We start from the raw sequence: 121896 nt of genomic DNA, 5'->3' as shown, positions 1-121896 counted from the left end.
TGCAGCAGATGATGGATGTATGGAACAAACTGCCAGAGGAGATAGTTGATGCAGGGACTATCCCAGCATTTAAGGAACATTTAGACAGGTACATGGATAGGACAGGTTTGGAGGGATATGGACCAAATGTTGGCAGGTGGGACTAGTGTCGCTGGGACATTGTTGGCCGGTGTGGGCAAGTTGGGCCGACACACTGCATCACTCTATAACGGATAAGTGACACCATAATAAAAAGTCTATTATGGAACACTACCCTAGCTTATGGAAGTACCGTTAACAGAGGGAAAGACGTCTTCCTGTATGGTTACCGAGAGCATCTTTTATGAACTGAGAGACAACCGGCGTTGGTCACGTGGTTCCACGCACCGCCGCCGCCGCCCAGCGGGTGCACTGCGCACGCGCGCCTGTCCGCTCTGGTCGGCAGGAAGTGGCGCCGGAAGTGGGTGGACGCGCGGCCCCGGTGACATTGTGCGCGCGAGCCGTTGCCGTTGCCGTTGCCGCTACCGCTCTCAACCGGCCCAAAGTTGGCGAGTGACGACATGTCAATGGCGGCGGACGCCTTCGTTAGCCAGATGGCAGGTAATGACTTCCGAGCCGCTTATGATCGTGAGGGGGAATGAGAGTAGCTGCGGCGGGTAGTTTGGGCCCGGGCCGAGGGCGCAACAGGTGCGACCAGGTATACGAGGGCGCAACTCGGAGCCTCCTCCTCCTCCTCCTCTGCTCGCGAGAACAGCTACTATGTGCAGTGTCGTTAATTCCCCAACAAGAGTGCACACTCCTTATCAAAGATACTAGAGGAGCTCCTCTAGTATCTATGCTCCATATCACCTCCCAAGGATAGGGGCAGGGTGTCAATGCTTTCAGGAGTCACAAGAGATGCTAGAATTCAAAGCAAAACTGTTGTAGGAACTCAGCATGCCGAGCCCTACAAGTAAAGGGATACTCGACGTTTGAGCTCGGGGCTCTACATCACCCACCACCTGCCGACTGGTTCTCCTGACCTCTCTCAAACTGCCCATTATATACGGTTTCGCTTAGTACCGTCCTTCTCCGATTCTAGCCTCTGCTGTTTCTACTTATCGCCCTCTGGACTGTCTCTGCCTCCACCCGCCCCTACTGTATTTGCACCCTCTTTTTCTCTCTCGTTTTCTGTTTCCTCCAGCCTCTAACTCCCAACATCATGCTGTGGACAGAAATAATTCACGTGGACTCTGGGGTTTATCATGAGAAAAAAAAAATCCTTTATTACAAGTTGGCCAGTCTGGGAGAACCTGTCCCAAGGCAGATCCAAAATGTATTTTATTTTTATGCATTTCTTTATTCTCTTCTGTCCATTATCACTACCCTGTTTCAGCTGTGAGTGTATATGATGAGCTGAATATGTTTTGCTGTTCTATGCTCTAATGCACTTGGGGCTACGTAAGCAGTGTGCAGTCCAGTTTTTTACCAGGTATACACAATGATAAATTCTTCCATGGAGTCAGATTACTGGTTACTATGCATTGATTCACTTTAGTTCATTATTACCTTAAAAATGGTGATTGACAATAGACAATAGGTGCAGGAGTAGGCCAATATGATCATCCCCAATCAGTACCCCGTTCCTGCCTTCTCCCCATATCCCATGACTCTGCTATTTTTAAGAGCCCTATCTAGCTCTCTCTTGAAAGCATCCAGAGAACCTGCCTCCACTGCCCTCTGAGGCAGAGAATTCCACAGACTCACCACTCTCTGTGAGAAAAAGTGTTTTCTAGTCTCCGTTCTAAATGGCTTACTCCTTTTTCTTAAACTGTGGCCCCTGGTTCTGGACTCCCCCAACATCGGGAACATGTTTCCTGCCTCTAGCATAGAAACATAGAAAATAGGTGCAGGAGTAGGCCATTCGACCCTTCGAGCCTGCACCGCCATTCAATATGATCATGGCTGATCATCCAACTCGGTATCCTGTACCTGCCTTCTCTCCATACCCCCTGATCCCTTTAGCCACAAGGGCCACATCTAACTCCCTCTTAAATATAGCCAATGAACTAGCCTCAACTACATTCTGTGGCAGAGAATTCCAGAGATTCACCACTAGCATGTCCAAGCATATGACAGTCCCGCCATCCCGGGAATTAACCTTGTAAACGTACGCTGCACTCCCTCAATAGCAAGAAAGTCCTTCCTCAAATTCTGGGACCAAAACTACACACAATATTCTAGGTGTGGTCTCACTAGGGCTCTGTACAACTGCAGAAGGACCTATTTGCTCCTATATTCGATTCCTCTTGTTATAAAGGCCAACATGCCATTTGCTTTCTTCACTGCCTGCTGTACCTGCATGTTTACTTTCATAGACTGATGTATAAGGACCCCCAGATCCCGTTGTACTTCCCCTTTTCCCAACTTGACCACCATTTATATAATAATCTGCCTTCCTGTTTTTGCTACCAAAGTGGATAACCTCACATTTATCCGCATTAAACTTCATCTGCCATGCATCAGCCCACTCCTCCAACCTGTCCCAAGTCAACCTGCATTCTCATAGCATCCTCCTCACAGTTCACACTGCCACCCAGCTTTGTGTCATCTGCAAATTTGCTAATGTTACTTTGAATCCCTTCATCCAAATCATTGATGTGATTGAGACTGATATTATCCAGTTTCAACCAGTTTTCAGTGAGCCCTATCGCCCAGCCTTGCGAATCATCCCACTCTCTACCTTATCCCATTGTGTCCCCATAAAAATTCCTCCAGCTGGCTCAATACAATAAAGTATTCATATACCCATAAAAGCACATCTCACCTGCCAGTCCTTGCATCACTCACCCTCTCACCTTTTAACACTGGTTATCTCCCATCCACACCTCAATCCTGGCAAAGGGTCATGACCTGAAATGTTGACCATCCCTTGGCCTCCAGTTCCTGCTTGTCCTTTTGAGTTCTTCCAGTAGTTTTGAGGTTTAGGTTTATTATTGCTACGTGCACTGAGGTACAGTGAAAAGCTTTGTTTTGTATGCTATCCAAATAGATCAGGTAATATACTATACATAAATACAATCAAGCCAAGCTCAAGCATAGTACATGGAGCAAAGGAGAAAATACAGAGTGCAGCAAATAGTTCTCATCACGTGGCGCAACAGTTCCATAGGTAAAGTCCAATGTCTGCATTGGGGTACATGTGAATCAGTCAGTATTCTGGCTAATGGAACCACTGCTCAGAAGTCAGGTAACGGGGGAAGAAGCTGTTCCTGCGTCTTGTGTGCACGTATTGAAGCTTTTATATCTTCTGCTGGACAGGAGGAGGGAGGAAGGAATTACTTTTTTTTGTCAATGCCTTATTTACTATCTGCTTTCTTTCGGGCAGTAGATTCTTTGAGCATTCTTGCTTGTGCTCTGCTTTAAACAAATATTTGTGTCAAAGCTAAGTACTTGCAGATTTGTGAAGTGAAATAACAGCAAATGTTTGAAGTTTTCATCAGTCTCAAGGCAGCAACAGTGGCAAAACTGATTTTTGGTCAATCACATTTCATCACAATGTCTTCAGCATTTTCAAAGTTTTCAAAGGAAGGTTTCACAGGCCTTTTATTGTCACCTGTACCAATTAATGTACAGTGATATTTGTATTACCATACAGCCATACTAAAAAAAAACAACAAGACACAAAACTACATAAAAGTTAACATAAACATCCACCACAGCGGACTCCACATGTTTCACTGTGATGGAATAAAGTCTAATCTTCTTCCTTCATTTTTCTGCTTCTAATACAGTTTTATGTGGAAAGCAAAAAAAAATGCAAATGTTGGAAATCTGAAATGAAAAAGAAACTGTATGAAATAACACATCAGGCAGTATCAATGGAAAGAGAAACCGTTAACGTTTCAGGTCGATGAGCTCTTGTTAGAGTTGACATAAGTAGAGAAATTGAGGGTCTCAGACATGAAATGTTAACTTTGTTTCTCTTTCCACAGATGCTGCTGACCTCCTGAATGTTCCCACCATTTTCTTTTTGTTATATAAGAAAGAAAACATGTTTAGCTTGAAGGTGTAGAGAAGATGGAGGAAATATCTGATCAGATAAAGTTGTGGGGATTAAATGTTGAGATGATCTGGTCAATTGGACAGTTTATTTTGTGTAAGAAAGAACTGCAGGTGCTGGTTTAAATTGAAGGTCGACACAAAATGCTGGAGTAACTCAGCGGGACAGGCAGTATCTCTGTAGAGAAGGAATTCTCTGGAGAGAAGGTGACGTTTCGGGTCTCGACCCGGACAGTTTATTTTTATATACATTTGTCAGTGAGTGCTCAGTGTTTCATCAGGCTCCAACAACCAGTAACATTGCTTGAGGTTAACTAAAGTGGTTTTGTCGCACAATTTTAATAGTTCAAGGAACCACCTTGATTCTTTGTAATCTTCCTTCCTGACAATGAATAAAATTGCATTCATTTTTGTTTTAGACGGAGCCAAGCAAACTAAAATTGATCCTAATCATGATGTGATTTATTTTAATATTCTAAATTAAAAATCATTTTCCATTAGCATGTGATGCAAACATGACTCTAACCTTCAAATCACTTCATGATTCAAATTGGTAATCCTAACATTTAGCACTAAATTCCCAAGTTTCATTCCCAACATTGCATTATTCATGCCAATGATACATCGGTGCAAACGATGGGAATAATCAGCATTATCAGAAATAATCATTCCATAAATTTGTGGATATTCTGTAGTCGCTATCACTTTTGACTGCTGATTTATTTATGTGCAGAGAAAGTTTAGCTTGCAAATGTGGCAAGATGATCTTTCGGATTACTATGAAGATGTAGAGTGAAAGAACAAAATAATGAAATTACTCAAAATCTCATCAAAGCCCAGAAGTGGAAATGTATAATTTATATTGATAAGGCATGCTGAGGCAATATGCATTATGAGTAAAATGAATGAACTTGGATAACAATCACTTACCTATAGAAAGAAAGCAACTGACAAAGTATTCTAATGTTAGTAGGTTGTTGTATATTTGACAATATAACAAACTGTATTTACAGGATATTCTTCAGAGGAGTGACAATAGCTTGTGGCAGTAACCTATGTTAGTTGTACTGAAACATTGCCCTTAAAGTATACAGCATTGTTATGTATTAAGTTTTCACAGTGGGAAGCCCAGAATGTTGTCACATTGGAGTAATTACCTTTTCAGCCTTGCAAATTAAAACCAAAGCTCCCTGGATGACTAAGAATTTATAGAGTAAGTTAATGCGCAAAAAGGAGATATTACATGTGAAAATGGTAATAAACGAGAAATAGGGTTTCAGAGGAAAGGGGAAAAGGAAGTGGACAAAGTGAGAGCATGAGAAAAGATTACCGGCGAACATGAGAGACATTAAAATAAATACAGTTAAACAGTGAAAGGAATCTAAAAGGAGAGTGGAGTGAGTCAATGCGCAAAGAAAATTTACTCGGTGGTGAAGGAGGACAGCATCAGTTTTCACCTAGGAATATAATGCTGGTGTGGGATGGCTAAAAGTGGCGAAGAAGTGCTAGAAGGGATAGTTCAAAGAGATTAAAGTGGATGGAATCCATCTTGGGTTGCTGAGGGAAGTAAGGGAGGAAATTGCAGAGTCCGCAGCCATAACTTTCCAAACATTCACGGATTTAGGGGTGATGCCTTGGAACTGGAAAACTACACTGGAAAGCAACTGTTGGATCCTTGTTTAATAAAGGGTATAACTACAGACCAATCACTGTAGCTTTTCTGTTAGGTAATGTCATGGAAAATTAATTAGGGGTGCAATAAGCAGTCACTTGAATGAGAATGGGTGGATCGAAATAATATTATGGACTCTGCATTGGACCACTTGGGCAATAAAAACACTTACGTCAGGCTCTTGTTTATAGACTACAGTTCGGCGTTTAATACCATCATCCCTTCCAAGCTGGTTACCAAACTCACGGAACTGGGCCTCTGCGCATCCCTCTGCAATTGGATCCTCGACGTCCTCATCCACAGTCTGTTCGAATTGGAGGAACCACTTCATCCTCAGTAACAATTAGTACGGGAGCACCCCAAGGCTGCGTGCTCAGCTTTATTAACTCTATACCCATGACTGCGTAGCCGGACATAATGCGATCTCTGGCATCAAGTTCGCCGACGAGTATAGAAGTGAGATCGACCGACTGACCAAATGGTGCCAGCATAACAACCTGGCTCTCAACATCAGTAAGATCAAGGAACTGATTGTGGACTTTGGTAGGGGAAGGATGAGGACCCACAATCCTGTTCATATCAATGGGACGATGATGGAGAGGAATAACTTCAAATTCCTGGGTGTGCATATTTCCGAAGATCTTTCCTGGACCCAGCAAACCGATGCAATTATAAAGAAGGCACATCAGCGACTCTACTTCCTGAGAAGATTACGGAGATTCGGCATGTAGTAGAGGATTCTCCTAAACTTCTACAGAGCATTCTGACTGGTTGCATCGTGGCCTGGTTCGGCAATTTGAACGTCCAGGAGTGAAAAAGACTACAAAAGGTTTTGACCATTGCCCAGTCCATCACCGGCTTTGACCTCCCCACTGTCGAAGCGATCTATCGTAGTTGCTGCCTCAAAAAGACAGCCCAAATCATCAAGGACCCTCACCATCCTGGCCACACACTCATCCCACCATTGCCATCAGGAAGAAGCTACAGGAGTATGAGAACTGTAACGTCCAGGTTCAGGAACAGCTTCTTCCCTACAGCCATTAGGCTATTAAACACAACAACGAATAAGCTCTGAGCTCAGAACTGCGAAAGACTGCTATTATTGCACTATATTTGTTATTTATTGAACTTTTTCTTTTTTTTCTCTTCCCCCGTTATGTACTATGTTTACATATTAACATATTCTGTTGTGCTGAAGCAAGTAAGAATTTCATTGTCTCATCCGGGACATATGACAATAAAACACATCTTGGCTTGTCTCCCAATATCTCTTTATCTCCTTAGCCACTCATACCATATTTAATTCCTCCAATATATTAATGATTTGCCCAGAATGCCTTCAGTGGTCGATAATGCCTCAGAAATTTCCTCCCATATATATCCAAAATGTGTTAGCCCATTTACTTGGGCTGTGACCTGCAGATATGTACTCTTCCCACCCCCCTCTTATCTGTCCAGACCCATCATGATTTAAAAAAGTTTTTAGTGAGGTTCCCGCTTATTCTTCTTAACTCCGGTGAAACAAGTTCAAATATATCCGAATCTCTCTTCATATGTCCTGTCGTACATGAATAATCCTGGGACACATTGCTATCCAGCAAGAACATCCTTCCTTGGATAAGGAATCCAAAACTTGCATAATACTCGGGTCCCATTAAGGCCTACAATTGCAGCAAGACATGCTTGCTCCTATATTTGATTCAATTTGCTTTGATGGGTAATATCCTCCTTGTCTTAATTGCTTGTGCACCTGCATTATATTGATTGCACAAGGATATCCAGATCTCACTGGACCTCCTCCTTTATCTTTCGCTGGGTGCAGGTAATAATCTCCCTGTTTTCCCCCCAAGACCTAAAACATCCAAGACTTCAAACCTAAAACATATCTTTCAACTTGGTGATTGAAATAAGCCTGTAGCAGATGTTTTCTAATTTCCCACGTCAGTAATTCTTACCAGCTGTCTTGCTGACCGTTTTACAGGTATCAGTTTTGAACCTTGGTAAGAAAGATCTCTCCTACTTAATTATTTTAAAAAAATCTTTGCATATACATACAAATTAATATTTTAAAATGTGTTTTTAATTGCCACAAGAAAGCTCTGCTTAAAAAAAACCACATAGGCCCAAGGAAATCTAATACGTTTGGAAATGCAAGAGCAAGAGTAGGGCAGTGAGTTAATGAGGACAATTGGGAACTTAGCTGGGAGAACCTGCACAGTGTAAGAAACGTGACAAGTAATGTAGAAGTCGGTCTCAATATGAGTGACCGTCATCATCCTTTATGTAGTCCTGGGATCAATGGTGTGTAAGCTAAATAATACTTGTCAGAAATTCACCTGATTCAACAGTAGGGATTGCTACCCTTTCAGATTTTATTGACATCTGTCAACCATAAATCTTGTTCCAGCAGGAATTGCAATGCATAGGTGAAAGACAGTTTGTTTTTATTGTCCAGGAATTCCTATGGATCTGATCTGACTCCACACATAACTAAGGTTTCTGCTGCAATTGTAATATTCCAATAGTAGAGGGGAAGCTGTCCCAAGGGTTCAAAAGCCATTTTATTGCGTTGGACTTGAGTGTGAAACTGTAATTTTATAATTACTTCTTGTTGAGAGATTTTTTACCAGATGTAAGCAGGGTATTGAGGAATAATGAAATGGAAAAGGATTTTGGATCAGTAAGAGGAGTGTTTAGTCCCTTTGGCAGCAGCTGTGAAGTGGCAAAATAAATCAACTCAGAAATTCACTGAACTCGCAGTGAAGGCAGAGTTGTTTTAAAAGGGAATTTAACATTCATTTAGGTTGGGATAAGCAGGCAAATGGAAGTTATAAAGAGACAATTTTCTTGTGATCAGGATAGCTTTCTACTGACCATGCTCTAAGAAACTTCCTGTAAGGTGCCCTTGATTACACTTTGCAACCATGGTGCTCTGAACATCTTTGCTGCTGTGGCCATTACCTGAGGCAGAGTGGTTCTTGAGTGGTGACATGGGTGCGGGTGGCCTCCATTCTGGACCACACTGATGGCCAGCTGTCAGCTTGTGATGTTTGAAGGTTTTTAGTGATTGTAAATGTTCTTCAACTCTTCAAGTTAAATAATATTTAACTTGAATTAATTTAGGAATATTTAATTTTATTTAAGGTACCTCAAATTTCAGAAAAGTAACTCCTGGAATATTCATTATAACTTTTTATGCATTTTCAATTCACGTAGAATTTTAGTGAAGGGTGCTGATCGCATTCAAATGTATGGGGCCACACTACCTGCAGCAGGAATGGCTGGCATAAAGCTGAAGGACCAGATATGGCAGTGTATCTGCTGATCAACTCAGTATTTTAACGAACATCCCAGATTCCTTATTAAAGTAAGGAGTAGAGCAAGGACTCATCTAACTTTTAGTGCATTGCACACGGAGGAAACCCACACAGTTACAGGGAGAACGTGCAAACTCCCCACAGACAGCACCAGAGATTTGAATCGAGGTCAACTGAGCCACTGTGCCCCCACCAGTCTGGAATATGCCATTTTGCGCACTGCAGATGCCCTACAATTTTGTATGTGATTGCTTCCTAGGAACCAGTGCGATCCACTACAATGTCCTGTAATAAGAACAGTGTAGAAGGAAGTTTAGGTTTAATAATGAACAATGGATCGGAAACATAGAAAATAGGTGCAGGAGTAGGCCATTCGGCCCTTCGAGCCTGCACCGCCATTCAATATGATCATGGCTGATCATCCAACTCAGTATCCTGTACCTGCCTTCCCTCCATACCCCCTGATCCCTTTAGCCACAAGGGCCACATCTAACTCCCTCTTAAATATAGCCAATGAACTGGCCTCAACTACCTTCTGCGGGAGAGAATTCCAGAGATTCACCACTCTCTGTGTGAAAAAAGTTTTCCTCATCTCGGTCCTAAAAGATTTCCCCCTTATCCTTAAACTGTGACCCCTTGTTCTGGACTTCCCCAACATCGGGAACAATCTTCCTGCATCTAGCCTGTCCAACCCCTTAAGAATTTTGTAAGTTTCTATAAGATCCCCCCTCAATCTTCTAAATTCTAGCGAGTACAAACCGAGTCTATCCAGTCTTTCTTCATATGAAAGTCCTGACATCCCAGGAATCAGTCTGGTGAACCTTCTCTGTACTCCCTCTATGGCAAGAATGTCTTTCCTCAGATTAGGAGACCAAAACTGTACGCTATACTCCAGGTGTCTCACCAAGACCCTGTACAACTGCAGTAGAACCTCCCTGTTCCTATACTCAAATCCTTTTGCTATGAATGCTAAGGATTTGAGTATAGGAGCAGGGAGGTTCTACTGCAGTTGTGGAAGGTGCATGAGTATTTAGCTAATTGCAATTACAACATGACTGGGTATAATATTTGAACGGAAGGGCGATTTACTATTAGGCCGACCTCTGGAGTGAGTAAGAAAGAGCAGAAAGCTGGGCAGATCTGTCAATTTGGGGGGGGGGGGAGTCAATAACTGTGATAAAGAAATGTAGGGCACAGCATATCTTGTCACAATAAAAGCTGTATTCGATTAAACTTTTAACCTGCATATCCAATATATATCCAATTATCCAACTGTCCCTGTATCCCATGTGATCTAACCTTCCAGACTAGCCTACCCTCCTGTAACATTAGTGAATCTCCTTCCCAGGACACTGATCCCCCTCCAGTTCAGGTGTATCTCTCCCCTCGTGTCTGGGTCACAATGATCCAAGCACTTGAATCACTGCAGTGTGCACCATTTCCTCAGCCATGCATTCATCTAGTCTATCCTGTTTCTGTCCTCACGAGCACATTGGACTGGGAGTAACCAGAGATTACTACCCATGCGGTCCTGCTTTTTAACCTTTTACGTCACTCCCTATATTTGTTCTGCAGGACATCATCCCTTTTTCTATCATGTCGTAGGTCCCAAGGCGAGCATGACCTCTGGTTACTCTCACTTGAGAATGTTCTGCAGTCACTCGAGACATCCTTGACGCACCATTCAATTGTCCCAATTGTGGCCACAGAATCTCCTGCCTATCGTACAACAGATTTTAAAATGTCATAGTATTATGGGAGCTCACTATTATGTAGGGTTGTCCATGAATTGGGTGTTCTTAATAGGAATGGCCTGTATACTTTTTCTGCGAAAAATGCAGTTCTTGTTTGCAAGGAGTTTCTTGGCTTTTGCCACTTTTTGGTATCACAAACAGCTAGCTGGTGGATATGCCTGAATCAAGGCATTGAATACTTATCCATCAAAATCACGTTTTCATTCTTGTCTATTCTCAACATCCATGTATTTATATGCACTGTAATTGTTGCATTTTGATTATGCTTGGATGAAGAACGGCAAATATATTTTTACTCCTCTTACTAACCTAATGTACTGGGATAATGGAGCACCCCTTGTACTACTAGTTACCTAGCTTTGTGATTATTTCTGCCATTTCTTTATAAATGGCAAGCAAATCAGCCGTTCTTGAATGTTGTCTGGCGGGCCCTAATTGTAAATGGACCGGTGTGTATATTTGTTATAGTTGTAATTCTCTTTATGGCTGATTAACCTATTGAATGTTGCTGCCTGAACTCTAACGTGAACAATAGGAACCTTTGTGGTGCAGTAAAGGGCCCGCTCTGCACGTGCAAAAATATAATTGAGCAAAATGAAATTTTCTGCACAAAATGGGTGATATTAGGAACATTTAAAAAAAAAGAATCCAGCAATAGGTAAAAGGAAAGTCTTGAAATTGTACATTACAAAATCAAATTTTGATATGCTACAGAGACCTCTGTTGGTGATATAAAGACCTTGGGGAAATCTCCTTTTATGTTCTGTTAGATGTGGTGAGCTACAAACTGCAGTCCACATATTATAGAAATGTGCAGTCCAAGAATAAATGGTTTGATTTTAGTGGAGATTTCTGCATTATAAATCACTATTTGAAGAAAACTAGCTTGAGTGTTTAAATGATGTGTAATTTTAATGTTTGGTGATGTAAGAAATGTTGCACATATTCAGCATTTTTAAGATGCATGTTTTGAATAAGGCTGTTATTTTAGCTGAAAAACTACAGCTGCAACTGTCAGCTGTGGTATTTACTATTCTATTATTGATTGGCTTTAAACAATCTGTTCGTCAGAAGACTGGCTGACATTAAACCTTAGAACTATTTTAATGTTAAATCTGTTTTAAAGCAATATGTATGTAGGTCTGCAAATACAACTAAAGTATTATATTAAATAGAAATGTTTTGTATTTTCTGCCTGAAACGTAGTGTTGAATTTTGTATATGAATGACACTTAAATAACTGATACTAGTTTTACAATTGTTTTCTGAACCTAGCAGATTGTTATTTGGATAAATATGCCTTCAAAAAAGCTTTTGCCATTCCTCATTTTTCAGTGATATTGAATTGAGCAAGGGTGTAATGCATGTTTTTAGTAGATGTTTTTTGTTTATATGCCATGAAATGTAGAAGCTGTAACAAAATTTATGATGTGCATTACAAATATTTTTATTTACATTGATTGCAGGAATGCACAATGCAAGTTTTCCAATAAATTCTGCTTTTTCAACCTGTCATAGAAACTATTCCTCCATATTTTATTTCCTGTTGCAAGGGCGGAATTATACCACATTATCTTTAATTAATTGAGTGATATTATTAAAGTATTCTATTATGTTTATTTTGGCAGAATGTTGCTTTTCTTTTATGCAAAATAAGTTTTAAATGTAGATGTTTATTCACCAATTTGGATAAACAAATTACAAATATTATTTAATGATTTGGGAAATTCTCATTCTTTAGGCTAACTAAATGTGTCTTTAAAAACATTGCATCAGTCAGTTGCATTAAGGAAGCTCTTTCATCTGTAACAAAATGGTTTCCTTCCTTGCTGACTTTGAAGATGGTGACTCAAATGACAGCTGGTGGAATGCAGAGGAAGAAATTACTTTGATACTAAGGGTTAAAATATAATATTTGTTTGGCCATTCCGAAGAACTTCATCTATACCGACTTCAGACTTGATTTAACGTTGAATTAAAGACAATATTAGAATTGGATACATTTATAATTGAGGAAAAATGTGTTTCTTGTTTTTCCTCCATTCACCACCCTGAACCATGCAAGAGGCTAATGGGCACAGTCATAAAATGCCTCTAGTATCATTCATCAGAAATTCAGCTAAAAACATAAAAATAAAAGAAATGAATGTTTAAATAGCATCTTTCCTGTGTTCAAACGTCCATCTCATTTTGCAATAAGGGAATTACTTCTGTAAATTGGTAGTTGTATTAATCGGCGGAAATATCTAAGTAGGGACCCATAAACAAATTGTTTATAATATTGGTGATGTTAGTAAAGGATTACATGTTGGCCAGTTTACTCAGAGGATTTCTTTGGATTTCGAATAGCTGCGGCTTGTCCTGAAGTTTGTATTACATAATCAGTCCAATATAATCTAGGCATCAGGTGAAAATCTCACAACAGAGATACACCGTGATTGTCGGAGTACAATTGCCAGCTTTACCATTATTGCCCAGTGCTACTTCCTATTTATTATCTCAAATGTTTGTACATGACTTAGCAAGTCAACGATTCTACTCGTGGCTTCACATCTTACATCCTCCATAAACTGCAGTTCCTCCATAATTTTGCAATTTAATACTTTGATGCCAGTCAGAATTTATTCTGTACTTTTCTGAATGAGTTTCAAGACTTTTATTCTCCATTTATATCTTCAAACTCATCCCTCTCTCTATCTTATTTGAGCTCTTTTAGCCCTTCTACTCCAATACTATTTGGCATCTGTTACTTTGATATTGTTCTACTCATCTCCTATGCACCTTGCCTCACCATTATTTTATCTTATTTTACTATCTTGATCCTTCATTTTTTTCTTTCAAAGACGTGCTTTTTGTCCGTATTCCTTAAATACGTCATATACAAATGAAGGGAAATGTACACATTAATTTATTCAATTCCTATAAAGATCTTTTCCGTGCGAAAAATGTTGTGCCGTGATTTAGAAGTGCAAACTGATTTCTAACGGTGCACATGCTGTTCGAGACATTATTAAGAATGATACATTTGGTGTCTGGCTTCTGCCAGACATTACACTTAAAAGCAATTTAAAAATTCAGAAGCCATCCTGCTCTTATCCAAAGTGGTCCACACATTACAAACTTGCAAGTTCTTTTATTTAAGTATCTTGCTTTCAATATTTGTTCACTGCCAATCTTTTTACAATTCAACAGAAAGGCCATTGTGATCACAACAGTCTGGATTTTATTTTTTGCTGTGAAGTTAGAACATTAAAAGCATCAGTGATCACAGTATTACCGCAATCTATAGGTATTGGGAGAGATTGCCATGGCAGAGGCACATTGTGAGCATAATTGTACAATTGCCACCTTAAACATTGCCAAAAAAACTAATTGTTTTCAATTATAGTGTCACACAACAATGAAACATACCCTTTGCTCAGCTTAACCGTACCAAACAAGGCGCCCCGTCTACACTAGTCCCACTTGCATGCATTTGGCCCTTATCCCTTCAAACCTTTCCAGTCCATGTAGAAACAAAGAACTGTAGATGCTGGTTTATATCAAAGATAAAAACAAAGTGCTGGAGTGACTCGGCGGCTCAGGCAGCATCACTGGAGGTAAAGGGTATGTGATGTTTTGGGTCAGGGCTGAAGAAGGATCCTGACCAGAAATGTTACCTATCCTTTTCCTCCAGAGATGCTGACCCCCTGAGTTACACTAGCACTTTGTGCCACACTAGCACTTTAATCCTCTTGCAAATGTGTAAGTGCAGTTAAACTAACCGAAATGGAAAGTGGCAGCCCAAGAAAAATCATTACATGCAGTTTTGGAAACTTGCTGCTTAGCTGTGTTTTGTGATCTTGGGGTGTCACCCTTCAAGGGAAACATGCAGCACACCAAGACAGGCAGCCCTCGCGCTACAGGAGGATGGCATTCCTAGAAAATAATCCGGATTGTGATTTTCTGCGTCAATAAAGAAGAGTTGGCCAATTTTTTTTTCACATAAATTTCGAGAGTTCATTTTATTTCTCATTTTAAATGTTTGGATTGTGAACTTTGTAGGGATGATTTTCTGTTACCCCAATAGCCACCTGTATTGAAATTTGTTATAAATTACTATGTGGAGAAACTGCAGTGGATGAGGCAGGAAAGGTTACAAGCCTCTAGTCTAGATTTACATATTAAGACATTGGGAAAAAAAAAGCGCTGTTGAATAAATCAACAGAAGGGTTACTTTGTGATGGAAGGGCAGGAGACTCAACGCCAACAACTTGGAACATTTGGCAGCATGTGTGTTGGAGCTTGCATGTGTGTGTGAGTGACATGCCCTAAAACATGAAGGGCTGTAGGAAACTGTGCTCGCAGAATAGATTAGATCATCAACATATTGTACTCACTACAACATTTACTGTCTTGAGCTGTATCAATTTGATCACTCAGCCACCAGCTGCATCTTCCTCTGATGGCCACATCTTGATACTATTCCCCCCCCCCCCTTCCTTCCCCCCCCCCCCCCTCCTCCTCCTCCCCCTCTTCCTCTTCCTCTTCCCCTTCCCCTTCCCCTTCCCCTTCCCCTTCCCATTCCGCCCTCCCATTCCTCCTCCCCATAGTCACCAATAGGCAGGCAGTGCCATCTCTTGCTTCCAGTCAGGAGGGAACTATCTTTGGCTGGAGACTGAATGCTGTGGAGAAGATGATTCTTCTGGACACTGGGACAGCTAAGCCCATCTCGGCTTCAGGGTTAATCAGCATAGTATCTTCATACTTTGTGAATACCTTTTTCCTGTATGACTTATTCCCTCATTGAAATAGCCCATCCAACTAAAATCTGTGGGATCTTTTCAGAAATAACAAAATATGGAATATTACGGTCCTACTGTATCACTCCCTATAATTGGAGGTTCAGCTGAGAAAAGCTGCGCAATGCTCTGCGTGTACATATCGAGGAAGAGATTACAGCTGAGAGCAACCTCTCACCTTTAGATGAGAATTACAAGACATGATTATTAATTTTGCATACGATACTAAAGTGGATGATATTGTATATATTGAAGATGGTTATCAAACATAGCAGGATCTTGATCAGTTGGGCAAGTGAGCTGAGGAATGGTTAATGAAGCTTAATGCAGCTAAGTGTGAGGTGTGCATTTTCGGAAGTCAAACCAGGGCAGGACCTATACAGTGAATGGCAAGGCCCTGGGGAGCAGAGAGATCCAGGTTTTCAGGTACATAGTTCCATGAAAGTGTGTCACAGTAGATAGGGTGGTTAAGAAGGCATTTGGTTTATATCCCAACTTCTATACTTATTATCCTAATATCACCTAGGACATTTTGTATAGAAGTTCGGATGTTATGTTACAATTGTACACAATGTTGATTAGGCAGCATTTGGAGTTTTGTGTTCAGTTTTGGTCATCATGGTCATCTTGCTATAGAACAATGGTGTTAAGCTGGAAAGAGCGCAGAGAAGATTTGAGGGGAAGGCCTGAAATATGGGAAGAAGTTGGGCAGGCTCTTGGAGTGCAGGGGGATGAGGGTAATAGATAGGGTGAATGCACTGAATCTTTTACCCACAGTAGGGGAATCAAGAACCAGAGGACAAAGGTTTAAGGTGATGGGGAAAAATGTAATAGGTACTTAAGGGGCTAGTTGAGGCAAGTACTATATCAACATGTAAAAAAAAACATTTGGACAGTACATGGACAGGAAAGGTTAGAGGGCCACATGCAGGCATCTTGGTCGGCGTGGGCAAGTTAGGATGATGGGCCTGGTCGAGCTGGTCGACTCTATGAGTAGTTTGATGAGCCCTTTGGGGAATGTAACAGTGGAAGGAAGCTCTGGAGATTGCACTGCTAGCACCGGCGCATTTAATAGCATCTCTTGGTTTGGAGAAGTGTGCGGTAATAGCTGGCATATGTGCGCTGTATTCAGATAGGAGGAAATAAAATCTTATTCTCTGAATGCTGACTTTGTTTGACTGTTATTGAAGGATCTGGTGTGCTTGGGAAAAGGATATTAGAAACGTACAGTGAAGCATTCAACACATTATTTGACTTGCCGGACTGATTGCAAGAGGTGACAAGGCATAGAAAAATCCATACTGATGTCTTGCAGGAGGTTCCGTGGACCAGAATTGTTACAGGTAATGGATGCGATGTGCACTTCTATATCAGCCTCTAGGAACACAGGCTAATGAAGTAAGTTTATGCTTCCATGGAGGCACAAGCTGGGCCCCAAAGAACTCTTCTAAATGTGAAGCGAGGAAGAGCACTGGGCCATCATGGAATAGCATCTGTTTTCCAGCAGGTTTTCTCTCGGCTTTGCAGGGTTCTGGAGCCTGCTGTCTTATTTGAGCAGATTGGACGTAAATATCTGCTGAGTTCCTTGAAGAGTTCTAGTGATGTCCTGTCTTTTCTCAGGATGTCATGGGTTCTCCTCACTTACAGACAGTGCTGCCTTTTGTCCCCCACAAATAGCTTTTCAAGATTGCAGCCACTCCTGAAAAGTAGCAGAGCTGGTAGGACAAGAGATAGTTATTGTTTTTGGCATGAGCATATGTATGGGTTAACTTTGACCTACAGTAAATGAAAGATCTTTTATTTTCAGATATTTGTTTATATACTGAATAAAGCATTTTTGGTTAACTTTTATGCTTAGTGCAATATGGCAACATTTTCCAGAACAATGACTGGGGATTCTCAAGAGGGATGGATTCATGCTTTGTGCACCTTCTTGCAGTCTGAAGCACCAGATTCAACCTTTGCCCTGTAGGGAGAAGGAAATCTCAGAACTTGTGGTTCATGAGACAGCAGAGCCATCATCACAAATACATTTGCAATCATCACAGCAACAACTACAGCTGCACCTGGATATGAGGATAGTATTATTGATGAGTCGATATCTGTTGATGGGGAGCGATGCAACAATTATTCCACATTAAAAGACGGTTAAGTAATACGGGTTAGGAAATGCAAGCTTTTATCAAGTGGCTTTTAAAGATTGCATCTGACTCTGTGGAGAATTCCAGCAGGAATAGACTTGCATAATTTATGCTTAATGTGGAATAATTTTGAACTGGTAAGATTGAAATGTTAAAGCAACAATGAGTTTCCTTACTAAAAAAAAAAGCAACTTGAATGTGTACTTTAGCAGAGAACATGGACATAGAAAAGTGTAGCACAGGAATGGGCCGTTCGGCCCATTATACCTGTGTTGTACATGATGACATGGTGAACTAACCTCATCTTACTGCACATGATCCATATTACTCCATTCCCTGCATATCCAGATGCCTATATAAAAGCCCCTCAAACTGCATTATCATATCTGCCTCCATTATCTCTGGCAGCAGATCCCATGCACTCACAGTGTGTAATGCTCCTTTAAACATTGCCCCTCTTACCTTAAAGCTATGTTCCTTTGTTTTTGATATTTCACCCTTGGGAAAAATATTTGACTGTTTACCTTACTATTACTTATATACATCTCGACAAGAGAGTCTGGTTCATGTGGCTCATCTCCCTTTTGAAAATAAGATTATAGAAATAAAAACCTGAGAATTAATAGTTCATGAGTCAGCACGGCCATTTCACTCCCAACTCAATGTCATTATCAGCTACATCTTTGAATGGAATGGTCAGAAATTTGATGCACAGTTCTGATGAAGGGTCTCTGATCTAAAATGCTTTTTTTCCCTGTTTGTAGCACATTAGTTTTGTGGCTGCTTCTTGGCTGCAAGCAAGAAAATTGCAATTTCTTGAAGGAATGGTGATGTTTTGATGGTTTTTGGCACTTTGCGTCTAAAATAATTAATAATGGCCCGTTATGCTGTAATGTAGTTAATCCACCAGAGAAATTATGAATATTATCGCATCGCATCACATCTTACTGACTCATCAGTTTCCAAAAAGGAAAGGATAGCTTTTATCACATCCATTATGGCAATGCGAACCCTGACACATGATGTGAGAAAATGAAGAGTTGTCTGACTCCTGCAGGATGCCCTATTTTAACCACTGAAAAGTTTTCGTTGTCAACAATGACTTGAACATTGAGACAATGCCCTTGGGTTTTATAAGGAGTTCTGTATTCCAAATGGGAGTCCATAGTGGATAAGTGGACAAGTGGATGCTGTGTGCGCTGACCTAAACTCTGGGGAAGCCAATAATGTTGCATGTCTGCTTTGACTGCACAAAGGGGAAATAGGTGGTTATTTCTCATATAGAGAAATAGTGATCTCCATAAACATTGTGATATACCATGGATCACTCGGTAGGGGTTTAATATGAAAATGTGGGCTTGTTGCTGGAGGAGTGGATAAGCAGACTATAATCTTGACTTTTGAAGCAATGAGGTGGTCTCGTTGAAATGTACAAATTTTTTTCAGTGGCTTGACAGCATTGACGTAGAGTTATTATTTTTCTTGGCTAGAATGAGGGGTTGATGCCTCCAAAATGTAGATTTAACCATTCAGAACAAAGATAACGTTTTTCACATTGAGCATGGTGTATCTTAGGAATTTTCAACTCAAAGGGATTGTGGTGGTTAAATTGTTGAGTCAAGATACATTTTTAGATGCTAGAGAATAAAATGATGGCTATAGTGCAGCAAAGAGGTCAAAGGTAGTCATGTATGTATTCAATGGAGAAACAGGCAGAAGGGACTATTCCTGTACCCATTTATCATGTAATGCTTTTATTAATGAATCCAGAATCACAAATGGACAAAATAAGGATGATTAATTTCCTTCCATGAAATACATTAACGAACCAGGTTGGTTTTTAAGGAGTCATTACCATTATTGACACTTTCTTTAACACTCCATATCTATTTAATTGAATGCCAGTTCCTCAACTGCTGTTGTGGGATTTGCATTTTTGGCTGAATGATCTAGCATAGAAGGTAGTCCAGGAACATAACCACAATGCAACTTTCCGCTTGCTTTTGTCGCACTTCCCTTTTTCTGAAAGTGGAGTTTCAGTCTCGGGAGCTACTTTTGGAGCCGCATGGGCTATTAAGTATGATGCATTTTTTAGTTCATAATACTGTGATTTTTTTGATAGTTTAGAGAGATAATGTTTAGAGCAAGGGATAGGATACCAGTCAGGCAGGCAGCTTTATTATGGATAACGTTGAAGTTCTTGAGTATCATTGGAGTTGCATTCATTCAATCAAGTGTTTATCCCCTAATTTCTGCGTACCATATCTGCACAGTTGAATCAAAGGATCTGGGGAAAGAGTAGGAATGAGGACTTGAGACGTGCCAAATTTGTCATGATCCAACGGAACAGCAGAGCTGTCTCAAGGAGCTGAAAGGCCTACTCGTATCACAACTTTTGTAGCTTTATTTTTCTGAGATGTATGACTATTTTCTGGAGAGATTTCCCCCCTCAATTCCTCTTTACTTGTTGAATCTGGGATTCTTGGTGCCATATTTGGTCAAATGTTGCCTTGATACAAGGGGCAGATGTTCTCATCATGCTCTCATTTTATCTCTCACACATGTTTAGACACGATAAAGTAAGGAGCAGACAGAACCTAAAATGAATCTTGGTAATGTGACTGTGGTCTTATGATATTATTTTCCATTACATTGCTGATGATTAGGAGGACACTGTCCATTATTTAGCCAGATTGAACTTGTCCAGCAATTTGTGGACATTACGTAATTGGGCAAATTTCTGCATTATATGTCAGTGTTTTGAAAAAGATGCGCTTTCTTCTGAAGCACGTCTCTGACTCTTAATGCAACCATCATAATGTTAGGTCCTTAGCCTTTTCTTTATCCAGTACTCTCAGCTATTTCTTGACAATACATGGAGTGAATTGGTTTAGACCAATCTTCTGATTTGGGATCACGTGGAAATTGAGATGGATCGTCCATTTGGCACTTCTGGCTGAAGATGGTTTCAAAAGTGTTGTTTTGTATCTTTACCAGGTTGGCACTTCATGTTTAGGTTTGACTGATGCTGTGCCTGCATGCCCTTCTGCATTCCTTGGCCCGTGCATGATTATGGTACACGAGTTTACAGGTGGTGATAGAATTCATTTCTTACATTGTGTAATTATGATACTTCTAATGTAAGGTATGTGTTCTGAGGGGGAAAATCAGTTTGATGCTGTCCCATTTAGTACAATAGTTGTGATGTGCTATGTTGTTTGATCGTTACTGACCTTGTAAATCCATCTATAATGTTCATGGGCAGGAATTCAAGATTTCCACCACCTTTTGTATCAAAGTGCTTTCCATCATTTTGCGTTGACTACCTCAACATTTGTTCTTCCTTCTGGATTTTCTGAGATGAGGTAGTTCATGTTATGTCTATCAATTAATTTACAATCAATATTCTAGGAAATTCAGGCCTCATAAATTACCACTTTTGTGGCGTGAATGTTGTGGTGAATCTGCGTTGCACTCATATCCTTCTGGTTCGTGCTTGAACTGAAAATGGAGCCTGATGGAGTCCAATCAGACTCCCACACATAATTCCTCGCTCACGTGGAACAAGAGCCAACTTTTTAACCATTTATATTATTTTGGAAAGCTAACATAATCATTTATGTATTTGGACTGCAAAATCACTCTTTTCATCCACTAGCCATTTAGAAATTACTCTGATTTTTCTTGTCAATCGTGGCCTTACCTTTGACCAGTCATTATCAGTTTGCAAATTTTCATTGCCATCTTCACTACTTATTGTGCCTCCTAACTTAAGTGGAATCAGCAAACTGATAACCCAAATAATATTAATATGGTTCAATCTGTTTATCATTAAAGACTCTTGATGCTTCTATCAACTTTACCAATCTCATGAACGGAATGTAATTGGCTATTTCACTTCTGTGGCTGTACAAAATCTGTTAAGACCTAAAAGTGATGTTTTAAAGCATCAGGCGTTAAATGTGTTTTTCTATGTAGGATGTTGTAGAGTTAAGATTTTCTAGTTAGGATGTTGTACTGTTTTGTCATAATTCTTAAAAACAAATTAAATCATATTTGTTTCAACATTTAAGATTATCAGCTGACCTTTTCAATGATTGAAATCATGGAATGTAACGTATAATTAAGATCTGGGAGTTAAGTAATGCAGCTTGTACTGTACCGTTTTGTTTCAACAAATATGGACAAATGTCCTCAGAAATTAGGTAAACTGTATCAAATTCAGAAATATATTCCGTGCCTGGGCATTTCACTTGTACTAATTCAGTGTATAATATTTTTACAGCAGCAGAGCCTTGGCCTGAAAATGCAATACTTTTTCAACCATTAAAAGGTAGGTATTGTGTTTTGGAATTGAATCCTCTTCTTTCTATTACGATGCAAGAACAGCAAATGATTGCCATCTATTTTTCTTTGTAATTATTATTTAGTAAAAGCTTTGGAAAGTTCTGGTAACTTTTTAATATTTGGCACCCTTTCATATTACCATGAGTTTTTATTGACATCTGTCTGTCACCATAGACAGAAAAGAAAATCACGACATCTAGCTCTCATAATTCATTATTGAATTATTATATCAGTTGGTATCATTAGCTGGGTTTAAAATGTTATGATAAACATCTTATTGTTGGCTTTTCCAACAATTGAGAAGTGATTTGTTGATACCTCAGATATTTAAATGTTATGGCAAACATGGCTCATTATAAAAAAAACTTAAATGTTTCACATTGGCAGAGACAGTTCAGGTTTCCTTTAGCAGCTCTTCATATATCATCAGCTCATGTTATGGCCCCCATTTGGGGCACGCAGCCTGCTCCAGTTGTCAGAAGACTGCAAAGTAATGAAGACTAATAGGTTGCTGCCCCAGTCCTCTAAACCAAGGATTTTTTATTGCAGTGAACTTGTCATCTTTCTTTCTTTTGACAGACTGAAATGTTTTATAATATTAGCTTCAAATAGATTTCAAGAACAATATGAGAGACCTTTTCTGTTTCAAGCAGTGCAAAATATATTGCGGTGTATTAATGAGCAGATACAGGTGATAAAATTACCTTCCAAATTACTTTTGCCTTCTCATTATTATACAGGGGAACAGATTTTGCTGTCAGATAATGCTTCATGCCTCGCTGTTCAGGTAAGAAAATATGTGGCGTTCTTGGTATTAAAGATCAATTAACTGGGTGTGATGTAAAATCTCCATTGCATGAAATAAAGATGGAAAGAAACCAAAATAGTAGGATAACTCTCAGGAAACATATTAAAGTTTGCTTACATTTAAATCATGTTCAATTTGCAGAAGAACGGCTGGAAAAAAAACATTATGTTGTGACTTGGTGTTTAATAAGAACGAACGATAATCCCGAAATGTGACAATTATATATAATTTTATAGGGCTTTTATTAAATACTAAGCCAGGTGTAGACCCGTTGGGCCCCGTCCCCCAACGCAATATTCTACCACTCACCCATAGCCCTCAACTACGCACGCGCGGCTGAGGGGTTCCCGTTATGACGCCAGAGATCCCCGTTGTGAAGCGAGTCACGGCAACCCTCCCCCAACTGCACCTCGCCATCCCTCTTCCTACCCCTATTCTCCTCCTTTAAATGAAATCCCCCCCTTATCCCACCCCCCCACAATGAAAATCGTGATTTTTCTTTAAAATAACCTAAACACATTGTTAGCTGTTAATGAAAACTGATGAATTTGATTAAAACAAGTTTTTTTGAAAATCACGATTTATTATGTAAATGAGATTCGGGATCCCATTGTGACGTCTTTGTATTGTGGTCTTGTAAATCTAAATTTGTCAATAACTTGTAAAATATAACATAAATCTGAATGAAACTTGACACAAACCACCACAATTGTGAGTAAGGTGGTGCAACATTTTTAGCGCTAATGAATGGACTCGACATTTGGGCTGGCGTCGGCGCTCCCTTGAGCTGATCAATCCTTCCCATGTGGGGGGGGGGGGGGTGGGGGGGTAAACATTTCACTCTCTCCTTACTCCCCTTGAAGCTGCTGATCCCATTGTCTCTCTGTCACCTCTCCCACCCTCTTCTTTTCCCTGCACTCAATCACTCCCCCCCTCACCTCTCCCCTTTCGCACTCCCCCACTTAAGACAATGTTTAAATAACATATCTTCTCCTCCCATCCCCCACTCCGTCAACTCTCATAGGTTGTGTATTGGCAGCAGAGATCACATTGTGATTTTTCGGTTTTTGAACTGTTCACTGCAGCCTGAGTGCGAGATCCCATTGTGATGTCATTTTCGGTTTTTGAAATCTTTACGGCAGCTTGTGTAAATGATATCCCATTGTGATTGGAGAAATGTGAGGTGGCATTGTGACATCATCACTGGAAGCTGCTGGAAGAGTCTCCCTGTCAAAGGCAGTGATATTTTTCAAAATTTGCTTTTTAAAAACTTTAAATATCAATAACGTGAAATATAACATCAAATCTGAAGGAAAGTTGATTAAATCTACGACGGGAAAAATCTGAGTAAGGTTCTGCAAACATTTCAGCACTATCGTGTACCGTTTTGGCGAAGATACAATAACACGTGCGCACACGCACACACGTACACACGCACACACGCACACACGCACACACGCACACACACACACACACACACACACACACACACACACACACACACACACACACACACAAGACGAGACTTTTAATAGTATACTAGATAAAGTGGGACCCATTGGGTCCCAGTCACACGGGAGGCCTAGTGCCCCAACGCAACCCATTCCCCAATGCAATATTCCACCACTCACCTGTTTCCCCCAATGCAACGGCAGAAGCGTTCTGTAGCCGGGGGATGGGGATGGCTTCGCACGGGAAGCGTCCTGCAGCCAGGGGAGGGGGATGGCTTCAGGCGGGGCCTGTCGTGGGCTCGTGGGTGCGAGTGTTGGGGAGGGGGGTTGTGGGGGAGGGGGAGGGGGGGGTGGTGGAGGGGTGTGTGTGTGAGGGAGGGGTGTGTGTTAGGGAGGGGTGTGTGTGTGAGGGAGGGGTGTGTGTGTGAAGGAGGGGTGTGTGTGAGGGAGGGGTGTGTGTGAGGGAGGGGTGTGTGTGGGGGAGGGGTGTGTGTGTGGGGGAGGGTGTGTGTGGGGAGGGTGTGTGTGTGGGGGAGGGGGTGTGTGTAGGAGAGGGTGTGGGGTTGGAGTGAGCGGGCGGGCGGGGGGTTGGGGTGAGTAAGTGACCGGGCGGGCGGGGGGTTGGAGTGAGTGAGCGGTCGGGCGGGGGGTTGGAGTGAGTGAGTGAACGAGCGGGCGGGCGTGGGAATCCAGCTGCGGGAGGCATGGCGCCTGGAGGCAGGTGGGCCTGGATTGGTCGGCATGTGGGCATTGTGATGTCAGCAGCTGCTGAGCACTGTTTAGATTTAAAAAATTAAGTTTTGTGATCAATTTTATTCAAAATCTGTGGAAATAATTGACCAAGGAGTGGATTTCTGAACTCATAAGTAAAATCCCTATCGAAATGGTAAAAATCTCCGCGTTTTTGCTTCCGGTTTTCGAGGAGAAACGTTTCACATGCAAAACCACACACACACCCACCCCCCCACACACACACACACACACACACACACACACACACACACACACACACACACACACAGTTTTAAAAGTATACGAGACCAAGTACAGGCCCGTGGGTCTGTTCCCGCAACGCGCGGTTGCAAGGGAGGGCGGCCTGACGTCATCGCCACGCGCTAGGCGTACGCCGTCGAGACGGTGCGTACGTCGTCGAGACGGTGCGTACGACGTCGAGGCGCATTCGACATCGAGACGCGTACGACGGCGAGACGCTGCGTACGCCCGTCGAGACGCTGCGTACGCCCTCATTGCGCCTGCGGGCCGACAGGCGGGATTTTCCAAGAGTGCAAGCCCGCGGAGATGGCGAAAAGCAGCGGGGGAGCAGCCGATCTGTGCCTTCCGCCAGCGTGACAGAGCCGGGGAGGGGAGGGGGGGTAGTGGAGGAGTGCCGGGCGGCAGCAGCGAAAATCGCTAGCGAAATGTGAAAAATGTCGGCGTTTTTGGAGGAGAGCCAGCAGGAGGCGAAAAAATGAGTGAGGGGGGGGGGGGGGCGAAGGATTTTATTAAAAATGTGTACATAAAAATGTCCAAATGTTTTGAGGGGTGCATTAGTGAATGTAAATGTGAATTCGCTAGCGAAATGGAAAAAATCTCGGGGTTTTGCGTGTGGTTTTGGCGGACCAAGGAATCAAAGGCCAAATCTGACACCCACAAATAAACACACACAGACGCACACAGTTTTAATAGTATGTAGAGACAGACAGACAGACAGACAGACAGACAGACAGACAGACAGACAGACAGACAGACAGACAGACAGATAGATGTGATAGATAGATAGATAGATAGATCGATTTTTTTTTAATGCCTATTGCTTGATGGCAGTTAAATCTTTTAGATATAAATTGTGTTAAAGCCTCCAGGATATGTTTTCAGTTGGGTTTTACAGCCACATTGAATTTTGTCTTATTGTATCTTTTTTCCATTTATGCTTAAAGGGGGATGAGATTTTTGATTTGTGTATTAAATTATTAGGATCTGGATTTCAGTAATTGATAGAAGATTCATTAGCAGCATTCAAGGAAATTAGCTCTGTGCCCAAAATGGAAACATTTGCAGAACTATCAGGAAGGAGCAGAGAAGATGACTAATTGAAAAGCTCTTTCTAACAGCCAGCACCGGCACAATTATGTAAACAGCACGCTCTCTGCATGATTCTAAATATAACAATGTATTTTAAAAGTATTGCTTATTTATAAAGCTCATAAAATTTATATTGCATACAATTGATGTACATTTATTGATATAATAACAATGGTTTCTTTTTTGGGGGTCTGTGTTGTGATACCAATTGTCTTAATTTGTTTTCATTTACATACATAATTGTTTTAATTAATTTCAAATATGATTATTGCATATTTAAGAGACTGGAGTAGGATAAGTATTGGTCTTGTTCTTTTGAAAGATTATCATAAGATCAGTAGATAGTAGAATTAGGCCATTCAGCCCATCAAATCTACCACGCCATTCAATTATGGCTGATCTATCTCTACTCCTAGCCCCATTCTCCTGCCTTCTCCCCATAACCTCTGACACCCGTTCCAATCAAGAATCTATATATCTCTGCCTTAAATATATCTACTGACTTTGCCTCCACAGCCTTCTGTAGCAAATAATTCCACAAATTCACCACCCTCTGATTGAATAAATTCCTCCTCAATTCCTACCTAAAAGACCATCCTTTAATTCTGAGGCTATGATCTCTAGTCCTAGACTCTCCCACTAGTGGAAACATCCTCTCCACACCCACTCTATCCATACCTTTCACTATTCTGTACGTTTCAATGAGGTCCCCCCCCTCATTCTTCTAAATATAGGGAATATAGGCCCAGTGCCGTCAAACGCTCATCCTATGTTATTTTTATATAATTTTATAATAAAGATGTACATTAAGTTATAAGAACTCTAAAATAAAATAATCCCAAAACCATTCCTTTTATAGGATCTTTTTACGTGTCATCTCTCGAATTCCTTTAAAGGCAAAAAAAAAAAACACGCATATTCAAAGCTTCTGTAACAGTTTCCTTTATTGCAAAGATTTTAAGTTATTAAATGTAAAACTCAAAACTCTCAATGAACTTTAAAATAACATGAGATATTTTAAAACATCAAACCATTTTATACTAAGAGCCTAAAGGATATAATTTGGAGGAGGCCAGAAAACCTTTTGAGAGCATGCTGCACCATTCAATAAGATTATGAACTTACTGGTCATGACTAATCTTCTACTTCATATGCTTTCCTAACCAATTTCCATATTCCTCGATTCCCATTGGGCTTCTTCCATAACTGATTATCCATAGTCTGTAGATGAGAGAAATGGAAGTTTAAAAATAACCACACAGGGCAATATAATAATTATGTGATATAAGGTACTTCTTAACCAGAAATAAAAAATAGTTGAAAATATTCAGCAGGTCATTCAATGGAAGGGGAAACAGAGTCAATGTGAACCAATGTAAAGAAGTCATTGAATGACTTATTGGATGAGTTTTTAAGAACATATGGGGAGCAGTGAGCAAAAGGGAAGGCTTGTAATAGAATAGATTGCCAGATGGATTAAGCAACAGTAAAAATATGATAGATCATGGAGTGATGAGGTATGAAAAAGAGAATCGTTATCCATGTTTGCTCAAAATCTGGGGAAAAACCCCCAAATATGTTGGAAATGCTCATTATCCACAATTATTGAAATTCATGGTAAATCCAGAAAGCAGGCGTATTCCTTTTTGGTAAGTGTGATACTAATCTTTAAGCTTCTGTTGAGCTTTGTTGGAGCAGTGTCAGATTGAGGTCAGTTTCATCAGTGTGGGAACATTCAAAAAGGAATTGGATATGCTGTGGAAATGAAAATAATTTCAGGACTAACAGAGCAGAGCAGGGAAGTTAATTCATTGGAAAGCTCTTTTGAAAAACCAGCACCTGCATGAGTCTAGTGCCAGTATATTTTGCAGCTTATTGATTGCTTAAGAAACCCATCAAATATATATCATGCAATTATTTATGCAGTTCTTTTTCAAATGTAAGGCAATCTGAAGCCTGGAGCTATTTTTGTAAATTAAACAGGGCATGTACTGCAAAGTGGTCACCCAGTCTGTTTGATCTTTGTGGTTTATTTAATTGAAAGAAGCCTTTGAATCACCAATTCATCTAGCATGTGCATTTCTGACTACTTGGTGGGAAGCTGCACTGTTGAACATCTGACGTATTTTCTTTTTAAAAAAAATTCTGTTTCTCCCATGCAACTCCTATATATCGGTGAGACCAAGTATAGATTTGGCGATCGTTTTGCCGAGTACTTAGGCTCAGTCCGCCTTGGCCTATGCAATCTCCCGGCTGCCAAACATTTTAAATCCCCCTCCCATTCTAATATAGACCTTTTTGGCCTGGGCCTCCTCTACTGTCAGAGTGAGTCCCGCACAAATTGGAGGAACAGCATCTCATATTTCGCTCGGGCAGCTTACAACCAAGTGGTATGAATGTTTATTTCCCTAATTTCAACTAACTCCTGCATTCCCTCCCCTCCTCTCCTCCACCCTAATCATTCTACCAGTTCCACTGTTCACATCCTTGTATTGCTCTTGTTATCATACATTCCCCAGCCCACAATGGACCATTTATGGGCTCCACCCTTCCTGAGATCATCTGTTGGCGGCCCTGATTTGTTCTGGCCTTTTCTCGTCTCCATTTTAAATGATGGAAAAAGTTTGCATTCAGCTAAAGACCTTAAAAGGAATACGATAACCAGCTGAAGGGCTTTATGGAAGAAGTTTGAAACAGAGTTGAGGATAAGTTAGCAATAGTAGAGTGAAAAGAATGGAAAGCAGAGAATGTGTACAGTAGAAAGTGTTGGAAATTAATCAAGCCAATGGATGGAGGTAAAATTTACTTAGTTCTCTGGGATCTGTGAGCCAGGGTCAGAGTAATGAGTGTACTTAATTTTGTGAGAGAGATGTAAAGTGCTGGAGTAACGCAATGGGTCAGGCATCATCTCTGGAGAACATGGATAGGTGACGTTTTGGGTCAGGACCCTTCAGACTTCGAAGGATGGTGCCTGACCTGCCGAGCTATTCCAGCACTTTGTCTTTTTTTGTAAACCAGCATCTACAGTTTTGGGTCCTGGAACATGACTAGTATTCTAACATATTTTATCAGATAGGGTTGGGATGTGTGGAGCATTTCACTGTGAGAGATTGAGAGAGATTGCATCTTGAAATGATTAAGAGATAGCATTTATGCCTTACCTTCACCAAAATACTATCTTGGAAACTTTCCAATCAGGTTTCAGGGCTCACCACAGCACAGAGTCTGCCTTGTTGAAGGTACATAATGACCTACTGCTCACCATTGACTCCGGCGACTGTAATCCTGCTCCTTCTCGACCTCAGCGCAGCATTTGATACTGTTGACCACACCAGCCTAATTGACCTTCTCCGGTACGGGGTTGGTATTGATTGCACTGCCCTGAGCTGGTTCATCTCCTACCTCAAATGTAGGAGTTTCTCTATTAACATAGGCAACTCTTTCTCCTCCCCAGCTAGCCTCTGCTGTGGGGTTCCATAAGGTTCCATCCTTGGCCCCATTCTCTTCTCCCTGTATATGCTCCCCTTAGGCCAAGTCATTCAAAGGCACGGCATTTCCTACCATTTCTACGCAGACGATACACAACTCTATCTCCCCCTGAAGCCCAAAAAACGATCAAATCTGCTGAACCTTATCCGCTGCCTCGAGGATATAAAGTGTTGGATGGCCCAGAACTTCCTCCAACTAAGCGAGAGTAAGTCTGAGGTCATCCTTCTCGGCCCCTCGGACTCAATCAAAAATGATAGCAGGCAGCCTTGGAAGCCTTACCCCATTGCTCAAACCTCACGTCAAAAACGTTGGCGTGATATTTGACTCAGCATTGAAATTTGACAAACAAGTCAATGCCATGGTAAAAGCTAGCTTCTTCCAGCTTTGGACGATAGCTAAAATAAACCAAGTCCTCCAGTTTGATGACCTCGAAAAGATCATACACACATTTATCTCCTCCCGCCTAGATTACTGCAACTCTTCCCGGTCCCGCCTGCAACTGGTCCAAAACGCCGCAGCGAGACTCCTGACGGGCACCCGAAAAAGGGACCACATCACCCCGATTCTGGCCTCTCTCCACTGGCTCCCTGTGCGGTTCCGAATAAATTTCAAGATCCTCCTTTATGTCTACAAAGCCCTTAACGGGCTTGCTCCCACCTACATCAAAAGTCTGCTTACCCACCACACCACCTTCAGGTCCCTCAGATCGGCCGACTTGGGGTTACTGAACATCTTGGGGTTACTGGGCATAAGCTCAGGGGCGACTGCGCCTTTGCGGTTGCAGCTCCTAGACTGTGGAACAGCATCCCTCCTCCCTCCAGAACTGCTCCCTCCTTTAAGTCGAGACTTAAAACTCATCTTTACTCTCAAGCCTTTCTTGACGTCCTCTGAGTGAGGGCTATATGTATGTATTTATGTATGTACGTAATCTATGAACCAATGTTGTATAACGTTAGTACCTCCACCAATGTAAAGCACTTTGGCCAACGAGAGATGTTTTTTAAATGTGCTATAGAAATAAAAGTGAAAAAAAAAAAGTGACATTTATGGACATGTAGAGGACGAAACAACGCATCGGACAGAGTAAAACACTTCAACACAAATATGTGGCAGGAAGTGGTGTTTTGAATTGTACAATATACCATATTTCTGGTGCTCAGATATACCTTGAGGTTATCCCAGAGTTAAGTAAATGTGGAGAGGAGGGGTGGGGATGTTGCCAGAGATGATGTGCTGAGATGGCTAATTACATCCAGAAAGGTGTTTAAATGCCAGTCAAAATTGGGGTGGAAGATTGCAACCTTCACATGGTCCGTCCTGTTTCGATATATGGATTCCCAACTAAAGCCTTAAAATAGCAAAATGCACTAATTATACATTGCATTCCTTGTTGTGTTATATGCAGTAATTAATCTGAATTTGAAAATCTGTTTCATTAATTCAGAATTCTTATGTTTAGGAAATGAAATCTGTACGTATGTACTGTACGAGATGACAAAACATATATAGTAATCCTAAAATGACTGGTGAATGTAGTGTCTTCATTTATCATTTCTGGACTACATTTGTCCTAATACAGAACAGTAAAAAGATTGCATTATATCATTTGTCCAGGTCGTAGCGACATAAGCCAGATTGATTTCATATATGATTGTAGCTTGATGGTAAATTACATTCACATGATTGAGGAAATTTGTTACATTATTTAAAATAGTATTTAATGTAATTAGCTTCTTAATTTGTGATAAACTGCAAATACAGCCATTAGACTAACCAGATTAGAAATTTATTCTCTGAGAAATGAAGAATGATGCAATGTGGTTTTCATTTGTATCCATAAACACATTAGTTTAATTATAGTCCATATTATGATAAAATCTGGAGTGATGTTTGGAGAACAGCAGATGACTTATTTTTAGTAAGCTAAAGTTATAAAGGAAAATATTTTCAAAATTGTGTTTGATTAACTGTTATATGCATACCTATGATAAACTTGAATATAATGTGATATGTATTTTTACACCCTGTGGTGTAGAACATATGGTACATGAAAATGACTCCATGGCATTTGGATTTGTTTTGAGTTTCTTTGCTTGCTCTGTTCCATTCTGCTGCACTGTTTGAGGCCTCCCAGTGAACATTTGACTAATGAGCTTATATACACCCCAACAATCCTTTCAAGTTAGGTAGAGGTTCACATGCACATCCTCCTACCACATCTACTGTGTCCGTTGTTCAAGATGTGGACTCTTATACATCGGCGAGACCAAACGTAGACAGGATAATCGTTTCGCTGAACACCTTCGCTCAAATCAATAGACAATAGGTGCAGGTGTAGGCCATTCGGCCCCTCGAGCCAGCACCGCCATTCAATGTGATCATGGCTGATCATCCCCAATCAGTACCCCGTTCCTGCCTTCTCCCCATATCGCCTGACACCGCTATTTTTAAGAGCCCTATCTAGCTCTCTCTTGAAAGCATCCTGAGAACCTGCCTCCACAGACGCCAGAGAATTCCACAGACTCGCCACTCTCTGTGAAAAAAAGTGTTTCCTCGTCTCCGTTCTAAATGGCTTACTCCTTATTCTTAAACTGTGGCCTCTGGTTCTGGACTCCCCCAACATCGGGAACATGTTTCCTGCCTCTAGCGTGTCCAAACCCTTAACAATCTTATATGTTTCAATGAGATACCCTCTCATCCTTCTAAACTCCAGAGTGTACAAGCCCAGCTGCTCCATTCTCTCAGCATATGACAGTCCCACCATCCTGAGAATTAACCTTGTTAACCTACGCTGCACTCCCTCAATAGCAAGAATGTCCTTCCTCAAATTTGGGGATCAAAACTGCACACAATACTCCAGGTGTGGTCTCACTAGGGCTCTGTATAACTGCAGAAGGACCTTTTTGCTCCTATATTCGATTTCTCTTGTTATAAAGGCCAACATGCCTTTCGCTTTCTTCACTGCCTGCTGTACCTGCATGCTTACTTTCATAGACTGATGAACAAGGACCCCCAGATCCCGTTGTACTTCCCCTTTTCCCAACTTGAAGCCATTTAGATAGTAATCTGCCTTCCTGTTTTTGCTACCAAAGTGGATAACCTCACATTTATCCGCATTAAACTTCATCTGCCATGCATCTGCCCACTCCCACAACCTGTCCAAGTCACCCTACATTCAAATAGCATCCTCCTCACAGTTCACACTGCCACCCAGTTTTGTGTCATCTGCAAATTTGCTAATGTTACTTTAAATCCCATTATCCAAATCATTGATGTATATTGTAAATAGCTGCGGTCCCAGCATCGAGCCTTGCGGTACCCCACTAGTCACTGCCCGCCATTCTGAAAGGGACCTGTTAATCCCTACTCTTTGTTTCTGGTCTGCCAACCACATCTCTATCCATGTCAGCACTCTACCCCCTAATTTTTCCCACAAATCTTCTATGTGGGACCTTATCAAATGCTTTCTGAAAGTCCAGGTACACTACATCCACTGGCTCTCCCTTGTCCATTTTCCTAGTTACATCTTCAAAAAATTCCAGAAGATTAGTCAAGCATGATTTCCCCTTCGTAAATCCATGCTGACTCGGACCGATCCTGTTACTGCTATCCAAATGTGCCGCTATTTCATCTTTTATAATTGACTCCAGCAGCTTCCTCACCATCGATGTCAGGCTAACTGGTCTATAATTCCCTGTTTTCTCTCTCCCGCCTTTCTTAAAAAGTGGGATAACATTAGCTAACCTCCAATCCACAGGAACTGGTCCTGAGTCTACAGAACATTGGAAAATTATCACCAATGCATCCACGATTTCTAGAGCCACTTCCTTAAGTACCCTGGGATGCAGACCATCAGGCCCTGGGGATTTATCAGCCTTCATTCCCATCAGTCTATCCAACACTTGTATTCACTGGAGTTTAGAAGGATGAGGGGAAATCTTATAGAAACATATAAAATCATAAAAGGACTGGACAAGCTAGATGCAGGATAAATGTTCCCAATGTTGGGCGAGTCCAGAACCAGGGACCACAGTCTTAGAATAAAGGGGAGGTCATTTAAGACTGAGGTGAGAAAAAACTTTTTCACCCAGATAGTTGTGAATTTATGGAATTCCCTGCCACAGAGGGCAATGGAGGCCAAATCACTATGGATTTAAGAGAGAGTTAGAGAGAGCTCTATGGGCTAGTGGAGTCAAGGGATATGGGGAGAAGGCAGGCACGGGTTATTGATAGGGGACGATCAGCCATGATCACATGGAATGGCGGTGCTGGCTCGAAGGGCCGAATGGCCTCCTCCTGCACCTATTTTCTATGTTTCTAACACCATTTCCTGCCTAATGTGGATTTCCTTCAGTTTTTTCGTCACCCCAGATCCTCTGGCCACTACTATATCAGGGAGATTGTTTGTGTCCTCCTTAGTGAAAGCAGATCCAAAGTAATTGTTCAACTCATCTGCCATTTCCTTGTTCCCCATAATAAATTCACCTTTTTTGGTCTTCAAGGGTCCAACTATTTTTTTCCTCTTCACATACCTAAAGAAGCTTTTACTATCCTGCTTCATATTCTTGGCTAGCTTACCTTCGTACCTCATCTTTTCTCCCCGTATTGTCTTTTTGTTTATCTTCTGTTGTTCTTTAAACATTACCCAATCGTCTTGTTTCCCGCTCATCTTTGCTACGTTGTACTTCTCTTTAATTTTTATACTGTCCCTGATGTCCCTTGTTAGCCATGGTCACCCCTTTCTCCCCTTGGAATCTTTCTTCCTCCTAGGAATGAACTGACCCTGCACCTGTATTATTCCTAGAAATACCTACCATTTTTGTTCCACTGTCATCCCTGCTAGTGTATCTTTCCAGTCAACTTTTGCCAGCTCCTCCCTCATGACCCCATAGTCCCCTTTATTCAACTGTAACACTGACACCTCCGATCTACCCTTCTCCCTCTCCAATTGTAGGGCACTGTAAGCCTGGAATAGAGGTTGTTGCCCATGGGCGTTTAAAGTGCAATTTAGGAGTTTCCTGCTTGGCAAAATCTATCCATTCGAGGTACACAGTTCGACAGTTTTGAAACCCAAGGAGGTATTTCTAAAGAGTTTGACTAACTTTGCAAAATTGAAATTTGTAGAGAAGTAAGGTAGCTGCTCTGAGCACTTGAAAAAATCTTTCTGGCATTGATTAGTTGGTGGTTAGTTCATTTTTGGCAAGTCTTGAGTGTTTTAGTTTCTATGAAGTGAGAGTTCCTGATTTTATGTTAATTCTACCTATCTATGTTTGAGTCACAAGAAACTGCAGGTGCTGGAATGGTGAGCAAAACATAAAGTGTTAGTGAAACTCGCAGGTCAGGCAGCATCTGTGGAGGAAATGGCCAAAGAGTGTTTCAACTGATTGGGTAGATGGTGAAAGCTGGAAAGGGGTGGGGTGGGACATAGCCTGGTAAGTGATAACTGGATACAGGTTGGGGAGGGGTAATTGACAGATAGTGACAAAAGAGCGGTGAAAAGGAGACAAAATGGTGTCAGATAGGGAAAGAAGAGGATGAGTGAAATATAAAGAGTAAAGGAAGGATAAAACCAAGTATTGGGATTAGGGGATCGGAAAGGATCGTGGATAGAATGGGGTGACTGGGATGCATGTGACAAAATTGGGAGCAAGGGGAAGACTTGAAAATGGAGAATTCATTGTTCATACTCTTGGGTTGTGAGTTACCCAAGTGGAATATGAGATGTTATTCCTCCAGTTTGTGTGTAGCTTTGCTTAGGCAATGGGGGAGCCCCAGGACACAGAGATCAGTATGGGAATGGGAAGAGGAGGTTAAAATGGTTGTCAACTGGGTGCTCCTTGGCGGACAGAGTGCAAGTATTCAGCAAAGCAGTTGCCTACTCTATGCTTGGTCTTGCAGATATATAGGAGGCTATGACGGAACACAATGCAATAGACACATATGGCCTGATTGTTGCAATGTGGGAACGTGTGGCCTCAATGTGGCAATGTCATTGATAAAGTAACTGAAAACAGCTAGCGAGAAGTTCATGCAAGCCCACAAGACTGGTTGGCTTTGTGAGGAGTTGGAAGAGGGAACAAGCCAAAGGCAGCAGATGGGGAGATCAAGTGTAGAGCTGCATAGAAAAATATAATATTCAACCCAGTCATCCTGACCTTCTGAGTTCCTCCCGCAGTTTGTGTTTTGAACTTGATTGGGCCAATATGAATAAATGTGAACGGCAACTTTTTATGTAATGAGCAAAATTGAAGAGACAAATTTGGTGTACCTCAAGCAATAATTTTGATGGTAATTTTTTTGTTTAATAATACTGTATTGAATAAAAAATAAATTGAATAAAAAATACAACAGATTTTAGTTATAGCAGACGGACCTATCGACCTTACATGCTGCTGACACCACCTCCGGCCCACTCTGCATCCCTGGCCACTTCAAGGCTGGGCTGCTGACACCATCCCCGGCTTCTTGCAAGCTGGTCTACCAACGTCACCCCTGGCCCACCATGACAGCCCGGCTGCTTCCATGCTGGACCTGCAGACCACCATACCAGGCTCTGGTCCGCATCGCTGCGCCAGGCCACTTCTAGGCTGGACATATTGCTGCCACCGCCAGCACACATAGCTTCCTCAGCCACTTCCAGGGCGCGCCTGCCACCGCCGCTGCCCCCACCAATGCTGACCCTTCCTGCACTCCAGCCGCCCGCATGCCGTGACCAATAACTCCACCGATCCTCGCCTCAACTCGCCTGGATTCCAGGCCCAGTTCCAGACCGAAGGTTTGAAGAAGGATCTCGACCTGAAACGTCAGCTATCCACGTTCTCCAGTATTGCTGCGAGTTGACCTGCTGAGTTACTGCAGCACTTTGTGTCCTTTTGTGTATTAAACAGCATCTGCAGTTCTTTATTTCTACAATTAACTTAATGATAATCTATATTACTCGGTAATCCATTACTTGATTATAGCGGCCAATTGTCAATTAGGAACACCATTCCCCCTCCCCCCTCTCCATGGTCCATTAAAACGAGGGTTTACTGTAGTTATTCGTTCTGAAGCTTCCTTTTTTACATTTTATTTTGATGTTTATAAACAGCTCTCCACTTTTAATCTCCCCACCTACTGCCTTTGGCTCCCTCCACCCTCAACTCCTCACATCACTAACCAGTCTTGTAGGTGAACATGAACTTCTAGTCAGTAGTCTTCAGCTACTTTATCAGTGATGTTGCTGCATCTCCACTCCCTCCGTCATGTAAAACATTTTCTTCAGGTCCATTCACAACTCTTTTTCTAATAAGTAGTCTATATCAATTTTTCAAATTTGGAAACAAAAATGTTTAATGTAGAAATAAGAAACTGTAGATGCTTGTTTACAAAAAAAGACACAAAGTGCTGCAGTAACTCAGCAGGTGAAGCAGCATCTCAGGAGAACATGGATGAAGATGAAGAAGGGTCCTCTTATATCTAGCAACAAACATTACGTTACCTATGCATGCTCTCCAGAGATGCAGCCTAGCCTGCTGAGTTACACTAGCACTTCTGTGTCTTTTTTTTTTAAAGAAGTATAACCTTTTGTAGTTGCACTTGGTTTAGGTTTAATAATAAATGAGGTTGGGCAACTAACCCTCTCTCAGTAGGTGAGATAGTAATTATTTACCAATCCTGCACATTTCAGATTATGGCTGTCATTTGAATTTATTGCCTATAGCATGGTTTTCTAGAGCTTTTTTAGCCCTCCAACTAATGGGCAGCATCTATTGCTAGATTTACCTAGATTGCTAGAAACCATTTCCAGTTTTCAATTTCAATTTCAATGAACTTTATTTATCCGTTAGGAACTTTGGTTTCTGCAGCCATATAACAAGAAGAAACAATTTTACAAGACACACAACAAACTCAATTCACACAGACATCCATCACAGTGAATCTCCTCCTCACTGTGATGGAAGGCAAAGTCTTGTCTCTCTTCTGTTCTCCATCCTCTCCCGATGTTAAAGCCTCCGGTGGGCGATGGTAAGTCCCGTGGCCGTTAAGGCTGCGCCAGCGATGTAAGGCCCTGCTCCGGGTCTTAATGCTGGAGCCCCCGGCGGGCGATGGCAAGTCCCGCCATTGGGGCCCATAATAGAAGTGTGGTTCCCTACTGCACTATAATTCATGTCAAGCTAATTCATGTATTCTGCCTCCTTCAGATTCTTCTTCCTTTCTGATCTAATGCCAATCACCCTGACGACTCTCACTTATTCCAAGTGTCTTTGACTGTAGGCTATTTTGATTCACAGCAAGGGTTTCAAGGCAGCTTGAAAAAGGTGCATAAGGTTCTGCCAAATTAATGTTACCATAATTTATGGGTTTATTTTCGGCAAAAGATAATCCCTGCTCACTCCTTGAAATACTGATGCCTGTTGTCCAATATTGACCCTGAGTCTGTTCTATATTTCTCAAACATTATTATTCTAATTCTTTGCTACATATAAGAGGACCTCTCAGGAAGAATAATCATTCAGCCAGGCTTCAATTATATTATATTCATTATTTATTAAAAGTAACAGCAAAAGTTGCAGAGCCTGAAATTAGAGTATCAATGTTTGTTAACTTGAACATGAAACTCTCATCCCTGGTCAGATAACTACCTAGAGTATTTAAAAAAAGAGTTTCAAATACATTCTTAAAAACAAGGAACATTCTGTGGAGGAAGAAATAGAGTTGATAGTACTCAGTGAATGTTATGCTATCTTTTACCTTTGCAAAATGCTGTGCCATATTGGCACGGCGATGCAACGGTAGACTTGCTGCCTTACAGTGCCAGAGACCCGGGTTCGATCCTGAGGACGGCTGCTGTCTGTAGGGAATTTGTACGTGTGGCCGCGTGGGTTTTCCCCAGTTTCCTCCCACACTCCAAAGATGCACAGGTTTGTAGGTTAATTGGCTTTGGTAACGATTGTAAACTGTCCCTAGTGTGTAGGATAGTGCTAGTGTATGGGGATCGCTGGTCGGCCTGGACTCGGTGGGCCGAAGAACCTGTTTCCGCACTGTATCTCTAAACTATTATCATTTCTACTCATCATTTTTTTCCTTGCTGATTATGAAACAACTGCTTTGTCGATTGTACCTTCTTCAGGCTAATTGATCAATGCATTGATTACTGCAGCATAAGTGCTGATGGTGTGTGTTCCATTACTAGGTTGTTAAAAATCTTGACCTTCCAGCTTGTAGGCCAGAACTCAAGAAATCAAGCAAATATTCTAGGTATAAGTATGTTAAGTTGCAGAGTCCTTTTTCTTTTGTTTTTATTCTTGCAAATGTGAATTAATATAGAGGAATTTCAGTTACTGTATTGCAGAAGAAAAAAAATCTTCTACTCTTTAGAGACAACAAATTGACAACGCATTTATCTTGTAATAATATAAATATCCAGAGAATTCCTTGTTGGCAGTTTAGCACATTTTCCCATCCTCAAGTGTGCCACTCAGGGCCAATGCAGTCAGCTGGCTGGCTGGCAGCGTAAATACACCAAAGCTCAAACAGTGCTCCTCATACCCGTGGCAAGCAACCCGGTGACATAATTTCAAACTTTACCTCGGGCTAGTTGTGTTGAATACAGTTTGGTTTCATAGTGGTTGGTGGAAAAATTGAGATGTGGTTCAAGGTTGGCAGCGTTGCATGCTGAAGCAAAGTGCTAGCAAATTGTTTGTCTCTTACATTATGCTCCTGTGAGTCTTCAGGGAGCACATACAACATGCATGCCAAACAAAATAATGATAAATCTGCTGTGTGTCAAACCTATAAATTTTGTTACTTTCCAGTCAGACTTTCCTTTTTCAGGCCTGAAATAATTTGGAATTGCAGTAGGAAGAATTAATGATCCACTCTTTAGAGCCCCAGCAATTACGTGGAATTCTGTGAAGCTTTAATAAAACATATATTTTGGCACCACCTCTGATTATGAAAGTAATTAAACACAAGGCAATATTTTAAGTAAAATCTGGCATCGATACATTTATGAAATATGTTGTTGTATTTTTGTTGTACTATAATTGTAAAAATAACACAATGCAAAACAGTTTTTTTCCAAAACTGTCAAAGGATTTTATCATTGTTATTTTAATTAATCTGCTCATTTTAATTAGTGGCATAATTTATTATTTCTATATTTGATCCATTAAAATCATAAAATGCTTGCACACATTTACCTCGATAACCATAAATGAAGTACGTTTTTAGTTATTGATATCCATGTGGTATGCAGTGGACAAATATCTTGATAACTGGAGCTTTTCCAATTGTTAAAATCTCACCTCTGCTAGCTAAAGGTAAGTTGATTATTTTTCTTTGTATTGTAGTCTGATCATGAATTAATTAAAATCTCTCTTTTAAAAAATGTATTCCAGGCATTTCTGCGGATGTGCAATCTGCCAGTCCAGGTGATTTGTAGGGCAAACGCAGAGTATATGTCCCCATCTGGTAAGTCTAGAGCTGACTTAAATTCCTGGAGGGGTTGTTTTGTGAGATGCCATGGCAACATATCTAATCCAGTAGCCTGTAAAAAGCACTGTTCTGGCCATGGGCTTTTTTTCCCCCATGTAACCTCGTCTTCATTTTCAGCCTTGCTTATTTGAGGAATAAGTGACTTTAAAGGTCACAGCTGATTGAGAATTTTCATTTTGGTCTGTATGTAAACTGGGGTCATTCTGTGCTGATATGGCTTATACATGTTGTAATGTAGTGCAGTGGATTATTTTACTGCTAACAATTTGTTCAAATAAATGGCTATAAGTATGGATACCTCCCACATTTATATTATTAGCATTCACTGCTGATGGTTATCTTTACTGTTCTAAATAAGGAGAGAGCAGATTGTGTGGTTGATTCATCCAAAATTCCTAAGACTGACATTTGGATCTTGTCTATGTGATGCTCTTGGCCTTTATTGAGGTTTCCTTTGTGCTTGAACAGATATGAATAAAAGCTCAGAGATCACTATGTTCAAAGAGACCTGCAATTCTTTTGTGAAACACTTATCGTATGGATGCAGATGAGGCTTTTGTTCATACATTTCACCTCATCTATTACCCTAAGGCTGCCTGCGAAGGCAATGAAGAATGAATCTATTCAAAAGAAGCATGACGGAGCCTGCTGTTAGTGTGAACTGTATATGAACTGGCCTTAACAGCAGGTTCCATGCATTTAGGTGACACACTTTTCCTTATCTTTTTATTTCCAAGGTATGCAACACAAAATAATTTGCATGCATTTGTGCAAAGGCTTATTTGTAATTTTAATAATATCCAGTTCTATTAAATAGGATTTAACTGAATACTTACTCTCACAGTTGTCAAAGGAAAAAAATACCAGCATGCACATATCCTTCAATGGTCATTGTTGTAAAAAGGAAGAGAAAATTGGAGGATGAAATCATTCTAACCATGCTTGTGTCTCCTAGCTGTTGGTTACTGATTAGAAATCAAAGGAATCTGAAAGTAAATCAGCTGCTTGCCTCCTTACACAGGGAAATACTGCATTTTGGAAAGGACTCCAAAGAGTAACTGACAATATTATGTTATTCTTTGAAAATTACTGAGGGACTATGTCCTGTCGTATTAAATATTTAAATACTTCACAAATCTACAGCACAACTTCATTTATATGAATCCAGAATGCTCTTACAAACAGCAAACATTTCAAAGAATGTTACGCAATTTCTTAATATTTTTTCAAAAACATAAATTTGAATTTGGAATGCTAGGTTCTGACGTGATTTTGTCCATACATGTCTCTCGCTGTCACATACAGTAAAGCAGCCCGGACCTTAGACCCTTGTGTGTTTACAAGCAGTAGTTGGTTCCAACTGTGTTCCCTAAACAGTACTATATTTCTTCCATCTATTCACTGTGTTCGATAAAAAATAATCCCAACTAAGGTGCAAAGCAAAAAAGTATTGTTCTAACATTGAGACATAAAATGGAGGTGGAAAAATGTGAAAATCATGACGTACTCATGAAAGAATTCAACGTTGGTTCCTTGATGATTTATGACATAAAATTACAAAGTGTTAAGCTTGAGTTCTTCCTGGACTTGGAGAATGATAAAATATAATTTGTTAATTTATTTTAAGACATGCATAGACCATTAGAGTTTGATGTACAGTAATATTTTTAGCAATTCCCAGGTAACCGGCATATTCCTGCCGAGGCCTTCCCTCCCTCCATTCCTCACAGGGAATGCTCGGGGGCGGCACAGTGGCGCAGCGGTAGTGTTGCTGCCGCACAGTGCCAGAGACCCTAGTTTAATCCCGACTATGAGTACTATCTGCATGGAGTTTGTAGGTTTTTCCCGCATCCTCCGGTTTCCTCCTCCAAAGATGTACAGGTTTGTAGGTTAATTTGGCTTTGGTAAAAATTGTAAATTCTCCCTAGTGCGTAAGATAGTGCTAGTCGACATGGGATCGCTGGTAGACATGGACTTGGTGAGCCAAAGGGCCTGTTTCCGCATTGTATCTCTAAACTGAATTGTTGAGAATATATTGCATTTGGATCACTGTTGTATTTTAACCCACAATTATTTTAAAGATAGTATAAGTTAACATGTTTACTGACATCAGCACTTCAGATAAAACCAATTAACATGAATATATGTTATAAGATGGGAAAATAGTAGGTGTGATGAGGGCGTTATATGATTCCGTAATTCATCGGATCATAGCCTCATGTAATGATTATTTCAAAAGAACTTGGCTAATCCATTCATACAATGATTCTCTGTAAATTTGATAACAAACATGTTATCAAAATGGAAATTTAATACAGTACTTCTATATCATTGCAATGAAAATAAACTTTCAACAAACTATATCTAGACTATTTCAGTTAGCTCCAATAGCTGATTGTTAAATGATAGATGGAGATGAAAATAAAACCAAAAATAATTGTTGATATTGGACATTGCACATAAAATCTGTGGTAAAAGCAGCATCTGTGGATTAATAGGTTAATGTTTTAGATTGAAGTTCTGGCAAATGGCCTGAAACATTAACACTTTCCACAGATACCTCCTAACCTGCTGAGTATTTCCAGTATTTGCTGTTTTCGTTGGAGGCTACAGTTACTGCATCTTATGGAATATCAATATGCTTGGTCCTCTTCCCCTCTCTTATCGTTCTCTAGAGTGCGGAGTGGCATACAGAGGGAACACCCACGACGTTGAAGATGCATACTGCATGGGAGGAAGCATTGTAACTGTTTGTGCTTATATCAGCCCTGTGAAAAAGATATCCAATTGGTTCATTTCCTTGCTCTTTCACAGAGCCTGCATTTTTCCTGTCTTGAGGGTACAACTAGTTCCCCACCGGGAGATGCTTTTCATTAAGTTTCTACCACTTTTTTGACTGTTTATATTCCACATCCTTTTCCCAGCCTGAATTAATAATTTGCTAAATATTTAAAATTCAAAGCTTTGTGCCAATGGAAACTGTTCTCCCTATCTAAACATCAAAATTCCCTTCATACTTTTGGGCAACTGTTATGCTCCACAATCTTCTCTGCTCCAGCGTAACAATGAAAGTGTTTTCATCTCTTCACATTACTAAAAATCCCCATCCTTCTTCCATTCTAGTAAATTTTCCAATCTCTTGAGGCTTTGACACCCTGCCTTAAATTGTGGTACCCGGAATTGGACACGATACTCAACATTAGACTTAATTTATAAACGTTTACCCAAATGTCTTTGTTTTTGTATTCTTTGTCTCTAATTAAATACAAGGACCCTGCATTCTTTTTCTTTAAAGGTAGACACAAAATGCTGGAGTAACTCAGCGGGTGAGGCAGCATCTATGGAGAGAAGGAATGGGCAACGTTTCGGGTCGAGACCCTTCTTCAGACTGATGTCAGGGGAGGGGGCTGGACAAAGATACAATGTATCAGCGATATGGGAGGGAAGTCAAATGTTTGATCAGGGTTGAGTTTTAAAAATAGCGTGGTAGGGAGACATGGGTTTAGAAGGTCTATTGATCTGGGGGCATAAATAAGTCAGGGCACAATTATCATAGACAAATGGAGGGAAAGGAGGTGGTACATGAGGTTAAATTTAGCGGAAGGTGAGCTTCTGGATTTGCTGAACTGCTGAAATAGGTTTTGGAGATAGTAAGAGATGAGGCAATAAATGGGGTGAAGGTTAATATGAATTTTAATTTGGAAGGGCTGGGTTATGGAGTGCCAAAATAATTCAGCAATGTCCAACTACTGCTAAGTGACAATGCTGCTGAAAGAGAATGTTGCAGTGCCAAACTGGGCATATGCCAACCATCGGTGTTTCATGCTGACAGGAAATACTTCTGAGGAGCTTTTGTCTATCGGCATCTGCTAATGAAAATACGCATTTTCATTACCTCCAGTGCTGTACTCTGAGTCACCCAGAATGTTTTGACAGCTTTATTATGAGAATACTCAGACTTTCATGCAAGTGTGAGGTCCTAAGAAGGTGCACACAAATATTATGAGAGGGCTCCAGAATGCTCAAAAAATTTCTGTGTGCTTGCGTAAATTATCAAGCTATTCTATAAATGTTATAATTGTTCCCGTTGCTTCGTTGTGCATTTGGCAATTGGAAAGATTTATTTGTAATTTTGCTCCTGTATTAAAATTAGATTTTTTAAAGCTCAGGATAAATGTTGGATGATAATGATTGCCAACTATCGAAGCAAAACAAGCCGAAGCCACCATCTCAAGTTTCCTTATTTATTTCGTTTTTTGAAAAAGTCACTTTCATGATAAATGCTGGCTGGATTTGCTCTTAGCAGTAAAGAAATTACTTCTGTTCTTCATCTCGTGAACAGTTGCCTGGAGACTCATTTAATGTAAATTCAGAAATATGACATTAAGGGAGAAAGGTGAGAAAGAGAAAACAAAACTCTTTTTTTTAAGATCCATGACATTGAATTCTAAGGAACTATGGTTCTACTAACGTGCATAATAAACGATAGGACCAAATGGTGTCTTTTTATTTGGTCTGAGGGTTCTATATAATATATATTATGGTTCATAGATAGCTCTCCAATGTTTTAGAGGTATGCATGGGTACAGCATTTTTTTCATAACTGCATTGGTGAAATAGGAATTGTTAATCAAATTAGTTTTTAGTAAAGCAGTGATTGTTTTCAAATTGTTCCGATTATATAAAGCACAGAAATGGTCACTTGAATTCTGCAATTTCATAAAAAATAATGGGCTCCAGCCCCAGAATCAAGCAATATTTAAATTGATAATCCCAAGTACAGGAAGAAGATACTCGACGATCCTAGTTTAATCTTCACAGCAGCAATCTATTTTTAACATCTGGCAGTTTAAATATGATCTTGGCATAATATATCATGCCACTGCCAAGGAACTTATGTTATCTGTTAAAGTCCAAGTAGTAAAGGTGTTGAAAACTGACTTAATCGCAATAAAATGTAGACACATGAGACTGTAGATGCTGAAATCTTGAACAAAAAAAGCAACAAAATTGTAATCATCATTGATTGACTTTAATGGAGCTCCAATAATTACTATTTAATTTTTCGGCGAAGGCAGTGGCAGATCGCAAAAACACCAAGGAATACATGAAACAAAATGAACAGTGTATGTTGCTCGATCATTTTACTTTTCTTGTGCACTATTGAAAGGTGCATGTCATGCAAGTCACTTCCATTATGAGATGCACAAGGCTTTGGAATATGGTCCATCAATTTTAATGGCCTTAGCAATCACTTCCTCACATTCCTCTGGATCTGAAAATATATTCCATTAGCTGCTGCTGCATTGTATTCCTTTATTCCAATTAATTTATCTAAAATTAATTGTTTTAGTCATTATCATATTTCTCATCACATTCTGAATATATAGATTTGGCTTCCCTTCTGATGTTCTTGGTAAAAGACCATAGCAAAGTTGTTATTAAACACCAACACCCATTTTTGATGATCATTTGATTATTGGCAATCCCCTTCACAAAGGAATCATAACTCGCTCTTGGGAATGTTTTCACCTTGCCCTTGAGTACTTGAAATATGCTTGACTCTTCAGAATCAACTAAATTCTTCCTTTTCCTGATGATTATTTGCTCTGCACAATGAAATGCAAGTATCTTGGATTCAAAAGGTATCACTAACTGTTGATTTTGTAGGACCTGACCCGAATGGCTGTGACTTGCACAAGCCAACAAATATTTTCCCCTGATATTTATAATTCAAAGCTCGGTTCTATATAACTTTGGTAGAAATTAGTATTTCTATGCCTTTTCATTATCCAAGACAATATTGAAATTTTGCATGCCTCCCATAGCAATTAGTAATTCGGAGGGTAGATCGCTAGGTTACTGTGGCATAAATATCAGAACCATGGAAGCCTACAGCAGTAATCACAACTTTGTTTTTGTATATAACATGTATAGGGAGTGGCTTCGTACAAAATTGATGCTCTTAACACTTCCTGATTTTGTACAAATCATATCTCAAAAGAAAAAGCTTGAAGTTCTGTTAAATGAAACCAGAATTTATTTTGATGTAACTCACCCTGGTACCAATGACCTTCATAACATGTTTTGTTTCATTAACAGTTGTATGCTGTTTTGTATAATCAGTTCTTTTAACTGGTGTGAGGCTAGTTGTCAGCTTTGAATTCAGTAAGTAGGAAATATCCAGTAATGCTTTCTCAGCATATTTTTTAACAACTTCAAGTCCTTTATAGCACATGGACCACTGATGCGAAATTTATTATTCCTTTGCTAATCACTTAATACGGCTCATGTTTAGTTTAAATAGGGTAAACGGATGACTCATAATAATATTTTAATTTGAATGTGATATTAAACCTATATTAAAAAATCTCTGTGGTACTTGGTGAGCCATGATAGATGGGAAGAAAATTGATGCCATTCTAACTGATCTGTAACCTCCTACTTGGGCTTGTGTTAGCTCCGTCACCAGCAGAATTATACACACTTATTATCATTTTTTATTAGTGAACAAGGCTGGATATGGTGGCAGATAAATTCAAATACATTTCATAAAGTTTAAAAAGAAGAAATGAATACTTTCCATAAGTGGTTTTGAGAAACTGTCATGCAAGTTGTGTCTATTAGATTACTCTAATCTTTGATTCTTTTGTCTTTTCAAATAATTTTATGATGGTTATTCCTGAAAATTTGCATTTACATTGAAATATTATTGCAATAATGTATGTCATCTTGTTTTATACAAGGAAAAGCACCGTTCATACATGTGGGTAATCATGTTGTATCAGAACTTGGCCCTATTGTGCAATTTGCTAAAGCCAAGGTAAGACAAATTGAACCTGTTAGTTTCCTTTTTGACTGCAACAGCATGCATTTCAGAAATCTGTGGAGCTGTGAATGGATAGAATGCTTAAATGTTTTTGAGATATTAAATTAAATATTTCATATTTGTATTTCTTCACGATTCTATGTGTATATATATTGAACTATTATGATTTTCAAATTAATTGGTAACTTTGCCATTTTAATTCTCCATCTGCATACAATTTAATTTAAAAATAATGCTTGTATTGAAAGGATAGTCTTGTGAACCATAAGTGTTTTAGAGCATATTGTATGATCTACAGTTATTAGAACTGTTTTGAGTTCTTTCTCAAGTTGTGTAAAGTTAGGAATAAGAGTATTTAAAAGGTAATCAATTATTACAATTTTGCACTGTGAGCCTCAATAAATTGCACTGTGAATTAACCTATAAGCACTTACATCTGCATACCATGTCTCTATAGGGTCATTCACTTACTGATGGACTGGATGAAATAAAGAAGGCTGAGATGAAAGCCTACACAGAACTGGTAAATAATATGCTGTTGACAGCAGAGGTATGTCAGATCAAAGGATTATTATATTGCTTTGCTTTGCTTAAAATTGTAATGCAATGACAAACAGTCCAGTTGGTCTTCCTTGTTTTTGTGATTAATGATTGCATCTGAAGTTGTCATTTATATATATATTTATGTGTCAATTTGCAGTCTTTCGTGCGATTAATATTTTTTGACTTTAGCATTATGTTTTATCCTGTAGCTTTACATACAGTGGTGCGATGACAGCACTTCAGCAAAGGTGAGACATCCCTCAGCACTTGTAATGGTTAAAATGGAATGAGAAAAGCCTTTAATTTGCAAATCACCAATATTGATGGGTTAGTTCACCCTATAGCCATCAGTACAGACTCTTTGCATTTTAAAAGGTGCCTCAGAATTTCGTTTGAGCCTCACTGAGGCTCAAATGACAATAAATTGTATTGTATTGTATTGTATTGTATTGTATTGTCACAAATATAAGGGATCCTTGTGCCAGTTAGGTTAATGGAAATTTGCACATAAAGTTTGGGATACAGAATAAAATTGATTTTTACAAAATTCAAAAGAAGAAGTAAATAAACACACTTTTTTCAATCTTCATTTCCGGACGCATTCCCCCCCCCCACCCCACCATGGTGATGTGGGAGTCATGTGTATTTAAATGTGGGATATAATTTATTCACTATATTGAAATATGGGGTGATTTATTCACTGTATTTAAGTATTGGATAATTTATTCAGCATTCTGAATATTGTATACATTTTGTCAAAATCAAGAGAGTAAAGTTGCAGCATATCATTAATTTTAACTGGGACTAGAAAATCTCACAATATTTACACTTATTTAAATTAGAAACGAAATTCAATGATGTGATCCATATCATGTTTCTGAATAAAGTATGTTTTATTAATATCAATCATAGGCTTTAAGGCTTGTAAATAAGTAGTTATATAATACTCATACTGTTGATAAATACTAACTAAGTAAACACCATGATATAATTTTGCAGAGTCACTAGAACAAGACTGATCAGATTGATTAAGTGTGCCATTTACAGACTTATAGTACAGAAACAGGCCCTTGGCCCAACGTGTCCACACCGACCGAGATCCCCATCTATGCTGTTCTCATCTACATATGTTTGGCCCAAATCCCTCTAAACAATTCTTATCCATATACCTGTTAAAATATTATTATAGTACTTGCCTCAACTACTATAAACCAACCACCCTCTGAAAAAGTTACCCCTCGGGTTTCTATTAAATCTTTGCCCTCGTATGTAAGATCATATAATATTTACGATAATCCGAATAGTTGTTAATTCTTATGTTTCTTAAATGGTGTACCATTCCAATTAAAAGATTACTTGGAGCTTTATGATAATTCGTTAATATTTAAAACTTTTTAAAAACTAATAATAATCGGAACCTTTTGATCTTTTAAGATAACTCGTTCTAGATACGGTTCACCATATCCATGGCCTCTAAATCATATTTTGGCCTATCAAAAGCAATGGGAAATAAGACGCAAGATGAAAGCAATAGGATGGGCTGGAAAAACTATTAAACAGGTTAGTCATGTAAATTTCTCCATTCTTACATCCATAACTTGTTTTCTAATAAAATAGTAATATGTTTGAATTGCATGTGATTTTAAAATAAGATTTTCAAAGCAGATGAAAAATATGTGATATGTGCATTTTTATTTAATGTTGAAGTAAATATAGCTAGCACTCATATTCTACATTTGCTACCCATAAATTGTTTTTGCTTAACTGTCTTAACACCAACCTATTTGACCTGGTGTTCAGTTATCTTCCTGAGTACCTCTTCCTTGGCCTGGAGTTTAGTTTTTAATTATTATGTATAGTGAAGATTTCTGTACAAATGGAAGATATAGAAAATTTCCTATACAATTTCAATACTGTACTTGTATTTTTTATCACCAGTCAATATAGAAGATAAAAAATACTAAAGTAAATAGTGTAAATTGTTTACAACCTAAAAGTACACGAGTGAAGTTCATATATTTTTGCAAATGCACAACTCAATTAAAAATAGAACAAGACATAATTTTGATCAACAAAATAGTATCTGAGCATATTTGCTATTACAATTTTATCCTTTATTTTTGACTGAATAAAATATATAGTTATAAACTGGTCCTGGACTTTGATTAAACACTATAGCCTGTGGCCCTGGCAGCTAATCTACTGTGAAACTGTTTATTGCCTTCCACACTTCTGACAATTTATTGCTTAAGTCTGTAATATGATCCACACAATATTAGTCATCACTATATGATTTCAACATGCAATCCTTTAACTTGTGATCTATTGACTTCAAAATATACTTCGGCATTTATTTAGTTCGTTAATTTTTACTCAATAATGCAGGACATGCAGCTATTCCCTTCATCTTCCATTTCTAACCTTATCCAATTCATAACTATTTATGGAGCATGTATGCCTTTTTTCTTTAAAAATAAGTTATACCTTGTTCTCAACTATGCAAAATGTTATCTAAAATTGGTTTTATCTGACCAATTACACTTTCACTGGCTCATTTGCTAATTACTTTGCCTCATCAACCTTAACTGTAACTGTCCCTCTATTAAATGTCATCTGTAAATTATTCATTTTGAATTATATTTCTGAATACAATTTTCAGTCTAGACAGAAGCTGGGGAAGACCACAACAATGGCGATAGCCACAAACTAGGGAATGTCATATTGAAAGTATACAGTGTGTCCAAAGTACTGTGTTTAGTTTTGCTCACCAGGTACGGAAAGAACATTAAAATTCTGAAATTAAAACCATGAATGGAAATTCTATCTGCCAGAAAACAGTGTTTAGGAAAAACTTGGAGACATTTGGGTTCTTCGATTTAGTTTAGTTTATTGTCACGTGTACCAAGATACAGTGAAAAGCTTTTGCTGCATGCTAAGCAGCCAGTGGAAAGACAATACATGAGCTTTCCTTCAAAACCACGCAGAGGTACATGTGTTAAAATATGTAAAGTAATAAATAATACATGGATAAATAAGTCTAAACTATTTCTGAAGAAGGGTCTCGACCCGAAACGTCGCCTATTCCTTCTCTGCATAGATGCTGCCTCACCCACTGAGTTTCTCCAGCATTTTTGTCTACCCTAAACTATTTAAATGTAAGCTGAAAAAGGAAGCGAGCAACTTAATCTACTTAAAACTGCTCTTAAGACTTTTTGAGTCTTTGATTAATTCTGCTGAATCAGAAAGCTGTGGATTCTGATTCCAACACAGACCTGAGTACATAAATAAACACATCTTAGCATTACTGAAGGAGAGTTCTGCTGTCAGTGGAACCAGTTTACAGGCATAGCATTAAACTATGATCCGTCTCTCCTGTTAGTTGAACACAAATATACAATGGTACAGTTCGAATCAAGAGTGGTGAACATTTCCAATGTCCTAGGCAATTCTTGTCCGTCTGTAAACATCAGTAGAATTAATTGCACTTTTATCTTTGTTCTCCCCCCCACCCCCCCCCGTCTATTTGTTGTATTTCCTTTATTGCAACTATGTTTCTACCTCAGTACTGCTTTAAGATATACTGTCATGTCGTTACCAATTTTACTTGAGCAGTAGAATATTCTTGATAGTAAATTATTCATGTACAGATTGGATAGGTGGAGATAGTGTTCATAGAAGAGCAGAATTCATGGCAATGTTGTGAAACATATTACGGAAGCCAAAAGCAAATGAATCTCATTCAAGAATGAACTCACTGTCTAATGAGTGTGGTGACTTGCTTTGGAAATCCTGAACACGCACTGGCATTTTTTGGTCTGGTCTGAAGAAGAGTCTTGACCCGAAACGTCACCCATTGCTTCTCTTCAGAGATGCTGCCTGTCCCGCTGAGTTACTCCAGCTGTTTGTATATGTCTCTGGCATATTTTATCCTTGTGTGCATGATTAAAATCAGTATCTGATTGCAAATGGTCAAAATTCTGATAGGTCGTGCGATTCTCTTTCAGAAGTGATTTAGATTTCAGTCCAGATTCCTCTCAAAAACATTGTGTACTGCTGATATTTTAAAAAAAAATTAAATAACAGATTCATTCAGGAAGATAATTTTAGTGAAGAAACTGAAGAATGAATTCCATTCTTCTATTTGGAAATTAATGGGCTCCTATGACTTTGGAAATTACGAGTACTCTTGCAAAAAAACCTATGAAAACGTTGTCAATTGAAATCAATGTTTTTTTTTGTTAGACGTCAAGAGAATCCAATCAAAATGGCAATATTGAGTTAGGATTCAGATTATTCTTGATTTTGAGCTGTATGATAAAAACTATTTGAAGGATTACCTGGCTGATCATGTTTTGGGAAATCCATAGAACAAGATATTTTCTCGATAATATCTCAAGGGTCGATTATGTCGATGGGAACATATCACCAACATTGTCTCTAAAATACTCCCATTTACTGGAAGAATAGGCAAACCAATATCAGTGATCTCTTCCTGCCCTAGTTACTGAGGTGTAAGTTATCCTGAGGCAGACTACATAGAATCACTCGTGTGCCTGACACCAGACTGCTGTTCCATATCCTATAATGGAACTAGATTACCAGGAGAACACGGGAAAAGATTCTACGATGTGCCTAAAGCTTCCATGAAGTAGAGTATCCCCATTGACTATAGACACAAAAAGCTGGAGTAACTCAGCGGGACAGGCAGCATCTCTGGAGAGAAGGAATGGCTGACATTCCGGGTCGAGACCCTTCTTCAGACTGGTTAGGGATAAGTGAAACGAGAGATATAGACAGTGATGTGGAGAGATAAAGAACAATGAATGAAAGATATGCAAAAAAAGTAACAACGATGAAGGAAACAGGCCATTGTAAGCTGTTTGTCGGGTGAAAATGAGAAGCTAGTGCGACTTGGGTGCGGAAGGAATAGAGAGAGTGAGAATGTCGGGGCTACCTGAAGTGAGAGAAATCAATATTCATACCACTGGGCTGTTAGCTGCTCAAGCAAAATATGAGATGCTGTTCCTCCAATTTGCATTTAGCCTCACTCTGACAATGGAGGAGATCGAGGACAGAAAGGTCTGTGTAGGAATGGAAAGGAGAATTAAAGTGTCCAGCAACCGGGAGATCAGGTTTGTTCACGCGGGCTGAGCGAAGGTGTTTCCCGAAACGATCACCCAGTCTGCGTGTGGTCTCGCCGATGTATAATACAGTAGATGAGGTTGGAGGAGGTGCAAGTGAGCCTCTGCCTAACCTGAAGTGGAAAAGTCCTGTCCATGACCACTCAAAGTTCCGAAGGTACATAAAGGATAGTATTGCAAACTTCGGACCATGCGTAGGAGAACGGAGGAGCAGTGCATAAGTAGTGGATGGTGAACACAACCTCACAAACTACACAGCCGCTTGCCTCATCAGCCATTCCTGCTCCATCTGTGGAAGAGTATGTGGTTCCAACATTGGCCTCGTTAGACACCACACTTCCGCAAAACCGCCAGGAACAAGCAAGTTACTCTCAATCCTGGGGGATCGCATAAGAAGAAGAATGTACCCATTCATGATAAATAGTTTGCTTTCTTCTGGTATTATCATTTTACAAAATGATACATTTACCCATTAACTCGACTTATCTAATTGCCAAAAAAGATTTTGCATCCACCATCCATTTTCTCATTCAGTTTTGTGTCATCAGCAAACTTTAAAATAATGCATTCAGTTCCCTCATCTAAATAATTGAGATATAGATATATAGATATACATTGAGAGATATCTGTGGACCAAGACTCACCCTTGTGGTACCCATTAGTCACTGCCTAGCTTTCCATTAAAGACCCTTTAATTCTTACTCTGTTTCCTGTCTGCCAGCCAGTTAGCAGGTCATGTCAGTTTATTGCTCTAAATCCCATGTGCTTTAATTTTGCACACAAATTTTATGTGAGGAACTATATGAGGATCCTTTATGTGAGGATCAAGGGCCTATTGAAAATCAATATATACCTGATCAACTGGTTCCCCATTCTACCAGTTTCCTCCTCAAGATAGAGCTCTTAATGATAGTGGAATCAAGGGATATGGGGAGAAGGCAGGATTGGGGTACTGTTGTGGATGATCAGCCATGATCACAGTGAATGGCGGTGCTGGCTCGAAGGGTCGAATGGCCTACTCCTGCACCTATTGCCTATTGTCCAGTAAATTTGTCGGACACTATTTCACTTTTATAAATCCATGTTGATTTTATCTAATTCCATTGATATTTCAGATACAATCACATCCAATAAACTGCCATTTACTCTACGACTGATGTTATGCTAATTAGTCTGTAGATCGTTTGTCATTTTATCAAAATGGGGATACGTTTGCTATGTTCTAATCTGCAGAATCTATCCATAATATACAGAACTTTGGAAGATGACGATCTCCTTTAGTACACTGGGTGTATAGCGTTGGGCCCTGAAGAATAAAAGATGGCCTCAGATTAAAGGAAATGATTTATATAGTTTACTTAAGGACTGAGAACATTTATGCTAAAACAATTGATAATTTAACATTGAACTAACTAGAAATATAAAATCAAAGTAGGCTTCTTCAAGTTTGTGAAAAGGAAAGAACGAGCAAAATCTATTTACTAACATTGCACCCAAAATAATCATCTGACAAATTGGCAGAAAAAGTTGAGGAGCTTGGGTAATTTCCTTGGGGGAGAAAAAAATGAGGCAAACAGATAACCTAATTGTGATCATTCGAAACTCCCGAGATCTGCTAAGATTCCAGTAGAATGTATAGCGGCTAATGTGGCATTGCTATTCAAGAAAACAAGGAGCCATAGACCAGTTAGCCTAACATCTGTCATAGGAAAAATAAAGTTATAGTCTAGCTATTAAGGTAGTGATTACAGAGCACTTAGAGCATAACATAATTTGGTAAAGTCAATGTGATGTTATGAAATAGAAGATGTGTTTTAACAGATTTATTAAAACTTGTTGTGGGTATATCAATAGTTCTGTGGATGTACTGTAGTTAGATTTACAAAAGCATTCATGTGGGTTGAGCTGAATATCAGGGAATTTCATCTTTAAGGTTGTGAATTTTTTGAAATCTTTATTCTGCATCTCTCAGTTCCAACATGTTTATACTCTCTCTACTGGCCTCATTAATCTTCCTCTTTTTACACTCCTCCTGACAGATGAGCTATGATTAACAAGCCATTCATTTCCTCCTTCTAGATGACACCGAAACCCATTGTGTCATTTAGGAAATTTTGGTCTCCACCTTATCATAACATTCCCGTTATTCTCTTCATCCTTCCACCTCTCTGCAACATAAATGGTGTTTCTTTTCTCACTTTTCCAATTCCAATGAAGGGTTAAGTCAATGGAGCAGCTAACACAAGTACACAATAACACACAGATAATATATAATCAATAATATAATAAATTAACACCAACTACTAGGTGACCATAATAGTGCATAAACTAAAGTCCGTGGTACAACTAAAGACACAGTCCATAGAAGCTCATAGTTGTTGACGTTAGTGTTGCCTAATGTTCAGTAGCCTGAGAGGTTAAGACATCAAGAACACGGTTGTCTCTTAAAGGAACTTACAATCCAGCAAAATATGGGTAATTGCCTGAAAGGGGGCTGGTGTTTGGAATCAGTACCATGTCTGAAGAAATCCTCGCTGGAGTAACAATATTGCATAGCACAACAACAACAGAGTCAAAGGCAATGTAGAGCTTCAAACAAAACTTCAGACGGTTATGAGTACTCTTTCTACTCACACATCATATGCACTGGTTTAGGGATTACAAAAGACATGAGAACACTAAAGTTATAAATATGAAATAGGTATTTCAATTATTTCTTCGGAGAGTCACCTGGAAATCATCTTTGCCTGAAGTTCCATTGCAGTCTTGTTCAGCCCTGAAGACTCTGCATCAGAAAATTGTATGCACTAGATCAGGGGTTGGCAACCTTTTCGGCCTAGGGGCCAGGACATATGTCTGTGAGCGGATAGCGGGCCACATCTATCACGTGTACACATGGATCTTGCCCCCATCCCGTCCCGGATGGCGGGCATCAAATCACGTGCTCACATAGATCCCGCCCCTTTGAGGACGCCACCTGAAGCACTGAGCTCAAATATCATACTCACTCATCCCCGGCCTACTGACAACCCCGATCCCGACAGTGAAGCCCAGACACAGAAGGTGCGCAGCCGTGCCGGCGGCTTTGTGCTGGATGCCAAATCACCTTCCAGGTACCGGAGGTAGAAAAAAATGCTGGAGAAACTCACTCCAGCATTTTTTTCTACGTTTGATTTTTCCAGCATCTGCAGTTCTTTCTTAAACATTCCAGGTACCAGAGATGACGGAAGTCTGCGGGCCGGATGATTGAGGAAAAAAAAGCCTGCGGGCCAGGTGATTTTGGGTTACGGGCCAGATTCGGCCCGGGGGCCTTAGGTTGACGGCCCCTGCACTAGATGCTGTGCTTCCTACCATTCCTTGAAAAACTGGAGTTAGTTTGGGCACTAACCAAATTTTAGAATGTAATATTTTGTAGCTTTGCCGAGTTTCAACTGTATGAGTATATCCCATTGTGTATCTCAGTGTGCAATTCTGTAAAACCTAAGGACCACCTCCTGCACAACTTTGGACTTGTTTTATAATGTACATTCTGCATTAATGTCTTGTTTTTTTGCAAAATTTCTCTTTTCACTGCATTTTAGAATTTGGGTAATTTATGTATAGTTTATTTTTTTTGTGTGTTGTCCTGGCCCGTGTCTGTGGCACTGCTACAAGCAAGATTTCCATCACGCCTGTACCTCACCATCCTTGTGCTTCTGATAATAAATGCGACTTGATTTGACATGAGAATTCAGATGTGGGAATCTGAAGCAACAATCTACTGTAGGAACTTGGCAGTTTGAGCTTAAACCGCTGAGTTCCTCCAGCAGATTGTTTGTTCCATAATTTAGTTTAGTTTAGCCGCCCTATTATCTGAGATGCACATTAACATTCTGTAGCATTTTAACATATTTGGTGTAGAATAAACCACCTACTGGTGTAAATGCTGGGGTATTTATAAGATAAGCGGAATATTGTTATTTTTGGTTTTGATGTATTCGATCAGAAAGCAATCAGATTTTGGATATACATTTGATCGCAGCATTTGGTTGCATATTATCTGTGTAATTTTATATTTTTCTCCCCCTGGGTAACTATTAGGTACATGAAGATGTAGATCGATGCTGCCAGGCTCTCTCTCAAAGACTGGGATCACAGCCCTATTTCTTTACCCAACAGTAAGTTACATTGTTAAGATAACATTCACAGCACAGATAATAGACCAGTGCCGTATTCACTTGATTTTCATGCCTTCTCTATTTCCATTTGTTTAACCATAAGTACAAAGAAGTGTCAGAGCATCAGTGCCTTTTGCAGATTAAATGCCCTGAAGCAATGTAGTTTGCTTCTTGAAGTGCAGCATTCTATTTTAAGGATGGTTTTGTTATGCACAGTGGCTGCAGCAGGGGAGGCAGACTTTGCAGAGGTGGACAACTGTCGATGGTCATAAGACATTATCCTACATACTTTTTAAACTGTACTCTTTTGGTCTGTGTAACGTGTACATTTGGGAAAAATGTAATTAATCTGTTAATGACAAGATACTTTTTCATAAGAACAAGTACCTTTATAATAAATTACTGTAATAAAACTTGAGGTGATCTGCGTCGGTGAAACCTGTTGAGATTGGCTTAATTTAGTTAAGAAATTACAGCAATATTTTGGGAAACAAAAGTGTTATGCTAATATTTTCTGTAATGACCTTATTCTATTATTTGTTACAGTGTATTGATACACGTGTCCGTGTTGCCTTCAAAAAATAAATGGACCGGCTAACCTTGTATTGTTTGTGCTGCAGGCCAACAGAACTGGATGCCCTGGTGTTTGGCCATTTGTTCACAATCCTTACAACTCAATTGACCAATGATGCACTTGGTGAAAAGGTGAAAAATTACGAAAACCTCATAAAGTTTTGTAGAAGAATTGAGCAGAACTACTTTGAAGAGCAAGATCGCGAAAGCGCTATGAGTTCAGCATCTGGGTGCTCAAGAGGTTCGTCCACAAAGTAATTTTTATTTAAAAAAATGAGTAAATTATTGGAAACAAAATATTGCATTGTTGCAAAACAACTGGAGAATATGCAACAAGCTGATGGCCAAATTTGGTGTGGTTAGTACAATTACAGTCCATAACATTTTAAGTGAAGTACTAACATATATCTGATCTTATTGTCAGTATGATGAGCCATTTTCTTGTTTTTGAAATGAATATAAATGTAACATACAACATGTTGGAGCTGTACTGACATCGAATATATTAAAGAATAATGCAGAAAATCTAATGGTCCTCCCATCTTTGTCTTTTTAAGTTGGATGTAAACATGGTGACTTCTGATCATTCCCAAAAGCACAAGGGAAAAAGCATTTTGCATTGCACATAGGGATATCGTGTTAGCAGTTACAGCCCCAACTACAATCAGTTTCCTTTATAATTTAACAACTGTATCCAAAGAAGATTGTTGTTGTTACACATTGTTTAGTCCCTGTTTTATTTTACATTCAAAGGGTGTCTTTCTCCTGCAATTAGCCAGAGGATCATCTCTTGGGAGCCATTTACTTGTCCAAATCCAGTCAGCAGTCATAGGTCCTGCTCATTTGATGGCTGCATTTGGTATTGGTCTTGCATTAGATATGGTTGGTCTGGATTAAAATCTGCTTAACCTAATTGCTTTTGAAAAGCTGCACAGTACAAATATTTTCAATGCAATTTTGGTGTCCATTAACTTACAAATGTAGTTGACCTTGAACTCAAAAACCACAATATTGTTTAGTTTGACTAAATGATATTGGAGGTTGAACTATTAAGTACGAAGCTGAGACTTTTTATTGAAGCCTTCTTGACCAGTATTGGAGAAATGAATGTGAGTTGCAGAGGCAGGGTATGGTTTGTGTGACTCTGGCACCAGTACTGTGGAAAGTAGAAACATAGAAAATAGGTGCAGGAGTAGGCCATTCGGCCCTTCGCGCCTGCACCGCCATTCAATATGATCATGGCTGATCATCCAACTCAGTATCCCATACCTGCCTTCAAAGTAGGAGTTGAATAACTAGGATAGTCCCAGCTGAACCACCCTCTAGGAATCCACATAACCAGAGATGGAGAAGAGTTTTAACAGAATTTTGTGATGCAAATGTGGTTTGCATGAAGGCTAGAAACTAAAGCCAGAAGTCACGTGGGAGTGGTAACAGTAACCAAACGGTCGGGTGAAGTATAAACAAATAAATAATGGGAGTCCTTGAGAAAAGTTCAGTGGTTTTAGGTTACAAATAGACAGGAAAGAACGGATGGTCGAAGGTAGCCTAGATGAGAGTTCATAGATTTGTTTTAGATAGTTCCTTACAGCAGCATGTCGAATCTAACAGAGAGCCGGCCATACTGATCAGCTAATGTGTAGTGAGGTGGTATAGCAGTTAATAACCCCATGGTTAAAGTGCCTTGGGTAGCAGCGATCATAGTACAAATGTATTTTACATTCTATTTAAGGGAGAGAAGAATCCATCTAAGACTAGGCTTATCGTGAGATCACAAAGCAAATCACTAAAGAGAACTTGCAAATTAAGTTAAGGAATTGTGCAATTGAGGTGCAATGGCCAATATTTAAGGGGATCTTTTGGAATACACAATAAAAGCATGCCAATGAGAAAACAAATTTGATATCCTTTCTTAATAATAAAGAAACAATAACAAAATATTTAGAAAAAAACAATTTTACATAAATAGGTCACAGGTCAGAAACTTGTACAGAAAATGAACATGAACAATGAATGACTAAAGAATTGATAGGTATGGAAATAGCTGGGTAGAAATATTAGACTGATGGTAAAAGTCTCCATAAATCTTTCAATGTGAGCATTAATCCTATAGAAAGCAAATATGAAAAATACACTGAAGACGGGTGAATTAAATATTTGCATCAGTCTTCACCATGAAGAGTAAGTAAAACCCCAGAAATACCTTTAGTCAGGAATTGCAAGGGAGCGATTAACTCTGGAAAATTACAATGGCAAGAGATACGGCCCTGAGCAAATTATTGGAGCTTTGGGGCTTACAAGTCCCTAATGAATACTTAGATTTGCAGAAGGCATTTGATAGCATGCTGCATCAAAGATTATTGCGGTAATAAAAGCTCGTAGTGGAGAAGGCAACGTGGATCGAAGATTGGCTGGCTGACAGGAAACAGCATAAATGGATCTTGGCTGGTAAGATATAGCACGTGCTAGGCTACAAGAATTGGTGATGCAACATTTTGTTTTATAGTATAGTATAGTATAGTATATCTTTATTGTCATTTTCCTGAGTACTCACATACCCAGAGGAAACAAAAAAACGTTGCTCAACCAGTGTCCATTCAGTGTGCAGTAAAAAATAAATAGAAATAAAAATACATATATCATGAACAAATTAAACACTCTACTCTCTACTAAACATCAACAGGCGTTCCGATCGGCAGCGGCACGACAGTGGCTCTGCTGCAGTGTGTCCAGGTTGGTGGTTGGTGCGCGATACTTTGGCAGGGGGCAAAGTCCGTTTATCTTATAGCCTGCGGGAAGAAGCTGAGGAGCATCCTGCTGGTTTTGCAGCTAATGCTCCTGTACCTCTTCCCAGATGGCAGGATGGAGAATAACTTATATTAAAAACATGGCTGAAGGCACCAAAGGTATGGTTGCTAAATTTGCAGCTGAGAAATGGATAGGTGGAAAAGTAGGTTGAGAATAGGATATAAGAAAGAAAGCGGGATACTGATTAATTAAACGAGTGGAAAAAGATTGGCAAATGGATTGTAATGTAGGAAATACATAATTGTCCATTTTCAAAGGAAAAGGAAAAAGGAAACATTCCAGAGGTTTAAGACGCAATGATCTTGGCATCCTTGTTCAGGATTCCAAAGAATTAGTATGCAGGTAAGTAGGCGATTAGGAAACATAACAGAATGTTGTTTATTGTTTGAGATATTGAATTCAAAAGTAGGTGATACTGTAGTTACATCGGACATTCTGGCGACCACATCAGGAGCACTATTTGTATCACTCTTCAATAACTTTCAATGTCGAGGCCCCCATTGCCTCATCCTTACTATGGTGGACTTCCAGTCTATATACACCTCCAACCCCCACCCAGAAGGTCTCAAGGACCTCCAGTTCTTCCTTGAACCAGCCCTTCCTTGCTTCCTTGACCCAATCAGTTTCCCTCTACTTACATTCTCCTCGACTAATGGAACTAGTTCTCATCCTCAATAACTTCTCTTTTGACTCTTCTCACTTCTTTCAAGTTAAAGGTGAAGCCAGGGGTACTCACATGGGCCCCGGCTACGCCTGCCTCTTTGTTGGTTATATTCTTGTTCCATATTCTTGTTGGATGCCATCTCCCAACTCTTTTTCCACTACATCGATGACTGGCCTAACCCTTGAACTGGTTGATTTCATTATCGTTTTGTTCGTTCAGACCGAAAGGTCTGAATGACAAATAAAGGATCTAAGTCTAAGTCTAAGTCACTAACTTTCACCCTGGTGTCAAATTCACTTGGACTATCTCTGATACCTCTCTCCCCTTTGTGAATCTGTCTCCATCACAGGGGAGAGACTATCGACTGACGTCTACTCGAAACCCGCCAACTCCCACGGTTACCTGGATCACACCTTCACCCACCCTGCAGATAGACGCATAATGCTGGAGTATCTCAGTGGGACAGGCAGCATCTCTGGAGAGAAAGAATGGATGACGTTTCAGGTCGAGACCCTTCCTCAGACTGACGTCGGGAGAGGGAGATACATAGATAAGAAATGTGAAGGTGTGAAAGCAGGACAAAGGGAATGGAGATCAAGGAATATTTAGAATAGATCATTATTAGCTGGGAGAAAGGAATAAAAGCAAACAGATAAAATGTAGTCGGAGACAGTAAGACTGGTCGGGGAACTGGGAAGGGGGAGGGATGGAGAGAGAGAGAAAGCAAGGGATAAGGGCCTATCCCACTTGGCCATCATTTGCGCCTCATTTACACGTCATGTAAAATAGGTCGACGCGTGGGTGATGCACGCATTGCGCATGGTGAGGTGTGGAATCGCATGCGGTGGCGTGCGGTATTGCACGCCGCTCCAGGATTTCGTAGTGACGTATCGCGTACGCACGCTGACGCATTGGTGTTGCACGCTGCGTCCCGATGTCTCACGTGTATCGCGTGGTGACGCATGGTTACGTCACCATGCGTCGACGTCCGTAACCATGCGTCGCCGCGCATCACAGGGTATTCTAATGACGTCACGCACACCAGACGCCTGTGATGACGCGTGATTTGCATGCGACGTCACGTATCACGACGCGTCAACCTATTTTACATATGACGCGTGAATGAGGCGCAAATGACGGCCAAGTGGGACAGGCCCTTTCCTTGAAGTTAGAGGAGTCAATGTTCATACCTCTGGCATGTAAGCTGCCCAATCGAAATATGAGGTGCTGTTGCTCCAATTTGCGCTGGGCCTCACTCTGACAATGGAGGAGGCCCAGGACAGAAAGGTCAGTGTAGGAATGGGTGGGGGAGATAAAGTATTTAGCAACCGGCAGATCAGATAGGTTTAGGCGGACTGAGCGGAGATGTTAAGCGAAACGATCGCCGAGCCTGCGCTTGGTCTCGCCGATATATAGGAGTCCATACCTGGAACAGCGGACATCAGATAGGGTTGGAGGAGGTGTAAGTGAACCTGTCGCACCTGAAAAGGCTGTTGAGGTCCTTGGATTGAGTTGAGGGGGGGGGGGGGGGTAGCTATAGGGACCGGTGTTGCATCTCCTGCAGTTGCAGGGGAAAATACCTGGGCAGGGGGTGGTTTGGGTGGGAAGGGACGAGTTGACCAGGGAGTTGCAGAGGGAACGGTCTCTGTGGAAAGCAGAAAGGGGTGGAGATGGGACGATGTGGCTAGTGGTGGGATCCTGTTGGACGTGACGAAAATGTCGGAGGATTATGTGCTGTATGCGACAGCTGATGGGGTGGAAGGTGAGGACTAGGGGAACTCTGTTTTTGTTGCAACTAGGGGGAGGGGGAGCAAGAGTGGAGCTGCGGGATATCGAGGAGACCCTAGTGAGGGTCTCATCTATGTTAGTTATTTATCACTTATCCTATGTTAACTTCATCTATGATTTAGTTACAGTAACTTCATCTATGAAGTATTATTATGTTAGTCTGATTATTGTATGTATTATAAAATCTATATTTTTAATAGTGAACTATTGTGTTCAGTTTTGTTCATGTTATAGGAATGATGTTGTCACGCTGGGACGGGTGCAGAGAAAATTTACAAGGATGTTACCAGGACTCGATAGCCTGGACAACAGGGAGAGATTGAGCAGGCTATGACTTTATTCCTTGCAGTGTAGGAGGATGAGGGGTGTTCTTATATACAAAATCATGAGAGGAATAAATTGGCTAAATGAACAAAATCTTTTGCCCAGAGTACGTTGAATCAAGAACAAAAGGCCATACGGGAGGGGGGGGGGGGGGGGGGGGGGGGCAGAGGATTTAATTGGAACCTGAGTTAACTGTTTTACTAAAAGGGTGATGGGTGTATGGAATGAGCTGACTGAAGAAATAGTTGAATCAGGTACTATCACAACATTTAAAAAGCATTTAGACAAGTATATTGATAGGGTAGGTTTAGAGGGATATGGGCCAAACGCAGGCAGGTGAGGCTAATGTAGATGGGGCATGTTGGTCCGCGTGGCCAAGTTGGGCCGAAGGACCTTTTTTCATTCTGTAAGACCCTATAACTCTATGACATAGAATACCTGGGGGAAAAATGCATGTTCGGATCTTTTTGGGTTAAATGAGAAACTATTTACAAGCTGGAATCCAATTCCAGTCCATTGTGAAACTTTGTGTAGAAACTGCTCAGGTGATGTACTGAATCCATTATGCACGTCGTTTCCCGGAGCAGTAATATTGTACAATTGTATAGATACATAGATACATAGAAAATAGGTGCAGGAGTTGGCCATTCGGCCCTTCGAGCCTGCACCGCTATTCAATATGATCATGGCTGATCATCCAACTCAGTATCCCGTACCTGCCTTCTCTCCATACCCCCTGATCCCTTTAGCCACAAGGGCCACATCTAACTCCCTCTTAAATATAGCCAATGAACTGGCCTCAACTACCCTCTGTGGCAGAGAGTTCCAGAGATTCACCACTCTCTGTGTGAAAAAGTTTCTTCTCATCTCGGTCCTAAAGGATTTCCCCCTTATCCTTAAGCTGTGACCCCTTGTCCTGGACTTCCCCAACATCGGGAACAATCTTCCTGCATCTAGCCTGTCCAACCCCATAAGAATTTTGTACGTTTCTATAAGATCCCCTCTCAATCTCCTAAATTCTAGCGAGTATAAGCCAAGTCTATCCAGTCTTTCTTCATATGAAAGTCCTGACATCCCAGGAATCAGTCTGGTGAACCTTCTCTGCACTCCCTCTATGGCTATAATGTCCTTCCTCAGATTTGGAGACCAAAACTGTACGCAATACTCCAGGTGTGGTCTCACCAAGACCCTGTACAACTGCACTATCCAACACTTAATGAAGCATCATTCAAATGCAGCACGTTTAAACAAAATATATGATTGCCATGTGTTGAAAGTCTAATTACTTATCAATACAGATTTTCAGAGAAGAATATATTTAAAAAAATTAACATTTCAATGAACGTTGTCTTAAACTTGGAGCATTTTCCAAAACCACTCGGTCACGAGGATGTTGTCAGGACTTGAGGATCTGAGCTATAGGGAGAGATTGGGTAGGCTAGGAATGTATTTCTTGGTGCATAGGAGGATGAGAGGTAATCTTACAGAGGTGTATGATATCACGAGAGGGATAAATTGGGTAGATGCACAGAGTCTTTTATCCAGAGTAGGGGAAACAAGGACATAGTTTTAAGGTGAAAAGGGAAAGATTTAATAGGAATCTGAGGGGCAACGTTTTCACACAGATGGTGGTGGGTATATGGAATGAACTGCTGGAGGAGGTAGTTGAGGCAGAAACTATAACCAGATTTAAAAGACATTTGGACAGGTACAATGATAGTAAAGGTTTAAAGGGATATGCGGGCAGATGGGGCAGCTTGGCTGGCGTGGACAGGCTGGGCCAAAGGGCCGTTTCCGTGCTGTATGACTCTATGACTAAAACATTCAATCATTTCTCGTCACTGACTGTTTTGTACTATGAACTGTAAACTCCAGCACATTTTTTAAATTGAAATCTTCCTCTTTAGTATTTAATTGTTTTCATTTTGTGGTCAGAAATTCTATTGATTATAATAATAATGTGTAAAACTAAATTTTGTCGCAATACTTTTTGTAGTATGGGGGTTATTGGATTATGTGCTTCATTTAATCTTACATGATATTAAAAGTTATTATAAAACCATTTTAGTTGTGTATAAAAGATTGAAGTTAGATGTTTTACACAAAATCGAAAGCTCTGTTTTAGTATTAAACAGATACAATGATTTGAAAAACAAATTACTATTTTGAAAATGATGGACTATTTCTTCTCCACTTTAGATATAGCCAAATAATTCATATTCTAGTTTCATTGCAGCCTTTCTAAAGTCTGCCAATATATTGAAATGATAAATTAATAGTACAAATTAATAAAGAATATTGTTTTTGTAATGTGACAAAATATTAATTTTACATGCAGCATAATTAGCCTATATTAAATGGTATTGCCTGCATATTTTGCATAGTCCACATCTAGCACTAACCAATAAGCAAATGTTGCAAATTGTGCCTCAAATGCTTAAGTAGTAAAAACAAATACAGCTCAAAGGCCAAGAATTAAGCAAACAATAACACATTTTGGATTAATGTAATTTAATACCAAATTACTTGCAAGGAATGTAAAGGTTTATAATAAAAACATCCAGACATCTTTGATCCATAGGAATTAATTCCTTAGATCATGACATGTTATCCTAAAGAATGCTGCACAATAAAGATAGCTAGACTGATATATCAGTGCAGATGTCCCCTGATCAAAGCTCGTGAATAGAACAAGGCATAATTGATAACAGTGGTTATTATTAGTACAGCCATTTTATGTGCAATGTTGCCCCTGTGCTTGAGAGTAATTTAGTGAATTTCAACCAAAGAGAAAAATCAACCCCAGTGCAAACTTATTTTTGACCAATTGCTTGAGATATACAATTAGGGCCTGAAAGAAAGGGGATGTTCGAATGATGGCGCTTGTGATGTGTCTCTAATGATGCCTCTTAGGATCAGCTGGGCTTCTAGTGTGCACTTCATTTCCTGCAGCAGCTTTTACATGCAAGACCACAGCTCCCATGGCTCTCTCAACAATTATCACCCACTTGTTCTGCAGATTTTGGTTTTTACATTAGTCTGGTTTTGAAATTCACTGTATTAATCACGGCTGAAGTTGTTATTTATCACCTGCTGGGTGAGAAATAATAATTTTGACACTAGTGGGGCAGCAGGCCAGAGGTAAGGAATTAAGTAAAACATCTAAACACGAGCAAGGATCATTTCTTTGATTAATGATTCACTACAGAGAAAAACTGCTGCTCATTATCTGGTCTTACAAATCCAAACTGGGTTATGAGTTTGAAGAATTGTTTCTGTTGTTCCCTCCAGACAGTGACAGTCGCTTTCTGTAGAAGTTGGGTGTTTTTTGAAAAGAGAAATCCACAAATGTAATGTATGGGTACTAATAGTCCAGCAGACACATTGTTTTAGTTAGCCAGCAGCAGAGGTTTGTTCAAAAATCTATATACCGAAATTACAACAGAATGCCACCTCCTCACTGAATGTCAGAAGCCATCTTAGTGCGAATACTTCACCCATGTTGGTGCACAGCTCCTGGAACTGATGAGGTGAAGAGTGTTGCACCACAGCCCTGAGTTGGTAATCACAGAACTGAAGAAACACATACATCATCTGCCACATAGGTTGGCGTTTAAAGTGAAAAACCTTCAGAACATGTGCAGTCTCGGACAAATGACAGCCCCTCGTACGTTCATCCTTGTACAGATTGCTCAGCACCCAACTCCGGGAAAAGGCTGAGTTCAGCTTTTTTAAATTCCGTGGTGTTCCACTGGCAAGCGGTGTTTGTCTGCTGGGTTGAAATGGGAAAAAGTAACACAAATAATTTGTAAATGGTTTGAGTTTTACAGGGCATCATTCACACAATAAGTATCAAAATGGCACTGACAGTGCCACTGCAGTTTGCAATTATTTGGTAATGCCCTCAATTATACCACTGGCACATTTTACCTCCATCTGTGCTTACTTTCCAGGCTTTTACCATAATAAGTAAACACGGCCAGATGTAGCTGAGACACTGCTTGAAGTAAGTGTTAAGGACAATGTAATGGTGTTACCCCCTAATACACGACAGAGAGGGATAAAGAAGCTAATAACAAAATGTTGGTTGTAGAACCAGAATAAAAATATAATTGATAAGTTAGTTGAGACCCAGCCATTTATCTTCACCAGTCACCTAAAGGCTAAAGATTGAACGATGTTACAGCAACATCGGAAAGATGTCAATTAAAAAAAAATCTGATTTCAGTATTATCACATTTTTGAACAAATTATAGGAAGTTATAATCTGCTCAGCTAGGCACAAAAATCATGAATCAATAACATGTATTTATCGGGTTTTTGTTCATCTAATGTACAATATTTTACTGAGAAGAATCTATCAATCTATTATTGGAAATTATTAACAGCAGAGCTATGCTGAAAATATACAAAATATTCAAAAGATAGTAAGATTGAGCTTGTTTGCAGCAGTGTTTTAATTTTGCCTCAGTTGGAGTTCCATCTCTAACAATTGTACTTAGATGTCACAAAAAAATCTTTGTGTCTTTGGAACTAAAAATGGCAACTGTTTCAGTAAACATTCTGCAGTCCTGTCTTTAGAGATGTGATGATATGAAAGATGTAGGCAAGGACTGGGTCTGCCAGATCTGTTGGCAAATGTCAAAACCAGTTGTCCACCACATCTGTTCACGTCTCTGTCTTGGGCCTCAGGGAATGGAAGTGAGGGTCATACATTGAAACGCGAAGGTGGGGAGAGAGGGATGGTTTCAATAATTGCCAGAGCATCATAGAAAGAGATGTTTTTTTCAATAAATCAAGAATGCATACACAAGGATACAGACAAGAACTACACTTGTGACCAGGGAGCATTTCAGAATCAAAATTTGAGTTTGACTTTAGTTTATTGTCACGTTTACCGAGGTACAGTGAAAAGCTTTTGTTGCAGGCTAATCAATCAACGGAAAGACAATACATGATTACAATCGAGCCATCTACAGTGTACAAATACATGATTAAGGGAATAACGTGAATAATGCTTAGTGCAAGATAAAGTCTGATTAAAAATATTTTGAGGCTCTCCAATGAGGTAGATGGTTAGCTCCGGACTGTTCTTTAGTTGTTGGTAAGATGATTAATTTGCCTGATAACAGCTGGGAAGAAACTATCCCTGAATCTGGATGTGTGCATTTTCACACTTCTATACTTCTTGCCTGATGGGAGAAGGGAGAAGAGGAATGGCTGGGGTGAGACTCATCCTCGATTACGCTGGTGGCCTTGCCAAGGCAGCGTGAAGTTTAAGGAAAACACCCACAGCCTCTCTAATCCAGCCTTGTAGCTTCAATTGTCATGCAACAAACAATCCTTGTTAATCTTTTCTGGGCCTTCTCAAATGCCTTCAAATCTTTCCTATCATGAGGCAACCAGAACTGAACGCAACCACTTTGGACCAAGGTTTTATAAAGGTTCAGCATGACTTCCCTATTTTTATACATTATGCCTAGATTGGAAAAGCCCAATGTTAGGTGCCTTAATGGCCACTTTCTCAACCTCCACTGCCACTTTTGATGTGCGCACATACCCCAGAGAGACAGTTTAGAACAGTTTTCCTTATATTGACTCTCCTTATTCTTCCATCTACAGTGCATCACCTCACATTTCTCATCAATAAACCTCTGTCATGTGTCTGCCTATTCTACTAGCCTGATTAGATCCTGTTGCAATTTAACCCTGTACTTCTTACAGTTCATCGTCCTGCCAAGTTTTATGTCATTTGTAAATTTAGAAATTATGTCTTGCACCCTCAAGTCCACGTTATTGATATAGATTTGAAAGAAACAACAGTAATCCCTGGGGATGACAATATTCATCTCCCTCCAATTCAAAAAATAGCCATTCCACAATAACACTCCATTGTTTTACTTTGCTAACATTGTATTCATACTTCCAATGTCCTTTTTATACGGCATGCTTCCACTTTGTTGAATAGCCTGTTCTCTGTCATTTTTATCAGAAGTCTTGTGAGAGCCCACATGTGCATTAATTGCATTAACTTATCCATTACCTCATCAAAACATTCTATCAATCTGGTGAGGCATGATTCACCCTGAACAAATCCTTGCAGGCTTGCCTTAATGAATCCATTAATAGTCACCAGGCAGCTATTAATATTTTTTCTGGATCAATGTTTCTAAAAGCTTTCCTAACCACTTTCAAACTGACTGGCCTGTCTACTGGGTTTATTCTTACTCGCTTTTTTTTCATCAAACATTTGCTATTATCTGTTCCTCTGGCACCACCTCCATATTCCAAGAGCGTTGAAAGATTATAATCAGTGCTCTTGTGACTTCCTTTTATACATATCTCAGAATCGAGATGTGCATCTCACCTGGACTTGGGGACTTACCTAATTTCAGTCTAGCCAACATCAAATGTCTCTGCGCTGTTAATTATTAACGTGCAGTGTCTTAACTAGCTCCTGCTTCACTATTACTTTGGAAACACTCCCTTTATTTATGTCTGTTTTTAAAAAAATCTAAACTGAACTTTTTTGTTGGTTATTACGGGTTTTACAGAGTACTATGTTTACATGATCTGATCCCTCTAGTAAGAATTTCATTGTTCCGTTTCGGGACATATGACAATAAAACACTCTTGGTTCTTGATGCTGGTGGTGTTTTGGGTCACAAATAATATTTGTGGTTGTAGTAAGCTGGACTTAACATAATACGCTGTTTCTCATTAACTTTTACATTTCCATAAGCTGTGGCCATCATGCCTACCTCAGAGATTTGTTTTAGAGATACAGCTGGAAACAGCCCTTCAGCCCACAGTCCATGCTGACCATTGATCGCCTGTTCACAATTGCTTTATGTTAACCCACCTTCACGTGTACTCTCGACACACCAGGGGAAATTTTACAAAGGTCAATGAACCTCCAACCCACCACTTTTTGGGGATGTGGGAGGAGACCCACGCGGACATGGGGAGAATGTTTATTTATGGAGCATCCAAACAAATGTATTGCACAACACACTTCTGGTGCAGACCTGTCAATGCAAACCTCAAACCTGTTCTTGGTTCTTCTTGGTTTCTTGGTCCTCCAAAATATTCCAAATGGAATTTTAACTAGAGGTGGTGAAGGGAGGGCTTAAGCCAGAAAGGGTTATTGGGTACTGTAATGCTTGAAAAATAAGCTCTGATGAAATTTCAATTGCTGTGATTCCTTGTATGTTTACAGTAAAGCAGCAACTCAACTTAGCTTCATTACGGTGGGAAAGCAAACCATATTCCCAATTTGAATTCATAAACGAATACTTTTATGTTTCTCTCCATATTGTGCAGCAGATATCTGTATAGCTGATAACAAGTAGGCTCTTTCTAGTATTTACTCAACATGCAAGAAATACCTTTTTCTTAATGTTTTGCAGTTACAATCGAGCTGGGAAGAAAGCAATCCTTCTGAAAAGGACGGGAAAGGTACTTAGCACTGAAAGTGTTTCCATCTGCACAAAGCTTCTCCATTTAGTTTAAAAAAAGGCTGATGCTCATAGAAAAGATATTGACTTCTCACGTCATGTATTGATGTTAGGAAAGCACATTACAAGAGCTTGGTGAAGCCCTTTAATTGCAGCAGCCAATTTCCAGTGACTTACACAGAGGAAGGGCAGTAAAAGGCTTTCTGTGCAACCAGTAAAAGCATCTGAATATATAAAAATCCAAGTTATCAGCAAAATCCATATGGTGTACTCATGTAGGAAACAATTATCGATAAGAATAATTTATGCACTTAATTGCATTTCATAAAAAGCCTTCTTAATTTATAAAAGCATTTGTATCCGTTTTACCGTGTGCTCTGATTCCTGCATCCTGACCAGAATGATACAAGGTCATCCTCTGGTGTGTTTTAGCTAGCAATCCTACTAATTACTTCCATTTTATTACCACATCTGACCACACCTAACTACTATTTTGGTTGGTGTATTATGTCAAGCTTTTACTGACAAGACAACAGCCATTTACTTCACTGACCTCTGATCTTGGATATAAACTGATTTGGAATAAATGTGAATTGTCAGTTTCCCGCATTGTTTTGGAACTCAATTTAGTGACAATGTGATAATTCTAAAGGAAACCTATAATATGTTTCTCTATTGCAATAAAACTGTCAGCAATATTTAATTTTTTTTCGTTGCTTCGATTTATTTGAATTGGGTCTTTTGCATTTGTGAAAGGTATTAAAGTGAATATTGAAATTATACCTAATATCTAGATTGAGGTTCTATGGAATATATTTCGCACCTTCCATGACCTTGGAAATCACTGAGGTGAGAGAAGGGAATGTGGGAGAGAGCTGGAAATGTTTTTTTAAATGGAGGTGATCAGGCTTACATTTTGAATTGAGTGTGACCCATAATTAGAGGAGAACTCTGCCCAAATGTCAACTGTAAATATCCAAAAACCTGTTTGTCCCACTCGAGTTATCTCAAAGATCTGGTTGCTTTGTTGCTCCTTAATCCAGAAAATGAACTCTCATAACCATAAATCTTTTTTCACAACCTTCTCCTTACATTAAAGTAATTAGAATAGTTCTCAGAGTTTTTAGCACTTCATTGAACTTTCTGCAGTTGCTTAGCACTACTTCTCTCCTTGTCATTTCTGTCCCTCAGGCAATTCCATGCAGTATTTTGTTAAGTCTTCACGAACCCAACTATTTTTTGTGCTTTGTATATCTCCAGATCCCCTGTTCTGCTAATGTTTAAGAAAGAACTGCAGATGCTGGAAAAATCGAAGGTAAACAAAAATGCTGGGGAAACTCAGCGGGTGAGGCAGCATCTATGGAGAGACGGAATAGGCGACGTTTCGGGTCGGGTCTGAGGAAGGGTCTCGACCTGAAACGTCGCCTATTCCTTCTCTCCATAGATGCTGCCTCACTCACCAGCATTTTTGTCTACCCTGTTCTGATAATATCACTGAATTATTTTCCAGAACTATATTCTCTGACCAAACTGTATCATGCATACTTACATTAAAATAGATTTTCCAATTGGATCCCAATCTGCAAATGTATCCATATTTTCCTGCATTTTGTCAGTCATCTTTTGCATTAACTGTATTCCCTAAATTGGTGTCACCAGTAAATTTTGATATGTACGTAGTTTTTTAATTCATCGCGCTTATCCAATGGTTTGATGGTTTCTTTAATGTCCCATGTACGGAGATAGATGATGATGATACTTAATGCCACGTACCTAGGTACAGTGAAAATTTGTGTTTCTGCATACACAGTACACAGAGTCGCCACAAAGGCACCACCAAATTTACAAAAAGTACTCATAAGGTCATAAGGATAGGAGCAGAATTAGGCCATTTGGCCCATCAAGTCTACTCCGCCATTCAACCATGGCTGATCTATCTCTCACTCCAAACCCCATTCTCCTGCCTTCTCCCCATAACCCCTGACACCCGTACTAATCAAGAATCTATCTATCTCTGTCTTAAAAATATCCATTGACCTGGCCTCCACAGCCTTCTGTGGCAAAGAATTCCGCAGTCACCTCCCTCTGGCTAAATACATTTCTTCTCATCTCCTTCCTTCATCCTTTACTTCTGAGCCAATGACCTCTAGTCCTAGACTCTCGCACTAGTGGAAACATCCTCTCCACATCTACTCTATCCACTCAAGACTTTCATCCCTCCGCCACCATGCTGGGTCCCCCTTTGTTCTCGATAGCGTGGCCCATCCACCTTGGCCCGACTCCGACCTCGTGACTCCAAACTCGGCCCAACTCCCTCCGACCTCGACCCGAGTGAAATGCTTGTGTGCAAGTTATTCATCAAATCATGCAATATATTAATACAATATTAATACAACAGTTTCCAATAACAGGATCAATTCTCTGGATTGATCCTATATTACCACTTAGCTTTTTAATATCTACACACTAAACCTGATCTTCCACCGACTTGAGTTTGTGATCCTTAAGATTCACAACTTTAGCTGTGTTATCCTGGAAGGACATTGTAGTAACCAGCAATCCCAAAGTAGAAGAATAAATAAAGACACACAGTACTGGAGTAAAATGGCAGGTCAGGCAGCATCCCTGGAGAACATGGATAGGTGACGTTTCAGGTTTCTACAGAGTCATAAAGATGGTTATTCAAGACACTCCACTATCATTCGTCTTGGCAAGTCCAAGAAAATCCATGAGTGAGTCCTTATTATTTCTTTCAGTCATGCACAGTGCAAGGAGCAGGGAAATTACATCAGAGAAAATAACAAATGTTATCATGTTCCAGTATGATACGAGTTTTATCCATTTTTATGATATTATTTCAATTGGAACCAGTCCATTTTGACTGTTGCCATAAATCTACTATATTATAGTAGTCACACGTCTGTACTGTTATATTCAATTTGAACAATAATTTCCTGTGTGGTATCCGGTGACATTTTTGGCAGCATATTACAACTCGTGTTTCATACAGATTCTAGAAATAATCACGGAGTTTTATTAACTGAGCAAATCTCTCCTCCTTTGATTTTACTCTTACCATCTAAACATGGCCAGATCATCTCAGCAATGGAGATGCATACTCTGCCCATTGCAACCCAAGAATCTAGGGTTCTTCTTCTTTCACAATACTGTGGTGACTGTTGGTAACACCATCAAAGGCAGAGAGTAATTTTCACGTTCTTTACAATACCCATCTCTACTTCTGCACCCATTTTATTCCTCCCACTGTTTTTCTAACATTCCAACTTGAATAAGTAACAATTTCATCTAGTTGAAGACTAGGGAATGTCATTACCTTGCCTGCTCTGTAGGGATAACATGCTCCTTTAGCTAACAATGTACAAACCTTTAATGTTCATTTCCTCTCCAATGTAACTTCCATCATAAACATCACCTGTAACAATGGAGTCTCCAATTTTACCTGTGTAGGAAGGAACTGCAGATGCTGCTTTACACTGAAGATAGACACAAAATACCAGCATAACTCCGGGTCAAGCAGCATTTCTGCATGAAGGGTCTCAACTCAAAACATCACCTATTCCTTTTCTCCAGAGATGTTGCCAGACTCACCGAGTTACTCCAGCACATTGTGTCTATCTCCAATCTCTCCTTAGGTGTGTTCCATTTGTAGGTGAACAGAATGAAAATATTTCCTGTGGCAAATCTGCTCAAGTTTCAATGAGTGGCATTATCACTTGCATGCCTTCAGATGTAGACACAATGAACTGCAGATGCTGGTTTACAAAAAAAATAGAAATAAATTGTTGGAGTTCAGTCACTCTAGTACTTTGAGTCTTTTATTTGCCTTCATACGAACTGTAACTGTGAAACACTGCTTCTCAGTATAGAAGACCCAGTGGGCAAAAAGCTTGGTCATCACTGCTGCTGCCATTCATGTTTTCTGGACTTCTATTTTCAGGATTCAGTGCAATTCATTAAATGAACCTTTTGAAATTTGTTGGATTTAGAGTGTATCTGACTAAAACAGAGAAGAAAGTTATTTCTGAAAAAAAAAAATGTTAATAAATAATGATTACAAACTTGCAAATGTGAAGGTTTGTAAAATGAAATTGTGTTAAATTCTAGTCGGCGAGTGAGCATAATGTTCCAGTTTTACCAATCGGTCCGTCAAATGAAGATGTCAGATGTTCAGTGCACTGATTTAGGACCCAAAAGAATGACAGGAAGCAAGGAAATGAAGTAAATGATGCCAGTCTTTCAGGAGCTGCAGAGACAGGAACTTAACCGTTTGCCTCATTCTATAACCCTCTGTTTCCCATTGCACAGCCTTTCTGTAGCGGCTGTCTTTACAAGAAAGATGCTTTGTTTAGAGTTTGAGCTAATCTACATGCTTTTTACTTGAGCTGGATGACAGATCCTCAGGAAAAAAACCCATTTGTGTCTAAAGGGATGTTATCACCGTCCTAATTTTTTTTTTAAACCTCGTGCTGTTGAATCACAGCTTGCCTGCACCTGTGACAATGGACCACTGCGCTCAAAATAGTAATAAAAATAAATTGATTTCTATGAGTGATTAAATGATATATGGATTAATGGCCAGGAAATGAGCTATTATCACAGCCTCAAAGCTGTATTGCTTTTTAATGGTCTCGGAGTTCTTAGTACATTTTACTTGAACTTGGAAATCAAAGAGGTGCTTCTGTAGCTAAACATTAATGCAGTAGTAAAAGGCATGACTACGCCCCTTAGTGACACCTTCATGTTAATAACCACTGTGGTCTCAGAGTCATAAAACAGGCAACATAAATCAATTCCATATTCTGCTCCACTTACAAGTCACGGATCTTCTTTGCGAAATCTTGCGGGTTTTTTTTACAAAGAAAAACCAGAAATAATCAAACTTTTAAAAACCATTCAATTTCCAAAATTCAGTTATGTGACTGAAAATTAGAGGCTTGTACAAAGCAGAATATAACTGGATGACACATTTATGCACCAATCACCGACATAAAAACACACAACAGACCCCACAGTTTAATGCTTCGTGTTTTATGACTTTAATGTTCTTAATTAAATTCAGTAATGCTTAAGGAGTGACGTAATGCAATAGACATATGAAAAAAATGCCACAATTGTTCTTATATTTTGCTTCTAGCTGCATTAAAGTAACCACATTTATGTCACTTGCCTGCATCCTTCAACTTTACACTGTTTAAATAATTAATTGGAAGTTATAAAATCTCTTCAATTCTTTTAACCTCTCATTTTTTCCAACTGTATTTTGTAAGTGAATGAGCTGCATGATATATTAATCAGCCTTCTACAGTAATATGTATGTCGACTCAAACATGTCTTTGCGATCAATTTTCCCCGTTAGTGCCTGATGGTTTACTTACTGCTTAGAGCTCTATACCATAGGTGTGTAGGCTTTTGAATTGGCCAGAAAACGTACGATTCAATAAATTACATCCCTGATGTCTGATAGGAAGATCTTATCAGAATGTAGTTGAGCTATGTCTTACAAAACAAATTAGTTTTACAGATCCATTGCATTTGCATATACTCTAATTATGAGGTAGACATTTTTCAGGCAGAAATGACATAATTGATAAAAATTAAAACACCGACAAAAAGGTTATGTAGAATAAACAATGGCATGAACTTTTGAGTTTAGTTTATTGTCATGTGTAGCGACATACTGTGAAAAGCTTTTGTTGCGTTCTAACCAGTCACCGGAAAGACAATACATGATTACAATTGAGCTATCCAAAGTGCACAGATACATGATAAGGGGGATAATGTGCATAATGTTTAGCTGTAGATTAAGTCCAAATAAAGTCTGATTTAAGATAGTCTGAGGGTCACCATCAGGGTAGGTAGTAGCTCAGGACTGCTCTCTAGTTGTTGGTAGGGTGGTTCAGTTGCCTTACAAAGAAGTTACCAGAGTGTTATAGAGAGATACGGCATTAATACAAGCCCTGTGGCTGACTGAGCCAGTATCACGTATTTGGACTGATACTACCCAAATGCATTTTATTCTAACCCTATTCCCATCAACTCCTCCTCAAATTCTATGACTCATCTATACACGGCTGTGGTGACTTACTCTAACATTTTTGTTTGGCTAAATGTTTGGAGATTTTACCCAACACTTGCGAAGGAACAGCAAATCGGATCAGTGTGTGACTTGCTGGTAAAGTTGTAGGTGATGATATTCTCAAAAAGTTTAGCTTAGTTTAGAGATACAGCATACAAATTGTCCCTTTGGCCCACCGAGTCCATGCTGTACATCGATCGCCCGTTCACACTAGTCCTATGTTGTCCCACTTTCTCATCCACTCCTTACACACTCAGGGCAATTTACAGAGGCCAATTAATCTATAAGCTCATACGTCTTTGAGATGTTAGAGGAAACAGGAGCACTCAGAGAAAAACCACATGGTTACAGCGAGAACATGCAAACTTCACACACACAGCAAACTGTTCTTATGGAAACCTTGACATGACTGTAGTGTACAGTATTTTGTATAAGATACACACTGTGGCCACCATGCATGGGTGGTGAAAGGGGAGAAAGTTTAAGACAGTGGATTAAGTGGCAACAAGCAGGCTGCCTAGTTCCTTGTTGGGTTGGAGCTTCTGTTTTCCTGGCAAATCATAAGGTCATAAGGAATATTGAGGATTCCTCATTGAGGATAGTGAGGATTCCCATTGGCCTACCAACGTGCCTTGTAAATGGTGGAAAGTCTTTGAAAAGTCAGTCAATGTAACAGAAGGACAAGGTATGTGTAGGAGGGCAGCACAATGGCTCAGTGGTAGAGTTACAGCGCCAGAGACCCAGGTTCAATCCTGACTAAAGGTTGCTGTCTGTACGGAGTTTGTACATTCTCCCTGTTACCTCGTGGATTTTCTCCAGGTGATCCAGTTTCTTCCCACACTCCAAAGACATACAGGTTTGTAGGTTAATTGGCTTCGGTAAAGATTGTAAGTTATCCCTAGTGTGTACGATAGTGTTAGTGTATGGAGATTGCTGGTCAGTGTGGACTTGGTGGGCCGAAGGGCCTGTTTCCATGCAGTATCTATAAACTAAACTACACTAAAGAGAAGGCCAATTTGGCTCCTCAAGCCTGCTCCGCTATTCACCAAAATCATGGGCGATCCTCTACCTCAACACCATGTTCCTGCCCCCTCCCATCTCCTTTTATTTGTCTAATATTGAAATGGTGTGAAAGGGGAGGACTTACGTTTGGGGGGGGGGGGGGGGGGGGAGAGCTGAACTGCGTTACTCAGAGGAGGCAGGAGTGAGGGGTCCATCTACAAACCTCAGTAAAATGAAAGAGTTGGTTGTTGACTCAATGATGTGAGGGGGTGAACACTACCCTGTCCTCCATTTTCAGGGTTGCTGTACAGATAGATGACAGCTTCAAGTTCCTCGGCATTCATATCATCAGCAACTAATCCTGGTCCCTTCACAGTGATGTGGTGATCAATAATATACATTAACATATGAATTTTCTTTGGTGATTGAGAAGATTTGACATGTCCACAAAGATTTTCTTGGAACAACTACAGATGTACTGCAGAAAGTATTCTGTTGTGATGCATCTTTTCATGGTGTGGCAATTGGCCTGCTATTGGCCTCCTGAACCTGCGGTGAACACAGCCCAGTTTATCCAAGTTTGTCATTCTCTTCCAACCAGTCTATCTTCATCGGAGGCTGGTAGTATCGTCAAGGAAGCCTGCTACACTGGCCATTCCCTTGCCTCCCTTCTACCTTCTGAGAGAAGATACAGGAGCCTTAAAGCTCTGATGTCCAGACTTAAGAACAGATTATTCTCTTTCACACCCCCTTCTCAGAGCAGCTACTCCATACTCATACTCTTAACTCTCACCTATGTGGTTATTTTGTTATCGTACATTCATATTTTTTGCAATGCTTGAATTTTACAATGCAAACTTACACCATACTGCTGTTTATATTGTATATACCATTAGTGTATGTATACAGTTTACTCTAAGCTTCATGTGAACAAGACATTTATTTGTACCCTTGTGTATATGATGGCAAACTAATCAGAATCAAGATTACTGTATTATTCCTGTTACATGCACCTTTCATTTCCTTACTACATTGTTCCCTGACCATTACTATAATATACACTTCCCACCAACGTGTTCTGCTCCCTGCTGCTTTTCATCTCAACTCAATCCATTTCTAATTCACAATCTGCGGAGCCAAATTCCTTTCGAACTGATGTAATTCCTCATTACCAGTGCCACCCCACCTCCTTTTCTCTTTCGCCCGTCCTTGCCAAATGTCAAGCACACTAGACTGTTTAGTTCCCTGCTTTGGCCTTCCTGCAGTCATATTTCTGTAATGGCAATCTATTCCGAATCTTTGATGAAGTTGTTAAATTAACGTTTGGTTTTCCATTTAATTGGAATAGTCATTTGTGTGGTATCTTGATTGAGGCTTTATTGAAGGATACAGCATGGAAACAGGCCCTTCGGCCCATCAAGGCCATGCTGTCGATCGATTACCGGTTCACGCTCGTTCATAAGTTCATAAGTGACAGGAGCAGAATTTGGCCTGAATGTTTTATTATACCCCAAGAGTAAGAATTCATTTCATGCATTTCCTCACTGAAAGTGAGAGCTCAATATTCTGGAAGATCCTCTTGTTGTCCAGTCTCTGACTCTACTTCCCTCCCACCCCCTCCCCTCCTCTCAACCTGACTCTATTTGTGCACCATTCTGTTGTTTTGCACTTATTTTTGTAATCATTGTTGCATTTATCATCACTGTATGTGTACTCTTTATTCTGTGGGCTTCACGTGAACAGGGCATTTCATTGCACCCTGGTGTATGACAATAAACGAATCTGAATCTCAAATTAAGAATCTGAATTTAAATCTGCCTCTCGTTCTACTCTTATTTTACTCGTTTGATTTCTGTCTCTCACTATCACAATCTCCTGACACCACCACTATCCCACCTGGTTGCATTCAACCATCCTCACCTGATTCAACCTGATTTTAAGGAGAGAGGGGAAAGATTTAATAGGAACCTGAGGGGAAAATGTTTCACACAGAGAGTGGTGGGTATATGGAAGGAACCAAGGTAGGTAGTTGAGGTAAATAATATAACAACATTTAAAAGCCATTTGGATAGGTACATGGAAAGGTTTAGGGGGAAATGGGCCAAATGTGGGCAGGTGGGATGAGTGTAGATGAGGCATCTTGGTCAGCATAGGCAAGTTGGGCCTGTTTCCGTGCTCTATGACTCTATGACACGCATCACCTGCCAGCCCTGCCTCACCCCTCCATCATTCATAAGTAATGCGAGCAGAAGTAGGCCATTCAGCCCATCATGTCTACTCTGCCATTCAAACATAGCTGATCTATCTTTCCCTCTCAACCCCATTCTCATGCCTTTTCCCCATAACCCCTGACACCCTTACTAATGAAGAATCTGTCAATCTCCGCCTTTAAAATATCCACTGATTTGGTCTCCACACCCGTCTGTAGCAATGAATTTCACAGATTCACCATCACATTATACTGGCTATCTCCCCTCTATACACGCAGTCCTGATAGTGGGATCGTAACCTGAAATGTCGATTATCCCTTTGCCTCCGCACCAAGATCCTTTGTCTACTTGTGCCTCCTTGTTGGCTTTCTGCCCAAATAAAAGGAAATGGGCTTGATTCTTCTTGAGTTGAGAGCCTCTAAAACAACTTACAGTAGTGCTATGCTGCAAATTGCAACATGTTACTTATCTGCAAGACTCACCTGTAAAGAGCTGGAGGTATAGGAATTCAGCACAATTGTTTCCTCTGGCAAGACAATTCAAGATCAGATGGTATGTTTTGAGTATTAGTGAAAAAGTCCGTAGAGAAGCTAAACCTCCTTATGTATTGCTCTTTATACAAGCTTTAGAGTTTAGAGATACAGAGTGGAAACAGTTCCTTCGGCCCACTGAGTCCAAGCCGATCAGCAATCACCCCATGCACTAGCACTATCCTACACACTAGGACCAATTTACAATTTTACCAGAGCCAATTAACCTACAAACTTGTATGTCTTTGGGATGTGGGAGGAAACTGGAGACACAAGATACTGCAGATGCTGGAATCTTGATAAAACACAAAGTACTGGAGCAACCCAGTGGGTCAGGCAGCATCTCTGGAGGACATGAATAGGCATCGTTTTGTGTCGGGACCCTTCTTCAGACTGATTGTAGTAGGTGAGAGAAACCTGGAAAAGACAAAGCCTGACAATCCCTCCCCGCTCTCTCCCTCCCTCCCCCACCCTAGTCGTCCTACCAGTTCCACTGTTTGCTTCCTTGTATCGCTTTCATTAGCACATCTTCCCCAGCCAACAATGGGCCATTATGGACCCCATCCATCCCGACGTCATGCATTAATGGCCCTGATTTGGTTTAGAGATACAGTAATGTGTGCGCCCAGCAGTGGGAGGACACAGGAAAGACAGAGGGAAAGGGGTGTGTGTTACTTAAAATTGGAGAAATCAACGTTCATACAACACCCCCCCACACACACACTTTCACCCACTTTTATCACTTTTGGCTGCTTTCCCTCCAAAGCCTCCAACTTTTTCGTTCCCCAATCCCGCCCGGCCTGGTTTTATCTTCTCCCAAAAATCCATAAACAGAACTGCCCTGGCAGACCCATTGTTTCTGCTTGCTCCTGTCCCACTGAATTAATTCCCACATACCTCAACTCCAACCAATCCCCCCGGTCCAATCCCTTCCCTACCTATGTCCAAGACACCTCACATGCCCTTCGTCTCTTCAATTACTTCCATTTTCCAGGCCCCCACTCCCTCATCTTTACTTTGGATGTTCAGTCACTCCATACCTCCATCCTCCACCAGGAAGGCCTTAAAACCCTCTGTATCTTCCTCGACCACAGGTTCAGTGTGAAGAAGGGCCTCGACCCTAAACGTCACCCATTCCTTCTATCCAGAGAAGCTGACTGTCCTGCTGAGTTACTCCTGCATTTTGTGTCTACCCACATGACTCGATATCTGATGCTGCCAATCTGATGAAGGGTCTCGACCCGAAATGCCACCTGTTCCTTTTCTCCAAAGATGCTGCCTGACCCGCTGAGTTGCTCCAGCATTTTGTGTCTATCTGTCCATTATGACTCACTAGGCTTTGTTCCGCCTCTGCCTCTGCCTATCCAGCTGAGTTACTTCTGCACTTTGAGGTTTGATTTGCTGTTTAATGTTTGTTAAAAATAAATTTCAGAGGATTTAATTCTTCTCAAGATCAATCGAAACATGGGTGCGGCTTCTTATTGTATGAGTTTTGCATTGTGACTTGGGTCATCATATTCCACAAAGAAAAAATGCATCCGTCTCTCTTGTGACTCTAATCAGACAATTAGAGTCTCTTTACATTCCCCCGAGAACAGCCACAGTCACTATCACGGAAGGAAAAAGCATTATCTTTTCGCACAACATCAATAAAGTGCAGACAAAGGACTGTGGAACAAAAACTAATGAGTTAACTTATGTTCAAATTAAATATCTTACAATTTCAGATAACCAAATATTACATGCTGCAAAATGTCCTGTCATATTTGCCTTACTAAATGCTGTTTAAAAAGCACGTTTTTAAACGCTGTTAATGATTGTTATAAACAATTTTTGGCCAATAAAATGAAATATTACAGTGATCATTCGCCACCATAGCTCATCAGCTATGACTTTCTACCCACACAGTGAGTTCCAAATCTAAGGCAAGCTATTAGAAGGAGATATTGAATAGAGGTGATGTCAAAGCCCTCGGCAATGAGTTATGGCCAGTCATTTACCAAAATGCTTTTGTGAGATTTTAAATATCCTTTGTGTACTCTCCTTGGGTCCTGTCAGAAACACAATCTAAAATAATTTGGAAACATTGCAGTTCTGCTGCAATTTTTCCAGGTAACAGCTAGTTATTATCTAGATAATTTATTGAAAAAGTACACTGTTCTGGATGAAGTTCAGCCTCCTGTACCTGAGCTGGACCAAGCTGAACTGGAGTTTAGTCCAGAGATACAGCATGGAAATAAACCCTTCGGCCCATCGGGTCCAAACCGACCAGCGATCACCTGTTCACACTAGTTCTATGTTATCCCACTTTTGCATCCACTCCCGACACACAAGGGGAAATTTACAGAGGCCAATTAATCTACAATCTCGCATGTATTTGGGATGTGGGAGGAAACCGGAGCACAAGGAAATATCCCAGGCGGTTATAGGGAGAACGTGCAAACTCCACACAGACAGAATCCGAGGCCAGGATTGAACCCAGGTTTCTGGCGCTGTGAGGCAGCAGCTCTACCAGTAGAAAACAAATTTCACTATACCCCGGTACATGTTCTGTAAAGAAACGATAAAGGCCTTGAAAAAGGGTCTTGACCCAAAACGTCACTATCCTTTTCCTCCAGAGATGATACCTGACCCGCTGAATTACTCCAGCACTTTGTGTCTATCTAAAGTATTTTATGTTGATTTCAAGATTTCTGAGTGAACAGGCTTGGACACAGAAATTATTATTCCCCATTGTGAATGAAGTAATGACCAGAGGGCACTCAAAAGTAGAAAACAGGTAGGAGAAGAAGAATGCAAAAGGATCAAAAGAGGGACCTATAATCCCTTGGGATTTTCAGGGGAAACTTTCTTTCCTAAACCATAATGAGATATTTAAAGTTCATATTTTCTCACTGAGATATATTTTCCATTCCAGCCACAACCACCCACTTGCGCAATTCAAGGTTAGAATTGCACGTATATCTCAAGAAGATTGTGCCTAAACCTTAATCGGGAACATTTTAGGCAAGACTGGGATTTATTTGTTTTCTTTTGCTATTTTCTTTCTAATATTGCACAAAGTTAATAATTCTCTAGAATAGGAGCTAGTAACATCCCAGCCAGTATCAATGGTGCTGAAGTGGAGATGGTCGAGAACTTCAAGGTCCTAGGCTAAGAAAGCACACCAATGACTCTACTTCCTCTGAAGACTCAGGAAATTTGGTATATCTCCAATATAACGACATACTAACTTCTATAGATGCACTGTAGAAAGCATCCTTTTGGAATGCATCATAGTTTGGCTTGGCAAAAGATCAGGACTGCAAGAATTGATGAGAATTTGGATGTAGCCCAGTCCATCACACAATCAGCACCTCCCCTATTGAGTATATGTATACCTCATGGTTTTTTCATAGTCCAATTTGCTTTAAGTGCAGCTGGCCATAAAGGCCCGCTGTCCTAGCGGCATTGCAGGGTTGGCCTGACCAAGAAAAGTTGTGGGTGTCCTCCACTGCTGCTCTACCGCTCAGTGCCGCTGCAGGCCACATCCGAGGGTTTAATATTGAGATAGATAGTAGCTCAGGACTACTCTCTCGTTGTTGATAGGATGGTTCAGTCAACAGCCGGGAAGATACTGTTCCTGAATCTGAAGATGTGCGTTTTCACACTTCTGTACCTCTTGCCTGATGGAAGAAGGGAGAAGAGGGAGTGACCGGGGTGAGACCCATCCTTGCTTATGCTGGTGGCCTTGCCGAGGCAGCATGAAATGCAAATGGAGTCAATGGAAGGGAGGTTGGTTTGTGTGATGGTCTGGGCTGCGTCCACGATTGTCTATTTCTTGTGCTGTGGATGGTGCTGTTCCCAAACCATGCTGTGATGCAACCTGATGAATAAATCCTTGATTTTCAGAGAGGATATTGGTTATGAGATAGATTTTAGAGACAGAGCATGGAACCAGGCCCTGTGGTCCACACAAGTTCATTCTGACCATCGATCACCCGTACACTATTTCCATGTTATCCCACTTTCTCATCCAACACACAATTTACAGAACGCAATTAGCCTACAAACCTGCACGTCTTTGGAATATAGGAGGAAACCGGAATGACCGGAGAAAACACACGCAGTCACAGTGAGAACGTACAAACTCCACACAGACAGTGCTTGTAGTCAGGATCAAACCCGGCTCTCTGGTGCTGTGAAGCAGTAGCTCTACCACTGAGCCACAGTGTGCCCAATAAGGTAGAAATGGCGGAGATGTGATACATTGAGCAGTCAAGTGTGTGTGATTGTCATGTGCACTGGGACCAGAACAATGAAGTTCTCACTTGCTGCAGCTTCATGGGCACATTAAATGCAACAAAACAAGAAACAAATATACCACGTTATCAGGGTATGGCTTGTGGGATGAGGCACTTGAAGATACATCCCTGACCTTGATCATGTGAGTGGGGAACATCTTCCTGCTCTGCATTCTCAATACTTGACGCCTGTTGCTATCAACTACCACAGCAACCTCCTCCCACTTTGCCTGCGGTTGGATGAGGTGGGTGGAGGTTTTTTTTGGAGATGGTGGTGCTGTGGACTGCAGGTAGATCATCTCCACCTCCTCTATCCAGACTCCTAGAGCGGCAGAGGCTGTTCTCTTCATGTCCACGGCCCGTTGAAGTGTAGAAAGTCCACAATGTACGCTAATTTTCAGAGATGCAGGCTGGCGTTTGCCATTCATGATATTGGGCCCTTGTCTAGTCAGCATTGCAGCTCGCAGTTAGCAATGACTGTAATGCAGCAGCACTGCAGTAAGCAGGCAACATGGTGCTGTCACACTACCAGAGAACCATAGGTTTCAGGTGAGGGGGGGAAAGATTTAATAGGAACCCGAGGGGTAACTTTAGCACACTAAGGGTGGTGGGTGTATGGAATGAGCTGCTGGAGGAGGTAGATGAGGCAGGTATTATCGCATAATTTAAGAAACATTTAGACAGGTACATGTATGGGACAGGTTTAGAGGGATATGGGCGAAAAGCAGGCAGGTGGAACTAGTGTAGTTGGGACATGTTGGTCGGTGTGGGCAAGTTGGGCCGATGGGCCTGTTTCCTCACTGTATGACTACAGGCTGCATGTGAAGCATGCAAAGCAATCTTGCACCTGTTAACAGGGGCAGTTGAATTTTCCCCCTTTAGACCGATGGTCAAAAGGATACTTGAATAAATTAATGTTCACTTTTAAATCCCTTTCCTTAAGGCAGCACTGTGGGGGATATTGATGGCTAAATTATCTCAATCCAGTAATGAATAAAGTACTCTGCTCCAGGTGAATGCAAGGCTATAATTTTGGTCTGAACTCTTGGTCCTGAGCTTGGGACAGAATGAAGTGTGGAGCAGCAAAATAAATGCTCCCAGCAAAAGCACAAATCAGCATCATTTAAGTGTGGTATATTGATGTGCTTTATGATTATTGCAATGTTTTAAACATTCCTTCATATATGTTATTGCGTCCTGCTGCAATGGAATCTGAAGGGACTCCCTGTACTGCTCCGAGTTTCATTCTTCCTCATTCTGCCTCTGGCTGCACTGCAACATCTTGAAACCAAATTGTTTAATTGTTCATAAATATCGGCTTTCAAGATGTTTCTCCGAGATGTGGCAGTCGTCCCGAACATACATTCGAAGCCAAAAAGCTACTAAAATTCCACCCAATTGCTATTTGTTAAAAAATAAAAGTGGTAATGCTTTGACAAGACATATGTTCTATTATAATTTATAACAACTGGTTATTTTATGAAATATCAATGGGCAGATCATTAATTTATTTCCAATTAAGTCCATTAGGAAAAGCTAAAACTATAGTAATTTTGCTGTGGTGAAAAAAGCTTTATTTACTTAGATGCAATAGATACTTCTTACTACTGTACTGACTTGGCAATTACTCAAGCAGAAGAAGAGGCTCTTCTGACTGGACTAATGGTGTTTCAGAACAAAGCGTTTCCATCTCCTGTGTACCAAGGGACATACCGTACTGCTTCAGTGCTGAATAGCCAGTTTCACCCTGTATTTATCATGCTCCAGTGAAGTCTGTGAGAGATATCATGGGTCACAAAGGAAAAGGTTTTTTCTTCTTTACTGTCTCCTCAAAGGGATGACTTCTAACTATCTTTACTAAAAAATGTTTAAGTTGTTGCACTCAATATTGACCAAAATCGAGAAATTACATCCGCTTTTTATGAAAAATAAATCACCACAATTGTCTTTTTATACAAAAGTACCATTGAAAGAACTTTTTAGTTTAGTTTAGAGATACAACGCGGAAACATGTTCTTCGGCACACCAAGTCCCTGCTGTCCAGCAATCATCCCGTACACTAACACTATCCTACACAGGGACTAGTTACAATCTTTGCCAAAGCCAATTAACTTACAAACCTGTGGAGTGTGGGAAGAAACCCAGAGCAACTGGAGAAAACCCATATGGTTACGGGGGGAACGTACAAACTCTGTACAGACAGCACCCATACTCAGAGTCGATCCTGGTCGGTCTCTGGCACTGTAAGGCAGCAACTTTACTGATGCACCACCGTGCCACCCTTTTATAGTCGGATCATTTGGTTGACGTTGTTTCTTCTTTTAATGTGAACTTTTCTCTATCTTATACCACCAAAGTATTTGTAAGATTTCCCTTAAGAGGTTTTTAGTTAGGCATGTGGGTATGCAGGGAATAGAAGGGTATGGATCATGTTCAGGCAGATGAGATTAGTTCAGCTTGGCATCATGTTCAACACATACATTGTGGACTGTAGGGCCTGCTCTGTGCTGTACTTTTCTATGTTCAATTTTATAAGAATTGAGTTGTTTAGAAAAGTCAATGGACTTCAAGTGGGGTGGAGTTGAAGATTCACCCCCAAAGTATTTTCAAAATTTGCAAGATACTGTATCACAACCATAAAAATTCAAGCATCTATTTATCATTTATCTCCTTTTACTTAGGTTCACATCAAATTCAAAGTGTTTCCACTTATACCCTATAAAGTAAAACAGAGCTTAAAACAATATCTTTCTCTTTTAGAATAATGCACAATATTTGATTTAGTTTAGTTTAGTTGAGAGATACAGCGTGGAAACAGGCTCTTTGGCCTACCGAGTCTGCACCAACCAATGATCACCCGTACACTAGTTCTATCCTGCACACCAGGGACAATGTGCAATTTACAGAGGCCAATTAATCTGCCAACAAACCCGCGTGTCTTTGGGGTGTGGGAGGAAACCGAAGCACCTGGAGGAAACCCAGGTGGCCAAAGGGAGAATGTGCAAACTCCATACAAACAGCACCTGCTGTAGTCAGGTTCAAACCCAGGTTTCTGGTGCTGTAAGTCAACAACCCTACTGTTGCACCTCTGTCCTGCCCCATCATCTTGTGAACATGGCAAAACACTTCTTGTACAGTGATCACTTCAAATGAATTAATTATTAGATCTCCAACTGAATTTACATGACAATGCAGGCATTAAACATATCTCAGACCTTATCATGAGGAAAAACCCATTTAAAATAGCAAGAGAAATAGCAGAAAATTTAAATGCTGACCTGTTTATAATTTATTTCTTAGCTTTTTCACTGAACAGCTCAATATCAAAATCTTAAAAGATAATATTGTCACCTGTGATATCCTGTCATCTGTATGTGGTATAGATTAATATGTTCATAATGGGTGCTGAGCAGAGTTTCCCGGACTTCCTGTGATTTATTATTTTGAAATGTATTTAAAAAGGAAGCGAATGTTTTAATTAATACAGATATAGCTACTTTGGACTACCAAAGGGCCATTAGTTTAATACCTACATCAGATTATGCTGAGTAAGCACCTCTCAACTGCACTACAGTGGGAATAGTGCAGTTTGGAATAAATATTATGTTTGCAGCAAAAAGACAAACTTTGTGAATTGTTCCTCTTGTGAGGGCCCTATGCAGGGCATCTCCTGGAAGGTGCTTGTTAATGGATGTTGCATGAAGATGGACAAATGCTTGGCTTTTGTCCTCCATTAACGTTGCTTCCGGGGAATGGACCTGAAGGTGGCTAATCCCAGTGGAACTCTACCCCAGAAATAATCCATCCTGTTAAGTGAGGACATCGGGAGAAGGTTGACTAAACCATCAGCAGTAATAGGTAACATTGGGGAGAAATGAAAATCGAAGCGTATAGTATAACAATTGTAAAAAAGCTGTAACCTTTTGAGTTGTACGATTAGGTAACAATTGAATTGTACACACAAAGAATTACAGATGCTGGTTTACCAAAAAATACACAAAATGCTGCTGTAACTCAATGGTTAGGCAGATCCTGAAGAACATGGGTAGGTGACATTATGGGTCAGCACCACTCTTCAGAATGTCCCCACTTAGTTATAGTCATAGATTCAAACAGCACGGAAACAGGCCCTTCAGACTAACTCCCCCCATTTAAGCCAATCTATTTTACCTGCGCTTGGCTCCCTCTAAACCTTTCCTATCCATGTAACTGTCCAGGTATGTTTTAAATGTTTTTATAATACCTGCCTCAACTACCAGCTTGGCAATTCATTCTTATCCGAATGTTTCGCCTCACATATATACGCATTAGGTTTCATCTGCTACATTAAAGCCCATACTGCCCATGGCAACTTCCTCATTGCTGTCTGCATTTGTACATTTTTTCTTGTCCATATATTTTTAAATTATACCTTGTATCCCTAAACCCAAATCATTGATATATATATATAAACCATAGAAACAAGGAACTGCAGGTGCTGGTTTACAAAAATAGACTCAAAGCATTGGAGTAATTCAATGGATCAGGCTTCCTTGGACAACATGGATAGGTGACGTTTCGGGTCAGAACCCTTCTTCCGGCTGATTGCAGAGGGGAAAAGAAAGCTGGAAGAGAGAATGGGCAGGCCAAAGCCTGGCATCTAGTAAACCACCTCCTCCCCAGGTACGTTCCCCGGCAACTGCAGGAGATGCAGCACTTGTCCTCCAACCAGGGACCCCAGCAGTCCTTGCAGGTGAGACAGTGGGTTCATGTGCACCTCCTCTAACCTCATCCACTGCCTCTGGTGTTCCCGACATGGCCTCCTGTACAACAGCGAGTTACAGCGTAGAAGAGCTAACGCTTTGTGTTTTTTTTAATCAAGGGCCCTTCAACTGAAACTTGGAAACGTAAATTATATCCTTGTCTTCTCTGAAAAAAATCTCTCCCCCCCTCCCCCCCATCTACCCCCCCTCTCTCCCCCCCTCTCTCCCCCTCACTCTCTCTCCCCTCACTCTCTCTCCCCTCACTCTCTCTCCCCTCTCTCTCCCCTCTTGTTGAGGGTGAGACCCAACAGGTGCCACTTGGTCTAGTATATTACTAAAACGCTCATCTTGTTTGTTTCTATGTGTGTGTGTGTGTGTGTGTGGATGTATGTGTATGTGATTCTGAAATTACGCCAAAACGGTACACGATAGCGCTACAATTTTTGGATCACCTTACTCACAATTGTCCTGTGGTGTGTTTTTATCAAGTTTTGTTCAGATTGATGTTAAATTTTTCACATTTTACAAAACCCCACTTTGAGAAAAATAACTTGAAGTTGCAGTGGCAGTTACAGCTATGACATCACAATTGGATATCATTTACATAAGCTGCCCAGCAGCAGCGCACCACTTCTTCTTCTTGCGTATGGCGTGCACAGCCTAAAGTTGTAGGACAACTTGTTCTATTTGATCTTATTTGAATGTGCACTCGGTTGATTGCATTCGTCGAAACAGGGGGGGGACCACATGAAGGTTGCTACCTTCCACCCAGTGCTCCACTGTTACAATGTTAACAAAGAGAGGACTGGCAGTGCAATGGGGGGTTTGTTACATTGTTGTAAGGAGAGGGAGGGAGTGTGGGGTGGGAAGAGGAGATGTATTTAATGTTCTTTAATAGTTCTTTAATGTTATTTAAGCAGATAGAGGGAGAGGAGGGGGTAGGGAGGGGAGAGGGGTTATGGAAGGAGGGAGGGAGTGACTGAGGGTGGGGGAAAGGCGAGGGAGGGAGAGGTGATGGAGAGAGTGGGGGAGGGGAGGAGAGGAGGCGATGCGAAAGAAGATGGAGGGTGAAGAGGATGAGGAGGGAGTGCTGGGGATGAGGGGAAATGAGCCGCGCCTGCGCAGTTGGGGGCTATGGGTGAGTGGTGGAATATTGCGTTGGGGGAACGGGACCCAACAGGTCCCACTCGGTCTAGTTACTCCTAAAAGTCCCCCTATTCTTGATGTAATTTTAACCGGTATGTAATTGTCAGGTCTGTACATCTCCGTATGTTTGAACAGGGGTTAATGTTTAGGTTTAGGTTTAGGTTTATTATTTTTGCATGTATAGAAGTGCAGTGAAAAGCTTTGCATGGCAGGCAATCCAAACAGATCTGAAATATCATAAATAAATACAACCAGTTCAAACTGAAGTACAGTAGATAGAGCAAAGGGGAAGGTACAGAGTGCAGATGTTCGCAGTCTTTCAGTTCTTTGGCACTTTCCCTGTATCAAAGGAGGATTTTAAAGATTACTAGACCAAGTGCAGACCCGTTGGGTCTGGTCCCCCAACGCAGCCGTTCCCTACCCATAACCCCCACGGGAGACGTGGTCCTCCAACTCAAGCGGCTCAGGAATCAGCAGTGCGGCTGTTTTTAAATGGCGTCTTTGAGGCGAGATGTGGGCGCCAGCAGCCGTTATGGTCGCTGGCCAGCAGGAGGCAACAAAATGAGTGAGTGGGGGGGGGGGGGGTGAAGGATTTTATTTAAAATATGTACATAAACACGACAAAATTTAATGAGGAGTGGATACTTGGAATGAAAAGTGAAATCTCTACCGAAATGGAAAAAAACTCGGCGTTTCTGGATCTGACGTTGGCGTAGCAACGAATCAAAGGCTGGCAGCCACGTCAGAAACACACACAGCCAGCCAGCCAGCCAGACACAGAGTTTTAATATTATATAGATATAGATGGTCAGCACTTGCACAATTTCTATGCTTGGTTCAATGAGCAGCCTAAGCCCCATATTGTCTGGATCAGGTAAATTGTTACTTTCAGACGAAACATACTGCCAGTTTTCTACTATCTTCCTTTATCCTTCTTGAAGTTGCCTGTGGTATCTTGACAAATCTCCTGATTTGTGCTTTGACATAATCATTTTCCTTGTTGATGACAGTCAGTTTAGCTTTGCATTAACGCATCTTTCTTTGTTTTATGCTTAATGTGCCAAAGGGCACAATTTGGATGAGAATGTAGAGGGCATGATTTGTGATTTTGCAGATGACACGAAAGTAGGTGGTATTGTAGAGAGTGAATATGATTGTCTAAGATTACAGCAGGATCTTGATCAGCGGGGCAAGAGGGCTGAGGAATGGTTAGTGGAATTTAATGCAGATAAGTGTGAGGTGTTGCATTTTAGAAAGTCAAACAAGGGCAGGGGCTTTACAATGAATGATAGGACCCTGCAGAGTGTTGTAGAGCTGAGGGATCCAGGAGTATAGGCACAAAGTTCCCTGAAAGTGCTGGTAGGTAGTGCTCACAGGTAGATAGGGCGGTAAAAAAGACTTTCAGTATATTGGCCTTCATTAGTCAGCGTAATGGGTATAGAAGTTAGGACATTAGGTTACAGTTGTACAAGATGTAGGTGAAGCCAAATTTGGAGTACTGTGTTCATGTTTGATCACCCTGCTATAAGAAGGATGTCCTTAAGCTGGAAAGACTACAGAGAAGATTTGCAAGAATGCTGCAAGGACTCAAGGGCCTGAGCTACAGGGTTCAGTTTGGCAGGCAAGGACTGTATTCCTTGGAGGACAGGAGGCTGAGGCGGTGATCTTCTAGAGGCGGAATAGATAGGGTGAATGCCCAAAATCTTTTACCCAGAGTAGGAGAATCAAGAACCAGAAAACATAGGTATAGGAAGAGAGGGGAAAGATTTAGTAGTAAAATGAGGGGCAATCTTTTCATTCAAAGGATGGTGGGTGATACAGAACAAGCTGTCCAGGGAGATAGTTGAGGCAGGTACTATAACAGCATTTAACAAACCCTTGGACAGGTACATGGATGGGAAAGGTCTGGAGGGATATGAACCTGGTTTCAGGCAAATGGGACTAGCTTAGATGGGGCATCACAGTCCGTATGGATGAGTTGAGCCAATGTGCCTGTTTTTACTTTATGACTCTATGACTACCTGTATTTTCCTTTGCTAACCTATTCCTTCTATGTTTCTTTTTTCCTTTTTCATGTATCCTCTGCACTTTTTCACATTCAACCTGGTTCTGTCTTGCTGTATCAAAATTGATGCTTTTACACATGATTTTCATCTTCCAGATCTCTTTAACAATTTGAACAATTGGCGCAGATGTCGGTCACATGACTCCCGGGAATATGCTGAAAATGTTCTTCAAGTGTTTATCCATAACTCCATCGATTCGCTTAGTGCCCACAAATGTATTAAAGGAGGACTTGAACATACACAAAGGTTGAACATCACAGTCGTCCGAAGCAGAGAATATAAACAATTCACCAGCCCTTGCAGAAAGAAACCTCCCCTCATTTTATTCCAAGTGATCAAGGCCACCAGCATAATCAAGGACGAATCTCCCCCGGTCATTCCCCCTTCTCCCCTCCACCATCAGGCAAGAGGTACGGAAGTGTGAAAACACACACCTCCAGATTTAGGGACAGTTTCTTTCCAGCTATTATCAGGCAACTGAACCATCCTATCACCAACTAAAGAGTGGGCCTCAGCCATGAGGTATGTGGGAAGATCAGAACAATGCCCTAATTCATGGAAGGACCATTCAATACTCTGTTAACTGAGGGGTAGAAGCTGCTCTTGAGTCTGGTGGTACATGCTTTCAAGCTTCTGTATCTTCTGCCTGACGGAAGGGAGGCAAGGGAATAACTGGGTGAGAAAGGTCTTTGATTATGTTGGCTGCTTTTTCAAGGCAGCGGGAAGTGTAAATGGAGTCAATGGTGGAGAGTCTGATCTGTGTGATGGACTGGGGTACATCCACAATTCTCTGCAGTTTCTTGAGGACTTGGGCAGGAAAGCTCCCGAGCCCAGCCGTGATGCAACCGGATGGTATGTTTTCCACAGTACATCTATAGGTTGGTAAAAGTTGTTGGGGATATGCCAAACCTCTTTAGTTTCCTGAGGAGGTAGCGGCGCTGGTGAGCTTTATTGGCCGTGGCTTCAATGTGGACAAGTTGATAATATTTACACTTAGCTGCTTGGAAGTTCTCGACCATTTCCATTTCAGCACCATTGGCGATGATGGAGCATCTACTCCACTAGACCTCGAAGTGAAGTCTAGCTCCTTCATCTTACTGATACGAAGGGTGACAATATTGGCTCGACACCATGCCACTAAGGACTGCTCTCACCCCAACCACAGACTGTTTACCCTTCTACCATCCAGGAGGCGCTACAGGTCTCTCCGTTGCCGGACCAGCAGGTCCAGGAACAGCTTCTTCCCTGCGGCTATTACATTACTCAACACTGTATCTCGGTGAATGGCAACAACCCCCCCCCCCCCGGACACTCCTTCCACCAGGAAAAAAATAATTGCTCTACTATGACTGAATGCACGTAAATATATTTATTTATTGCTCATATTCTTTGTCGCTCTTCTAGGGAGATGCTAACTGCTTTTCGTTGTCTCTGTACTGTACACTGCACAATGACAATAAAGTTTGAATCTGAACCTGAATCTGAATCTAAACTCACTATTTCCATTCTGTACTCTGTCTTGTTATTGTTTACGATTCAGTCTTCAACATTAGTGTAATCTGCAAACTTGTACATGGAGTTAGAACAAAACTTGGCCACTTGCATGATTTCCAGCGATCCTTTAAAGCAATCCTGCTTTATTGTTTTCTAAACCCTGGCGTTCCAGTCTAACAGATGGGAGATTTCATTATTTGTTTATATTTATATCTTCAGGGTGAGAAGAAGGTCTTTAAATCCACTAGGAAAAAAAGAGACCTGGGAGGTAGACGCCCACACAAAATCGTGAAAAGTGAGAGGACAAATTGAGAAGTAGATAAATATAATGTAATCCTTGGCTTTAGTTTAAATTTTTTTTTTTTTTAATTAGAAGTACAATACAGTGGTACCTTTTTTCAGGTGCCAAATATATGTTGGCATGTTACATTCTATGTACAATTTAAAGAATTGAGAGAGAGAAAAAGAGACTAGGTAATAGAGAGTAGAAAAACGTGTAGTGTGTGTAAAGAGAGACAAAGAAAACGAGGAGAAAGAAAGAGTGAGGGAGAAAAGTAAAAAAGAAGAAAGAGAGAGAGAAAGAATAGTAAAAAGGAGATAGGAGATGAATATTTATATTCTTGACCATCTTTCACCCAGACCTGAAACAGTTGATTTTTACGATTTTGTTGCACCATATGCATCCATGAAGTCAATAAATGGAGACCAACTCGTTAGGAATTGGTCTGGTTTATCTATTAGGAGGAATCGCATTTCTTCAAGATGTGCTGTGTCCAACATATTTATAATCATCCTTGGCTTCAGTAATAGGTTGAATTAGCAAGAAAGCTTTGCTGAACTTTCATTAGACCTGGTCATACCTCAGCTGGGTTATGTATTCAGCATGGCCATTTTCATCAGAGTGGCAAACAATAGTTTATGGAGCTAAAAAGACACAGAGTTCTGGAGTAACTCAGTAGGTCAGGCAAAATCTCTGGGGAACATGGATAGGTGATGTTATGAATCGGGATCCAGAGTGTCTGCAAGGAGCTTTATTAGAATGTTTAACAGAGTTGGCCAAATTTGGTTACTTGAAGCAGGATTTGGTCTTTTAGAGAAGTATATTTGATAGAAGCATTGAATGGATTTGAAAAACTGATTATTTATTTTCTGTGGCAGAAAGATCAGTATCCAGAAGACGTACAGTAATATGAACTTAATTGTCAAAAAGATTCAGAAACAATATGTGGAAATATTTTCTGTATAGAAAATTATTGAGATCAATATTCTGTTGTCAAAAGGAAAGAGGGACATATTTAATAATAGCATTCAGAAGAGAATTCAGTAAGTGTCTGAAAAGGAAACTTTAAAAGGTTACAGGAAAAGTACAGTTGAGTGGGACTATTTGGATAGTTCTAATAAAGAGATTGATGTGCTAACTGTCCTCCTTCTGTGCTGTACCATTTTTTGATTCTTTATGCTCACCTTATGCATTGATAGATTATATCCCAGTTGCTGTGGGAGGCCAGAAAATAGCTAGTAACTAATTCAGACCATTTTTCCAATCCTGTGTAGGTGGCTCGGCAAGCCCCAGTAGCCCTAAGGCCATTAATTACTGTTAATGTGTCTCAATAGAGTCAGGCTGTAGCAATGCAACTTCTGTGTTTGAACGTGTTCATCTGGTTACAGAACATAACAGTGAAGAGGCAGCCGTTCCAGCAGGTAAGAATAGATGGGGCAGCACGGTGGCGCAGAGGTAGAGTTGCTGCCTTACAGCGCCAGGGACCCGCCTTCAATCCTGACTACTGGTGCTGTCTGTACGTAGTTTTATGTTCTTCCCGTGACGGTGTGGGTTTTCCCCGTGTGCTTCGGTTCTCTCCCACACTTTGGCTTTGGTGAAGATAGGTTAATTTGGCTTCGGTAAAGATTGTAAATTGTCCCTGGTGCTAGATTACAGGGATCGTTGATCGGCGCGGACTCAGTGGGACGAAGAGACTATTTTGGCACTGTATCTCTAAACTGAACTAAACTAAAGATCTCAAATAACTGCAATGTAGAAACAAGGAACTGCAGATGTTGGTTTACAAAAAATACTCAAACGGCGGTAGAAACTCAACTGGTCAGGAAGCATCTCTGGAGAGCATAGATAGCTGGCGTCTCAGGTTCTATAGATTCGCTTGTTTAGGTGCTACCAAATATTGATGTTCTTTGGGTAGGATGTTATGTGGGAAATGATGCATTTCCTGATTCTTCAAAGCTTTTCCACCAACTATAAGGACAAATCAGGAGAGTTACAGATCACTCCTTACTAACCTGGACAATTATAACTCCACCAATGCTCAAGTAGCTTGATGCCACATTTATAAAGCAGCCACTTTGCTATTACTTTAACCATCACTTTGAACTCTCTTCGTCTTCTTCAGAAGTACGCTGTGGTTGCAGTGTTTGCCATGTCTAAACACCAAAGCAGCAACCTCCCCACCAGAGCTTAATCAATGGAGAAACTAGAAATGACAGTAGCCAGCCCAAAATGTCGTCTGTCAATTTGAAGAAGGGCCGTGACCTGAAACATTGTCTGTCCATTCCCTCCATGGATGCTGCCTGACCCATTGAGGTCCTCCAGCACTTTGTATTTTGCTCAAGGCTTAATCAATGGTGTCACCCACACCTAGACCCCCACCTCTGAAACCAGAGCAGCAGACATACATAAACGTCATCAAAAGCAAGTTTCCCTCCAGCGAATCACACATATTCTCAAGGAAGTATAGAGTTGGGCAATAATACATGATGGCCTTGTATCCCATGACTGTGTTTTAATACATCGTGGGATAATGATCATTCCTGGCAACTCCAGGATTTATTTTTGTGTAGAAAAGAACTGCAGATGCTGGTTTAAATTGAAGATAGCCACAAAATGCTTGACTAACTCAGCTGGTCAGGCAGCATCTCTGGAGAAAAAGGATGGGCGACGTGTCGGGGTGAGACCCATATTCAGACACAAGGATATATTATCCATGTCTAATTGGTGCCCCTCACTCGTGGTGGTTTTCTTGGGAATTTCAGTAGAGAGTAGAACAAAGGGAGTAAATGCGGTAGAGAGATTAACAAAGCAGAAGACAGAGACAGAAATATCACGATCCTGTTGTTGAAATAATTAATGGCATAAATATTGTAAAGGTAGTTAATGAAGTTGAGATCACCAAGTTAGGCAGTAGTCACCCACACAAAACAGGGTGTGATTGGGGAAGGCCAATAATATGGAAACCAAAGGGTCCACTCAAGGAGAATGGTAGTAGGAGGTTCTTTTGAGTCCTTCATGGGGCATTCTTTGATTTCTGAAGCATATGAAGCAAGTGTGTGGATCTTGGATTACCTGGATCTTTTCTAAGTATGTTTGCAACAGTGGAATTAATTTTTAATCAGGAGCTTCTGAACTGTCTCAAAACACAAAGTGCTGAAAGTACTCAGCAGGTCATGCAGCATCTGAGCCATTAAATCCCTCCAGCACTTTGTGTTTTGCTCAAGGTTCCAGTATCTACAGTTTCTTGGGTCTCCACTTCTGAACTTGCTACTTGTATTTTGTTTTTGTTTTTGTTTTGTTGACTTGCAAAAGCAGGGCCAAATATAACTGTTTGCTGGCATCAAATCATTAATTAATTGTGATAATTAAAATAATTATGTGTAGCACGATGACGCAGTGGTAGAGTTGTTGCCTTACTGCGCCAGAGACCCGGGTTCGATCCAGACTACGGGTTTTGTCTGTGCAGAGTTTGTACGTTTTCCCAAGAGTTTTCTCCGGGTGCTGCAGTTTCCTCCCATACTCCAAAGATGTACTGGTTTGTAGGTTAATTGGCTTCTGTAAAAAAAATTGTAAATTGCCCGTAGTGTGTAGGATAACGCTGGTGTACGGGAATCGGTGGTGGGCAGACACTCGGTGGGCCAAAGGGCCTGTTTGTGCACTGCATCTCAAAATTAAGTTGAAGGAAACTAAATTAAATGAGTCAAAGAATGTGAGGTGTGCATATAAGGGCATGGTGACTTCTCGTTTCACATGTACAAGCATAATTGGAAACTATTTTACACAATATGATAAGGCATTAAACTGAGCGAAACAAAACCCAAAAGTAATACAGATATTGGAAATTTGAAATAAAAATGGGAAAATACTGGATCAGTGGAGAGAAAAAAAATTCTGCGGTTTAACTTGATAAAATGTAATCATATGAAAGGTCATGAATCTGAAACATTTCCTCTGTTTCTCTCGTTTTTGATGCTGTCAGACCTGCAGAGTATTTCTAGCATTCTCTATTATGTTATCTTAGATTGATCCTGCTCACTCTCTCAATTGGTGTAACACAAACTGTGACACTATTCTGTATAAGAACAGAGAAGTTATTCCCTGTGTCCATGCCAATATTTAACCTTCAATCCACTTAATGAAAAGATTTAAAAAAGGCATCCACCAGTTCCGCTGCAATGTGGGACGTGATGTGCAAGCAGACATCTCATTGCCTAGATTTTAATTTGCTCCATTGTCTGTAAAACATTTGAATATATTCTGAGGACATTAGTAATACTGCAGATCTCTCAGTATGTCCTTCTTTACTTCTGCCTTTAATTTAATCATCCACTTCCTAATATTTTTTGGCTGAACCATCATCCCAGTGCAATCTAGGTGGAAATTGTGTTAAATTATGACTCAATTGTCCATATTATGCCATGAAGGGAAGATTTACATTATAATTCCATTCTTCATCCATCTTCTAACACCATAACAGGTACTAATCCACTTCCTGGTGCACATACAAATACGTGAATCATTGCATGCAATCCCTGCTCACAGTAATGCATTTCATTCTCCATGGTTTATTATATGCATTCTTCCATTCAGGTAAATCCGTTGGTCTTTTAATAGAAATATAGGTTTGGATTTAGGTTAAGGTTAATTATTGTCATGAGCTTTGCTTTGCATTTTATCGAATCAGATCTGATAATACTAGAGATAAATACAATTTAGTGAAACACAAGTGCAATAATTTATTGTCATATATACTAGGGTGCAATTAAATTGCTTGTTCACATGAAACTCATTGAGTAAACAGTACACACACAGTAATGGTAATGCAAGATTAAATACAATGACGAGCGCAAAACAGCAGACTGTAGAGTAAAGCCAAGTATTTATAACCACTTTAGACTTTAGAGATACAGCAAGGAAACCGGCCCTTTAGCCCACCGAGTCCACGCTGACCATCGATCACCCCCATAAACTATCCTACACATTTGGGGGCAATTTACAATTTTACCCGCCAATTTAACCTCAAACCTGTATGTCTTTGGAGTATTTTGGCGCCATTTTCAAAGTCCAGTCCGTGCTCTAGTTATTATGAGTGATCCCCAATCCACGGGAGGCCCAGGCTGTTGTGGGCCTCCAGCCATAGCCTTCTTTGGACCCAACCTTCCCCTCCTTGCCCGTCCATCTTTGTGCCCCGGGGGGGTCTTGAGGATGAGGTAGGCAGACCCTGGATCCTTGCTCCTTGCCCATCATGTCTATTACCATCATTGCCACCAGCTTCCATCCTCCCAGTATCTGGTCACCGGGGGATGAAGAGGGGCCAGCTCAGTGGCCTCCCCCATGTAGGGCCATGGTCCGCTGGGTATTACATTCAGCCGCGTGGGACCAGCACGGGCCGGCCCGATGGCTCTTTCCCCACAGGCCGCCCGCCGTCCGCCAGGTCTTCCAACCTATGACAGAAGTAGGAGAGGTAGGACCAGTGGCAAAGGATGAAGGAGTCAATGTCTTTTGAGGAAAGGGGAGAGGAAGTCTAATTTAGAGGCTGCGAGATACATTACCTGAGAAGAGAAAACTGTTAACTTTCAGCTAACAATGAAACCAAGAGTCAAGAGTCAAAGGTTTTTAATTGTCATGGAACATAAACGATAGAACACAGAACCATACAGCGCATGGACAGGCCCTTTAGCCACAACATCCATGCAGAACATGATGCAAAGATAAACCAACCTCATCTGCCTACATATCCCTCCATTCCCTGCATATAGATGTTGCTGCTCTCAAAGCCTCTTAAACACCACTGTTGTATTTTCCTCCACCACCACCTCAGGGATGCACAACCCTCTGTGTAAAAAGCTTGCCTTGTACATTTCTGACCATCTAATCTATCTATACCTGTAATCGGTTTATACACTTCCACCAGGTCTCCCCTCAACTTCCGATGTTGCTGACAAACCAATCCAAGTCTGTACAACCTCTCCCTATAGTTAATATCCTCTAATCCAGGCAAACCTTCACACCCTTCAAAGATTTAGGTTTTGCTTTGTTATTGTCATGTGTACTAAGGACCTGAAAAGCTTTGTTTTGCATGCGATCAAAACAGATCCAATATACCATACATAGATACAATCAAGTCAAACTGCAGTGCAATGGATAAAGCAAAGGGGAATATACAGGGTGCAGAATATAGTCCTCAGCATTGTAACGCATTGTAGTACATCAGTTCCATAGACAAAGTTCAATGTCAATTATGCGAAGGAGGTGAATCGGACAATACCTTGACTGCTCAGAAAGCCAATAACAGGGGAAGAAGCTGTTCCTGATCTGGTGGTGTATGCTTTTAAGCTTCTGCACCTTTGCTGGATGGGAGCAGGGAGAAGAAGGAATGACTGGAGTGGGACAAGTCTTTGATTATGTGGCTGCTTTTCCAAGGCAGTGTGAGTGTAGATGGAGTCAATGGTGGGAAGTCTGATCTGTGTGTTGTACATCTACGTCTTGGATAAAGCTGTTGAGTCTTTGGAGACCTGCCAAATGGCCTCAGTCTCCTCAGGATGTGGAGGCATTGGTGTGCCTTCTTGTCTGTCACATCAATTTGGTTGGTCCATGACAGATCATTGGTAATATTAACGTCAAAGGACTTGAAGCTCTCAATCATTTCCACTTCCGCACCATTGATGCTGATTGGGGCATGTATTCCACCATGCTTCCTGAAGTCAATATCTAGCTCTTTTGCCTTGCTGATATTGAAGGAGAGGATATTATCCTGACACCATGTCACTAAGTTCTCTATCTCCATAAGGCTCCACATTCTTCCTGTGATGGGGTGACAACAGAACAATGAAATTCTTACCTGCAGCAGCGTAACAGCATAAACACAATACACATTGATAGTATATAATAAGCAAAATTTAAATAACTTATTAACCACAATACTAATGCAACCCCTCCCCCCCCACCCAAATCCTTAGTGTAACTAAAGAAGTTCACAATTGAGGTTAGTGTTGTGTGGGGGTTTAAGAGCCAGATGTTTGCTGTGAATAAACTATTCTTGAACCTGGTGGCCACCATTTTCAGACTCATACCTTCTACTCGATAGACACAAAATGCTGGAATAACTCAATGGGTCAGGCAGCATCTCTGGAGAAAAATAATGGGCGACGTTTCGGGTCGGGACCTTTCCTCAGACGTAGTCTGAAGACAGTATAAAGAAGGGTCCCGACCCAAAACATCACCTATAATTATTCTTCAGAGATGCTGCCTGACCCGCTGAGTTACTCCAGCATTTTGTGTCTATCTTCCGTATAAACTAGCACCTGCAGTTCCTTGTTTCTACCTTCTGCAATCATTTGATTTTGGAGAATGAGAAACTGCTTGGCGCCATGTGAGGATATCTCAATGGGTACATTTTCTTTGTACTAGGGGGAATGATAGAGAATAGAGTATTTCAGATGGGAAAGATAAAACAAGGTGAGATATTCAAAGGAGGATAAAGTGTTAAGGAGCAGCATAAAGATTAAGTTGTAATTTGATCTGGAAACCACACTTGTTTTAGCACATCCAGGTGGTGAGCTTTCATTTAGTGGGAACATATCATCATCACTCAGCCATTGTCAATGGAATTAATACTAACAAAGGTAGTGCTGCTGCCCCAGTACCAGAGGCTTGGGTTCAATCCTGACCTCAGGTGCTGTCCATTCTCCCCGTGACTGTATGGATTTACTCCAGGCGCTCCACTTTCCTTCCATATCCCAAATGTATGTGGGTTTGTAGTTTAATTGGCGTCCGTAGATATTGCCCCTCATGTGTAGGGAATGGATGAGAAAGTGGGATACATAGAACTAGCAGGAATGGGTGATCAAAGGTCAGTGTGGCCAAAGAACCTGTTTTCATGCTGAAACATGAAACCAAACCAAACTCAACTCAACTCAACTCAACTCAACAACTAAACTAAAAAGGCACAAAGTACTGGAGTAATTCAACGGGTCAGGCAGCATCTCTGGATAACATGGATAGGTGAAGTTTTGTGTCGGGAACTAAATTAAACTAAACTACACTAAACTAAACCAAACTAAACTAAACTACACTAAACTAAACTAAACTAAACTAAACTAGAGCATTATGGATTAGTGGTTTGATCTCTAGTAGTGTCCGTCTGCATACGTAGTATGGCCTCAGCTTTGGCTCTAGCCAGCCTTCCTCTATCTCTGGATAAATATAGCATCACCCGAAAGGGGAAAGATGCTGCATACTAGGCTTGGTGATTCCTATCTGTTGTTCATAGGTTTCTTTGTTGTCAAATGTCCAGACAACATAAAATAAGTCAAATCAACTCAAGAATCAATTGCTGCAAAAACTTGGAAGAAAAAAAATCTGTAAACTTTAGCTTCTGTTGGCCATAATAAATTACAACTATCATCTGTATGTGTCCCCTAGAATATCAATGTTTTACTTTTACCAAGTGCCAAGATAATATTTTGGTTTTAAAGTACCACTAATCTCTAAGATAATAAATGCTACACATGCTCGAGATCTTTGCGTATGGTTTGTACTAGTACTAAGCCCAAGGCAAAGATGTTATTTTTATTCGCACTATTTCCAAAAATAAAATTGTAATTTATATTAACATTGACCCTGGAGGTAAGACTGCGGTTTGTACGAGCACAAAGCCTAAGATAAGGCTGTAATTTATGCTGGTAATAACTCCTAAGGCAAAACTCATTTGTACTCGCACTAACCTTTAAGATAAGGCTTTAGGTTTTACTAATATGATACCCTCGGGTAACACTGCGGTTTGAACCTATTTAATTAAATGAATGGTTATTCATTTCTTTCAGTGAACAAGTTTCTTCAGTATTGTGAATGCCTCATAACGAAATGAAAAGCATAGCTTCAAACACATCTATTTGGGTTTAATGCGGTTATAAGTGGAAGTGAGCGATTCATAATCTTGTTCGTTTTAGGTAGATAACGAATTTAAATGATTAATGTTTCTTTTCCTGAATTTGAATGAATGCTATTGGGTTAATGCATTAATATTTTCAATAGCCTTTTTTTTCAATGAACAAACGGAGTCAATGCACCGCTATCATTTGCTAACCAAACATGCACAAATAGAACACACTCAGCGGGTGGATACATCTGTGGGCAGAAACTCTCTCCAAATAGTCTCTGTAAAATGATGCATTTATTAAAAATCAAATCACAAGCCACTTGTCATCATTCCCAACGGGGTTTGCTATCTCTTGGAGATGGAGTTTGTGACAGTGGGCGTTCCTCTTTTCCCATTGTGGACAATTAATATGTGAAGTGGCAGCACATTGGGTGAAGGCGACAGATTTGAATATTCTTTTGGATACAGGCGGTAGTGACCTTGGAGAAGAAAAGGGAAAGACATAGATTTTTGCTGCTTTGTTTAGTTTGCCAACAGTTCCCTTTACACGCAACCCGTTTACTCGAGAAAGCATTAGCATAGCTCGCATAATTGGATCTGAAGCATAACGAACGCATCCAAGGGACGTGAGCACACGGGAAACTGTAGATGCTGGAATAGTGAGAAGAAGTGGGAAGAATGATTCTGACCCGAAACGTCGCCTGTCCATTGCCTCCACAGATGCAGTCCAACCCGCTGAGTTCTTCCAGCACTCTGTGCCTTATTTAAGATATATATTTGCATCTTACCTTACCACTGTTTTATTAAAGTGTAATATTCGGAACCAATCTAACTGGAAAGGAAAGATTCTAACATGGGGTCGAGGCAAATGAACAGGAATAAAATGTGTTTTAATTAATATGTATTATAGCCTGAAGGCAGGAACCTGACCTTGAAACCTTGAAACCTTGAAGTGCAGTCTCCGTGTAAAACTAATTTTGGTAGTTCCGTTGCACTTTCATTTCGTTTGGAACATTGTGTCTCTGTACTTTCTCCGTGGTAATATGACACCGTATTTTAAAGTGTGTAAGTTATTTTAACTGCTAGCTTGGGTCATGTGAATATGATTATAGACGATTTACCTGGTTTCCCCTCCTCCCCTTCCAACCCCCCTATATACTCGAAGCCAACCGAAGTGTAAAACACCCCGAGCTGGTTATCTTTGGTTAACGAATGTTGGCTTCATTAGTTAGCCAGACACTGGAAATTGTTACAAAATAAATGAATTTTGCTATTCAGTTTAATCGTATACTATAATAGGTTTTTTTTAAATGTGAAAATGGTGTTTATGTATTTAAAACTACATCTGCAATATCCAGGGAGTATTTGGAGTATTGAGTGCAGGTCTGGTCTCCCCATTACAGGAAGGATGTGAAGGCCTTGGAATGGTACAGAGGAGGTTTACCAGAACGACTCCTGAATCAGGAGGGTATTTTAATCAGTATAAGGAGAGGTTGGATGGACTTGGATCGTTTTCTCTGGAACGCTGGAAGTTGAGGGGGGGGGGGGGGGGGGGGGGGGGCTGGTAGAAGTGTGGAAATTATGAGAGGGATAGATAGGATAGACAGTCAGAATACTTTCCTGGTGGAAATATTAAATACTAGAGGGCATAGCTTTATGTGTGTGTGTGTGTGTGTGTGTGTGTGTGGGGGGGGGGGGGGGGGGGGGGGGGGTGGACGCGGACACCCAGGGGTTGTGGTGGACGCGGACACAATAGTGACACATTTAAGAGGCTTCAGATATGCACATGGATATGCAAGGACAGGAAGGCAAAGGATGACGTGCGGGCAGATAAGAGTTTGTTGGCATCATGTTTGGCAAATACATTATGGGCCGAAGGATCTGTTCCTGTGCTGCACTGTTCTTTGTTCTGTAACATCCAAGAAGAGGCCACGGTAAATGAAGATGTAGGAGCAAGGAACTGCAAGATGCTAGTTAATACACAAAAGGACAGAAATGCTGGAGTAACTCACGAGGTCAGGCAGCATCTCTGGAGAACAAGGCTTGTTTAGTTTAGTTTAGTTTAGTTTAGTTTAGTTTCGCGTGTCTGAAGCAGGGTCAATCTGAAACGTCACCTATGCATGTTCTCCAGAGACGCTGCCTAACCTGCTGAGTTACACCAGCGCTTTCTGTCCTACCATGGTAAAATTCAAAGCCAACCGAAATGTAAAACACCCCGAGCTGGTTAATGTCCTGGAATGGAGCAATTAATTCTTACTTGTAACAGCACAACAGATATGTAAACATAGTACCCTGTAAGGACGATAATAAGCAACAAAAGAAGTTTAATATATATATATATACTAAATTTATTTCGTTATATATATATTTAAACTATAATAGTGCAAAGACAAAAACAATGCCCCCCTAGGTCTAAGCAGTTCAGAGCTTATTTGGAGGCTGTAGTGTTTATTGGGAAGAAACTTCCTGAACTTGAACGTTATAGTTGTCGGCCCCATGGCAGGTGTGAAATGAGCGTGAGGCCAGGGTGGTGTGGGTCTCTGATGATGCTGGCTGCCTTTTTGAGGCAGCGACTCTTGTAGATCCCTTCGATGGTGGAAAGGTCAGTACCTGAGATGGACTGGGCATTGTTCACCACTTTTTTGCAGTCTTCTTCGCTCCTGGACGTTCGTGTCGCCGAACCAGGCGTGATGCAACCAGTCAATATGCTCCACACTCTACAACAGTAGAAGTGTAAGAGAAGGTATACAAAAATGCTGGTGAAACTCAGCGGGTGCAGCAGCTTCTTCAGACTGAGGAAGGGTCTCGGCCCGAAACGTCGCCTATTTCCTTCGCTCCATAGATGCTGCTGCACCCGCTGAGTTTCTCCAGCATTTTTGTGTACCTTCGATCTTCCAGCATCTGCAGTTCCTTCTTGAACACGAAGTGTAAGAGAATCTCTCCAATCTTCTAAGGGAGTATAGTCGTTGATGCGCTTTCGTTATGATTGCATCAGTGTGCTGGTTCCGAGATATGCACACCCAGGAATTTGAAGTCTTTGACTCTCTCAATCGCCGTCTCGTCGATGAAGACATGTTTGTGGATTACTTATTCACCGGTGTATGTTACACGGCCATATCGCATGTTAAATGGATAGGACAGGTTTAGAGGGATATGGGCCAAACGTAGGCAGTGGGACTAGTGCAGATGGGACATGTTGGTCGGTGTGGGCAAGTTCTGTCTCCACATTGTATGACTCTATGACCACGGTAGACTAAAACATAATTTGTAGTAGTTAAAGCGTTCCTTCCGTGTCGAATGTAGAATGGTCTCCGTGCGTCCAATGCTGGAGAACATCACTTCAAGGCAGGCAGTCGCTGTGAGGAGAAGCGCCGATCTCAATTTATGGTAACTGCAGAAACAGCTCCACCAACTGGTCATTGTGCATTAGAGCTTCAGAAGGGAAATGATTGCGGGCGACTGCGAAAAGATTTGGACGGTGTCCAAGCCGAGGAAACGTATGTATATAGCACTTGGCACGCATAACAGAACTCCCAGTGTCTGGCTGTGGATATTCATAGTCTGTTGTAAAGAATGCAATATTACACTGGAGGAGTCTTCGTGTTAATATTTTTGGCAACTGTTAGTTGCAGTTCGTCAACTAAGTTAAATGCTTTCAGTATTTGCTCCCACACTGAAAGCTTCTGAAATTAGTGGGGATTAACCTTTGGAAATTTGCCAGCAGGCTTGTTTTCAAATATTTATACCCTGCAATTTGAAAGCAATTTGGAATTTGTGGGAGAGTTGAAGTGCGGAATTCATTGCCTGGGAAGCAGTTACATTTTATTAAGGGAAGTTAAATACACCTTTATGGGTTTTGTTCCCCGCTTGAGACCGAATTAAACAGCAGCAACAAATGAGCCAGTACGGGAAAGAATGTACTGATAGTTACTGAAGGATTTACAACCCCTTTGCGGACACAGGATGTTTGAGTTGCGGCTAAACGGCTGTCATGGCCCTTGGCGGAAAGCGGGAGGCGATGCGAGTGTGAACGGTGGGTCTCCGGGCAAGAGCGGCAGCGGGCACGGTATAACAGTGTCACCATTCTCCGAGAAGATCGCGGACTCCTTCGGGACGCCGCCAATTCCTCCCGCACCGCCGAGTCGCCGGTCGTGGCTGGAATCCCAGAGATTACCGGTGAGAAGCCGAAGATCAGATCCTGGATATCGGGGACAGTCTTGACATGATCAACCCCTCAGGGCTGCACTGAATCCCGATCACTGCACCGACTGTGCTCCGGACGCCTCTCTCTCCCCTGATAACTCCTCAGCATTTCCTGATTGCTTTGAAAATACAGTGCTCGCCAAACACGGCTGCATTTTGGAATGTCCTCTGCTCCCTGCAAATCCCTGGATTATTTCATCACCTTGAATATTGCTGATTCACTGGAATTTAGACGAACATCGCCGATTCCCTGATGATCAATTACTAACCCCAGAACTCACCGTCTCACTGACTCTGCGGATTGCAGTGTCTATCCGTGTCGCCGACTGCCTCGCTGATTCACTGGCCTTCACTGTGTCACCACACAGAACAGACTCTTTCCATATTTCACTCTCTCCCTGCATACTACCCAACCCACAGAACTCATTGGCTCCGCGTACATTGACTCGGATAGCGGTTGAGTTGCTGCCTTACAGCGCCAGAGACCCGGCTTCGATCCTGCTGTCTGTGTGGAGTTTGTACGTTCTCCCAGTGACGTGCAGGTTTGTAGGTTAATTGGCTTATGTAAATTGTAAAATTGTCCCTAGTATATGGGTAGTGCGGGGTGGTCGCTGGTCGGCGCGGTCTCGGTGGGCCGAAGGGTCTGTTTCCGCGCTGTATCTCGAAACTAAACTAAACTCACCAAGAAGGGGTTCGGCCCGAAACGTTGCCTATTTCCTTCGCTCCATAGATGCTGCCGCACCCGCTGAGTTTCTCCAGCACTAAATACCCGCTGAGTTTCTCCAGCACTAAATACAGCATCGACTTCAGGATATAGTTGACTCTCTGGATTCTCCTGATCAATCACTCAGTCCCGGATCATCACCTACTCTAAAAACGTCGCCGGTATCTAGACTTCAATAACTATCGCGGCCCCATCTCCCTGACCATCTCCTCAACCAGCCCGGGTTTCCCTGGAATTACAATCTCTCCCTTTGCCTGACCTGTCGAAAGCCCTGACTCGTCGAAGATCAGCGATTCCCGAATATCCCACCCACCGCCGCCCATCCCCATCCCGGGAACCATCAGGGTCATCAGAGAACATCCGCTGGAACCTGAAAGCCTGAAAATCACCCCCAGACTTTCCAGAAACAATTGGCTCCGCGGGATATCCGCCCCACTGGGTTCTCGCTCACTCTACTGAAACCACTCGAGACACAAGGAACTGCAGATGTTGCAATCTTGCGTATAGCCCAAGGTGCTGGAGTAACAGCGGACCGGGCAGCATTTCTGGAGGACATCGACAGACACCGAGAGGCATAGATAGCCGTGCCCTTCAGAAATGCTGCCTGATCCGCTGAGTTATTCCAGCATTCCAGTTCTACTACTGAGAGCATTATCCTCCATTATATCACCGATTCCCGGAATATCACTGCCTTTTTGGACCTCACGGATTCCAAGCATATCACCGGCTCTCTCAGCATTATTGATTCCCCCGCATTCGCTCTAACTAATCCACGAATACGACTGATTCCCTGGGCAGATAGACTGTGGGCATTCCCCACTCTGCGGACGGGAAACACACTGAAGTAATTCCCGGACATCGTTGATTTCCTGCAGATAGATACAAAATGTTGCAGTAACTCAGCGGGTCAGGCAGCATCTCTGGAAAAAATGAAGATATGATGTTTCGGCTTCGAACCCTTATTCAGACTGAAAGATAGAGGTGGGGGGGGGGGGGGGGTAAACTGGAGACGAGAAAAGGCCACAACAAATCAGGGCCGGTGTCAGATGACCTTAGGAAGGGAGTAGACCACAACGGCCCATTGTTGGCTGGGGAAGGGATGATAACGAGAGCATACAAGGATGCGAACAGTGGAGCTGGTGGGACCACTAGGGTGAGGATGAGAGAATGGAGGAGTTATTTTATATTGGAGAAATCAACTGGGTTGCAAGGCTGTTCCTCCAATGTGCGTGTGACCTCATTCTGACAATGGGGGCAGAAAGGTCAGTGTGGAAATGGAAAGGGCAGTTAAATTGTTTGGCAACTAGGAGATCGCGAAGGCCCAAGCGGACTGAGTGTTGCTGTTCGCCGTTGATTATAGCTGACCCGATGGTAACAATAAACCCCTGAGATTCACGGGTCCTAGGGACTGCCCTGATTCCCCGACCTTACCAACTCTCCGAATCATTGACTTCCCCAACTTCAGTGCCTCTCAGCAATCCATGACTTGCTGGAGGTGTCAGGTTTTCTGGATGCCACTGAGTCTCTTGATGGAACTGAAACTCTGGACATCTCAACGCCCTTGGGCGGTTTATGGAAATGACCAGATCCCTGGACAAGACGGATGGTCTGATACCACCGACTCCCTGGTTACCATTGATTCCCTGGGAATTACTAACTCCCGTGAATTACTCCTGACTGCATTGCTATAATTGACAACTTAGGGACCATTGAATCCCTTGAATGTAGTAAATTCCCGGACATCACAGTTACCCTGGCCATCATTGGACAACAGTGAGGATTGGGACGTGTTCGTGCCCCGGACATTATAAGAATCCCAGCCGGCAAAAAACGTCCTGGGAAGTTACTGATTCCTTGCACACCATTGATCATATAGAATCACTGATAATACCCAAATTCACGGAACTCCCAGTACACCACCGGCTCACCAAACATCACCGAATCACCAACTTCTAGACATGACTGACTCCGGCCAACACGGATATCACAGACATTACTGACTCCAACAAGCTCACTATAAAATCAGAACTGCCTCATCTGCTCCAAGCCTCATCCTTGCCCGTTTCACAAAGTCCTCAATTCCCCATGCTTTGAATAAATGTATATGTACCTCCTCAAACAGTGTCAGCGATCCAGCCTTCATACCTCCATGATATAGACAATTCCAGACATTCCCTCGGCTCTGTGAGAAAAAAATACAATGCACTTCAGTTTTAAACGATGTTACATTTCTTTGTAGCACTGGTGAAAACAAATGAACATCTATTTTATCATGCCCCTTTACAATATTTTATGTTTCTTTAGATCAGCCCTCATATTCAAGAATAGATATCCAACGTTTTCATCTATCAATGACACACAGACCTCTCATCCCGCAAATTGGCCTAATCTCTTCTGGACTGCCTCCAAAGTAGTGTCATCCTTCTTAAATAAGGGGACTCAAATTATGCACGGTATTCTAGGTGCAGTCTCGCCAATAACCTGTACAAAAGTAATAATACTTCTCTCTATATACAGTAAAGCTTAATCCCTTTATGCAATTAAGGTCATCATTCAATTTGCTTTCTGTCTGGTTTAATGCATCTTCGAGGTATCTTTTGTTGTATTTCATGTGCATGAACACCCAGATCCATCTCTCTTCCACTCATTTCCTCCATTTAGATAATAGTATCCCTTTTACTTAAGTGCATGATCTCAAACCTTCCTACCTTAAACTCCATTTGCCAAGTTTTTGCCCATTTACTCATCCTATCTACATTGTGTTGCAGGGTTCTGTATGTCCTTGTATTCTAGTTTTGGATCGTCAGCAAATGTCATTACTCGACCCTGTGTCCCCTCTTCCACGTCATCAATATTGGTGGTGTAAGACCAAGAATTAGTCTTGGGGTACATGATAGATAGAACATAGAAACGTATGGCATGGGAACGGGCCCTTCGGCCAACAATGCCTGTGTTGAACACGATGCCAAGATAAACTAATTTCATCAGCCTGCACCTGATCCAATCCCTGCATATTTAGGGCACCCAAGTAGATAAACCTTTCCATTTACTCCAGCTCTTAGTCCATTGTGGGATGGCCAGTCCCTAATCCACATTAACACAATACAGGAGACTCGTATATTGTGCACCAGCCTTTTATGTGACTTCTGGAAATCCAGATACATACCTACTGGTTCCTGTTAGGACTATTTGTTATATATTGAAGAACAACAAATGTGTCCGAATGATCTTACCTTCGTAAAACCCCATTGACTTGCTTTGATTTCAGTAATCTATACTAAATGACTTACTACTTCTTTCTCGATTGTGGACCAGAACTTTGCTAACATCAGATGTTGCAGTCTCCCATTTTTTTCTTTGCACGTTTGCACTATTCCAATGCACCGTATATCCTGGAACTCTGTGAGTTTTTAAATGTTTCAACCATCGCAATCTCTGTAGTCACTCAGTTGCTGGCCATTGGGCCCTGTTGGTTCGATCTCCTACACTCTCAAGAGTTTTTCACTACTTTTTCTCCCCTTTGTAATAGTAATTATTACGTTCTTTCCTCCTATTTCAAACGGGCTCATCTGTTATCCTTGGGTCCCCATGGGCATCACAGAAGATCTCTGAACAAAACAGACGTTCAGATCGGTGTGAGTTTATTGATATTGACTGCTGTTTTGAGCCACCTGTAGATCTTGTCATGGTTGCAAGGTTAGTACCTGTGACAGACTGGGCAGTGTCTACTACTCTCGGTTGTCTACTTCATTCTTGGTCATTCGAGTTGATGGAGTATGCATCAACATACCGAATACCTTTATTCATTGTTTAGTTTAGTTTAGTTTAGTTTAGTTTAGTTTAGTTTAGAGATACAGCATGGAAACAGGCCCTTCGGTCCACCAAGTCTGTGCTGACTGACAATCACCCATACACTAGCACTATCCTACACACTTGGGACAATTTACAATTTTTACCAAAACCAATTAACCTACCTTTGGAGGTACACAAAAATGCTGGAGAAACTCAGCGGGTGCAGCAGCATCTATGGAGCGAAGGAAATAGGCAACGTCTCAGGCCGAAACCCTTCTTGAGACTGATCAAACTCCTCTTCACCTGACGTACTGGGCAGTGGCATGTTCTTGTCAAACTAAATGTTTGCAAGAGATGCTACACTTGTCGCTGAGAAGAAAGGAAAAAAGGAAGAGGAGGAGCCCGAGGGCTGAGGTAGAGCTGAGAAGGGAAGGAGACAGCAAGCGCTACTGGAAATTGTAGAATTCAATGCTTATACCGCTAGGGTGCAGACTGCCCAAGCAGAATATGAGGTGCTGTTCCTCCAATTTACGGTGGGCCTCACTCTGGCCATGGAGGAGGCCCAGGACAGAGAGGTCGGATTCAGAATGGGAGGGGGAGTTGAAGTGCTGAGCCACCGAGAGATCAGGTTGGTTAATGCGGACCGAGCGGAGGTGTTCAGCAAAACGATCGCCAAGCCTACGCTTGGTCTCACCGATGTAGATCAGCTGACATTTAGAGCAGCGGATGCAATAGATGAGGTTGGAGCAGATGCATGAGAACCTCTGTCGCACCTGGAATGACTGCTTGGGTCCTTGAATGGAGTCGAGGGGGGAGGTAAAGCAACAAGTGTAGCATCTCTTGCAAACATTTAGTTTGACAAGAACATGCCACGGCCCAGTACGTCAGGTGAAGAGGAGTTTGATCCACTTGAGGGAATCTCTCAATCCACCCCCTGCACTAGTCAGCAGCACAGCAAGAGGAGCAGGACCACTGTCAGCTGCACTGCAGGCTCCACCCCAAATGCAACCACGGTAGAGGAGAGAGAGGAAACTCATCAGCTGATGAAGGATGTAAGTACTTTTGGGGACATTTTTGGCAGATTTCTCTTTCCATCCATCCATCCATCCGTCCGTCCGTCCGTCCGTCCGTCCGTCCGTCCATCCATCCATCCATCCATCCATCCATCCATCCATCCATCCATCCATCCATCCATCCATCCATCCATCCATCCATCATCATTTTTTCAAGTTTACATACCTGTATCATACTCATTTATGTTGCAGCTCATGCGACAGCTAGCAGAGGTCAAGGAGAGCAGAAATGCCTTGACACAGCCCAAGACACTACATGAGTATTACCAACTTCCTGGCATCCTTGAATGGTGTGCTGATCAAGATACCGGAAGCTGTGCGGTGCAACTTATGATGGCCAATAACTTCTGTCAGCCCGTAAATATTTAAAGCAGTTTTTTGGGAATTTTGGAAACATTTGACCTTTACATTAATGTTTTTGTATGAAATATTTACAATGAATTCATGTGTTTTGCAGACTCTGCAGATGATGGGGCACATGGGACAGGTACAGATGTGGCAGTCACAGGTGGGTGTGAGTGTACCACCATATCATCAGGCATACCAGGTATCAAATTTTATAATACTTTTTGTGAATTGGACTTGAAATTCTTTGTCACACACAGCTTGTGAATTTTTTTAGTCTATTTGCTTTCCAATTAATATTGATATGTTTCTGTGTTGCAGCCACAGCCACTGATGGGATCACCACAGATGCCACCACCAGTGATGTCATGCTCAACGATGGTCACTTCACCCATGGCCAGGTCACCCAGTTCCTTAGCATAGCAAGTAGCCACTACTTCCACATACACTGGCTTAGCAGCCTGCAAGATCTAGTGGCTTCTCAACACTCTCAACTTCATTCACAGACTACAATAGCCTTGACACACCCAGATCTGCATCAGTGACACCAAGGGTTACCCCCACAACTGAGACCCAGGACGCGTGAGCACTTGAGTCTGAGTTATCCATGAATAATGGACACAGATCACCCATCAGTGTAATGAGCCCAGAAATTATGTTAAGTCCTGGATGTTTTTGTACTTGTATTATGTTTGAAGTTTGAAGTTTAAAGTTTGAAGTTTGAAGTTTATTGAAACTCAACAACCCTCCTTGGCATATGGGAGTACAATTTTATGTGATTATAATATATATTTTTTGTATGCACAATTGTATGTTAAAGTTATATTATAGATAATTTAAATTTCAATGTTATTATAATATTTTTGTATGCACTGTTGTATGTTGTTATCAATCTTTTTTTGTTGATAAAACTTTTGTTTGTTTCAATATCAATAAAGGAAATGCTGGACATTTTGATGGCAATTTGATGTATGAAGATATTATTTTTCAGAATCATGTCTCATGGCATTACTATGACAGGGATCATCTGCTCCCTTGACATCTGCCTGTGAGGCTTTGAGTAGTCCAGTATTGTGTGCAGTGTAGAGATGTTGAATACCCGACCGATTATATCGATTATTTGTCTGCGATTATTTATCTGTGATAATTTTAATTTGAGGTACACATAAAGAAGGAAAAACATTCTTGAATATCACCTCTAGTTCCAGGAAGGGGGTTGAAAGGATGACCATGGGCAACTGCTCAGAGCGATTGCTTGGGTGGTTTGGAGTAGAGTTTCACAGAGCTACCTGTGTGTGAACGCATCACGTGTAATCTCGACAGTTATATTTTAGCACCATGTGTGGTATAGCACCACTTCACTTCCCCACGGGTTTAGGAAAAAACCAAAAAACATCTAGTTTTGTTTAGTTTATTATCGTCATGTGTACCAAGGTACAGTGAAAAGCATTATTTTTGTTGTGTGCTATAACGTCAGTCAAAAGACTATACATGATTACAATCATGCCGTCCACAGTGTAGATACAGGATAAAGGGAATAACGCTAAACGCAAGATAAAGTCCACTAAAGACTGATTAAAGACAGCTCAAAAGTCTCCAATGAGGTAGGTGGTAGGTCAAGACCACTCTCTAGTTGGTGACAGGATGGTTCAGTTGCTGGGAAGAAATATTGATTTATCTCAATATTCATTTCTCTAACTTCGTACCCCCTGCATTCCATCTCTCTCCATCCCTCCCCCACCCAAGTCACACCAGCTTTTCGTCCTCACCTAGTAAACAGGCAACATTGGCCTGTTTCCTTTATCATTGTACTTTGTTGCATATCTTTCACTCATGTGTTCTATATCTCTCTACGTCTATATTTCTCATTTCCCTCTCTGTGACTTTCAGTCTGAAGAAGGGTCTCGACCCGAAACATCACCCATTCCTTCTCTCCGGAGATGCTGCCTGTCCTGCTGAGTTACTCAGGCATTCTGTGTCTATCTTGGGAAGAAACTTTCTCTGAATTTGGAGGTATGCATTTTCAAACTTCTGTACCTCTTGCCCGATGGGAGAGAGGAAAAGAGGAAGTGACCAGTATAAGTGACCTTATAGCTGATATGATTTACAGCGGGGAGAATTAAATACTAGAGCAGGAAAGTTGTGCTTCATTTATCTGAGACCACACCCAGATAATGTTGCCCTTCACTGGTTTCCTTTTTGGAAGCACTTTAGAGAAGATTTACTGGACTGATATCTGAAGAAAGGCTTGCCTTTGCTGGAATTAATAAGTGAAAAGAGACCAGATTGAAATATCAGAGAGCTGAGGTATTTTCTCTCTCTTAGGATTGCGTTGTGGGGTTCTCTTCCCTTCAAAGCGCAGCGGAAAAAGAATATTTAATATTTTTTGTGACGGAGGTAGAGAGATTCTTGATAGGCAAAGAGGTGAGATGTTAATGGGAATCATTTACTTTAGTTTACTTTACTCTAGAGATACAGTGTGGAAACAGACCTTCGGCCCACTGAGTCCGTGCTGACCAGCGGTCACCCCATACACGAGTCAAGTCAAGTCAAGTTTATTCATCGCATACACATACGAGATGTGCAGTGAAATGAAAAGTGGCAATGCTCCCGGATTGTGCAAAAAAAAACCCAAACAAACAAACTACAAACAGAATGGGACAGAATCACATATTCACATATAACATATTTGTGGGAGGAAAGAAAAGGGAAAAAAACAGCAATTTAAAAAAACAGTTAAATGGTACAGTAAAGTTAGTCCCTGGTGAGATAGGAGTTTACAGTCCTAATGGCCTCTGGGAAGAAACTCCTTCTCATCCTCTCCGTTCTCACAGCATGGCAACGGAGGCACTTGCCTGACCACTAGCACTATCCTATACACTGGAGGCAATTTACAATATTTTTACCAAAGCTAATTAACCTACAAACCTGCATGTTTAGTTTAGTTTAGTTTAGAGATACGTCTTTGGAGTGTGGGGGGAAACTGCAGCACCTGGAGAAAGTCCATGCGGTCACAGGGAGAACGTGCAAACTCTGCACAGACAGCATCTGTAGTGAGGATTTAACCTGGGCCTCTGGCACTGTAAGATCTATCGCTGCACCCTTGTGTCATCCCAATGTGGATCGTGGGGTTAAGGTTCTAAGTAAATCAGCCATAATTATATTGAATTGTACATTCAAACAGGATTGCAGAATGTATAGGGTTTGTAGGTTAATTGGGAATCGCTGGTCAGTGTGGACTTTGTGGGCCGAAGGGCCAATTTCCATGCTGTATGTTTAATCTAAACTAAACTAAAGTAAACAGGCTTGAGGGAACATACGATGGATTCCCAGTCCTAAATGTTACATCTGTATACATAACCGAGAAGTATACACCAGAGAAACAGGCCCTTTAACCCAATTCGTCCACACCAACCAAGTTGCCTCTTGAATGAATGATTAAGTTTATTGGCCAAGTATTCACATACAAGGAATTTGCCTTGGTGCTCCGACCGCAAGTGACAACATTACATAAAGTGACAGTTCGGAATTACACATAAATAACAGTAATAATAAAACATTATTGATTAAACATGTGAATTAAATAAAATACCAGAGCAAAAGGAGGCTGCAGGTTTTTGGTTATTGAGTAGAGCTACTACTTGTAGAAAAAAGCTGTTTTTATGTCTGGCTGTGGCAGCGTTGACAGTCCGGATTCGCCTTCCAGAGCGAAGTGATTCAAAGAGTTTGTGACCAGGGTGAGAGGGGTCAGAGATGATCTTGCCCGCTCGCTTCCTGGCCCTTGCAGTGTACAGCTCGTCAATGGAGGGAAGGTTGCAGCCAATAACCTTCTCAGCTGATCAGACAATTCGCTGCAGCCTCCGGATGTCGTGCTTGGTGGCTGAGCCAAACCAGACCATGATGGAGAAGGTGAGGACAGACTATACGATGGCCGTGTAGTATTGGACCATCATTGCCTGTGGCAGATTGTGCTTCCTCAGCTGCCGCAGGAAGTACATCCTCTGTTGGTATCATCATCTGCTCATCATCTCCAGATCAAGGTTGAGCCTGAAGTGATCTTGAAATCGGTACAATATTGATCAGTCCACACATTCAAAGCACCAAACCATTCCACCAATAGTTCAGCAGGTTTGCTTATATTTCACAAGGCTTGAGTCACCCAAGCTGGTCCTAGCCCCATCACTGGAATGTAGAAGAATGAGAGGGGATCTTATAGAAACATATAAAATTATAAGGGATTGGACACATTAGATGCAGGAAACATGTTCCCAATGTTGGGGGAGTCCAGAACCAGGGGCCATAGTTTAAGAATAAGGGTTAGGCTGTTTAGAACTGAGATGAAGAAAAACTTTTTCCCCCAGAGAGTTGTGAATTTGTGGAATTCTCTGCCGCAGAAGGCAGTGGAGGCCGATTCACTGGATGCATTCAAAAGAGAGTTAGAGAGAGCTCTGAGGGCTACCAGAATCATGGGATATGGGAAGAAGGCAGGAATGGGGTACTGATTGTGGATGATCAGCCATGATCACTTTATTTCTTTTGTAGTAAACCAACAGCTGCAGTTCCTTGTATTTTTACGTAAAACTTTGCTATTTTTATCTCAACTTTACCAACCTCCTGTGTTGACTGAATGTTCACTGGCATCTGGTTAAATCATTTTTCAATTATAGAAAATCTTTATTTTCAAAATACTTTCTATTCCCAAAACCCTTCCAGGCCTTCAATTCTTTAAAACTCAATAAATACTGGCTTCTTACATAACATCAGCTTTAATAATTTCATCTCTAACAGACACAACGTTAGCAGATTTTAGATGACATGAACAATAATTCACTCTTGTCTTGTGAGATCCCAAACAAAACTTTTCTCCAATTTTGTGACTTGTTACACATTTTTATTTGACAAGCCTCCCATGGAGTTCCTTGTTACATTATTATGCTAAATACATAATCAAAAGACAAATTGTTCTTGATGTTCTTGCTATTTGACACCAATGCACTTGCTTGTTGGGTCTTTCACAGCATGTTCAATAGTCAATATTTCAATAGTTGTCACATATGCAAAACACAGTGAGATTCTTCTTGAGTCGCCAGATTTGGCGCCGTTCCCAAAGGCCGATCCGCGCGCTAGGTTTTATGAAGCAGCGCAGGATCCAGGTGAGCCCCGGGATTGTTCAGTGACCAACGGTCCTCTGCTCGCCCGTCTTTGTGCCCCGGGGGCATCTACTGCAGCCAACCATGAGGGTGCTGAAGTTAAGACCCCAGTTCACTTTCCTACTGGCCTTGTGCCTCACAACTGCCGTCACCAGCTTCCCCCTCTTCAGTTCTCCAGTCTAATGTGTTTACCCCATCTTACTTCTGCTATATATTAATTATCTACTGCATGTTTCATGTGCCTGGTGTATAAGGTATCTGAACATATAAATGTAGGAATCGTTATACTTTTTCTGCACTGTTCTTATGATAACTTTTGTCTGTGTGGGGTGCACAGATTTTGCATGGCATGTTTTATGCTATAAAACACATTGTTCCAATATCATATTCTTTGTCTTCTCAGCATGTGGTGTCTATGTGCTGCATTTTTCCTATGTGAATGGTGCCGTTTTTGCTTTGCATCTATTTTGTCGGTATTCTCAGCATCTTGGTCGGCATGAATGAGTTGGGCCTGTTTCCATGCTGTATGACTACAACAGCACTGAAAAGATACCTGGACAGCTACATGGAAGGAAAGGTTTAGAGGGATAAGGGTCAAATATGGACAAATGGGACCAGCACAGATGGGGTATCTTGGTCAGTGTGAATGGGGTAGGCTGAAGAACCTGTTTCCATGCTGTATGGATCTACAAGATCATTGAAATAGGATATATTGATCATTGAAATGAAATATCCAATTCATAGGAAAAGGTTTGTGGGGATTGGGGACAGGTGCAGGCTAGTGAGGCGAGCAACTAGTCCGTACCTCCATGACTCCATAATCCAGCTGAGGCTTAACCAGTTTACCATGTAAAACAGTAATCATTGTCTAAACTCCGAATATTGTCTAAGTCTGAAGAAGGGTCCCGGCCCAAAATGTCACCCATCATTTTTCTCCAGAGATGCTGCCTGACGTTGAGTTACGCCAGCACTTGGTATCTATCTTTGGTATAAACCATCATCTGCAGTTCTGTGTTTCTACACAGTCTTCCCCTCTGCTATCAGAGTTCTGAATGGTCTTTTCCTAAGCTAGGGTACAGTCCCGATTCTCCAACCTACCGCATTGCAGACACTGGACCTTGTCTCTGGAACTGTTACACTACAATGCTGAGAACTATGTTTTGTACCCTGTATCTATCTCCCCACGTTACCGTTTGTACTTCAGCTTGGCTTCATTATATTCATGTATAGTATTGTCTGATTTGGATAGCACGCAAACAAAAGCATTTCACAGTAGATAGACACAAAATGCGAGAGTAACTCAGCCGGTCAGGCAGGATCTCTGGAGAAAAGGAATAGGCGATATCTTGGGTTGAAACCCTTCTTCTTTGTCGACATGATAAGAATAAACCTAAGCTTGAATAGGTGTAACAAATGAGTCACATTTTGTAGGCAACTTGATAATAGTTGGTAGAACTTGAATTTTCTATCCTAACAGGCTCTGTGAATTTAATAACATCTGGAATTACATGTCAGAATGATAAATACTGCACTAATTAACATTTTAATTATCCTTCATTCATATCTCAACATCCCCACATCAAAACGCTTAATTTTTGATTAGAATCATTGCCTGGTGGAGATCGAGAAAATGTGGGTTAATAAAGATGCACTTCTATTTTAAACCCTAGTTCACTTAAATAAATATAAAAGATAGCGAAACACTTTTATTTCTGTAACAGTACTCCCCCCTGCAGGCTATGGTTCCTCAGAAGCATTGCAACAAAACCACTGGAGGGTGAAAACAGACCTCCGGTGTAGACAGGGCAATATTTCAGTGCTTTCTGAACATATTCATGACCCAGACGAGATATCAAACATTTTAGTGTTTTGCATGGAAAATAGTCTCATTTTCCAAAGAACTTGTTCGTTCTTATCTAAACGATGGGAGTAATTGTGAAAGGATTCCACTACCGGTGTGGTTATAGTCCTTCAATTACAACAGCAACACTGTAAAATAAGGGCAAAGTATTCCAATAAATTTACATCATCCTTAATACAAATACGGCTGTGTATCTGATTTGTCTTAACTGCCAGAGTGCCTCATAAGTCACCAGTGAGAGAAGACGCATTTGAATAGATTCCCATGGCCCTCATATAGGCAGCACGCCAAGTAGATGAAGAAGAGAATGAGAATTTGTCGGAATATCCAATTACAATTAATTCATGCTCTACATTCCCCTGTAGCATGTTAACTCTTTCAAATTACAACATACTAAATATTGACAGATAGTGAAAGGGAGAGCAGTTTGCCTTTGCAAATGAGGAGACACTGCCAAACATTGATGTTCAAAAGCACTTGGATGTCCTTGTACAGAAGTCATTGAAATCTAATATGTACGTGTTTCAAGCATCTTGGAAGGCTAATGGTGTTTTGGTCATTATTACTGAAATATTTTATTTTGCTATTTCAATTTGTTTTATTGTCTTTTGAGCATAGGTAGAGTCGCTGCCAGAAACCCGGGTTTTAATCCTGTCTATGGGTGCTGTCTGTACAGAGCTTGTTCATTCTCCCTGTGACCTTGTGGGTTTTCTTCGGGTGCTCTGGTTTCCTCCCACACTCCAAAGACGTACAGGTTTATAGGCTAATTGGCTTCTGTAAATTGTAAATTGTCTTTAGTGTGTAGGATAATGTTAGTGTAGGAGGTGATTGCTAGTCGAAGCAGACCCGGTAGGCTAAAGGGCCTGTTTCCACGCTGTATCTCTAAAGATTTGTGTACAAGTGTAAAATGCCTTTTTACTATTACATAGGGTCTTTGTGAGACCACGCCTGGAGTAATGCATACAATTTTGGTTATCTTATCCCAAACAGTATATTTGTTAATGATGTAGAGCATTCCATTAAGATTCAACAGAGTGGTTTGGGACTCTATGAGATTGAATAGGCCAGGACTCTATTGTCCAGGGCTCAAAGAAAGAAAGGTGACTTCACCATAATGAACTAAAACGTTTGAAGGCTCATTAGGGTAGTTGTGCGGAATATTTTCCCCTGGTTAAGGGTTTTTGATCTGGCAGTCACAAACTCGGAATAAAGGGTAGATCATTTAAGACAGAAAGGAAGAGACACATCATTCAGAAGTGGTGAATCATGTAAACTCAGTCATCGATAATGTTATACCCAGAGATCGATAGATATTAAAGGAATCTACAAATATGGGCATAGAGCAGAATGATGGTGTTTGAGGTAAACGATCAGCCACAGTCTTGTTGAATA

General features: G+C 40.9%; 1 protein-coding gene across 3 annotated transcripts; it reads left to right on the top strand.

Moving 5' to 3' along the window:
* The first annotated feature begins 422 nt into the window (after positions 1-422).
* Positions 423-71328, top strand: mtx2 (metaxin 2). Of its 3 annotated transcripts, XM_033023877.1 has the most exons (12): positions 423-579; positions 21971-22018; positions 22773-22819; positions 40245-40317; positions 47088-47164; positions 47628-47720; positions 47923-47961; positions 49148-49273; positions 56935-57011; positions 57632-57825; positions 67122-67174; positions 70578-71328. In XM_033023877.1, exons 1-11 carry the CDS (start codon positions 540-542, stop codon positions 67139-67141), a joined length of 834 nt encoding a protein of 277 aa, XP_032879768.1. In that variant the 5' UTR covers positions 423-539; the 3' UTR covers positions 67142-67174; positions 70578-71328. The 3 variants fall into 3 exon arrangements, with proteins under 3 accessions (XP_032879768.1, XP_032879766.1, XP_032879767.1); XM_033023875.1 differs by lacking the exon at positions 67122-67174; XM_033023876.1 differs by lacking the exon at positions 67122-67174 and having other exon boundaries at positions 446-579; positions 21974-22018.
* Positions 71329-121896: the final 50568 nt, after the last annotated feature.

Source organism: Amblyraja radiata, chromosome 7 (assembly GCF_010909765.2).
Source record: "Amblyraja radiata isolate CabotCenter1 chromosome 7, sAmbRad1.1.pri, whole genome shotgun sequence".
In the NCBI taxonomy this organism is placed as follows: Eukaryota; Metazoa; Chordata; class Chondrichthyes; order Rajiformes; family Rajidae; genus Amblyraja; species Amblyraja radiata.
Note: the sequence above shows the minus strand (reverse complement) of the source record. Positions and strands in the feature narration are given on the sequence as shown.

What these genes read in the sequence shown, in the direction of transcription:
- mtx2 (XM_033023875.1), top strand. Translation starts at nt 540, where the DNA reads ATGTCAATGGCGGCGGACGCCTTCGTTAGCCAGATGGCAG. An exon ending in ACTTTTTCAACCATTAAAAG is followed by an intron (nt 22,019 to 22,772) that starts GTAGGTATTGTG and finishes ATTATTATACAG; the next exon opens with GGGAACAGATTTTGCTGTCA. An exon ending in CTGGAAAAACTATTAAACAG is followed by an intron (nt 49,274 to 56,934) that starts GTTAGTCATGTA and finishes GGTAACTATTAG; the next exon opens with GTACATGAAGATGTAGATCG.